This window comes from Nycticebus coucang, chromosome 4, assembly GCF_027406575.1.
Source record: "Nycticebus coucang isolate mNycCou1 chromosome 4, mNycCou1.pri, whole genome shotgun sequence".
NCBI classification, from domain to species: domain Eukaryota; kingdom Metazoa; phylum Chordata; class Mammalia; order Primates; family Lorisidae; genus Nycticebus; species Nycticebus coucang.
Window position 1 is genome coordinate 133,723,034 of NC_069783.1, and position 123,228 is coordinate 133,846,261.

Sequence of the window (123,228 nt, forward strand, 5' to 3'; positions counted from 1 at the left end):
TCTGCACAGCTTGGGGCACGCAGGGACCAGCAAGTGACAGGTCCTCCGGGAAGCCCTTGTTCCTGGAGAAACTGCAGGCCTCCGGGAGAATGTTTGGTGCAACAAAAGCAGGAGCCAGGGACTGTCTGGGTCACTTCTATAGCCAGCATCACAGAGCTGGGGCCCTCAGATGCCCCTGTGTCTTCTCTGAGACAGAGTAATGCATGGCTCGCATAACCCATCAGGCCACCGGTCAAGCCTCTGTTTCCACACAGCCCCCCCACCCAGTAACCCTCTTCCTATTGCCACATCCACAGCCCTAAGGTGGCTGCCCCCTCCTGCTTCTCGTGTGTGGCCGATGTCCACTGAGTGTCCACTGTGCCAGCTGCTGCGCCAGGCACTGGAGCCCGGGCCACCCAGGTGCTCACTAGGATGGGCTGCCCCTGCCCACCTGTGTGAGGAAACGTCAGGGGCTCCTGACCATGGAGACAGCGGAGGAGAAAGGGCCAAATCTCCTCAGTTGCAGGCTGAAGAGGACCCCCTGCCCAGACCCCTGACACTCCTCTCCCAGCCCATCCAGGGAGGAGGATGGGAAGCGGTGGCCAGACCCCGTGCCTGGGCTCCCACAGAGGACAGGAAGGCCACGCAGGCCAGCTGCAGAGAGCGGCTCCCAGAGGGAAGGGGTGCTGGGCCCAGAGGCACTGGCAGAGCAACTGGGGAGGGTAAGACCCAGGGCAGCCAGGTGAGCCCCGTTCTCAGGGCCTGGTCACCTAAGACCTTCACCTCAGTTTCAATGTGGACCACGGTGCAGCGTGGACGGGCCCAGTGTAGACACTGCACAGGGTGAAGTCACACATTTTGGATCTCTTTCCTGAGGACCAGCTACAAGCGGGGTCACAGCATGGGGCAGGCACAGCGGCTCAGAGGGCTCCTGTCTTGGGGAGATGGAAGGGAATCTAACAGACCTGTGGACCAACCATATGGTGGCAAAGACGGTGATTCCTGCTATGAAGAAATGAAGCGTGGGCTGGTGGGAGGGTGGGGAACAGCCAGGAGGGTCTCAGGAGGGGCAATGGTCCAGGGTTGGAGGCAGCTAGGGGCTGAGGGGCCCTAACTCAGGCCAGGCCCCTGCGGCTTGGGCTCAGCCTCGGTTTCCCCTCTGTGCAGCTGGGTTGATGGTAATGAAACATCCCTCCTTGGATGGAAATGGACATTTTGTTTGTCTCCCCAGGGCACCGACACTTGGGACCCACCTTCCAGGTGAGGCCCCCTCCTTACCTGTGAGGCTCATGTGTCTAATCCAGTGGTTCTCACCCGGGCTGTGCACCGGTATCAAGACGCCCTGGCACACTCGAGGCTGCACCTGAAGATTCTTGCTCACTTGGGCTGGGTTGAGGGCGGGGAGGTCTTTCTTTTCCCGGTGGGATTGCTTTACATCTGTGATTCTGAATCCCTGGTGAAGATGCCTGAACGTAGCCCAGAAACCTCCGTGATGCTAGCCCTGGACATAGCCACTCAGAGCAACAGAGCTTTCGGTCAAGGCAGTGCAGTGTCCCAAGGAGGGGCCTGGCCACGAACCCCCATCTGATGCCACCATCTTCTCTCTCCGCTGGAATTACCTTTCCTTTCAGAGAACATCACAATTCTGTCCCAATTTGAAACTTCTCACTTCCAAAAGTTTTGCCTTTCTTGGTGTCACCCCCTCCGTCCACGTGAAGCGCCGGGGGTGTGAGGAGCAGGGAACTGGAGGACTGCCATGGATTTTGGGGAGCGGCCGGTCCCTTCTTGTCCCTTGCTGACCATGAGGACATACATCCTTGGAGGTGAGACATCGATTTCTCGCTTCAATGGAGGACAATCCCAATGTCCACGAGAGGTGGCTGTCCTTCCCTGAGCTCAGGAACTGTGCTTCTGCCATCACTTGTGATACGTCACAGGTAGCCAATGCTGGAAGGCCATGAAGGAATGATCCTTCCTGACCACCATTCTCATTGTAAATAATCTCTTTCTTATACAATAAGAAATGTAGAAATATACGTTCACATTGTATAGAGTAAATGTGCTCTTTTTTTTTTTTTATCGATTCTATTAGTTTAGTGTATATTCTCTAGGGTTTGCCAGACACATAAACATATCATCCTTAAGTCGTGATGGTTTTGTTGCTATCTTCCCAATTCTCACACCTTTCACTTTTCTCCCTTGCCATCCTTCCTGACTCTGAGCCCCAATACCACATACAACAGCACAGCGTGTAATATCCCATCACAGTAATAATAGGATGCTTTTAAACACTTCACAACTAGCCATGATGTCTGCTATGGGTATTGCTAAAGAGACCCTCATCTGGTTGTGAAAGTTTTCTTCCCTGCTTGCTAATTTTTCTTTTAATCACTTCTTGGATTTTGTTCAATGATTTTTCTACACGTTTTGATATGCTTGCATGATTTTTCTCTTTTAGCTGTAATGCTGCCCATAATCCAGAAGTTTCTGATGTTAAGGCCCCAGACGCCTCCTGCGTGTGTTACGGGCAGAACGGCGGGATTTGGTAATGAAATCTAAACGTGACGGTGTCTCGTTTAGAGCATGCACATTCATTTTTCCTGAGTGGGCTTCAGCCGTAATATTCCTCTTTGACTGTTGTCATCGGGTTTTGCAATCAAGGCTACGTTAGATTCGTAAAGTGAGGTCTGGAGGGCTCCGTCTTTCTTCATTCTGTCCTTCATTCTTGAATGTTTAGTCAAACTTTCTCGTGAAACTACATGAGCTGGGAATTATCTTTGTGGGAAGGTTTTTGACTTTAAGGCCTTTGACGGCTTTCAAAATTTGTGATTTATTTTTAATCGAGTGAAATATATGTGCTCATATAGGTTTTTCTAAAATGTGCTCACTTTATCTCAATTCCTAGGATATGGGTGTTTATAACAGCTTCTGCGTTGTAGGGATTCTGCATGTGTCAAAATGTCTCATTTCATTCCCAGTACATGTGATTCGCGCCTGCTTTCTTTTTTCTTGATAATTTAACCAGCTATTTTTCAATTTCATTTAATTGAGACTTTGTTTTGTTTTTTTTTTTTTGTAGACAAAGAGTCTCATTTTATCACCCTCAGTAGTGCCGTGGCATCACAGCTCAGAGCAACCTCCAACTCTTGGGCTTACGTGATTCTCTTGCCTCAGCTTCCCAAGCAGCTGGGACTACAGGTGCCCACCACAACGCCCAGCTATTTTTTTGTTATAGTTTGACCAGGGCTGGGTTTGAACCCAGCACCCTTGGTATATGGGGCCAGCGCCCTACTAACTGAGCCACAGGTGCCGCCCCTCTTTTTCAATTTCAATAGCATTATAAACAACCCTCTGCTTTTCTGTTTATCATCCCATGGAATATTTACGTATTTCATTTGTTTTTTGCTCTGATATTTCTGAAGCCCTTCATTCTATTTTCTTTGCACTTATTTTGCTCTTCTCTTTTGGACTTCTGCCATATATCCTTCACTCACTAATTTCAGCCTTTAAGGTCTAAAGTGACCCGTTTCACTCTATGTAGTGATTTATCTGCGCCCCACAAATGTTTACGTAGTGGTCTCACTATTGTGTAATTCCAAATGGTACCTAGTTTCCATTCTTGAGTTCTTTAACTGTGGGCTTCATTAGCCGTCCTTGTACCTTTTTTTTCTTTTTCTGAGTAATAAGGAGGTCCACTTATACTCTCATGGCAAATGGCAATCTTTATTTCTTCCACCAAAGCTTATATAGGCATATAACTTAATCAATAAACACATGACTTAAACCTTGGCCCCAGGCCTTTTACTGCCTGGTACTTTCGGGCCTACGAACAAATCAGATTAACTGATACCTTTTTACCAACATTATCTAAAGCCATTCTTATACTTTTTAATTTCCAAACATATGAGGATATTCTAGTTATATTTTTATTGTCAATTTCTAGTTTTATTTTATGTGTTTATAGAACATACTTGGAATCATTTCAGTCTTTTAAAGTTCGCTTTAGAGAGACTTGGTTTATAGGCCAATATATGGTTCATTATTGTCAACGTTACCCGTTCATTCTTGTCTCTGGCAAGAAGATACACTCTGAAACTGTTGGATGCAATGTTCTATATACAAATCCATTGGGTCAGCCTGATTATGAAGACCGTATTCCAATCCTGTATTTCCTTTTTTATTTATTTATTTAATTTTTATATTTTTGAGACCAGGTCTCACTCAGCTGCCCAGACTAGAGTATGGTGGCATAATCATAGCTTGCTACAACATCAAACTCCTGGGCTCAAGTAATCCTCCCACCTCTGTCTCCCCAGTAGCTGACTACAGGTATGCACCACAACACTTGACTAATTTTTGTTTTTTAAATTTTTTATAAATAAGAGGTCTCAGTATGTGTCCAGGTTGGTCTTGAACTCCTAGACTCAGGCAATCTTCCTATCTGAGTATCCCAAAGTGCTGGCATTATAGGTGTGAGCCACCACACCTGGCCTTTTAAAAAATTTTTGTCTGCCCAGAAATTTAAGTCTTCCCCAGGGATTGTGAATTTCTCTACATGTCTTTGTAGTTAGAGTTCTTTGCTTTTTGTTTTTTGAGACTATATTATTCAGTGTATAAAATTTAAAACTGTTGGCTCCCTGCTGGAATCAAACTTATTAGCCTGCAATTCCTCTACTAGGTACATATCCAGATGATGAAAAATTATTTTACAACAAAGACATTTGCACCAGAATGTTTATTGCAGCCGAATTCATAATAGCCAAGACATGGAAATAGCCCAAGTGCCCATTGACCCATGAATGGATTAACAAATTGTGGTATATGTACACCATGGAATACTATACAGCCATAAAAAAGATGAAGACTTCACATCTTTTATGTTTACCTGGATGGAGCTGGCACATATTCTTCTCAGTAAAGTATCTCAAGAATAGGGAGAAAAGTATCCAATGTACTCAATACTACTATGAAATCAATATATAATCACCTACACACTCATATGAATGGCAAAACATAACTATAGTCCAGAAAGTAGAAGGGAAGAGGAGAGAGAGGGGAGGGGAGGGGGGATATGGGAGGAGGGAGGGCATTTGGGGGAACCTCACCTAATGTGCATGATGCAATGGTACATTTCAAAACTATTAAGAAATGAGTATAATTGTGATGGATGTGTTACTTAGTTCAATGTAAGCATTTCACACTGTATATCGAACCAGTATCCTGAACCCTATAAATGCATCAATGTACAAAGTTATGATTTAATAAAAAATAATTTTAAAAAATTAAAAAATTAAAAAAACTTTTATTAGCATAAAATAACCTTATTTATTTCACATGATGTCCTTTGCATTAAAGTTCCTCTTGTCTGTGTGTATCAATACAACTACACCCATTTCCTTCTGGGTAGGAATTTCGTGGTATCTTTCCATCTGTTTATTCTCAGCTGTCCTTATCCTAACCCACCATTCCTGGAAATAGGAACTATTCTCCAAATGACTTTTGTAATGCATCATTCATTTGTGAAATGTGCTGGAGTCATGTCTGTGTGCCTCGTACTTCCAACAGTTTTAGTTGCATCTCTAGAATGGAATTTCTCAGCCTTTTCTGTGCCATATTTGGGGCTGGGGCAGGATTGCTGAGTGCCTCCCACGGGGCTTCCAGAGCGTGTGTGCAGATGTCTGTTACAGAACACACCAGTGAGGAGTCCTGCAAGTCACAGAAAACCCAAGGAGGGAATAGCTGACTTGCATAATTGGGAATGCCGATGTGGGGTACCCAGGGCCACCTGTACCCAAGGGCCCCAGCTCCGTTTCTCTAGAATTCTCCCTGCCCTGCCCTCGTTCCCATGTTGCTGGTTTCCCTTAGAGAGGAAAAGGGCTCCAGCATAGCAGGGCCTCACCCCTGCACACAAGACCACACAAAGAAGGAGGAGGGAACGAGACCAGAATCCCAGGTGAGCCAGGTCAGGTCCCACACCCGTCCCTGATGGCAGGGGCCGGATCCTGGGCCTAACTGCCATTCCCTAGGCACAACCAGGGGAGGGTTGGTGGAGGCCTCAGGCCTAGGACAGGCAGCTGGCTATCACCCCCTGCTCTAGGCTAGGGACAGTGGAGATTCTTGAACCAACACAATCTAAGAACTAACTAAAATTCCAGCAAAGGGACAGCACAGTGGTTCATGCCTGTAATCCTAGCACTTTGGGAGGCCAAGGCAGGGGCATCATTTGAAGCCAGGCCTTAGAGACCAACTGGGACAACATAGCAAGATCCTAACTCTACAAAAACATTTTAAAATGAGCTGGGTATCATGGAGCACACCTGTAGGCCAGCTACTCAGGAGGCTGAAGGAGGAGGGTTGCTGAGTTCAGCAGTTTGAAGTTGCAATGAACTGTGATGAGGCCACTGCACTACAGCCCAGACAACAGAGTAAGACCCTATCTTAGAAAAAAAAAATCACAGCAAGTAGTGTTGTGCCCAGGAGCTCCCAAAGACCACACCTCCACGCAAGTCGAATTAGCAGAAGAGTCTTTTATTAAAGAGCCAGCCAGCGACTGCCTCACACCCAACGCAGGGGTTCAGAGAGCAGCCCTGACTGTTTAAGGGGTTGGGTTTTTAAAGCTTGGTTTGCATCCTGGTTGGCACGCAGGCTGCCCAGGGGCACCCAGATTGGTAAGCAAGCAATGTACAGAAGCAGAACTTTGCAAGTAGTTAGCCATACATCTTTGTTTCAGTACTTTCCCCACCTGGTATCAAAGGTCAGTCCAGGGACAGTTGGTACTTCCTGGTCTATTTCCCAGGGAGTGAATTAGTCAAGCAAGAAATCAATTAATACTTTCCCATCTAGCTTGGAAGTGAACCAGACTTACTCCATTTTCCAGAAGTTTGTCAGGGGTTAGCTGGTATTTTTTAGCCTGGGCCAAACACTCCCTCCTGGTGTTTTTATAAGACTGGGTCAAATTATTGACTCAGTGGTGGGTAGAGGATTATATTGGTTTTTAATTATCATATGTTTGACAGCACTTATTTGCTTTCTAACATATGCAGTAATTTGATTCAAGATGCAGGGCCCTACTGCCAGGAGAAGGATAAGGCGGATGAGTGGCCCAGCAGCAGCTGTGAGTAGAGTTGTGAGTCACGGTGACCAGGAGAATAGGGATTGATACCAGTTTTTATTCTCCTCCTGGTGGTAATATTTGTCCTTTAAACTTTTATGAACCAGAGAGAGAGTTTCTCTAATGATTCCAGACTGGTTTGCGTAAAAACAGCAATTTTCTCCCAAGGCTACACATAGTCCCCCCTCTTTCAGGAAGAGAAGGTCTAGCACTCTTCAATTCTGCAGAACCACCTCAGCCAAAGAGTCAACTTGTGTTTCTAGCCGGGAAATGGAGCTTTCCAAGGCTCCTGAGTCTTGGGTGACTTGCTGGCTGACGTATTTAAAGTTGGTGTCCGGTAAAGCTAGTGAACTGGTCTTGAGTGCCGGGAACCCAGCTATACCTTCTGCGATTAGGAGGAGGACAAGAATGGAGGCTCTTTTTATTCTCCTGGGTTTGGGACTGAGGTCCAGGTTTAAGTCTTCTCTTCCACCTTCTCCATCATATATGTACACTTGGAGTATGATGTGAACTTGGGGTATGTGTACATAGGATTGGAGGTCCATCTGAGAATAAGCTAATGGAGGCACAGCGGCTCAAACCATTTGTACAGGCAAACCAGGTTTCAAAAGGGCCTTTGTAATATAAGAGTTCATGAGTTTCTGCCCTGTTTTCTGATACTGCTTGGCTACAGGAGTTCTTATAGGGTGAATCTTGGAGGTTATATCCACGGGAGATTATGCACAGACCCTGCCCCTGTAGGTCTTTCAGGGTGAGTTCTGGCTGATGCCAGTCACACTGGGAAGAGTTTACTATATTGACTTTTTCTGGGTTCCCGGTTGTGACAGATGAGTTGACTCCTACCCCAACATAGTAAGGAGGACCAGGTTTTAATCATAACTAGCAATCTCTAGTCAGATTCCTATAGAAAGTGTTTATAGGAATAGGAATCCATATACAGCATCTAACATTCTGAGGAAGGAGGAGATTCTAGGATCAGAAGTTGCGCTCCCAGGCGGCTCCTGTGGCTCAGTGAGTAGGGCACCGGCCCCATATGCTGAGGGTGGCGGGTTCAAACCCAGCCCCAGCCAAACTGCAACAACAACAAAAAAAAATAGCCGGGCGTTGTGGCGGGCGCCTGTAGTCCCAGCTGCTTGGGAGGCTGAGGCAAGAGAATCGCGGAAGCCCAAGAGTTAGAGGTTGCTGTGAGCCGTGTGACGCCACGGCACTCTACCCGAGGGTGGTACAGTGAGACTCTGTCTCTACAAAAAAAAAAAAAAAGAAGTTGCGCTCCCCTGATTAACAGCTTCTGTAGGAGTTGGGCTCCATCCAGCCTGTAAAAGGTGGGCTTCAGGAGTTGAGGCTGTCTAGGCTGTGGTGGAGGGAGGTTTAATTCCACATTTGGGCCTATGGGTTGAGCTGGGGTGGAAAATCTGTGGCGTTGAATTGTGTAAGTAGTCACAGGGTGTCTGCCCTATACATAGAGTTCCCAAGTCTTTCCTATGTCCCACATGTGATCATAGATATTGGATCAGCCTTTTGGTGTTAGAATGACTGGGTTACAGGTACCAGGGGCCACACAGGTGGAGTTCAGCCAGCCTTTGCCAGTTTCAAGGGTAAATGTCTAGCCAGTCATCCCAGTGGATCCAAGAGGCCTCTGTCTTGCAGCCCCAGTGTTTACAATAATAGTCTTCCTGCCCCCCCGCAATCTGGGTCTCTTCCTGCGCAACAGGCATAGTACTGAATGCCTTGTAAGTTTTTCTCTAAGCGTGTAGTACCACAGCCCCAAGTGTAGATCCCACTTCCTGTATTTGGATTTCCCCAGCCCCAGTGAAAGGTGTGGACACCTCCATTTCTTGACAGGGTATACCAAGGTTACAGAGGTCTAACTTGAAGGTTGGCTGTTAGTTAGTGGCAACATTCTGGATTATCTCATCTGTCTTAGTAAGTCTAACCTCCCAGACCCAAGACTGGGGCTCATGGGGAGTCGACTTCCACCCGTGCCCACCCTGCAGGAGGAGTATCCACGAGAGGGTACCCACGAGAGTCTTTAAGGGGTCTCCTGTTGGACGGGCGGTCCACTTTTGTCCCTTGTTGCTAGGCGGTGCTGGCTTTACTTGGTGAATCCAGGCAGGAATGCCAACCACTTTAACAGCTGTGAGAGTGGACAGGATGATGGGAAGGGGTCCTTTCCACTTGGGTTCGAGTGTCTTGCAACCGAACCGCTTGACCCGTATGAGGTCTCCGGGCTGGTGCAGGTGAGCAAGGGCCGGAGGGTCGACCAGGGCTGTCTGACTGTCCTTGATGAGTTTCTGGATGGCCGCCTGGGTGATCTGGAGGGCCTGTAAGGACTTAAACAAGGCATGGTTAGAGATTTCAGTTATAGGCTCACTCTGCATTTTTGGAAGAAGGGGAGGAGGTCTCCCATACATAATTTCAAAAGGAGTGAAACCAGCATGATGGGGGTACACCGGGCATGTAGTAGAGCAAAAGGCAAGAGGTTCGGCCAGCCTTTGCCAGTTTCAAGGGTAAATTTAGTTAGAGTTTCCTTTAAGGTACAGTTCATCCTTTCTACTTGCCCTGAACTCTGAGGTCGGTAGGCACAGTGGAGTTTCCAACTGATGTTCAGTGCCTTGGCTATTAATTCTGATATTTGTGCTGTGAAGGCTGGACCATTGTTGGACCCCAGTACTTGGGGGAGACCAAATTGGGGGACAAGCTCTTGTAAGAATTTCTTGGTGGTTATCTGAGCGGTTTCATTTTTTGTTGGGAAGGCTTCAGTCCAGCCCGAATATGTGTCAGTAAAAACAAGGAGATACTTATAACTTTGCTGTGCCTTCCCAAATTCAGTAATGTCCAGTTCCCAATGTTCTCCAGGATACTTGCCTTTGAGTCTGATTCCTAGCCACTGTGTGGCTACTGCTGCATTTACCTGGGCACATACTGAACATCAGGAAGTTACATGAGGTAAGAATTCCCTTAGAGGGGGTATGTGGAGTCAGGGTCTCAATAGCTCAGCCATTTTTCACTCCCCTAGACGGGTGGACTGATGTATTTGGTGAACGACAACTCAGCCCAAGGCGGACTACCTGCTGGTCGGGCAGAACCCACCACCCTTTATCATCTGTCGGAGGCGCTCTTCCTTTTCCTTAATGTAGGTGGGGTGATAGGGCAAGAGCGGGGTTGGCGCTGTCACTGGGAGCTCTGAAGATCCCGCTGGTGTTTAGGCTGCCTCTCACGCTGCCTGGTTGGCAGCCCAGTTTCCTTCTGCTTGGAAGGAATTTCCTTTTTGGTGGCCTTTGCAGCATATAATGGGAACCCTTTTTGGCAGCCATATCCAAGAGTGCCAAAATCTCTTCTTTGTTTTTTATTTCTTTGTCCTCCCCGTGCACATGCACAGTAGCAAACACATACCAGCTGTCAGTATAAATGTTTATGGCCTTTCCGCCTCCTAGTCTTAGGGCCTGAGTTAAAGCTATGGGTTTGGCCTGTTGGGGTGAAGTTCTGTGTCCCAAGTGTTGGGCCCACACTACCTGATTTCCAGGCTGAACAGCTGCAGCTCCTGGATATCGGGTTCCACCTTGTACGAAACTGTTGCCGTCTGTGAAAAAGGTGTCATCCAGATCTAGAAGCGGGATGTTTGAAAGATCAGGGCGTGTACCTTGTTGGGCTGAAGTTACTTCCAGGCAATCATGGATAGGCATCTCAGGGTTGCTGTCTAGTAAGAGGGTGGCCGGACTCAGGGCTGTAGTTTTCTAGAACTGGATTTGTGGTTGGTCTAGTAGTAAAGCCTGTTTGGGGTTAGATGAGCATTTGACAGCCATTTGTCTGGGGTTCCCCTCAAGAGAGCTTCGACTGCATGGGGAGCCGCTATTAACAAGTCCTGGCCCAGTGTCAACTTATCTGCCTCCTTTATTAGTGAGGCAGTGGCTGCTATGGCCCTGAGGCATGAGGGCCACCCCCTGCCTACTGAGTCCAACTGTTTTGACGAGTAGGCTACTGGCCTTTTCCAGGGGCCTAGGTTCTGGATCAAAACACCTTTGGCAATCCCTTGTTTCTCTGCTATAAAGAAGTGGGAAGTTTTGGCGATGTCAGGGAGAGTGTGTTTTAAAGTTTCAAATGCTGTTTGCTCCATTTCAGTCCATTTCACCGGGGAGTTTCCCCCAGCGGTGGCTGCATAAAGGGGTTTTACTATCTCGGTAAAACCTAGAATCCACAGCCTGCAGTACCCAATGGCTCCCAAGAATTCACATACCTGCCTTTTTGGTTGTGGGGTGTAGAGGAATGGACACCATGCTTGCAAAGGACAGTTACTAATTCTTATCACATTAAAAAGAAATGCTGAGAACAGCACAGTCTCCCGGCAAGCCTAGAGACGTTTTGTGACTTGGGGGCAATCCCCCAAGTAACTCAGTGTTGCAGAATGAGATAAGATTGGTCACTCACCAGTAAGCATGTGTTAAACACTGATGCTTGGTACTTCTTCATGGGGGTTGTGGGGAAAGAACACGTGAGGAAAGAGCACATGGCCATCCTTAGCACGCAGCCCTCCTCTGTCATTACCTTAACTCTCCACACCTGTTGTGTATGACCGTAATAAACAGCCATTGCACAGGGGGCTCTGGGCTACCCTGCACTTAAGGTTAGCCCGCCTCCCGCAAGCTTGTACTTCTAATCCATGTCACGCCTGCTTCCTTCCTGAGCGTGACCGAGACCAGTGCCATAGGGGCCACGGCAGTGGGGGTCGGGATCTGAAGGACAGCTGTCACTCCCTGGGCTAAGAGGGCTCGACTTCCTTCCTTAAGTACATACCCCAGATATGTGGCTTGGGTGGCATACAACTGAGCCTTCTTGGCTGATACTCGATACCCCAGCTCTTATAAGGTGCCCAAAGATTTTCCATGGCCTCCCTACACTTAGCAGTAGAGAGGGCTGCTATGAAAAGGTCATCTACACACTGTAAAAGGGTTACAGCTGGTGCTGTAGTCTGAACTGTTGAAGGTTCCGGCTTAACGCCTCATCGTAGAGGGTTGGGGAATTCCTAAACCCCTGGGGCAGGCAGGTCCACATCAATTTCTAGAGAATCCATCATCAGGGTCTGTCCATTCAAAGGCAAAAATTTCCTGACTTCCAGGGGCTAAGGGAGTACTGAAGAAAGCATCCTTTAAGTCCAGTACTGTATATAGGCAGCAGTCAGGGGGAATAAGGCTCAGGAGGGCGTATGGATTGGGGACCATGGGGTGAATGGTTTCTACTCCTTTGTTAACCTTCCTCAGGTCTTGAACTGGGCGGTGATCTTGGGTGCCTGGTTTCTGGACGGGTAGGAGGGGTGTATTCCAGGCTGACTGGCAAGGTATTAAGATGCCTGCTTCATTGTTGGTGTTGCAGTTTGTCTGGGGGGCCAGGTTAGAACCTGCTTACCTCGGTATATGGGGCCAGCATGACTGTGAGCCACAGGCGCTGCCCAGGATGACTGCTTCCTTAAGTCGCTGAATGTGTATGGTTATGCCCCTCTTGGCCTCTGGCTTCATGGGGTATTGTTTTACCCTTATGGGTAGGGCATCTGCCCTTAACTGGACCACCACAGGGGGGTGGTGGGAGGCTACTCCAGGTGGGTTGGTCTCAGCCCGTACCCCTACAATCCGGACTTATAAATCCTGCAGATAATCTTGGGGGCCCACCGGAGGGCCTAGAGGACAGTTGTCCATGTATACTCTCAAAAGAGATATGATAGTTCTCAATTTTCTCTAAAGATCATGTCCCAGGAGGGGGTAGGGGCAGTCGGGGATCACCAGGAAGGAGTGGGTGACCACCCCATTTCCCAGGCCTATTGTGCGAGCAGTGGTCCACGGATATGTGTCTGTTTGACCTGTAGCCCCCTGCACTTGAGAGGCTAATGCCTATAGAGACCTGAGCTGTTTAGTCAGAACTGAGTGAGCTGCCCCATATTGACCAGAAGTCCACAGGAGTGCCCCCAATTTTAAAGGGTCCCAGAGGGGGCATGCAGGTGAGGAGCCACTGCCTCCTCAGTCTTCAGGTAGGGACAGGACAGGTTTTGTCCTTTGCCCCTTCTTCTTGGGGCATTTGTTTTTCCAATGCCCTTGTCCCTTCCAGTGGGCACATTGATCTTTTTCTAAAGGTGGTTTTCGGCTGGCCTTTCCCCTGCCCCAGGTCTCCTGGGCCTGGAGATCTGCTCCCAAGGCGGCAACAGTCACTCTTCCTAATTTCCTGGCCACCTTTTCCTCTGGGGTTTCCCGGTTATTGTAAACTCTCTGTGCTATGCTCCTAAGTTCCTCCCTATTCTTTCCCTCAAAACCTTCTAATTTTTGCAGCTTCTTCCTAATATCTGGGGGCCACTGCACGACAAAGGCCAGGTTCATTGCCTGCCTATTTGTGGGCGCAATAGTTGCTGGTAGTCATCTTAAGTGGGCTGATGGGTGAAAAAGACAGATTCTAGAAGGGAAATAAGGGCCTGAGGTTTCTCTGAAAATGGAAGGTTCTGTTGTCACTTGTAGTAAAGGGCACAGAAACAACTCCCCCTCCCCCTGGAGTCTGGCTCATGGGAAGGATTCTGGATGGAGACGTGGAGGAATCGGCAGAGGGCGCCCTCTGACCATAAGAGGAGCCGCTCCAGTGTGCGGGTGACAAGTTGTAGAAGGGACTGGGGGGACTCGGCTGGGAGGCATTTAGAGTGGAGGATCCGGTAAGGCGAGCAGGAAGAACAGGGCGGCTCCTCGGACTTGCCTTTGTTACAGGTGAAGGAAGCAAGTGTGGAGCCAGGCCGAGGGATTATTAACTAGTTCAGTCCAAAGATCAATATAGGGGAACTGATGGGGTGACCCAGTTTTCTTGTCACCACCGGCCAGAACTGATGACAAAGGGAGGGGTCAAAGGACCCTTGGGGGGCCAGCCCACACCGAAGGATGACCATTCAAGTTCACAGAGGGTCCGAGGACGTCCCCTAGAAAACTTGATTCCATATTCATCACTCTTATCTGTAGAGAAAACATATTTAAAATACCTTAATGAACAACCCAATGGGGTATCTGCCTTAGAAGAGGAGGAACCCATTTTAAAACGACAAAAGCGTCTGGGAAGCAAGGAGAGGCACCAACACAACTAAACTGGAAACCAGAGAAATTAACCAGATTCACCAGAGGGACCCAGACAAGAGGGACCCAGTCCAGGGACCCAGACCAGAGGGACACAGACCATAGGGACCCAGTCCAGTGACCCCAACCAGAGAGACCGAGACCAGAGGGACCCAGACCAGAAGGACCCAGACAGGAGGGACCCAGACCAGAGGGACCCAGACCAGAATGACCCATACCTGAGGGACCCAGACCAGACGGACCCAGTCCAGGGACCACGACCAAGGGGACTGAGACCAGAGGGACCCAGTCCAGGGACCCAGACCAGAGGGACTGAAACCAGGGACCCAGACCAGAGGGACCTAGACCAGAAGGACACAGTCCAGAGGGACCCAGTCCAGGGATACAGACCAAAGGGACTGAGACCAGATGGACCCAGTCCAGGGACCCAGACCATAGGGACCCAGACCAGAGACTCAGACCAGAGGGACCAAGACCATAGGGACCTAGACCAGAGGGACCCAGTCCAGAGACCCAGACCAGAGAGACTGCGACCAGAGGGACCCAAACCAGAGGGACCCATTCCAGGGACCCAGACCAGAGGGACTGAGACCAGGGACCCAGACCAGAGGGACACAGACCAGAGACCGAGACCAGATGGACCCAGACCAGAGGGACCCAGTTCAGGGACCCAGACCAAAGGGACTGTGACCAGAGCAACCCAGAGCAGAGAGACTCAAAGAAGAGGGGCCCAGACCAGAGGGACCCAGTCCAGTGACCCAGAGGGATCTCCTGGGGGTCCCAGGCCCAGGGAATTATGTTGTGTCCATCTTCCCCTTAAAGCCACCCCATGCCCACTGACCCTGAACAGAAACAAAAACCATAAAATGGCTTACCTTCGGAGGTGACCAGACAGACTCACATTTCTAATTTAGGGTGGTCGTCAGTTGGTCTTCTGAGGGCTCTGGGTCCTCCAGGGGTCCTGGAACATCTCAGGTGGTGCCTCCCCTCAGTGGAGCCACGGAATTTCCCTCTCTTGGAGGCCTTCCAAAGACCATCGAGGCCGGGTTCTAGAAGATCTCCCTGGGGCCTCCAAAGGTGCCCAGGAGCTCCCAAAGACCACACCTCCACAGCAGCTGAATTAGCAGAAGAGTCATTTATTAAAGAGCCAGCCAGTGACTGTCTCACACCCAACACAGGGGTTCGGAGAGCAGCCCTGACTGCTTAAGAATTTTTTTGTTTGTTTGTTTATTTTTGAGACAGAGCCTCAAGCTGTCACCCTGGGTAAAATGCCATGGCGTCACAGCTCACAGCAACCTCCAACTCCTGGGCTTAAGTGATTCTCTTGCCTCAGCCTCCCAAGTGGCTGGGACTATAGCTTCCCGCCACAACGCCCAGCTATTTTTTGGTTGTAGTTGTCATTGTCGTTTGGTGAGCCTGGACTGGATCCAAACCCACCAGCTCTGGTGTATGTGGCTGGCGCCTTAGCCGCTTGAGCTATAGGCGCCAAGCCAAGGGCTTAGGTTTTTAAAACCTGGTCTGCATACTGGTTGGCATGCACACTGCCCAGAGGCATCCAGGTTGGTAAGCAAGCAATGTACAGAAGCAGAACTTTGTGGTTAGTTAGCCATACATCTTTGTTTCAGTACTTTCCCCACCTGATATTATTCAAAGGTCAGTCCAGGGACAGTTGGTACTTCCTGGTCTATTTCCCAGGGAGTGAGTTAGTCAAGCAAGAAATCAATTAATGCTTTCCCATCTAGCTTGGGAATGAACCAGACTTACTCCATTTTCCTGAGAGTCTGTGGCCCAGAAGTTTGTCAGGAGTTAACTGGTATTTTTCAGCCTGGGTCTAACAGTAGGACACACTGGGCAGAACTCTGGAAAGGCACAGCAGGAGCCAAGTCCAGGACTTCTGATGTCAGGGCTCACAGAGACACAGGGGTCACCCCACCTGTGCATGGGAGTGTGGAAAGACTTCCCCTTCGACTAGACATTAGTCAGGCTTCTCCAGGCCTTCTCAACTGGGCTTCCACCATGGGCTTTGGCGTCCATCCTTGTTGGGCCTGCTTGGCCCAAGAATCCTGCTAAGTTGGTTTAGCAGAGTCCCCCACCCCCAGGATGACCACCTTGGATATCTAGTCAAATTCCCCATCCCGTGTCAACCCCCAGGTGGAGTCTGGTCACTCTGGCCTGACTTCAGCAAGGGTCCTGTTAGGTTGGTTTAACTGGAGTCCCCTCACTCCTGCTGTTTCTTTCTTTCTTTCTTTTTTCTTTCTTTTCTTTTCTTTTCTTTCTTTCTTTCTTTTCTTATTTCCTTCTTTCCTTCCTTCCATCCCTTCCTTCCTTCTTTCTTTCTTTTTTTTTTTTTTTTTGAGACAGAGTCTTACTCTGTTGCCCAGGCTAGAGTGCCATGGCATCACCCTACAGCAACCTCAAGCTCCTGGGCTCAAGTGATCCTCTTGCCTCAGCCTCCCAAGCAGCCTGGAACTACAGGCACCCGCCACCACACCCAGCTATTTTTTCTATTATTAGTAGAGATGGGGTCTTGCTCTTGCTCAGGCTGAATCTACACTAAGGTGTCTCTCTTTTCCTTTACTAAAATAGTTTCTGAATGGAAACTACTGATCCAGCTCTGGTTTTCTGCAGAAAACATGAAGCACAGCAGGGGGGTCCAGCCCACAGCAGGAAAGTCAGTTCAGAAGCTCTTCCTCCTTGCAGGTCACACCTAAGCCTGATCTCCTCCTGAGGACAGGGAGGGCTGCCCAGCCTGGAGCCCTCCTGTGTGTTGAGCAGGCAGCTGGAGCCAGCATTTCAGAAGGTGCTCACCTTGGGGCACCAGCCCTGCACTTGCACCGCCCTGAGACAGCACCTCCCAAACACAGGCCTGGGTGCCTCACCTGCCTCTTGGCCCAGCCCAGCACCTCCCCCTTTAGCTCCCGGCCTCCTGCTCTGAAAGTCAGTAGTAGCTGTCCTGTCCCTCCTGCCACCCAGTATTTCACAATTTTCTCTTATGGCCAATTCTGACCCCAAATGATATAGGGATGGGGATTCTGGGAAACCATGTTCCCACTTTACCAGGTGGACACAGTACAGAACCATGGCAGCCCACCTTTGTCAATTTGGCGTCTCTGCACCCTTCCTGTGACTGCAAAGACAATAACAAAATTATACTGCTACCTAACACGACATGACCACCCTGTATAACCAAAAACATGCTGACCCTCCTCCTCCAAAGGACTCAAGTTCAAGAACAATCTTGAAATCAGAAGGCTGTTGGTTCCCCACCCCTGCCTGCCTCAGTTAGGTGGCTATAGTGTACAGTAACCGTCAACAAAGACATGAAAAGACCTGAGGCTCTCAAAATTCCAGACATGCCCCTCTGGCCCCCTCTACGTGGTCTGCAGCACCCCCATGCCCAGACCCCCCTGTGTCTGCTATTCTCTGGTATGAGGAAATTGGCACGCCAGGGGGTGGCCTCTTGTAGTGCCACCCCCACGAGAATATTCCTATATTTAGGAATAGGTATTTAGGTATTTAGGCTTCTAAGCCAGCAGAGCTCAAAGTTGCACGGATGGGAAGTGGCTTTTGCTGGTGGCAACCCAGGCCCAGGGAAGCGGGGGGTGGTGGCACCACACAGTGGTTTTCCAGTTGTGTTTTTCTGATTGATTTCTGGTGACATTGCATTGCACTCCCAGAACATGATCTGTATTTTGGCCCTTTGATATTTGCTGATACTATCCTACAGCCCAGCATGTGTGCACTTTTATTTCACATGTGCTTGAAAACAATGTGTTCTGCACTGGGATACACGGTGTGTCCTGGGTAGCCCGAGGCTGTTTGTCATCTGTCTTCTTCCAACCTTGGGAAGCTTTCTCAGTCACAGTCCACTTATTCCATGAATTACAGAGATGTGAGATAGTCTGTCATCCCTGGGTGACACCTGTGGCTCAGCGGGTAGGGCGCTGGCCCCATATACCAAAGGTGGAGGGTTTGAACCCAGCCCCAGCCAAACTGCAACAAAAAAATAGCCAGGTGTTGTGGCAGGTGCCTGTGGTCTCAGCTACTCGGGAGGCTGAGGCAAGAGAATCGCCTAAGCCCAGGAGTTGGAGGTTGCTGTGAGCTGTGATGTCACCGCACTCTACCCAGGGCGATAATGTGAGACTCTGTCTCTAAAAAAAAAAAGTCTGTCATCCCCCATGCATGGGTGGGAGACTCTGAGCTTGGCTTCCTGGGACCCCGCAGAAGGAACTGGGCCCCTCGGGCAGATCTGAGCTTCAGGCCTGCACAGGGACTGAGACACAGGGGAGAAGGGGACAGTGAGCCCCAGATAGGAGTGTGGGGGTCCTGCCCTCCTGCCCCACATTGCACACAGGGCACTGTTCCCCTGGCCTTGCTCTCCTTTTCCTGCTACATCACTCACATCCCTGTCTCCCTCCTTTACTCCCCTTCCTCCACCCACTACAAGGGAACGGGCTCCTGCCAGCCCTACACTGAGATCGTGAAATGACATCCTCCCTTGTGATCTCAAAACTCTTCTTGTCACTGTTCACTCTTCTATGAGCCCGGCTTCCCTCAAAATGCCTGCTGACCCAGCACCATGAAACAGGGCAGAAACCAAGAGCAAGGCGAGCCTCGGCCACTGTTACGGGGAGTCTGCCTGAAGCCTGCACCATCCTGCTTGGGAACTGGGCTATGAAGGACAGGGGATCGGGGAAAACATGGCTGGGCTGCTTGTGAAATCACTGATTTTAGGAAATCTTTTAGGTGTTGAGGACATGCACATGTGCACAAGAAGATAGTCACAGTGGCACCCTCTCTATTTTCTCCTCTCCACTGACCAAAGTGCTGGTCCTGGCCCCAGACTTGGCTGTCTTCCCTAGTTCACCCTGGCATCGAGAGTACAGCACTGGGCTGGGGAGGGAGGGATGGGGAGCTGGCCCTCTTGGAGGTGCTAACTGCTCCTGCTGGGCTGGGAGAGGGATGTTTCTCAAGGAGATCCTTCCCACCAGTTGAACACATGTGCAGAGAACACAGGAGCTCGGTGTGCTGGGGCTGGAGCACAGAGGGCAGGGCCTGCAGGCTGGCCTCGACACTTAGATTTAGGAGGAAGGGCGTGACCCTATCGGACTTGCAGGGTAGAAAGATCACTCTGGTTGCTGAGAAAGGATGAAAGGGCAGTCAGATCAGACAAGAAGCCGTGTGATGACAGCGGCCTCAACTAAGGTGGGAGCCATGAGCTGAGAGAAGGAGGTGGTGCCAAGTGGCATGAACAGGACTTGGGGACCCACAAAGGAGAAAGTAAGAGAGGAGGGGGTATCTGGCTGGCTTGTGTGGTCAAACCTGCCGTCAGCCTGTCAGCTCTTGCATCCTGCTTCTAAGTCTTGTTCCTTGATCTATGAACTGCAGCCCAGTTCTTTAGTTTATAAATAACTTAAGGTGGAGTGAAGTAGTTACAGAAGTTAGTTAAGAAGTAGCTTAGCTGAAATTGCTAAGTACCCGAGAATGATGACCATAGTGCTGTTCTTGTGACTATTTCATTTGCTAATTTGGAGGTAATGTATGTAATAAATAGTGAGTTAATCTGGAATACAGGGCCTTTGCTGTTTCTCTCCTTAGGTGGCGATGGCCCCCGGCCCACTTTTTAAAAATCCTATCTAGTCTCTTGTCTTTGTTTCTTTCATTCTCTTGTCACTGCCAAGCTTGGAGGGATACCCACAGGTTGTGTGTGGGGGACTGACAGGGGACAGACAGGTGAGGAATGGGGGGATAAGATCAGGGCCCGACCCTCTTTAAATGATTGTACAAGTTCACTCAGGGAGAATGAAATGGTCCCTAGATGTTTAGTTCTTTGCTATATTTGCTTTCTAAAGAGTAAAGCATAATATAATGTCCTGTTATGTTGAAAGAACTTTAGGAGTAAAAACAGAAAATTAAAGAAATATTTCAAAATTCTAGGAATGTAATGATCAGCTACACTCCAGAGTTTTCTAAACATGTTTCCAACCCTTATACCTCTGAGCCCCACAAGGCTGTGAGCTGGCATCATTTCTCTACCTTGTAGCTGAGGACACAGATGACAGAGGCTATAATTTGAAGAGGGGGTTCAGGCAAAGCTTGGCACTGAACACAGATGTGGTGAGAGGGGAGATGGTAGGAACAGGTGGTCCAATGGCGGATCTCTAGTCTACCCAGAAATGACATTCACAGACATGGGGGGAGGGGATAAACATGGCCTTTGGGGCTAAAGGAGTTAATACACACTAAAATATTAAGATGAAAATATATTATGCCTTGCTCATCAATATGATTAATGATAGGAGCTTCTTACATAATAAGAAAAAGAATTACAGAAAGAAAACAAAATCTAACCATTTACTGTTTATAAGTTACAGACGTATAGCAAAATATACACACAAATTTCAAAAATAATATGCTGAGCTAAACTCTATTGTGCAAATGCAAATTCAAGAACAGTAAGAGACTTCAATTATGATATTTGGAAAAGAGTTTAAGCTAGAAGAATTAGAAGAGGCAATGAGAGTACTAAAAAAAAAGGCACAGTTTTTCAACCTATCATTGTTTAAATATATATGCCCCGAACATCATGATACTTACTGATAATTTATGCCCTGCCTATTTCTCAAAAAGGATTTGAGAAAACTGTATGACTAACATAGCCACAATATATATAAGAGAGAAATAAAAATAAAAAATGAAATAGAAATACTTAAAGAACAAATCCACAACAATCAGACTATGAATAGATCTGGTAAGTGGGTTTTCTTAACTGTTTGGGGATTATCGCCCATTTTGAAGACAAGCCCTTTCAAAACAAAACAAATGCTACAGCCCCTCCCAGGTCAATTCATTCATGCCCTCATCACACAGTTCTGTTCAATCCGTAGGGGGCCACAACCTCTCAAACCTCTGCAGGCTCAGACTCATAGACCATAGACCCTGGGTTACAAACTCTGAAGTAAACCAAAGTTAGAGAAAGTATAGATTTGAGTAATGTAATAAAAAATTGAGTTAAATAGAACTGGTGGAAGAAAAACACAGTTTCTGAGAGTACACAAATGCTTTATAAAAATTGATATTTTCAGGCCCAAAGAAATTCTATGGACACTTAGAAATGTTGACACCACGGTACAATAAGAAATAAGCAGCAATGCCCTAAGCATTCATCACTTAGAAATATTAAAAATACACACACACACACACTTGGACCAAAAGGAAATTCCTAACACTATAACAAAAAACACCACACGTCAAAACCTATGGAGTGCAGACAAAGCTGTAACTCAAAGAAAAAAACACAGACCAAAGTATCTACATTTACTAGAAATAGTACAAATATGATTAACTATATTCAAATAAAAAGCAAAAAAAAAAAAAAAAAAGAGGATACATATACTTTGGCAAAACAATAGATTAGTAAACCAAGAGTTGGAGTTTTATAACATTCATCAACATCTAAGTAAACTATTGCCATCGGAAGGGGGAAATGTAAGACAACAGAAACAAACAACTAAAAGACAATTGATTAAAATATTACCAGATACGATCTCATAACTTTGCACTGCTTGAGAGTCAAAATAGAATGAGGAAATTTTTTAAAATATGTAATTACTTTGGGAGGCTAAAGTGGGTCACTTGAGGTCAGGAGTTTAAGACCAGCCTGGGCAATAAAGTGAGACCTTGTCTCTATTAAAAAATAACTTTTTAAAAATAAAATATATATTTTTTTAATTAGCAAGGCATGGTAGTACACACCTGTAGCCCCAGTTACTTGGGAGGCTGATGCAGGAGGAGCACTTCAGCCCAGGACTTCGTTCAAGGCTGCAGTGAGTTATGGACACGCCACTGCACTCCAGCCTGGGCAACAAAGCAAGTCTCTGTCTCAGAAAAAAAATAAAAGTACCTAATAAAACAGTGAAAGAATTTGAACAGAAAGAACTAGATTCTGTTCATACTTCCCAAAAAGAAAAGTACATGGTCTTATCATGTTTACATGGGAGTCTGCTAACCCTTAGGGGAGGGGGGTGTCTTAATCTTCATGTTACACAAAAGGAAAGCAGGGACAAAGTGCACATTCTACATTCCAAAATGTGAGAACAGCAGAAAGTGAATTCTGAGCCACTGGGAGTGAGTGCAGAGGGCACCCAGGAGGGGCAGCCTGAACCCCACATGGCTTAATCAGAGGGAGTCAACCCGGTTGGCTAAAATGAGGGTTTATGTGCAGAAAATCTCCTGAAGGTTGGTTTTTAAGGAGAGTGGTGACATGTGCAAAGTGATGCTTTAAAAATCAGTTTGGCTGGGGTGTGTAGGAAGGCGGGAGGGAGAGACCAAAGGTGGGTAACAGACATTCGCCTGGTGATAATGGCGGGAGGGGGGAAGAGGTAGATTTTTCCAGGCCCCTGCCTGATGCCACTTGCTGTCCCAGCTTCATCTTGGCGCTCTCATCACTTCTGACAGATGACAGGCCAGCTGCAGACAATGCCCAAGGCGCTGCCAGTCAGTCCAGCTGGTCGTGTGGTGGGTTCCCAGGCAACCTGGACTGCTGGTCAAGTGTTTCACACACTCAATGGCAAAGGCAGGTGCTGGAAGGAGTGGCCAGGACTCCCTCCGTGATCTCTCCAGCCCATCACGTCCATCATTTTGAAATCTCTGGCCTACTAAGCCACGGTTACTGAGTAACAATTATTCATCAAAACTATACATGGCGGCTACGCTGAGCTTCTGATCTGCTGAAATAACTGCACCACACCATGCTGAGTTACTGTGAGTCCAGCTATAAACTTCTGGAAAAATTTGAACTATCTCAGAATGTCTCTTGCTCCACTAGCTCTGAAGAGCCTGGTGGTGATGGGGGGGTGGGGGTGGGGGACAGGCAGAGCTCAAGAGATCCCTGTGACCTGGGACAAACACTTACCCATCAGCCAGGCCAGCTGACCATCACTGCCTTAGCCCATTCCTGAGGCTCCAGGGACAGGGGCACTGAGAAGGCGGAGTGGGGTGGGGTGGGGTAGGGGGTGTCTTCAAGCTCTGCTCAGCCAGAGCCAGCAGCAGGTAGACATTGGAAGCTGTCAGGGGCTTCACAAAAGCCCAGCACAGGGCCCCAGGCCTGGCCACACGCTACAAAGTCATAATCCCTTGGGGAGCTCTAAAGCATTCCACTGTCAGGCCAACTCCGGGGGAGAGGACTGACTTGGTGGGAGGAGAAGGACACAGGAAATGGCACTGCTTAAATAACCACCAGGTGAGCTCCAGCTGGCAGGAGAGGCAGAATGACACTGCCACAGCAGGAGGTGCAGGATGGCATCTGGGAGGAAGCATCCCTGTGTGGGATGCCACATCAGTGGGGCCGGTGCAGCCCAGGTGCAAGCTGGAGGGAAGGAGGGATGGAGGGCGAGCCTTGTCTAAGAAGGGCCTGCTGCAAGCCCTGTTTCAGGACCCAGAGAGAAGACACCCTTCCAGTCTACACCTCTGGGCAGGGTTGGGGTACTTTTAGGTCTCTGTCCTTAGTTGCCAACCAAGACTCTTTCTCACATGGCCTCATTCTAAATGGGCGCCTCATCCCAACCTCAGAGGTAGTGGCCAAGTCTCATTACCTCACCTCACAGGTGGGGAAATGGAGCCTGGGGAGGTTACAGGACCTGCCCAAGGTCACACAGGTAGACAGGGGTGGTACTGGGATTTGAACCCAGACCTCTGATTGGACCATGGCCTTCTCCACCAAACCTCCCTGCTTCCCGAGTCCCCTGACATGGGAGATGAGGCTACCTCACCGCCAGACCAGACGAGAGGTGGGCCTTGCTGATGCCCAAGGCACACTGTGATCTTGGGGGCACCCGGTCTCAGGGAAGGGTTTTCCTGGAAGCAGTCAGCCCAGTGCCTCTACCATCCTGCGAGAGAGCCCTCTGACAGGGCCAGTCCTCACGCTAAGAAGGGGCTAAGAGAACACACCCAGGGGGCTCACCATCTCATCCCCATCCCAAGACACGCTTCCAGATCCCCCTTTGCTCTGTTGACCTATTTGGTGGCTCCACCAAGGCCCAACCCAGGCAGAAAATCCCTCTTTGCTGCTGACATATCTATTTTCGAATTCATTTTTCTTCTGCTGACGCAGACCGTGAACGTGGTTTCTGTCTTCGAAAAGCGCCAGACTGCAGCCTGATACAAGGCGTGAATCTGACATTTTCCTGGGTTTAACTCAGCCTTCTCCCTCTTGACATATATATTCTTCTTCTGGATTCTGGGAAAAGCAAAGAGAGGGCAGAATCAAGTCTCGTCGGCTCAGGAGTCAACCGGGAGAACGAGAAGGCTGAAGGCCAGCTCTGCGCCATGGCCGCCCTGTTGCCCCGCCCTCCACTGCGCGCAGTTCCCTGCGGAGAGCTGGAGCCTGCGCCGGGCGCCAGCTGGGGGCGCTCCCCGTTAGTGGGGACCCTCGGGAGCGCTGGCGCCAAAGGGATTCCACGTGGCGTCGTCATCTTAGCAAAGCAGCTCTGTCCGGCAAAGTCTTTCACGCTTTGGCCCGGGGCCCTCGCTCTACAGTTTGCCCCCGGCGTGGGTCTTCTGGTGCCGAATCAGGTGCGAGCTGCCCCGGAAGGCCTTCCCGCACAGGTTGCACTCGTAGGGCTTCTCCCGGGTGTGAGTCTTGTAGTGCTCGATGAGCGCCGAGCGGTGGCGGAAGGCCTTGCCGCACTCGCAGGCGTAGGGCTTGCGGCCCGTGTGGATGCGCTGGTGCTGGATGAGCGCCGAGCTGTGGCAGAAGGCCTTGCCGCACTGGCAGCACTCGTACGGCTTCTCCCCCGTGTGGATGCGCTGGTGCTCGATGAGCGACGAGCTCTGGCTGAAGGCCTTGCCGCACTTGTGGCACTTGTAGGGCTTCTCGCCCGTGTGGGTCTTCCTGTGCTCGATGAGGTTGGAGCTCTGGCTGAAGGCCTTGCCGCACTCGTCGCACTGGTACGGCTTCTTGCCCGTGTGGATGCGCTGGTGGCGGATGAGGTGTGACCGGTGACAAAAGGCCTTCCCGCAGAGCTCACACTCGTGAGGCTTCTTCAGGGTGTGGATTTTCCGATGCTGGCTCAGGCCTGAACTCTGGTTGAAGGACTTCCCACATTCCTTGCACTGGTAGGGTCTCTCTCCCGTGTGAATGCGCTCGTGTTTGCGGAGACTGGAGCTGCGGCTGAAGTCCTTCCCGCACTCCCGGCACTCGTAGGGCCTTTTCCCGGTGTGGATCTTCTGGTGCTGCGCCAGGGCGGAGCTCTGGCGGAAGGCCTTCCCGCACTCCCGGCACTCGTACGGCTTCTCCCCCGTGTGGATGACCTGATGTCGGAGCAGGTGCGAGCTCTGGCTGAACGCCTTCCCGCACTCGCAGCACTCGTACGGCTTCTCCCCGGTGTGAATTACCAAGTGCCGCAGCAGGTGCGAGCTCTGGCTGAACGCCTTCCCGCACTCCCGACACGCGTACGGCTTGGCCGGCTGCGGCGAGCGGCGAGTGGCGGTCGGTCCCGAGTCCCCCCCGTCTGCTTCCACGCAACTGCGTGGACTGGACTCTCCTCCACGGTGCATTATCTGACACACACCGAGGTCGGATTTCTGGAGGAAGGTTTGGCTAAACAGCTCATCGTCCTGGGACCCGGTTCCTAGGGGGATACTTTGATGCTGAACAGGGCTTGAGCACAGACTGAAATTCCCCTCATAATCGTCACGGTCCTCATCTTGCTCCCCAAGAGGGATCTCTTTGTAGATAACAGCCATTTGCTCCAAACCTCTTTCTGGAAGAAAAGGGTCCCCCAGGTCCACCCCAGGAAAAAGTTCTTGCTGCGTCTCTAACCTGTCCTCAAACACAAAGGTCTCACCAAACTTGGTGGCTGGGGGAACCTCCATTGTGAATCTTATATCACCCCCAATGACTGTATTTCTTCAAAAATGCTCCTCTTTGGACTGTATTTACTGTTCTCAGAATCTGAAAATAAAACAGGGATGTTGTCAAGTCAGCAAACCAAGCAGCTCATGTGCGCCTCCCTCCTGTGCTAGAATCTGTGGTGGAAACAACCAAGTAAGCGTAAGACACAGTCTTACCCTTGAGATGAGCCCAAAAGAGTTAGAGACACGTTTTGTTTACCAGAAATAACTGCAAGGGAAAGAGACAGACAGACACAGTGAAGGGCCACATCATGGTGTCTGGACTCTGAGGGCTGAAGAGGTTCAGAAAAGTGAACTAAAACAGGAAGAGGAAATCCCATCGCTTTGGGAGGCTGAGGCAGGCGGATCACTTGAGGCCAGGAGTTTGAGACTAGACAGGGCAACATAGTGAGTCCCTGTCTCTCCAAAAAATTAAAAACAAAAAATTAGCCATGCTCAGTGCCACACTCCTGTAGTCCCAGCTACTGGGCAGGCTAAGGTGGGAGTTCAAGGCTGCAGTGAGCTATGGTCACACCACTGCACTCCAGCATAGGAAGTGGAGCCCTTGTGGAAAATGGGCAAGGCTTGAGGTACTGGATGATCTGACAGAATTTTTGGAAAAAAGAGAGCACTTTCCTCCCACATTAGGTTAACCACATTCCCTCCAGCTGGGTGTCCAAACCCAAGCCCTCAGAGTCAGCCTAGACCATCTCATTCTTACGCTGTCATCTGCTCCTGTCCACTTCCTGAGGCTTCACGGAAGGAGTCTCTGGCTCTCTGTCCTCATTGCCCATTCTGCAGCTCAGGCCTCAGTGCTCCTCCCCAGGATTTTTTCAATATTCACCTCCTAACTAGCCACCGACCTCCAGCTTCCACCCCTCCCTCTGGTATGCTCTACACAGATACCACAGTCAAATTCCCAAATGATGACAAGCCTGATCATGGCCTTTCCCTCCTTAGGATCTTGAGACAGCCCCAGTCCTTCAAAAGCCCCTTCATAGCCGGCCCTTCCAGCCCTGTCTCCTGCCTCTCTCCCCCATACACTCCTAACCTTCCAGCTTAACAACTCATGGGCACTACTCTTTTCCTTCTTTATAGGTCCTGCCCCCATCCTCAGACTGTTGCTTGTTCAACCTTCTGGACTCATCCAAATGTCCCCCTTCTCTGTACCCTCAGACTGTGACCATCTCAGACACACCTTCAGGATATCCCGAGGTGCACCCAGCACCTCATCACAACACTCCCCTCCCTGCGTGTCTATAAGACTCTCCCTACCACTAGCCTTCAACCCTCCCAGGGCAAGGACTGTGTTCCTTTGTTTTGGAATCTCCAGTCACCAGCACAAATGTTCATGGTCGTTGAATAAATCATCAAGTGGAGCAAAAGCCATTTGTTTGTGTGCCAGAACTGTCACCGTTCTTTATGTTGCCAGAGAACACGTTATTCAAATAAATCAATTGTCCAACTCTAGGAGATATAAATAATAAAACAGATAAAAACAGAGCTGCTTCAGTTGAAGGCGGGGCTTCAGCAGGGACAAAGGAGGAGCCTGGAACACCCCACTCAGCCCACCCCTTACTCTGGTGGCCCCTAAGGAAGCCCCTCAGAAAACCCTTCAGAAACCTCTGTGCTAGACAAAGACAAAGTCTTCAGGGGACATGACAATGATAGGCGCTTATATCTGTGGAGCACCTACATGTGCTAGACACTACCACACACTTCACAGCATCTTATTTAATCCTTACAATCCTATATGAAGTTACATTATCCTTCTGCTAAAGCTCAGAGAGTAACCAGCTCAAAAAAGCCATACTAAATTAATCAAAATAGTCATAGTGGAACTCATTTCTATTTGGAAATGATTGTTTTAAACGATTAGTCAGGCCGGGCACTGTGGCTCATGCCTATGATCCTAGCATTTAGGGAGGCCAAAGTGAGAGGATCACTTGAGCCAAGAGTTTGGGACCAGCCTGGACAACATAGTGAGACCCTATCTCTACAAAAAAATGACTAAATACTACTTGTTCTTTTCCAACCAGTAGAAAGACCAGTATGAAAAAAGCACAGGCCAGGCATGATGGCTTATGCCTGTAATCCTAGCACTTTAGATCACTTGAGGTGGGAGGATCACTTTGAGGCCTGAGCACATGAGCAAGAGCATGACTCCAATCTACAAAAAACAGAAAAGTTAGCTGGGCATGGTGGTGGGGCACCTGTAGTCCTAGCTACTCAGGAGGCTGAAGCAGGAGGATTGCATGAGCCTAGGAGTTCAAGGCTGCAGTGAGCTATGATGAGACCACTGCACACTTGCCAGGGTGACAGTGCAAGACTGTCTCAAAAAAAAAAAAAAAAAAAAGCACAAGACTAAAGTATTGTCAAAAATTTCTTTGATCTCTTCAGTACCTCTTGCCCTCCTCCTCCTCTGCAGCAATCCACCATGTCTAACCTTTCCAGTTCTCTCACTTGGGCTAAGTGATCCCATCTCAAAATCCAGCAACCTCCCACTTTCACTGAGGTTCTCCTCTTCTAGTTCCACCCCTTCCTTGTCTGGCTTTTAGACCCTCTCTATCTGTAGTGAGTCTAACTATGGGTGTCCCTTCAACTCTCCAGACGGCGTCATGCACCCCGCCTCCTTGTCCTGTTGCAACAAACCGCTAACTCCCAACCTATCTGCCAATTCCTTCTAAGATGTTAAATGTTGCCAAGAAAAATCATGCAGCTACGTATGGCAATGCCAGAAACTTCGAGTTTCCGATTTCAGCTGGGACCTCATCTCTGGCATCCAGTGACCTCCTTATTGCCAAATCCCTCTCTTCCCAGTCCTCACCTTCCCACCCCAACTGGCACTGCTCTCCAGTATGTCCTTCTCAAAACCCTTCATTTCAGAGGTTGCAAATTAGCAGCCCAGTCTGGGGATCCTGCCACAGACACATTTTGTTTGGCTATCAAAGAGCTGGGATTTTCCTTCTCATTTTACTTAGTTGGCAGTATTTAACATTCAGTAAGTCTCTAAGCTTTCTCTTGAAAAACTGAAAGATGTGACAATACGGGCCTACCCTTTACTAACCCACATTGCCTACCTGGGTACCTGAAAGCTTTGAGCTAGCCCCACCTCATCTCCACCCCCAACCCCATTCTCATTTTATCCCATCAGTTTTTGAAAGCTTTCTTCCCAATGTTTATGCCCTCTGATTTCTCCCTCCTGCTGTGGAATGCAACTCTTCCTCCACCCACCTGTAAAACCCTGGTGTTTCCAAGTGTCCCTCCTCAGGAATTTTCCATTCGCACTACGTAGCCCCTATATGCTGAAGTCTCCACTCTGGATAAAAAGTTGGCAATCTCTTATCCGTGCCTAACAATGTCTTAAATGTTTTGGGACCGAAAATCCAAAGGTCTGGAACCCCATGCGTCCCCTCTCGGGGCCTCCCCCAGGGCCTCCTGCATCTGTCACCCCTTTCTCCATGGAGCCCCCCGGGCCTGGGCACCGGCAAACTCTCAGGACGGTAGGGTTTCCAGGCTGGAGGCCCAGGAGCGTCCACGGACCCGCACGCGTTGCCTGGGAGGCGACGCGGCGTCTCTAGAGGATTCCCACTGACTGGAGACACCCACACGCGGGGCCACCGTAAAGACAGGCGGTCAGGCGAACTCAGGTCACCTTAGAGGGCCGAGGCCACTCACCTAGGCTGGGGCGGGGCAGCTCACCTGGGGCGGGGCGGGGCCACACCTGAACTGCTCCAACCCGCGGCCGACGCCGCCGACGCCGCCTCGCTCTGCTGCAGCTGCTGACGCGGAGATCGCGGCCGCCGGAGCGCCCCGAGCCCCGCCCCCGGCCCGCGGGCACTTCCGGGACCACTCTAGGCCGCGCGGAGGTCCCGACGTCTCGGTGGTCCCCTGGTGCCAGGTGTTGCCACGGTTAGCAGTGCGGCCTTACGGCGTTAGGACTCAGAGCGGCAGTCTCTTCGGTCGGCAAGAGGGCTCCGGCCATCCCCACAGCGCGTCCTGGCCGTAAGGAATATAGAGTTGGGCAAGCGCTGGCGGGAGTCCAAAGGAGGAAACTGAGGCCGGGAGGGACCGGCTGGCCTTGCGCTGCAGGCGTTCGCTGCACCTGCCCTGGGGTTGGGTGCGAGCCAGTGGCCACCGAGGCTTCTGGGGTCTTCAAGAGAAGGGGAAGGATGTCACCAAGCTGTCGACTTGGCCTTCCCGCACAGGTCCGAGGATCCTGTTAGGATTCACCCGCCCCCTTCTTCAAGGGCAGCCCAGGTCCTGCCTGCCCTCCCTCCCCGCCCCTGCAGAGACGTAGATGAGAGTAGCAGGCCGGCGAAAGCCCAGGATGTGGCTGAGAGTGTCGGCGGACCTTCTCAGGACCTGGGGGCCCCCCAACTCTGTGCAGCCGAGGGCTGACCCGCAGACATTAGGCGCCTCATAGGGGCACCGGGAGGGAAGAGGAATGTTCCCCACTTGCAGTCACTCAGCTCTGCTTCTGATGGCAATCCTTATCCCTGCACCCGGTGCTCTGGCGCTTGGCCCCTGCCGCTCAGATGCAGCTGCCAGCCCATAAGAGAAACTCCCTCAGGAGGCCAATAGAACGCACCTCCCAGTGGAGGGACTCTGCCCCAGCCCTCTGCCCAACTGTCCTCAGCACCCTCAGCCCTGTTCCTTGGGTGCCTCCAAGGACACCCACACACACCCATGCTACCCACAAATGGTGTTCCTCCTTGCCCCAGCAATACTCTGTCCCACCTTGGGCAGAGATGCCAAAAGACAGGTAGGGGCTGCCCCTCCCAACCACTCCAAACCCATGACGGTTGGACCACAACCGGCCATGCAGACCTGTGGGTGGCAAGAGCTGGTTCCTTTTTCTCTCTCTCCAGCTCCCCAGGTCACAAGAAGGCCAGGCCACCAATCTGAGCCCCCTGGGGGCCAGAGGGGAGGCTGGGTCATGCCCCCAAGGATCTCAGGTGCTTCCTCTGGCAATAATCACCAGAACCCCCAAACCCCCACACTCCTAGACCAACCACAGTCACTTTGTTCAACCAGATCTCATGGCCCTCACAATAGCTTATGTTGACATGTTGAATATTATTAACCCATTTTACAGAGGAGAAAGAGCAAGGCTCAGAGAAAGTTAAAGAGGGGCCCATCTCACATCCCACCCCTAGGGACCAGAGCTGAAGCCAACAGCGCAGTAGTAATCAGCATCATCCTCAGGCTGCACAGGGCTGATGGTCAGGATACAGGCATTGTGCACCACATCCTTAGCTGCTGAGAAGCGGTCAGGGATTTCATCAGGCCGGTGGTACTCCTCATCCGAGTGGTAGTAAAGGAGATAGCGGGGGGCACTGCCTGGCCGCTGCTGGTACCAGGAGACACCATAGTCCCTGATGGTGTGCTGGGGGCTGAGCATGCAGGACAGTTGAGCCACTTGGCCTGGGAAGACCAGCAGTGCATCTGACTGCGCCTGGGCTGGCTGGGAAACTAAGAGACACAGACCCAATCAGGCCAGCTTTGGCTTCACCCACCCCACCTATGAAGGCTCAGTCAGACACCAAGAAGACATCCACTACCAAAGGCCAATGTTGTGGGCTTGGCAATGGATAGGGTGCAAGAGGCCTGGCTCTGTGTGACTTTGGGTGCCCTCTCTGGGCTTCTGGTTCCCTCTGAGTGAACATTCTGGAGCTGTCAACTGAAAAGTGTAAATGGTGTTGCTCAGAGACAAGGCCACAGAGATGTTCAGGCCAGATTTAAACCCAATTCCTGCTGTCCCTGAACCCTCTCCCAATATACCCAAGCCCACAGAGCCCTCCAACACCCAACTCATCCCACTGAGGACAACTGCTGCCCTGTCCAGGCAAAAACAGTTTCTGAAAACAGACCATCGTCCCCATCACCCCTTTTAACAAGAGTTGGGAATGTTAGGGGGCCTAACACAGCCACAGACAAACCCTTTTTCCTCCCCCTCCTCTCCTCCTAAGACAAAGACACAAAGGATCTGGCGAGCCCCACCCCCCAGAAGTTCTCCCAAAAGACCCTAACCGGACAGGCAATTTGTAGAATGTGCCCACCCCACACAGCCTCATAAAAAAAGTGGTATCTAACTGTCCCTGGGGGCAGATGTCATCTTTGCACTACCCATGTGGGTCACCCTCCCCTTTCAATAAACCTGGCCTGAACATCTCTGTGGCCTCATCTCTGGGAGCCACTGTTTATACCTTTCAGCAACCGCCAAGTTCCTGTGAGTGCCACATACCCAAGGATCCATGTCAATTGAAGGCCCAGAGCTCAGAAGGTAGGACCAGCGGCCACTGGGTCCTCCTGTTGCGTGCCCAGCTTTCTCTACAGACCCCTCTAACCATCACACCAGCTGCCAGGGACCCTCTCAGGGTTAGCTTGCCTCTGAGGCACACCACCTTCCCCTGTGAAGAACTAAGAAGGAGACTGAAAAATCTGAGTCCAAAGGGGCCCTGGTGGTCTGGTCATTCACAAATAGGGAAACCAAGGTCTACACAGTGAAGTGACTTGCCTCAGGTCAGGAGCAAAACTTTCTGGAGTCCAGCTCCCAGGGCCCTTCCCACCATCTCCACCGATTTGCTCCTTTGCAGGGACATTCTGGGGCCAGTACTGTCCCCTACTCCACACCTTTGTGAGCCCTGCCCAGGGAGAATTCACCTGTCATGAAGGTCCCCATCAGAAGGAGGGCCAAGCACCAGCAGGCCATGGCCAGAGGCAGGGAGGCAGGCAGGGGAGTGGTTCTGCCAGACTGCAGGCTGTGCTCCAGGTGTCTGGGGGCACAGGGCTGGGGAGGCCACTGGACCAAAACAGGGCATGCAAATCAGCCCAGGGACTGCAGAGAGAGGGGCGGTGTCTGGGCCCAACGGCCAGACCCTATCTGCCAAAATGTCAGGTCCTGGCCCCACAAGGCCTATGGAGACTAGAAGCCCAGAAGGCCTCACATGCACTTGCAGCAGGGGGTTGGATCTACTTTTATTGAGGTGCAACTGGATCTACTTTTATTGAAGTGCACACATCTTTAGTATATAGCTTGGTGATTTCACATACACACGTACACACAGCCCACCACAACCTCCACCCAGATGAAGATTTAAAATGTTTTCCATATTCTCAGAACGCTCCCTTGTGTACTTCTCAGTTAGTAATGACCCTCCAGGGAACCATCATTCTGATTTCTGTTGCCTTAGATTACTTTTTACCTTGCTCTAGAACTTCACCTATAAATGTATCCTCTCTTGCGCCTGCTGCTTTTGCTCGGCATTGTAAGAGTCACCAGTGTGTATGCAGCAATAGTTAGTTCATTCCCACAGCTGTGTGTAACCCTCTATATGAACACACCACAATTACTTTATCCATTCTCCTGTTATTAGACATTGGGGTGCTTTCTACTCTTTGGCCACTATGAAACAGTCATGGAGATGTTCTTTGCTCAGAGTCAGCCCTCTGATACCTCCTCACCGGGCCCTCAGACTGCCCCAAGGCCCCCACCACCTCTTCTCGGCCACTGCTATGACAACCGCATTCCCCTCACAGGTGTGCCAGAACTACCACCAGAACTCAGAGGCCACTGTCAACCGCCAGATCAACCTGGAGCTCTGCGCCTCCCACATCTGCCTGTCTGTGTCTTACTTCTTTGACTGTGTGTCTTACTTCTTTGACCGCGTTGATGTGGCTTTGCAGAATTCTGCCAAATACTTTCTTCACCAGTCTCCTGAGGAGAGGGAACATGCCAAGAAACTGACAAAGCTGCAGAATCAAAGAGGTGGCCGAATCTTCCTTCAGGATATCAAGAAACCAGATGGTGATGACCAGGAGAGCAGGCCCAATGCGATGGAGTGTGTGTTACAACTGGGGAAAAGTGTGAAGCAGTCACTACTGGAACTGCACAAACTGGCCTCTGACGAAAATGACTCCACCTGTGTGACTTCATTGAGCCATGTTAACCTGAATGAGCAGGTGAAATCCATCAAAGAACTGGGTGACCACGTAACCAACCTGCGCAAGAGGGGAGCCCCCGAATCTGGAATGGAGAGTATCTCTTTGACAAGCACAGCCTGGGAGACAGTGATAATGAGAGCTGCCTTAGGCTAACTTCCCCCTAGTCACGGGGGACTTCCGTGGTCACCAGGGCAGTGCATGTATGTTGGAGTTTCCTTTACCTTTTCTCTTGTACCAAAACATCCACTTAAGTTCTTTCATTTGTACCATTCCTCCAAATAAAGAAATTTGGTATCTCCCCCACAAAAAACCCCCAAAACAAAAACAAAACTGCTATGAACATTCCTTCCAATGTTTTTTGGTGAACTTGTGCTCCCACTTCTGCTGGACAGATACCTAGGATGGAACTGCTGGGTTGTAGGGAATGTGTGTGTAGATACTGTTAGGGTTCCCAATACGCTTGGACGCACATACGCTCCCACCAACAGGGTAAGAGAGTTCCAAATCCCATCCTCACCAGCACTTGACATCCTCAGTCCCTTTAATTTGCCAGAGGATGGCTGGGTGCAGTGGCTCATGCCTGCAACCCCAGCACTTTGGGAGGCTGAGGCCCAGGAGTTTGGAGGCTGCAGTGAGCTATGATAGTGCCACTACACTCCAGCCTGGGCAATAGAGCAAGACCCTGTCTATAAAAAGAAAACATAATAATTTGCCAGAGGGAGGCGAGCTGAGGTGGTTTTCAACTTGGGTCTGAATCTCAGCTCCTACACTTAACTGCATGACTTCAGCCAAGTTACTCCCCTCCGTGTACCTGAGTTTTCTCATCTGGAAAATGAAGTTCAGCATACTGCCATCCCAAGGGTTGTGAAAATACAAAGATAAGACCTATCTGCTCAGTGTGCAGCACAGAACGTGTCTTTCATTTTCCATAGTCTAATGCTTTGTAATCTGGGGCCTTGATGACCATGCAGAGACCACCCCTGCCAGGGTTAGCCAGTCTCTGGAGATAGCAGACACTTGTTCATCAGGGCTCACACTTCCCCTGCCCTAACCTCCCCAGGGCAAGGCACCCAGTCTGCTAGGGACAGCGACTATGCCCCAAAGCTCAGCTGAAATTATTCGATCCTAAACCTGCTTACCCAGCCTTGCCTGCTCCTTTGGAAACCACAGTAAGTTTGCCCACAGTTCCTTCCTCTCCCTCTGCCTCAGGATCAACCCTCATATTTCCCTGGGTGACCTGCCATGGCATGGTGTATCCCTTTTCTTGAGAACTGTAACAAACTATTCAATGGCAATCTGGTCTGTATTCTGATCTGTTGGCCTTATAATACAACTCACAGCCTCCAGAGCTTGGTTGGGGTAGCCCCTCCAGGGTCCAACTACATTCCTGACATCTCCTTAGGGCACCTCAGAGACAGTCAAGATAAAAGCCTCTTAGATGGCAGAGTGGTGACTATCAGAGCTAAAGCCCCAGGCACTGGAGTCTCCACACTTAAAAGAGTCTCCTGAGCTGTATTCTGCAATATGTGGGTCCCCAGATATGGTGCTGTCCCAGGAAGAAAGTGCTCTGTGTTTAAATAAGTTTGTGAAATGCTGCCTGATTCCACAGTACTGATGGGAGTGCTTGTCCTGCTGAGCCCAAACATAGCTTTTTAAAGTGTTAAGACATTTAATCCTCCACCCCGAGTCACACAGTTCAAGCCCTCTTTGTACAGGTGGAAACACTGAGGCAGCCTGAAGTGCTTATCCAGGGACAGAGCATGATGATGGTAAACTAAGTGGAGGACCCAGACTTCCTCCTCACCATCCAGAACTCTGCCTGCAGAGGGCAGGAGAAATAGGGGAACCTTAGGGACAGGGAGGATTTCTTGGAGAAAAGAGAGCTAGCAGGGCGGCGCCTGTGGCTCAGTGGGTAGGCCGCCGGCCCAATGTACCGAGGGTGGCAGGTTCAAACCTGGCCCCAGCCAAACTGCAACAAAAAATAGCTGGGTGTTGTGGCAGGCGCCTGTAGTCTCAGCTACTCGGGAGCCTGAGGCAAGGGAATTGCCTAAGCCCAGGAGTCGGAGGTTGCTGTGAGCTGTGATGCCACAGCTCTACCTTGGGCAATAAAGTGAAACTCTGTCTCTACAAAAAAAAAGAGCAGCAAAATGATTGGCGGGGAGGCTGTCCCATGTGCCCATGAGGCACCCCGGCTGAGGGGTCAGGTGGGGGCTCAGAGGGAGGCGCAGGAGACAGAAATAGAGTGGAGGCAGCAGACATGAGAAAGGAGGATGAAAAGAGAGATTGAGAAAAACAGTCGAAGGATGACCATGGAAAGGCAGGAAACACAGAGAAGAGGGGAGGGAGGGGACAGTGGGAGAGGCAGACAAATACAAGGCCTGTGAGCTGGACTAGCGAGCAGTGAGAGCTAACAAGGAGGTACTTGGGACCTGCCATGTATCCAGAGGCCCAGGAACAAGGCAAAGGACAGGACACACCCTGAGGACACACTGGAATATGCACTGGCCATTCCCTATAAAGTTGTTAAACAGGCCTACACGGAGGACCCAACAATCCCTTTTAGGTGTGACATTTCCTGTAGGTGTATGTCTATATTGGCTTTTTTATTCATCATCTCTGAAAATCAGAACAACAGCAGGCGAATGATTAACAAACTGTGTACATCCAAGGAGACGTTCCTCAGAGGCAAGGAGTAAACTGTTGATGCCTGGTGCTGAGTGAAAGAAGCCAGCCTCAGAAGGCTCTGCTCTGTCTCATTCCATACACACTGACATTCTGGAAAAGGCAAGGACAGAAAACAGAGCCTGGAGGCTGTGACTAAGGTCGACTACCTAGGGGCACAGCAGAATTTGGGGGTAATAGACATGTTTTATGTATTATCCTGACTATAAGTGGTGGTTATGTAAGATTTGTCAGAACTCCAAAACACCAACAGAAAAAGTAACAAAGACAAAAGAAAAAAGAGAGGAGGCTGGGAGTGGGGAGGCGGAGAGGAGGGAGTACAGGAAAGGGCCTTGAGTCGTAGGGAGCCTGCAGAAGTTGGTGAGGACCCCCACCCCCATTCAGCGAGGAGCCCTGTCTCTCACTGTTGGGGGACACAGTCTCCGGAGGAAGGCATAAGGGCACCCCTGAACCAGGCAGGAGCCCCCAAGATGGGCTGGACCAGAGCCCCGCCTCGAAGAATGCCTGCCCACCCAGGTTCCGTCACCGGGATACTGGGAGGAAGGCGGTTCCCACTGCCATGGAGACCGGCTTGGGAGCCAGTGGGAGCAGCTCTGGCCCAGCCAGCGGCGGGAGGAAGAGGCGGCCCTGTGGTCTTGGACTAACTGCAGGACCTGGTCTATGCTGGGGGCCAACCCACGCTCACAGACACATCTCTCCACAGGGCCCCCGCTGTCAGCTCCCCTTGTGGCTAAGCTGGAACATACAGGTGGACACAGCCTTGCCTTAGTTGGGGAATCAGGGGTTTGGGGGATCAAAGCCACCCCACCTGTCTCCTCCCCCTGCGGCCATGTTTATCACGGTGATGTTTGGAGGTGAGACGTTCCTGGGTCCCCAGTCTCGGCAGCAGGTGGGGGGATGGACCCTGAGAGGCGCTTCCCTTTCGCTAGGGGAAGTTGGGGAGATGATGGCGGAAAGAAGGGCTGCAGCTGCTGGCGGGGACGGGACGAAGGGTTGGGGAATAGGCAAAGCCTGGAGCGAGTCCCTTGAAGGGAAAACCTGGGCTGACCCCGCCCCGGTAACTCTTGCAGACTCCTCTGGGCCAGTGTCCGCCACGCCACTTGTGGAGCACTTTTTTTTTTGCAGTTTTTGGCCGGGGCTAGGTTTGAACCTGCCACCTCCGGTATATGGGGCGGGTGCCCTACTCCTTTGAGCCACAGGCGCCGCCGTGAAGCACGTTTTTAAACCGCAGAACCCCCGCCCCATTCAACAGTGGCCCTCAAGCTTCGGCGTGAACAGACCCCAGAAGCTGCAGCCGCCGTTGGTCACCTGCGGGGGCGGAGCCAGCGTGGGAGGCGGGGCTCATACCGGAGTCTTTGGCTGGTCCTGCCAAAGGATAAGGGGGTCTCTCCGGCAGTTTAAGAAGAAGTTGCCAGAGCTGTTTCGCCTGGGACACGGTCCTCGCCTAGCCCCTACCCCTAGTCGCAGCTCTAGAAAGAGGAGAGATCGGAGGGTGAAGCAAAGGATCCCAGATTGAGGGGGAAGAAATTCCACAGGCTCGCCTCTGCCCCACCCCCTACAGCTGGCTGCTGGGAGTTGGTGAATCCCTGGTGTAACCTGGTGACCCTCACCGCCCACCTGAAGCAGAGGGGAAAGGTCCCCCCAGATGGTGAGGAGACTGGGGAGGGGGCTAAGAAGGAGGGGCTAAGGGCCCCAGGCGGATGTGCCAGCCCTGCCCCGCCTCTCTCCATACCTTCCCAGCATCTATAGCTCTCCTGGGTGAGGATGGGCATCTGGTGAGCCTGGAGGAGGACCTCGAAGAGGGGGCTTCCGCAGCCCAGTGCATGGCCAATGCCATACTGCAGGAGCGGGGGACCTATGTTCTCGTGCAGATCATCAGTAAGTGAAGCCCAAGACTCTCCTTTTGGCTAAGCTGGAACATACAGGGGACACAGCAGGCTACAGACTACCCAGCCGTCCATCTTAGCTGGGACTTATCCCCAACCAGTGCCACACAGTGCCCTGTCCTTGACCCCAGCCTGCTCTGGGAGGCAGGTCCAGAGTGAGAGGCAGACAGTCAGGGGTCCATCACCCTCTCTCCACACTCCACAGAGGGAGAGGATGGGGCTCCAACCCGCTACGAGTCCCTCCTGGAGAACCTAGATGACCAGTGTCCAGAGCTGGCAGGTAAATGTTGGGGTAGATCTGGGGGAAGGGCTCATCTCCTCAGGCCCAACCATCAGGGCTTCTTGGGCCTTCCAGATGAGCTGCGCTGGCTGTCAGGCCTCCCTCCCATGAGCCAGGACCGGAGGCGGCGCACGGGCACACGGCGTGGCCGGGAGCAAGGTCCCCCTTCAAGGTCTGGAAGGGCAGGCTCTCTGCCATCCAGGACTCGCTAGCTGAGGCCAGCAGCCAGGTATGGAGATACAGACACCCAGGGAGAAACACCCCAGTAGGACCCTTCCGTGTGGATAGACACACTCAATGACAACTCTGCAGGGATATACCCCCATGACAGAACACATTGTACCTAGAGACAAGTCCCTATCACCCCATGCAGTGTAAGTGCCCTAAGGGCAAGAATGTCCTCATTGCTCCCAAAGAGGTGTACGTGCACCCAGTGCACAATGTGGCAGCTCAGTGTGTGGTGGGGCAGCCTGCTCTGGGGGCTGCTCCTCTGTTCAGGCAGACCCTGGAACCTGTCACACCACAGACAAGTGGCAAAGCTGGACTGGGACCCAAGGGGTTGACCATGACCTCTGCTTTGTGTGGTCAGATGCAACAGACAGCAGCCCAGCAGGATTCCTCTTGCAGAATCTGGAATTACATTGCATCAGCAAGAAGGGCAAGGTCACAGACAGGATGTGAGGCCTCTGGGGGCCCCTAAGATGTGGGTGTAGAGAAAGAAAGGGATCCAGAGACAAGGACAAGAAGGATGGAGGAGGCAAAGCACCCCTGAAAAGGGAAGATAACAGGTTCCTCCCAGGATTCCAGCCCCCAGACTCAGATGTTCTTGGGGTCACGGGTTAAGGCCTCACCACCCCACTTTGGACTGTCTGAGGCCTCCGTGCGGATTACAACAGGGCTCCTTCCATCCCACCTAGGACACGACCAACAGTGAAGCAATCCGCACATGGGAATTAAATAACCATCCATCTCCCCTGACCCCACTTCCTCAGCCAGGGAACTCCTGGCAGAAGGGACCAGCAACATGGCATGAAACAAACTGTGGTCTAAAATAAATTCTTTTAATTGCACATTTGTATCTCGGGCTGTCTGTGGGATGAGAAACCCCCTCCTCACTCCCAATCCCAGCTACACGGGTACAATCTGGCGTTGTGGTCCGGTTGTTGGTGAGGGGGTGGGGGATGAGTCTGCACAGCCTTCTTCAGGGCAGGGAGCTCAAACCTGTGACGGGAGGGGGTAGCACAGGCTGGTGGTCAGCTTGCAGTGCAAGAAGGCCTGCCCCCCACCTCCCCTCAGAATCCACTCACTCACCATGGTTGTACTTGCACTGCTTCAGGGCCTCACTGAAGCCCTCACACAGGGACAGGTCACTCTGAGTGGTTGAGCAGTCCAGGAACTGCCTGATCTCATAGGCACAAGGCCCCATCTGCAGGGGCTGGGGCGCAGAGTGGGCAGGGGCCTGGGGCACAGAGTGGGCAGGGGCCTGGGGGTACAGTACAAGAGGCCACAGGATCAACTCAGGGTAGGGGGGTTTGAGGTGGATCCCTAAGCTGGGGGGCACCTGCCCCCCTACACTCCCAGTTTGGGTGTCCCATGGGTCCTAGGAAGTATCAGTGACCCAGGCCTAGCCTGCCTGCTTGGGCTGCTCCATAGGTGAAAAGGTGAACCAGCAGCAGCTGACACAGACCATTTCTCTGCTGCCCCATAATGGACACACTGGGCAGGTTGCAGGAGAGGGAAGAGAAGGCTCTAGAAAAGTCCAGCACTGAAGAGTACGAGCCCCACCCCCACAAGTTCTGGACCTTCCTGGCTCAGCCACACTGATCCTCATGACCCCTAACCCAGCTTCTAAGCAGAATTTGGCTTAGGGATGGTGGGAGCCTGGGGGTGGTGGAGAGGTCATCAGGGAAGTGGCTGCCCTTTGCCCTTGGGCCCAGGGGCCACTGTGCTGGATCTAGGTATGGCTAATTAAATTTAACATCCTTCTCTTCTCTAGGGTTGGGTGACCTTAGGCAGCTCTCTGGGGACGTCAGGGGGCCTGGTTTCCCCACCTTTAAATGATTGGTTGGTGTCTCCCTGGAAGCCTAGAGACCTTTTGTCTCAAGGGAAGGGCTGGGAAGCCTGCTTTATGTGACAGCTCAACAGCATAGTGAGTAATAGGACCCTCCTTGTGCAAAGTCCTGGGCTTGTAGCAACTGTGAATACACCCAGACACTTCTCACTCGGATACTTGAGCAGCTCCCTGTGTGGCCTTGAGAAAATCCTGCCTTACTTTTCCAGGACCTGCTGCTCACCTGCTGGACAGCAGCGGGGGCGGGCTCCGAGCTTCCTCCGCTGAAGGCTCCAGTCAGGGCGCTGCCCACCACGTGTCCCACAGCCGAGCCTACGGCTACCCCTGCGGCCGTGGACGCCATCTGAGCCATGAGGCCCGGCTGGCCCGAAGTGGCGGGGGCTGGGGCGGCCGCAGAGGGCGGTGGGTGCGCAGGTGGGTGGGCAGAGTGCGCAGGGGGGCGGCTGCGGGGGCACAAAGAAGCACAGTTAATCCTCGCGGGACCTCCGACCAGGGGCCCAAAGGGCCCAAAGGGCCTAGAGGCAAGCCTCCTCCGTTCCCGGGGAGGTGGGCGACCTGAGTCTTAAACACGTGATAATTGCACCCTCACCCCTCCCCCCGCCAAGATGGCGCAGTAGCAGCCAAGGTCACTGCGGACGCCGTTGCGGGGGGTGCCCACTCTTTCCAAGCCCCCTCCCCACAGTGCCCTTATCTCCCTCACACCTGGCTGGCCGGACGGCCGCGCTGCGGCTCCCCCGAGGCATGGTGGTGGCGGTAGGACGCGACTGAGTGTAGTCAGAGACGCTCGGGTCGCGAGGACAAATTCAGCGCTTGTCACGGCGGGCTCAAAAACGCTGAGACCTGGGGGCGGGGCCTCGGAGACACGCCCCCAGAGGGAGGCGGCACTTTCCTCAAGCCGGTGCCTCCGGAGTTCCCTCCCAAAAGCTCCTAGTCTCTGCGCTGTCTCAGCCGGCAATACGACCTTGATCCCTGCGGGCGCCCGACCCTGGTTGTGCAGGGCCTGGGGACACAGGCCAATGCTGCAAAGCGCTGGGGATTAAGGAAGGGGCGACAGGACCAGGTTCTTCCACCGCCGGAGTGCAGAGAGTGGAGTTGAGGATTGTCACAGCCTTGGAGGGGAGAGGAGACAGGGAGGTGACAGGCTGAGGCTTGCCTGGGAGCGGGTGGGGTGCGCGGCGCCAGGCCGGGTCCGCTCCCTGCTGGCTCCCACCAGACAGGGTTTGCTGACTACCTGGTGGACTAGAGCGGGGACAAGCGGCCTGGAGCGACTCGTCCCCACATCCCCGCTAGGGGGCGTCCCGAACCCTCCTTGACTCGCCCAAAATGCGCTGCCGGCCCGGGCAACCTAGGGCAGCCCCGCTGGGGTGCAATGAAGTCACCCGCGATATCGTTAACCACACCGGACACAGTCGCCCAACCCGCCTGGCTCCCAGGGTGCAGAGCCAGACACCCGCAGCGTTTACGTGACTTTCAAGCCCGAGCGCCTTAGAAGCGTTGGTGCGTCACAGGTCAAACCAAGCACAGGTTTGAATCCTGTGGCCTCAGGATTTTAGCACCTTGGTCCCTGGCCAACGGGAGGCTGGGGCGAGAATTAAGAACACTTCCCTGCCCTTCTGGAGGTTTTTATGGTCTTTTCTGGGTGACTGTGCAGCGGTCATACTATTACCCCTAGGCGGGGGCAGGAAAGGGGTTCTGTCCCATCACTGTCCGGTGTGTCACCAAGGCCGCCTGGGACTGCAATTGCGGGGAGGGTAAAATCACCAAGAGCAAAAGCGTCCGAGGAGGAGCGGGGACGTTTGTCACTATGCGGAGAGAGAAAGTCCTTCTGTGAGGAGGAGGGCAAATGGGCAAGGAGAGAGACCTCTGGGTTATGGGAGCGGGGGCTGTTCCGGGTCGTTCATACTGTACATGAAAGTCATGTGAACAACCCTGTTCTCACCACACTTCAATCCTTTCAGCCAGCCTGTGAAGCAGGGCCATCCCTGACCCACCTTCAGTGTCCCTTTCACTGATGTTGACCACCCACCTCCAGAATAGGCCTCCGATGTTGACCACCCACCTCCAGAATAGGCCTCCCAGTGAGGCCTGCACATGAAGGATGGGCCATTCTCTCCTCCCCACAGGCCTGGTCCAGCAGCTACTCCTTGGCTTATGCAGTCCCTTGCCACCTGTTTCCATATGCTAAACTGAACCACTCTTATAGCTCATCAGGGTCCTCTTCCTTTTTTTTTTTTTTGTAGAGACAGAGTCTCACTTTATGGCCCTCAGTAGAGTGCCGTGGCATCACAGGGCTCACAGCAACCTCCAACTCCTGGGCTTAAGCGATTCTCTTGCCTCAGCCTCCCAAGTAGCTGGGACTACAAGCACCCGCCACAACGCCCGGCTATTTTTTTTTTTTTTTTTTTTTTTGGTTGCAGTTTGGCCGGGGCTGGGTTTGAACCCATCACCCTCGGTATATGGGGCCGGCGCCTTACCAACTGAGCCACAGGTGCCGCCCAGGGTCCTCTTCCTGCAGGAAGCCCTCTGTGACCAGCACCCCTTGCTGGGCACACTGTTGGCTTGGCGATGCCCCAGCCCTTTCTGGGGGTGACTGTTACTTCAGCTCCCATGGCTGGTAGCCTGCAGATTCCACAAGGCATGGAGGTACACCCCTAGAGGCACTCAAGACCATTTAAGATGTTAGACAAAGGAATAGTTTTCTTTAGCTACGCATTTTCATGGATGCACATTTTCAGAAAAGTATACGAACAGCGCATCAAATCCATGATTTCTTGGCCACTATTGGTAAGATGAGTCATCCAAGTGCCTACTTTTTAAAAGTAAGTCACTTTAAAGAAAAGTTTGCAAACAGTCTGTCATGCCTGTCTTTGACCTCTAGGAGTCTCTGTGGAGCCTTCCTGAAACAGCCATGAAAAGCCCCCTTCCCTTTCTTGTTCCAGGCTGCCTGCCCACAACCTTACCTTATAGCAGCTCCCTGCCTGCCAGGATGGGAGCCATTGCCCAGATGTTGGCTCTCCATGATTGGAGCAGATTGCCATGAAGATGATGCGGCCCTTCATCGTGGGGGGATGCGGAATGTACAGCATGATTCGCTACCCCCTTCAATCAGGGATGAGGCTGGAAGATCCCTTCTGGAATGTGTAGGGATCCCTAACTCTCCCATCCTCACTCCCTCTCTCTCGACCAGAGGACACCTTGGGCTTTCAGTGCCCCACTCAGACACCCTCTCTCCCCCCTGCAGCTGACCAGATAGAGGGCCTTCTGACCCCTCCACTTGCCTTCTGACATGGAAAGCTCTGGCCCCTTCCCCTTGAGGCTACGTTTCCCCATCCATAAATTGTCTATGATTCTGTTCCAAACCGAGCAGCTGACCAGCCCCTGCCATGTGTCTCAATTTCCCCCAGGGGACACATTTTAATATCCCTTTCTTTACAGGAGCTATTTTGCCATCTTCCAGATGAATCAGTTGCGGCTCTGAGGAGTGGGAGAACTTGCCCCGGGTAGGACCACCTGTCACAGGCTAGCAGAAGGTCGGAGGTCAGGCCACCGAGGAGACCCAGCGGAATGCACCTTCCAAAGGAGAGGGTAGAGTTCAGGAGGTATGAACTCCTCTCAGAGTTGCCAGGTTTAGAGCTGTCCTCCACACAGCGGGGAAACTGAGGCACGCTGCAGCCCTCGCTGTCCAGTCACGCAGCACCAGGCCTACGAGGACCGGAGGCGGGCCCATTCCAGGGACGGGTCCCCTGGGGGGCCGGCCCCTCCCCGTCCACCTCCCCCACCCTGGCCTGGGTGGCTGGGAGAGTTTAGAACAAAAGGCGACGGGGGGCGGGGCCGGGGCGGGCCGGGGGCGGGGCGGAGGGTATAAGCCGCGGCCGCCCGGCGCGGGGCCCAGCAGGCCCAGCAGCCTCGGGGCGGATGGCTCCGGCCGCCGGGCTCCTCGGCGCGGCCCCGCGCGCCCTCTTGCTCCCGCTGCAGCTGCTGCTGTTGCTGCTGCTGCTCCCGCCGCCGCCGCTGCTGGCCCGGGCCCGGCCCCTGGTGAGTGTCCGCCGCCCGCCGGCCGGCGGGCCGCTTCTCGCCGAGGGGGCGCCAGGCACGCGGGCTGGGCCCACCGGCCAGTCTGGACCCACGGGAGAGCCCCGGGTGGCCTGACGTGGCCGGTCCCCGAAACGCTTGTTGGTTCCTCATGGGCGTGATAGATAGTGAGCTTCCCATCCGTGGGAGTGTGCAAGGCGAGCGTGCGCTTGGCTGGTGAGCGGGACTCCACGCTGGGTTCACGCCCCCTCCCAGCGCTGAGACCTGCTTCTCGCCCGCCAGTAGCAAATGCTGGAATGTGTGTTGGGAGAGGAAGCAGGAGGAGTGGTTACAGGGCCCCTATTCATCTCAGGGACAAAGCCGAGCAGGTCCCAGGCGGTGCAGCCTGCAGGTGGATGGCGGCGGTGAGCGCACCTGCAGGTGTGCGGTGCCAGCGGGGCAGTGCTGTGCTGGGGGGAGTAGGGTCCGAGCCTGAGGGGGATACTGCCCCCGCGCACTTCCTCGCAGCAAGTTTGGAAGGCTGGGAGCCAAGACAGCATGAGACCTAGGAGTGTGGGTGGGACAGAAAGGTGGGCCTCAGAAAGAAGTGGGTGCTGAGAGTAGGGAGCTGAGACCCTCAGAGAGCAGAAGGGTGGAGAGATAATGTGGGCTCTGGGGGAGAGAAAGAAAGTGCGGAGGCTGTCACTGAATATGTGTGCCGACTTGTGTTTGTCCCAAAGCCTTCCACTGAGCTGGGGTTCAAGGCACCAGTCACAGGAGTGGCCAGTCTGCTCTGCAGCAGTGCCCAGCAAGCTCAGCAGGGATGGGACCATTGGAGGGTGACAGGCTGGAGTTCTGGGACTGGTCCCAGGAAGAGGGAGGAATGGGACCTCTGTCCAACCTCACTGGCTTTGCCCTGGCCAACCTGTGCCAGCTACGAGAGCAGGAGGGGACAGGATGAGTAGGATAGAGCAGGTGGAGGGGTCACCTCAGTCTGGAGGCCCTGCCTCTTCCCAGCCCCTCTTGGTCCCCCAGGACCTGAACAGAGTAAAGAATCACCCTGGGTAGCTGTTGAATGCATGGGTGTGGGACTTGGAGAGCTGTGTTTGGACCACATGACCTGGTTTTTATGCCTTCTTATGTCTCAGAACCTCACCTACTTCAACTGCAATGGAGAAGGGGGGAGAGGTAACAGTGCCTGCTGCTGGGCATTGAAGATCAAAGGAGGTGATGCCTGGCACTGCAGACACTGTCACCTGTAGCTGCCACTCTGATGCTTGTAACTGGAGGCCAGCCTGGGGTGGGGTCTGAGTTGGGCTGTTGCCTGTCACTCTGCAGACACACAGGGAGCATTTGGGGTCACCTCCTCCAATGTGTTTATCCCTAGGTCAGCAGGGCCAGCACAGCTCTGTAAATTTTTTTTTTTTTTTTTTTTTTTGCAGTTTTTGGCCAGGGTTGGGCTTGAACCTGCCACCTCTGGCATATGGGGCCGATGCCTACTCCTTTGAGCCACAGTTCTGTAAATATTTATCCACCCCAGTTCCTACCTTCCAAAGTTGCCTTCCCTTGTGAAGGCATCAGGGGAGAAAGAGGGGAGGTTCAGTGGGAAGAGGTAACCCTGCTTGCTAACTGGCTGTGTGACTTGGGCAGGTTGCTTGATGTCTCTGGGCCTCAGAGGGGCAGGATACTGCATAGAATGGTGTGGTGATGCTCGCATCTTCCTCACAGCCTACCAAGTGTCCTCTCTTTCAGGCTTACCTCCGAACAGCAGACAGCAAAGCTCTGATTAATTATCCCGTTGAACAGATAGAAACAGACCTGGAGAAAGGCAAAGCTAGTCTGGTCTTACCTAGCGGTTTCCTAACCTGGGGCCCTCCCTATCTACCCTCTGTCTGGTGCTGCCCAGGGGCTGACCCTGAGGCTCTGAGCTCCTCTGCCAGAACGCTGGGTCAGTGGAGAAATTCCTTGAGTGTGTCTGAGGCTATGGTCTGGTGCCTGCCAGAGGAGGGCAGGGCTGGGCCAGCCAGGCACCACCACAGGCCAGGCCAAGGGAGGCTACTGGCTGGGTGAAGAGGGAATGCTCTGGGAGCAGAAACACTTCTCAGGAATGTGGGATTTGGAGGTAAGCCAATGTGCAGGGTGGGGGAGCTCCAGAGTAGGAGGCATGAGCCCCAGGACTAGGCCTTGCTCTTTCCTGACCTGCTGTGTGACCCTGAGCAATGTCCTTGGCCTCTCTGGGCTCTGTTTCATCCTCTGCCAAGTAGGGGGACGCTTGTTCCCCAAACTCCCTAGGGCTATAGATGAGCCCAGAGGTGGTCTATGCCCCCTACTTCGCCTCATGGAATCCCAGTTTTCCTGGGAAGACTGAGTACACCCACCTTAGGAATCAGCAGGCTGTGCTATGCCAGCCTCATGGCTAGGGCACCTGGCCCCAGGCCAGAAGGAACTCCAAAAGATGAAGTGTGGGAGATCAGTAAGGCAGGGAGTGTGTGTTCTATGCCAGTGATGGGGAACCTGAGGTTAAGAGCTATTAAATGATGTGCTCTAAGAAAAAAAACGATGTGCACCTGCTGGAGGCCTAAATGCTGGCATCTCCTGATTCACTCCCTCTCTTAAGATCGATGAACAGCTGTGGAGAGGGAGCAAGGGGCCTCTGACTTGCAGGGAGACCCTGCATGAGGAGCTTTTCTTCTCTGGGCCTGGAAACTCTTCTAACTGCAACTTCTGTTTTGCCATTGTAGTCTGGAGATTTGGTGGGGGGGGGGGGCTGGAAGTGAGGTGGGTGGTAGATCGCTGACTGGGAGGGCAAAGAGCAGGGTAGGTGAAGGCACTTCTCTGCCTTTGTGCAGCAGAGCGCAGGCCTGGCACCCAAGACCTGGTTTCCAGCAGAGGCAGTTTTGCTCACACCCCGCCAGGGCTGGGTGCACAGCAGGCGCTAGCTCTGTGATCTGCTTGTCCCCTTCATGCAGGGAGGATGGGGGCAGCCAGTTACCAGGCACCCAGGCTCACCTGTGGAAGCCCCAGCAGCACAGATGGCAATTCATGACATGCTGCCTCAGAAGCATGTCATGCAGCCCTGTGCTGGGGCACCACCCCCATTTGACAGATGGGGAAGTTGAGGCTAAGAGAGGGCAGTGACTTGTGCAGAGTCACCGTGGCATAGAGTGGGTGGGCTGTGAGTGCAGTGCTTTCCACCAGCTGTTACCAGGGCAAGTTGCTTGGCCTCTCTGGGATCTATTTCCTCAACTGAGAGGTAAGGGCCCTGGTCTGCAGCAGTAATAAATAATAACAATAAGCCCAGATTCGGCTGGAACCCACATGCTGTGGGGCTTGCTCCACCAGATCACCACGCAACAAGCAAGCTTGGGAAGCAGGGGGGAAACTGTTCCAGGGTCTCACCCTCTTGACAGTTCCATAGCCCCCACCATCAGAAGAGCCCATCATCAGAAGGTCCCGAGGGTTGACTCTTCAGTTCAGGATCTAGAGTTTGGAGACCTGGGATGCTGACCAGAGCCCTGGGGCATCTGGGGCCTGGGACAGCTGCCAGAGGCTGAGAGTGAGGCAGGGCCTGAGTGGCCTGTCTCCTGCCCCAAATATGGCTGTGGGGAGGCTGCAGTTGAACAGACCAGAAAGGTGCCGAGTCTCCCAGCAGACAGCACAGGCCTCAGCTTTAGGTCTGGAATGCCAGGGTCTTTGCATGGTCCTGCCACAGCCTTGCTGGATGAGCTCACAGGGTCTCCCACCCTCCTTGTACCAAGAAACTCTGACTTCTGCCCTGGGGACTTGCAAAGGGTAGGAGGAAGCAGCTTAGGTCAGAATTGCCATCTGTGCTGCTAGGGCTTCAGCAGGTGAGCCTGGGTGCCTGATAACTGGCTGTCCCCATCCTCCCTGCATGAAGGGGACAAGCAGATCACAGACGTAGTTCCTGCTGTGCACCCAGCCCTGGCAGGGTGTGAGCAAAACTGCCTCTGCTGGAAGCCAGGTCTCGGTTACCCGGTGCCCTTCCTGGGTGCCGGGCCTGCGCTCAGTGCTCCATGCGTATCACCTTGTCTAGTCCTCGGGGGGACACTCGCCACTGGTCAGGTGAGCAAACCAAGGCATACTGCAGGGCAGCAACCCCTCCACGCTGGGGGAGAAAGGGGACGTCCTGGACAGAAGAGATGGCCGAAGCTGCTCACATGACCAAGGAGGCAGAACAGGGGTGATGCAGATGTGCTTCAGCTTAGCAGACACAGGAAGAAAAGGAAATGACTTTCCAGGGGGGCAGGCAAGGCTGGGGCAGCTAGTTGCCTGGCACCCAGGCTCCTGCTAAAGCCCCAGGAGCACAGATGGCTCCTGTGAGGAGAAGCAGGAAGATCTTGCCTGGTGTCTCCTTGGGAGCTTCATTGGGTCTATTCCTGGTTGTGTGTGAAAAATACAGTCAGCAGTTCATAGCCAGTGCACCCCTACCCAGACCTCACTGGCCTGCGCAGCCGGAATAGGTGACAGGCAGCCCAGGGCCCCCTGGGATGGGGCAGGGAGGCAGCTTGGTGCCTTGGAATAAAGTATCGAGAAACCAGAGTTAGCTCAATGCCAGAGTCCTGCTGGGTGCTGGTGCCCTCCCCCCAACCCTGTGTGCCCAGCCACCCAGTGGGCTGGGGCTATGCCTGGTGTGCTGATGGGGCACACCTCTAACCACAGGTCCCGAGACCCCGAGGCCTGACCGGGTGCTCTCTCTCCTGCCCAGGATGCCCACCATCACCCCACTGTGAGGAGGGGGCCGCAGCCTTGGCATGCAGCTTTGTCCGGTGGCCTGGCGCCTGCCTCTGCCACCCAGGAGGTCCCCCACCACGCCAGCGGCCCTAGGCCTCCCCGCTGCGGTGTGCCTGACCCCCCTGATGGGCTGAGTGCCCGAAACCGGCAGAAGCGGTATGTGCTGTCCGGTGGGCGCTGGGAGAAGACGGACCTCACCTACAGGTAGGGGCTACCTGCGTGTGGTGTGTGAGCCTGCCACTGTCACAGCTGCTTCTTGAGACACACCAGGGCCAGATCTGTGTGGCTAATGGACCTATGTGACTGTTGAGCCCCCCAGCCATCCATGAAGCAGCACCCTGAAGCCCCAACTCAGATACATAGGCAGACAAAAACCCCCACAGCCCTCAGCAGAGGGGACTGTTTTATGTCATCACCTAAAGAGTCTCAGCTCGTGCTCAGAGACGGGCATTCAGTCACTCAGGTAGCCTTTCCTGAGTCCAGCACAGACTCCACAGAGGAGGCAGACAACAGCCCCATCTTCTTGGGGAGGCAGGCACATCACTGTCCCACTTGGGCTTGGTGCAGGTGGAGATGGCGGGGAGCAGGGGTAGGGAGGAGCAGACTCCTCACTGGGTCACCAGGGAAGGCCCAGGGCAGGTGACAGGGAAGCTGAGGCTCACATGTCCTGTAGATGGCCACTTAACTTGGGAGGGAAGAATGGTCTGGTGTCACACTGCATTGGAACTGAGACTGCAGGGTCCTCAGGAATTTCCTGGGTGGGGACCTGGGAACCAAGAGGGGGCTCAAGGGGTCGAGGTCTCCCTATGTGAGCAGCACTATCAGGTCTAGAATGCAGGTCTTGGGTCTCCCGGTCCTGTTTTCATTCCACCAAATGCAGACACATGTACGTGCCAAGTATACGCAAACCCACACACAGATGTGCCTGCATGGCCGGGAGAATGATGTGCTGCGCCCAAGGCCCAGAGTGCACCTGACCCGTGACCCAAGTGTACATGCAGCCACCGAGCATTTAGGGGCGGGCAGCTCCTGACCCCTCAGCCATCAGAGGCTGTCCCTGCCCCAACGCCCAGGCCCCTCCAACTCCCCCCAGGATCCTCCGGTTCCCATGGCAGCTGGTGCGGGAGCAGGTGCAGCAGACAGTGGCAGAAGCCCTGCAGGTATGGAGCGAGGTGACACCACTCACCTTCACTGAGGTGCAGGAGGGCCGTGCCGACATCATGATAGACTTCACCAGGTGATGTGGCGGCGTGGGACCCCTCCAGAAACAGCCCCGCCAGCCAACAGCCACTGACTCTGCCCCTGCCCACCCATAGGTACTGGCATGGGGACAACCTGCCATTTGATGGGCCTGGGGGCATCCTGGCCCACGCCTTCTTCCCCAAGACCCACCGAGAAGGGGACGTCCACTTCGACTATGATGAGACCTGGACTATTGGGGACAACCAGGGTATGGGCTGGGAACCTATTTTCCAGATGGGGCAACTGGAGATCATAGAGAATGGGCATTTGCCAAGGCCCTGAGCTGGGGTCTGGAACATGGCAGGAAGCCTAGGGGTTGCTGACCCAGCTCCCTTCTCTAGGCACAGACCTGCTGCAGGTGGCAGCCCACGAATTTGGCCATGTGCTGGGGCTGCAGCACACAACAGCAGCCAAGGCCCTGATGTCCCCTTTCTACACCTTCCGCTACCCACTGAGCCTCAGCCCAGATGACCGCAGAGGCATCCAATATCTATATGGCCAACCAAGGCCTATCCCCACCTCCAGGGCCCCAGCACTGGCCCCCCGGGTTGGGGTGGAGGACACCAACGAGATTGCACCACTGGAGGTGAGGCTTGGGAGGGTGGGAAGTCAGGAGGTGGGGACCTGCCCCCAGCTTCTACCCCCTTCCCTTGCTGGCTTCTGAGGCTGTAGCATGTGCCCTCAGCACGGGCCCCTCTCCCCTCAAGCCGGGAGCCCAGCCAGATGCCTGTGAGGCCTCCTTTGATGCAGTCGCTACCATCCGAGGCGAGCTCTTCTTTTTCAAGGCAGGCTTCGTGTGGCGGTTGCGTGGGGGCCGGCTGCAGCCCGGCTACCCTGCGCTGGCCTCTCGTCACTGGCAGGGACTGCCTGGCCCTGTGGACGCTGCCTTTGAGGACGCCCAGGGGCACATTTGGTTCTTCCAAGGTGAGTGGAGGTTAAGAGTCTGCTCAAGGGCCTTCCAGAAATGTCATGCCAAAGGAAGGGACAGACAGATGGATCCCCAGGGACACAGCGGGCAGGGAGGTGGTGCCCCAAAGGCTAGGACAACTGAGGGGGGCTCCAGAGGAAGCAGCTCTTGAGATAGACGCAGCACAGATGGTTCTTTATATCGGGCTATGCATTGGCAAGTCCAACCCACAAAGCCACCTCACGGGCCAGGTGCTAGAGATGAGGCCTCCGGGGCTCACAGGCAGTGAAGTGACTCACCAAGGCCGCAGCTTGGAAAGGTAGAGCAGAGATTTTATCCAGGTCTGTGCCCCTGGAGCCGGCAGAGACAAGCACCTGGAGGCTTCCAGGTGTCAGAGGCTTAATAAACAGAGGTGTGGCATGGGAAACCTGATTGTGGGCCCTGGGCAGCAGGGAATGGCCAGTGGACATCTGTCACAGACAGATAGATGCCAGAGGAAGGGAAAGGGCCCAGGCAGTTCTCTGCTGGTTAGGGTACCCCACCCACACAGTGCTTTACAGAGCCTGCACCCCGGCCCATCCTAGGGGATGGTCTCCACTTCCTCTAAGGGGAGGATGCTGAGCACACATTATTGCCCCTTTGTTTTATGGACAAGGAGAGTCAGGCTCAGAGCCCATGGCGGTGGCTGAGCAGGTCCATGGTGGCTGGGACCTGGCTGGGCGTGGCAATTAGTGGCTTGGCAGCTCCTTGCAGCCTCCCTTCTCCGGCAGGTGCTCAGTACTGGGTATACGACGGCGAGAAGCCCGTCCTGGGCCCTGCGCCCCTCTCTGAGCTGGGTCTCGTGGGATCCCCAGTCCATGCCGCCTTGGTCTGGGGTTCTGAGAAGAACAAGATCTACTTCTTCCGAGGCGGGGACTACTGGCGTTTCCATCCCAGTACCCGGCGTGTGGACAGTCCAGTGCCCCGCCGGGCCACTGACTGGCGAGGGGTGCCCTCTGAGATCGACGCTGCTTTCCAGGATGCTGACGGTGTGTTGAGGGTGGGGCGGGAGGTGGGTGCAGCAGCCGCATGTCCTGCCCAGTGGTGGCTGGGCACACCCACAACGGGAGGCCCCGCTCTTCTTACAGGTTCTTGGCCTAGTGCCATCTTCCCTCCTCCTGGTGGCCAGGCAGTACTACCCCTTGTGTTGCCAATGAGGAGACTGAGGGCCAGAGAAGTGCAGAGTGTTGCCGCAGTCCATTGGTTACAGCCAGGAAAATAATAACGGCTGTGCTCTGAGGGCTGATGATGTTCTAGGCATGGCTGTAAGCTCCTTACAACTCCTGTGTACTTCTCAGGACGGCCTCTGACCTGTTAGGAACCCAGTTTCTGGAGGAGCACACAGAGGATCAGGCAAGGAAGCCCCTAACCGGGGCCAGCCAGGTGGACGGTGGCAGAGCCAGGACTCTCACCCAGGTCCTTGCTCATAACCACTAAACCATCCAGCCTCCCACAACTACAAAGGATCAGAGCCATTTGAGGACTCACAGTCCAGTGCTTTTGCCCCTGCCAGCTCCCCCTTTGCTTCTCCCTCCATTAGGACCTGCTGGGAAAGCTGTCCTGGGGTGGCCTCAGGCTCCAGGACTCCAGGATGCCCATCTGTAATTGGGTTGGTGGGTGTAGGAGAGAATGACATGGAGGGCGGTGAAGGCTGTGGTACTTGCTTTCTTAAGCAGAGGACTTGGGCCACTGAAGTTCCAGAAACTGTAAGGTAGAGTGTTAGCACAGACCAGACCCTGGGGCAGGCAGAAGGACTCCATGGAAAGAAGAGAGGTTCTGGAAGGCCCAGCAGTAGCTAAAGACTGCCCACCCAGCTGCCCCCCATGCCCATCCCTGGGCACAGCTGGCAGGCAGGCATGGGGCCTACTGTCTGCTCACTCAGACCTGACCTTCTCCTCTCAGGATATGCCTACTTCCTACGCGGCCGCCTTTACTGGAAGTTTGACCCTGTGAAGGTGAAAGCTCTGGAAGGCTTCCCCCGTCTCGTGGGCCCCGACTTTTTCGGCTGTGCCGAGCCTGCCAACACTTTCCTCTGACCACAGCTTGGATGTCCTCGGGGGTGCTGACTCGTGCCAGGCCACAGGTTTCAGGCTATAGAGATCCACAGCCAGCTTTATAGCTATGGGCACCAAGCACGGGACCAAGCCCGTGTCTCCTCAGCAGGGGTGGGATGGGGTTGCAAACACCATGACAACTGCAGGGAGGGCCATGCGGGTCATGGTCACCTGCCAGCAACTGTCTCAGACTGGGCAGGGAGCCTTTGACATTACTTAAGAGTGAAGGCAGTCTGGAGCTGGCTCTGCACCACCTGTGCAGGCCCCATTCAAAACTGACTGCTCTCCGTCTCTGTCCCTCTCAGGGTAGGACTTTGACAGGCCTGGGGGAACCAAAGTGTCTTCACTCACCTCCTGCTGTGAGGTTCCTGCCAGGAGTTGGTGCTGAGGCAGCGGTGCCAAGCTCCCAAGGCCCTCCACCCTGGTTGAGCAACTGGGCCATGGGGCAGAGCCCTCTCCTGAGACATCAGCTCTGGGTAGATGCATGCATCTGGCTGTCTTCCAGCTCCTGATGCTGGAGCTCTGTTCCCTAGGATGCAGGCCAAAAGGTCCACAGGCAGCTGGGGAGGGGTATTCCTGCAGGAGACCCCAGGCCCTGGAGGCCACAACATACCTCAATCCTGTCCTGGATCCTCCTGAAACCCTCATCCCAGCACTGCTGTCTTCCAAAGCCATGTAAATGTGTGTACAGTATACAAAGCAATTTTTTTTTAAACTGAGGCTGTCATTAAACACAGTTGTTTTCTACCTGCCTGTCTGGTCTCTCTTTATGACTATGCAAACAAGATGGGTAGGCCTGGCTTGGGTACAACCCTACCCTGGGAACCATGGTTGAACCCCCCAACCCAAGCCCCTGGCCTTTGGGGCTGGACACAATGCTTGGAGCTCCTCCTGCCCCATCCCCCCAATCACATCTCGCAGACATCTGTAGCAGTTTCTTTCTTTTTCTTTTTTTTTTTGAGACAGGAGTCTTACTCTGTTGGCCCAGACTAGAGTGCCATGGAGTCATCCCAACAACCTTACACTCTTGGACTCAAGCGATCCTCTCGCCTCAGCCTCCCTGAGTAGCTGGCACTACAGGCATGCACCACCATGCCTGGCCAGTTTTTCTATTTTTTTTCTTGTTTTTTTTAGTAGAGACAGGGTCTTACTCTTGCTCAGGCTGGTCTTGAACTCAAGTGATCTACCTGCGTTGGCTTCCCAGGGTGTTAGGATTACAAGAATGAGCCACTGCACACTGCAGCGACCTCTTACTGGCTCCCTGCTTCCCTCAGTTAATCTTTAAGTGGAGGTCATTTTATCTGATCATGTCACACATCAGCCCCATTGTAAAGTATAGTCAGCCTTCCACATCTGTGGGTTCCACATCTGTGGATTCATCTAACTGTAGAAAGTATTGGAGGAAAAAAAAGAAGTTGTGTCTATACTGAACATACTTTTAAAAATTTTTCAACAATGCAGTTTAACCACTTACACGGCATTGACACTTTATTAAGTATCATAACTAGAGATGACTTAAGGTATTATATACAAGAGCATATGTGTAGGTTATATGCAGATTATTACACCGCTTTATATTAGGGAGTCCTGGAATCAATCTCCCTGGACACCAAGGGAGGACCATACTTTGATTTGCCACTGCTGTAGGAACCATAGAACAAAACTCATGGCTATGACAGCGCTTCCTAACTCCCAAGTGTCTTCACAGTAGCACCTATCACTGTGGCAGTTCCATCAGACTGTACCCATACCAAATTGTTAGTAATGGGCTTTGTTTCACTGCATGGTTAAATTTGGTGCCTGGATTGCTTTGATCTTTTCAGTAGCTGTGGTCTCCACTCCCAGCTGTAAGTGACAAGGGACAGAGCCTCAGGGCAGGGCTGTGCTTATAGAGAATGAAGGTGTCCCTCCAACACTCATGTGATGCACCTGAGGGAGTCCAAATATGGGTACCACCTGGGCCTTTGAATACTGCCAGTCCCCGCTCAATGTTGTCATTCAGCCCATCTCCACTGCTTTAGGAACAGCTGTAGACTGGAGCTGGGATCTCTGTTCTTAGGAGTCCTCTTATCTGCTGAGCTTCCCTGTGTTTTCGAGGGGGGAAACTGAGGCACTGACAGGGGGGGTCATAAGGTTGGTCCAGACCATTCAAGTTTCCACATGTGGCTCTGTCCTCTCGGCCTTCCGGCCTCACTTTGTTCCCTGGGCTGGGTTCTAGTTCTGACTGTAAGACTGAGAGAGCCACCGCCTGAGTCAGGGCCTCAGTGGCTATTTTTGTCTGTGAGAAGGTTTCACCCGTTCGGCGACTTGGGAGGTAGGCTGGGACGACGAGAAACTAATCGTGGCTCCTTTAAGGGATCCGCGGGGACGCGACGGGCCTTTTGTTTAGGCGGCGGCGCGCGCGTTGGCGTCAACGCCCGCGCCTGCGCACTCAGGGCGGCCTGGTCGTCGTCTGCGGCGGCGGCTGAAGAACCCGGCGCACACGCAAGCCCTTGGCCCGGCCTGCACTTCGCCTCCCGGCCTAGGTTCCCCTTGGCCCGGCGCGCCCCGGCTCCGCCCCAGCCCTCCCAATCCCTCGCAGCCCGGACCCGGCCACCCGCCTCCACCGCCGTAATGATGATGATGGCGCTGAGCAAGACCTTCGGGCAAAAGCCCGTCAAGTTCCAGCTGGAGGACGACGGCGAGTTCTACATGATCGGCTCCGAGGTAGCCCGCGGAACCTCCTGGTCCTCTCTGGGCCCAGCCCCGTGGGAGGCCCGGGGCGGGTCTGTCCGCCGGGAGCGCGCGTCTCCATTCATCTCGGCGGGCGGGGGCGTGCGCGTGATGGGGGCGTGGCCTAGGGCCGGCCTGTGGCCCCGCCCCCGCTTGGGAGATTTGGCTTTGCTCACCCTGCTGCCTCCCGCGCAGAGAGAGACCTCTGGTTCCGTGCTGAGTTGGTATTGCGCCAGCCGGACGCAAAGACGAGCGGGTTCGGTTAGCCCTTGCGACGCTTCGGGGCTGCACTATTGTCCCTGACCCTTCCGAGATGTTGCGCATCTCACGTGCACCCCACTCCCGGTGACTACTTGTAGGACTGTGAAATCGCAGATTGGAAACCGGGGCTTAATGAAGGCTCAGCCCCATTGGATTTGTTGCGGCCTCTGAGGTTGGCAGTGGAGGTGTTTTGACCTTTGTTTACCAGTGAAGGTAAACAGACTAGGAGAAGAAGTTTGCTTTTGGGTGTGTAAGGCCCCTAGTGACTGAGCTAGCTCTTTCAGCAGTTCTGAAGCAATTGACATTTCGGATATCTGTAAACTGATGGTGAATTATTACAGGGGAACAATCCTAAAGATCTTTAATCCTTAGCTAGAGTGGCAGCACTTTGTTGAATCAGGTAGACCACTGACTGTAGGAAAACCCTAACTTGGCTCTTCAGTGGATGTTTGTTCTAAGTGTATTAAGTTCTAAGTGTACTGATTTTTTACCCTTTCAAAGGGTCCCCAGCTAGTGTATGTTCCTTTTAAAAAAAAAAAAAAAAATTATGGTTATACAATTCAGATGTGCAAATGGCAAGCACTAGAGTTTCTCATGTGAGGCGGTAAGTACCAACCGTGGTAATTTAAAGCTGTTACAGAATGCCAAGAATTCCTTCTCCTTGTAGCAGTTTTTAGTATTATACTCCAACACTTCATTTTTTTAAATTTTTGGGGTTTTTCTTGACAGTTGAGCATAGTGTGAATGAATGAAGCCTCAGGATGTTCATGCGGAGGCTTTCAAGGCACCCCATAATTCCTGTCTTGTGTTAGTTGTGTCAAACTATGACACTAGTGCACCAGTGTTGTCAGTAGCATCAGAACTTCAATGTTTGCATTGCATTTTCCCTGTTTGTTTGTTTTCTTTGTAGAGATAGAGTCTTGCTTTGTTGCCCAGGCTGGTCTCAAACTCCTGGCCTCAAGCGAGGTCCCTCCGTCCCCACCCCCCCGTGCCCCAGCCTCCCAAAGTGCTGAGATAACAGGCGTGAGCCACCATGCCTGGCCATGTATCCACTAAGTTTAATTTTTATTTTATTTATTTATTTTTTTTTTTTTGAGGTAGAGTCTTGCTCTGTTGCATCCTCTGGGTCCTCTCTGGGCCCAGCCCCGTGGGAGGCCCAGGGCGGGTCTGTCTACTGGGAGAACAGTCTCCATTCATCACGGTGAATGGGGGCATGCGTAGGGCCTGGGCGTGATGGGGGCCTGGTCTAGGGCCAGCTAGGGTGCTGTGGTGTCAGCCTAGCTCAACAGCAATCTCAAACTCCTAGGCTCAAGTGATTCTCCTGCCTCAGCCTTCCAAGTAACTGGGTCTACAGGCATGTGCCATAATGTCTGGCTAGTTTTTTCTATTTTTAGTAGAGATGGAGTCTCACTCTTGCTCAGTCTGGTCTTGAACTCTTGAGCTCAAGTGATCCTTCTGCCTCAGCCTCCCAGAATGCTAGGAGTATCCACCAATTTTTATAAAACAAAAGGGGCACAATATTTACATGAATTGCTTAAGTATTGCTGTTCAAAGGTGGCTGTGCCTGGGAAATGGAGCCAGTGCCTGTCCATCTGCCCCAGCTCAGAGTGGTCCTCATCAGCTGGTAGGTACCTACCTAGTGGGATGCAAAAGGCACTTGAGCATGTAACTGGGGGGTTGTTCAAAGAAACCTTTACCTGATTTAATGGGTAGAAAAGTAATCAGATTGGGTTTGTTTCTGAGTGGATGATATTTTTGAAAAGAAAGCTTTCATTTATTGGGGGGGCAAATTGAGAAGCAACACTTGGTCAGGTGGGAAGAACTTCAGGAGGCCTGGTTCCACCTCCACTTTTCACATGTGTATAGGGGGATGCTTAGACTAGATGGCCTCTAAGATCTCCCCCCTGAACACATTTTAGGTTCTGGAAAGCTAACTACTGTCTTCTCTTTCAGCCCTTTACCCCTAGACATGCACTGCATAATCCTGAGACCCAGACAGAGGCAGTTTGCGCTCTGGGGCCTGGCTTAACAGTCATCAGACCTTTGGAGTTTAGAAGGATTCAAGATCAGAGAACCTTCTGTTGATATCTGGTAGCTCCAGTGACGCTGTTGGATGGATGGTCCCTGGCCCCCTTCCCCGGGGAAATAATCTCTCTATTCAGAGCTGGGCCAGCTACAGCAACACACCCAGTGCCTCCGTGAAGTATCAGTGGCGCTGCCTGGGAGGGCTTTTGCAGTTGCTGCGTGTGTGTCACTGTTCTCCTGCTGTATGTAGTTTTATTCACTAAACCAGAGTCGTGGAGCTCAGAGAACCCTAACAGATCACCAAGTCCAGCATCTTCATTTTATATTCAGGAAACCTCGGTCCAGAAGGGGCAAAGGGTGGTTTGGAAAAAGCTATGAAGACAAGACTAGTCTCATAAGTTCTGAAGGGACCTTGGAAGAGTACTGGGCCTGCAAGGTCGTCATAGGGGCAGTGTTGTCAATTCCTTTTTTTCCCTTGGTTTATATATTTTTAAGATTTTTTAAAATTTCATATTAATATGAGGGTACAGACAATTAGGTTACAATGTTTGCATTTGTTAGTTAAGGTTCCTGTTGTAGTAGTGCCCCTTACCCAGGAGGTGTGGTGTATACCCTAACATTGTGCCAGTTAGGTGAGAGCACACCAATTCCCCTTTCTCCTCCCCTCTCCCCAACTTGAATTAAATTGAGTTTTTCTCTTGTGTGGGCATGTGTTCATCTACTGGCTTCATATTAGTATTGAGTACATTGGATACTTGATTGATTTTCTAACTCTGTCCAAGTTAATGCAAAAGATGAAGTCTCCATCTTTTTATAGGTGGATAGTATTCCATGGGATACATATGCCACAGTTTATTAATCCATTCATGAGTTGATGGGCATTTGGGATGTTTCCGCATCTTGGTAATTGTGAATTAAGCTGTAATAAATAATCTAGTTCATGTCAGTTTCTTTTTTTTTGGCCGGGCCAGGTTTGAACCTGCCACCTCTGGTATATGGAGCCGGTGCCCTACTCCTTTGAGCCACAAGCGCCGTCCCACATCTGTTTCTTTCAAGAACCCAATCGAGGCTGAACATGGTGGCTCATGCCTGTAATCCCAGCACTCTGGGAGGCTGAGGTGGAAGGAGCACTTGAAAGCAACACAGCGAGACCCCCTTGTCTACCAAAAAAAAAATTAGACAAACGTAGGTGTGGGCACTTATAATCCCAGCTACTTGGGAGGCCAAGGCAGGAGGATCACTTAAGCCCAGGAGTTCAAGGCTGCAGTGAGCTATGATCATGCCATTGTACTCCAGCCTGGGTGACAGAGCGACCCTTGGATGGTAGTGACAGACAAGAATTGCTGAGCATTTGATAGATGAGAGAGACACAGAAAAAAGAGAAGTGATTCCAGGACACAGATGGAGCTAGTACCTGGCACCCTGTGCACTGGCCATTGCCTGCAGGTTGACTCTGAAGTGATCATTTTTAATTTTTAGAAAGTCAGTGAGAAAATGAGGTGTCTTTATACAAAATTTTAGGACTGGATTTCTTTTCCTTAAAGTCACACTTTAAAGATTTGATACAAGCTAACTAAAGCTATTGTTTGGGGCAAATAATGATTTATATAGAAGTCTGATGATTTCCAATAAGTGCTTTTTAAACTTTTTGGAAAATTCCTCTGGTATCCCTGGTTTGAGTTTTGTTACTAAAGAAAGCCACACAAGCCATGTAAGAAATTTTCCTGTGTCTGTCTAAAATTAAAAGACCTTTTTGGCATTTATTACATCATAAAAATATCAAAGTCTTGTTCTTAAGATAAAAGAAGGTCAGGGAGGACTTACATTTCTGAAAAGTGCCAGAGATCATTAGTCTAAAATCAAAATAACTGAGAGCTTCTTGCTGCGCTCAGGGCCTCCTCCCTCCTGGCATCTGGCCAGGCCTGGCTCTGCTGTCCAGATGCACATGTGCAGGCCAGATGTGCCTTGCTGCTGAGCCTCGATGCTGCTGAGTGCTGGGTGCCTACGGGCTGTCTTACGGCCACTTGATCCCAAAGAGCCTCTGTGCCAGGACCCTCCCCGTCCTCATCTCCTGCGACCCTTATAATGAGCCTTCTTGCTTTACTCATAGGTGGGAAACTACCTCCGTATGTTCCGAGGTTCTCTGTACAAGAGATACCCCTCACTCTGGAGGCGACTAGCCACTGTGGAAGAGAGGAAGAAAATAGTTGCATCGTCACATGGTAAAAAAACAAAACCTAACACTAAGGGTGCGTCTTCACGAGGGTTTGTAAACCTGTTTCAAAACCACTCGCTTATGTCATGAAGATAAAACGTTTTCACTCCAGAGTGTCTTCACTGCAGCCCTGGCCCTTAGGTAGGCAGGGAGCATCCCAGGGGCAGAGCTGTCCCATGAGCACACCAGGCAAGAAAGCGGCTCCTGGGAGCTACTGGTGGTCCACTGGCAGGTATTTCCTGCAGGCTGGAGGGTGCGTGATGGGCTGGGGCTGGGATAGGAGCGGGTGCGGTGAAGACATGTTGGTCTCAAAACGTTTTAGGAATGCTGTGATGCTCTGCCATCTGCCGTGGGTGTGTCGCCATAGTCATCCTCCATATAGCTCAAGTGGCGGGTGGTGGCCCCAGCTCCCACTCCCCTCTGGGGCTTTCACCGCTTGCTTCCCAGAGCATGTCCATCCCGTAGCACTTCATCCTGGCCACCACTGTGCTAGAGTCATGTGCATGTCCTGCTCCTGTGCCTGTGGTGTGCCTGGGGCTTGCTAGGTGAGCTGCCTGACAGTAGAAACTAGTGTGCTTTGGGACGTGGCAGCTTTGTGCAGGGCAAAAGGATGCTCTATAGATAATCTGGGGGCTCTATCTGGAGACACTGCCAAGGGGACATTGGGTATGGACACAGAGTGCCCTTTGGCAGGTGCTGAAACTACTTCCCACTTGGCAATGGTGCCTTGTAGAGAGCTGCCCTGGGCTGTCCTATTTGGTTATGTAGATGCTGATGTGGTTTTGTCCTCTGCGGGAAAGTAGTGGTTCTTTTAATGCAGGAGCCGGAGCTTCTTTTTTATTCGCTGCTATAACATTTCCACTTCTTGCTTAAAACAATAAACAATTTCATTTTTGTTCCCACTCCTCCCCGGTGGAGCACCAGTCACTAACGCAGTGAGTCCCCAGCTTTGCTCCCTGCCCCCCGCAATTCCTGGGTGAAGTCTTGGTGACTCTTGCACGTTGTGCTTTGGAGGTACCTTTTCCGTAAGCAACTGATTTCTCCAGTAGCCAAGCTGGGCCTGCAGACAGGTAGCAGCCCTTGACCGAGCTTCCCTGGAAGAGCTAGGGGTCAAGTTGCCTAGAATCTGTCCTGCTTTCCAGGCAGTACGTCTGGACTGTCTCGGGGACGGGAATTTGTGTTGTGTGTGAAGCAGCTATTTCCACCTCTCTGAGCTCTTGTTTTAAAAGAAAAGCATCCTTCATCTTCCATTCCATCTCCCCACCTTGCATCGTGTTGTGGACTGCAGTGGTGGCAGACCTCTTCCCATTGGGGTGTTCCTCTGGAGCCTTCCCTTGCCCCTGACTGAGGACCAAGAATCTAAGTCCTGGAGTTGAGAGTTCTTGTTGGCTGTGCTGTGCTGTAGCTGCTGCTGCCCGGAGCACTCCCTCTGCCCCTGAGCTGGTGCTCCTGGGCGCCTGAGTCCACATCAGCCCTTGAAGCTTTACTCAGTAGGGCTTCTGTGTAAAGTGCTCGGTCCAGATTGCCCTTTTGGAAGAGGCCAGCATTTGGCAGTAGTGAGTTGACACTTTGCTTTTCCCACCTCCTGCATGTGAGGACCTTGATATGCTGTATCTACTTGGCTGGCTACTTCGTGCTACCACTGCCAACAGACTGACCCAGTGGTGTTTCTCCACTTACAGATCATGGATATACAACTCTAGCTACCAGTGTGACTCTGCTAAAAGCTTCAGAGGTGGAGGAGATTCTGGATGGCAATGATGAGAAGTACAAGGCTGTGTCCATCAGCACAGAGCCCCCCACCTACCTCAGGTAACTTGTTCCTGGCCAGGGCATGGTCCTGGAACACTGGAGAGGACTTTACTCATAGTCAGGAGTTGTTGGGCTGAAGTTGAACGGAAATGCTTTTTAACTCTGTACCCACCACTATGCTTACAAATTTGCTCGGCCAGGAGTGTTGTGGAATTTCTAAGAAACATGAGCCAAGTCCTGGATTCTGGAGAGCAGTTAGGAAGGCTTTGAGAATAGGACTAATTTGTCAGAAAAATTAATGGCTCAGACAAACTCATGAAAGAAACAGACAGTAGAGTTGAATACATAAAAGCTTAGAACTGGTCAGGTGCAGGTAGCTCATGCCTGTAATCCTAGTACTCTGAGAGACCAAGGCGGGAGGATCACTTAAGGTCAGGAGTTCAATACCAGCCTTCTCAAGAGGGAGACCTATCTCTAAAAATAGCCAGGCATTGTGTCCCAGCTACTAGGAAGGCTGAGGCAGGGGGATTGCTTAAGCCCAGGAGTTTGAGGTTGCAGTGAGGTATAATTATGCCACGGTCCCCTGGCCTGGGTGAGAGAGAGAGACCCTGTCTCAAAAAAATGAAAAAAATCTTAGAACTTTTTTTTTTCTTTTTTTGAGACACAGTCTCACTATGTCACCCTCAGCAGAGTGCCGTGGTGTCTTGGCTCACAGCAACCTCCAACTCCTGGGCTTAAGCGATTCTTTTGCCTCGGCCTCCCAAGTAGCTGGGACTACAGGCGCCTGCCATAACACCTGGCTATTTTGTTGTTGTTGTTGTCATTGCTGTATAGTAGGCCCAGGCTGGGTTTGAACCCGCCAGCCCTAGTGTATGTGGCCAGCAACATAACTGAGCTACAGGCACCGAGCCAAATCTTAGAACTTTTGCAAGAGTATTTACAGTACCAGTTTATAAGGCAAGTAATTGGAAAGGTATTGTGGTGCATGTAGAGTTTTATGTCCAGATGTATAAGATACACCTTGATATGCAGTAGGCAGATAGGTAAAGAATAGTCCACACCTGGAAGTACAAGGGGTGAACAGATGTGGGAAGAATGTTTACTCCTTATGATGTGTAATTACATGTGTAAGTTTAAAAATTTAAAATAGTAAGATGAAACTAGCAAAAATAAAGAATTGGGGAAGGTGTGACAGAGCTGCCTGTTCACACATGCTGGGCCAGCTCTGTACACAGGTGTGCTCTTTCTGTGAAGCATTATGACATCAAACATCTTTTTTTACTCTGGTGTGTTAATTTCATCCTTGGGAATTTGTTCCAAAGAAATATCTTAAAAGCCCAAAATAAATCAGTGAAGTCCCTGTATGTACTGAGATTCCTTGTGGTATGGTGAGTATCACTGGAGAACACGGAGCTGCTTGGGTATCTAGCCTTGGGGAGGGGCCAGGTGAGTGGCAGTGCAGCCAGTTGGGTGGGCTAGAATGTAATGCTCATGTATATATAATTTTATTATTATTATTTTGAGACAGAGTCTCACTTTGTTGTCCTCAGTAGAGTGCTGTGGCATCACAGCTACAGCATCCTCAAACTCCTGGGCTGAAGCGATTCTCTTGCCTCAGCCTCCCAAGTAGCTGGGACTATAAGCGCCCACCACATCGCCTGGCTATTTTTAGAGACTGGATCTCACTCTGGCTCAGCCTGGTCTTGAACCTGTGAGCTCAGGCAATTCACTCACTTGTCCTCCCAGTGTGCTAGGATTACAGGCATGAATCACCGCACCTGGCCCCTTTATAATTTTTTTTTTTGAGTCAAGAATCTCTCACTCTGTTACCCAGGCTTGAGAGTTATGTCATCATAGCTCACAGCAACCTCAAACTCTTAGGCTGAAGCAATCCTCTTGCCTCAGTCTCCCTAGTAGCTGGGATTACAGGCCCCTGTCACCACACCCAGCTAGTTTTTCTATATTTAGTAGAGGCAGCATTCCACTCTTTTTTTTTTAATTATAGCTGTGTACACTAATGCAATCATGGGGTACAATGTGCTGGTTTTATATACAATTTGAAATATTTTCATCAAACTGGTTAACGTAGCCTTCACAGCATTTTCTGAGTTATTGTGTTAAGACATTTGGCATCTTACTCTTGCTCAGGCTGGTCTCGAACTCCTGAGCTCATGCCACCCTCTTGCCTTGGCCTGCCAGAGTGCTAGGATCACAGGCGTGAGCCGGCGCACCTGGCCGCTCATGTGTTATAATGAAGTAGGTCCTGCAGCAGCCTGGGCAGGGGTCTCTTTAGAGAGACACGAGTAGAGTCTGCAGCAGCCTGGACAGGGGTCTCTTGAGGGAGACATGAGTAGAGTCTGCAGCAGTCTGGGCAGGGGCTCTCTTGAGAGAGACATGAGTAGAGTCTGTGGCAGCCTGGGCAGGGGCTCTCTTGAGAGAGACATGAGTAGAGTCTGCGGCAGCCTGGGCAGGGGTCTCTTGAGAGAGACATGAGTAGAGTCTGCGGCAGCCTGGGCAGGGGCTCTCTTGAGGGAGACATGAGTAGAGTCTGCAGCAGCCTGGGACAGGGCTCTCGAGAGAGACATGAGTAGAGTCTGTGGCAGCCTGGGCAGGGGTCTCTTGAGAGAGACATGAGTAGAGTCTGCAGCAGCCTGGGACAGGGCTCTCTTGAGGGAGACATGAGTAGAGTCTGCGGCAGCCTGGGCAGGGCTCTCTTGAGGGAGACATGCAGAGTACAAGGTTGCACCTGTCCACCTTGAACTTCCAGCTGTGGAGAGGTGTGTGCTTCTCTGCATGAAACCCAGGGAGGACAAAGTCAGGAGGAAGGATTGTGGTTCAGAGTGATGTGGCTGTGGAAAATCACTTCTTTCCAGATTTTCTCTGGACTTTGCGGTTGGATTGTTTTTATGATTCCCCCTAAGCCCGGCAGTGTCAGACTGTGCTTTGCAGATTCTTTTTCCCCTGAGGGATCTGAGGGATGTGGTAAGAACATAAGGATGGCTAGATCTTCCCAGGGAAGTCTCTGTGGGAAATTATGTACACATGGATGATACTTTTAAGTCTCCACACGTCAGCTGGGAATCTTTTATGGGGCAGTAAACAGTTTCTTGATGATCATGTCATATGAGGAACAGCTGAGAGCATCGACTCCCATTACCCTAGAGGTTGGGTCCACATGGGAAGGTGGGTGGCAGGGGTGTGAGGGGCACGTTGGCTGCCTCCACACTGCTTAGTCAGCCTGACAAGGGGATGACTGGCATCCTCCCCTTCTGTTGCTGGACAGTTTGGGCAGAGGCTGGGTGTCCTGTGTCAGGGTTTTGTAGAAGAAAGGTGGAATTTTGTAACTCGGATTCTGTGTATGGCTGTGTGTTACTCACCTTCACTGTGTCTGTGGTGGCATACTTGAGTTATCCACTTGAGGTGGCTACCAGACTTGGAAACGAGAGAGAGGTTGCTGCTGAGTTCGGCCAGGATTTGGGGCGGGGCAAGGGTGAGGGCAGGGCTCAGCTCAGGCTCTGGAGCCTGTCCAGTCAGAAAGGAGGAGGTGGGTGGGATCTGTGGTTTCTAAATACAGGCCCAGCTGCATGGGAGACAGCCACAGAAGTTGCAGAGAATCCTTATTCCTGGGCCCTAACCGAGAGATGAGTGTCCCTTGATTTGGGTGAGACTCAGGAGTTTGCTACTTAAAATTTTACCCTCAGTGAGTCTGTGTGATCAGGTTTAAGAACCACAAGCCAAATGGACTATAATGGGGACCATGGTCTGGGGTCCGAACTCTAAGTCTCTGCCCAAATTGGTTCCATCATCCTTCCCCGTTTTCCCGGGTCTCCAGTGTGAGGTGAAGGCCAACCATAAGGTCCCAGCCAGGCCTGCAGTCCAGGAGATTGGCTCTAGTGCTGGCCACGTTGGTCATCGGAAACTCCTCCTTGCCCCTACCCTCAACCAAGAGGTGGTCCCAGGCCTCAGCATCAGAGGTGTAAGTGGCCCCTGCTTTAGAAGAGAAAAGAGTTAAAGGCTCAGGGTCCACGCAGGTCTTGTCCCCCCCCTGACCCCCATGGAAAGGAGAAGGGCCCACATGGTGGCTCCCCAGGTTCCTTCGAGGGTGCTGCCAAGCCTTCGTCACCACCTGTCTTCAGTGTATAGCGGGAGCCATCGTGCAGGGGAGTGACAGCACTGCAGGGGAGTTGGAACATGCAGAGCACAGCAGATACCTGAGGGCTTGGTCGGGCTAACCCAGCCTGGGAGCCTCAGTTGACAATGGCTTTTAGTATTTTCCTAGTAGTAAAAGCAACATGGAATTTGGAGAAAAGAGCGAGCCCTTTATAGAACATGGGCTATTTATTTAAATCACTTAGAGTATCACCTTCTGGAAGGTGTTTACCAACCCACTTCCTCATCTCTACTGCTTTGGAAGCTTGGAGGACAAGCCTTGCCTCGCCCATCTCAGGATGGTCCACACATCTAAAGTCACAGTCTGATTACTTCTTTCTCTCCAGATCCCCTGAGGACTCCCACACACCTGCCAAAGTCACTGTGTTGTGGAGCATGTGAGACCCTGTCACCAGCCTCAGCCCCCTCCGCAGGGCCTCCTTCCTGCTGCTGCCAGAGTCTGCCCCCTAGTGAATCCCAGCTTGGTATTCAAGGCTCTGCTCTGAGTCTGTTCTTCTGGGAAGTCTCCTTTGGTTCCCCTCCCCTGCTTCAGGGATGTACTTGCTGGGGAGCCGTGCTGGGTGTGCAGGGTAGCACACCATGGCGGTGGGCGAGCGCCCATTCACGTTCTGGGTTGTGTCTGGCATCCCCTTTGCACCTTTGCCCTCACCTGAGAGCTCTGCAGCTCAGGGCTGCATAGACTCCTGCAGGGGCCTGGAGCCCAGCAGTGGGCGTCCTCCAAGCGTGAACCAATGCCTGGTAGGCAGGATTGGACTCCTACGATGACGAGGGGGGCTTTTCCTCTGTCTCTCCAGAGAACAGAAGGCCAAGAGGAATAGCCAGTGGGTGCCCACCCTGCCCAACAGCTCCCACCACCTGGACGCTGTGCCATGTTCCACGACCATCAACAGGAACCGCATGGGCCGGGACAAGAAGAGGACCTTCCCCCTGTGGTGAGGCCATGCTGTTGCACTCGCCCTCTGCGGGTTTCCACTGTGGCCAGCCAACACACCTTAGTCTTCTCTTCTCCAGAAAAACACTCTGCTGGGACCTTGTGCTGCCTCAAAGTTCTGTGCTGCCTCTTCCTCTTCCTGGAACCGTCTTTCCCCTGACTCCCGGCTGTCATCTCTGGCTCTGTACAGCCTCCCTGACACTGCCTGCTGTCATCTTGTGGTGTCCCCCTCACTTCTCCAGCACCCCAAGCTGTGTCCTTGTGGGTGCAGACCTTGGTCCCTTCTTGCCCTCGTTTTCTCAGAGCAAGCCCAGCCAGTCTGGTGGCTCCCGTGCCATGCATGTGCCCCCCACTGCACCTGCTCCTGTTGACTGCTGGAGAAACCCTCCACCCCGAGTGGTATGAGGCAGCACAGATTTCTTCTTTCCATTCTGGAGGCCAGGAGTACAGAATCAGTTTGACTGGGCCGAAGTCAGGTGTGGGCTGGGCTGTGCTCCCTTCCGGGGCTCCAGGGGCCATCTGGTCCTTGCCTCTTCCAGCTCTGGGGGCGGCCATGTTCCTTGGCATGTGTCTGCGTCACTCCAGTCTCTGCTTCCATGGTCATGGGGTCTCTGTGTGTGAAATCTCTCCCTCTGTCTCTCTCTTAGAAGGACACTTGTGATGCAATTTAGGGATCACCCAGATAATTGCTTGGGATCCTTCACTTGATCTCATTTGCAGAGTCCTTTCCTTTGGCCATCTGAGGTGACAGTCATGAGTTTCAGGGATTAGGACATAGTTGTCCTTGGGGGCTGTTTTCCAGCTCCCACCCTGTGTTTACCTCTGGTGCAGACTCCCTGACCACCCTCACATCCTCAGCTGCATGCTGCCTGCAGACTGCTCCATCTCGGCCTGGTGATCCGGCCCTCCGCTTGCTCAGGCTGCTTGCTGAGCTCCTTCCTCCTTCTCTTACCACAAGTCCAGTCTCAGCGCATTCCTACAGAGGTGGCCGCAGCCAGCTCCCTGCAGCCCTCACTGAGTATTTGCCGCAGCCCCTGCCTCGCCTCCCCACCGCATCCTCAGCTTTGCAACTGGCACAGGCCTCTTTGCTCCAGGCAGATCAAGTCACTCCTCCTCACAAGAGTCCTCTAGACTCCCCATCACACTCAGAGTGGAAGCTGGTGCCACCACCACTGCCATCTTGGCCCCACTGCCTCTGCCGCAGCCATATGAGCCTCCTTGGTACTCTGGGCCACCCAGAGCCCTGCCTTGTAGGCCCCGCTGAGGCTTGCTTCCCGCCAGTGTCTCTGAGGCTCACCCCGTCCTTCCTGCTTGCCTCTTTTTCTCCTTCCCTGCTTTGCCTCCCTCCTCTTTTCCTTCTCTTTTTCTTCCCTCCTTTCTACCCTCTTCCCATCCCTATTTGAGTGTCACTTCCCTGTTTAAAATGGCTACGCCTGCCCCGTCCCTGCCCACACTCCTAGGCATACCCGCCCAGCACCTGGCGTGTCTCCCTCCTTGTCAGTCGTCTGCCTCCCAAGCTCGCTGAGGGCTGTCCTTTGCCATTTCCATGTTCCCAGGCTCCCCTGCCCTTCTGCCTCTCTCCCTGACCTGCTTGCCCATCTCTTCCCTCTTTGTCTTCTCCAAATACTCAATTCTCTTGCTTGGGATCCTTGTGGAGCTCCCTCAGGGCCAAGGCCAGGTTCCATGGCCTGAGGAGAGCAGTGTCCCCTGAGACTGCACCCGGTGGACGCTGCATCCCACCCCCAGCGGTCTGTTGCTGCTCCTTCAGTTGGTCACTTATTCTCCTGCCTCCGGGCCTTTGCTGGAATGTTTCCTCTTCTGGAAATGCCTTTTTCCTTTTCCAGGGCTTTCTCTGAAAGTCCTTCTACTCTCAGGCGTGACCCTCCTTTTGCAGTATGTCTAGGTCTTGTCCCAGCACTGTCAGCAGCGTCCTGTCCACTCCCCATGTGTCTGGGAGGCTTACCATTCTGCCCATTTGCCGCACACGGCCTGGTGCTTGTCATTTATAGCCTCTCCTATCCCCATTAAACTGTGGTTCTGCTGGCTTGGTCTTTGCTGCCTCAGATGTTGGCTGACAAGTGGCCTTTCCCCCTAGCCAGGTTGACAGTGACTCATGGTGCAGAGAGGGAGGCTGAAAACCTTGATCCCTGGGTGCTGGTGCCCTTGCTGACTATCGTTGCCCTTTTACTTTTAGCTTTGATGACCATGACCCAGCTGTGATCCATGAGAATGCGTCCCAGCCTGAGGTGCTAGTCCCTATCCGGCTGGACATGGAAATTGATGGGCAGAAGCTGCGTGACGCCTTCACCTGGAACATGAATGGTACAAGGCTCTGTTGGGCCCCACTGTCCTCTCCCTCAAGGCATTATGTGTTTGTTTGTGTGTTTGTTTTTGAGACAGAGTCTCACTTTGTTGCCCTTGGTAGAGTGCTGCAGTGCCATCGCTCACAGCAACCTCAGACTCTTGGGCTAAAACGATTCTCTTGCTTCAGCCTCCCGAGTAAGCTGGGACTACAGGTACCTAGCACAACACCCAGCTATTTTTAGAGACGGAGTCTCGCTCTGGTTCAAGCTGGTCTTGAATCTGTGAGTTCAGGCATCCACCTGCCTCGGCCTCCCGAGTGCTAGGATTACAGGTGTGAGCCCCCACGCCCAGCAAGGCATTATGTGTTAATGGTCCCCTTCCCTGCCAGCTGACATTCAGGGCACTGAGTCATGGTTTTGGAAGTGCAGACACTCCTGCTGCTGTTCCCTGTGGGCTGCATGTATGAGCTTCAGGCTCCTTCCTTCTCTGTGAGGTTGAGGGGCCCACGGGGCCTGGCATGGCAGGACACCAGTCCACGTAGCTCAGGTGAAGATGACAAAGCTGCTCAGACTTGGTTCAGCCGCCCAGCCCAGCCCACACCCCATCCGCCACCCTGCTTCTGATTTGTGACAGTGCAAGTGGGCACTCATGCTCTGCCCTCGCCCTCACGGGCTTTGCCTTGGGATGTCCTCAGTCTGTAAGTCTCGAGTTAGGTACAGTGTTGTCAGGTGCTCTCTGGGCCTAGTGCAGCTCTCTCTGTGCTGGGGCACGTGGCCTGGGGGTTCTATGTGCTATCCCCTCTGGAGGGGGGGTTATGCCTGTGTGTGTTGTGCGTGTATTTGTTTTCTTCTTTATTTTTTCCTTCAGTATGACTGAATTTTTATAATGAACGTATTATTTATATTCAGATAAAAAGCAGTGAATATCATTTTTATTTTATTTTTATTTATTTATTTATTTTTTTGAGACAGAGCCTCAAGCTGTCACCCTGAGTAGAGTGCTATGGCATCACAGCTCACAGTAACCTCCAGCTCCTGGGCTTGAACATTTCTCTTGCCTCAGCCTCTCAAGTAGCTGGGACTACAGGTGCCTGTCACAATGCCCGGCTATTTTTTGGTTGTAGTTATTGTTGTTTGGCAGGCCTGGGCTGGATTCGAACCCACCAGCTCTGGTATATGTGGCTGGCGCCTTAGCTGCTTAAGCTACAGGCACCAAGCCTATTTTGTCTTATTTTAGAGATGAGATCTTGCTGTGTTGCTTAGGCTGGTCTCAAACTGCTGGCCTCAAGCAACCTCCTATCTCCGTCTGAGTAGCTGGGACAACAGGTGCCTGTCCCTATACCCATGTTATCATTTGTAAATACACAAAACTTTGCAATCACCAGAGTCTCTCCACCCTAATAATAATTTCAAATTCTACCTTTTTCCTCATAGTTATTTCCACATGGAAACATTTTTAACATAGTTGTCATTATAGTGCAAGTATCCTTTTACTTTATTTTTCTTCACTTATAAGTATCTTCGTGGTTTCTTTAACATAAGTTTCTTCATGGTGCAAGTTATCTATTGGGTTGCTAAAATTCTCCATGCTGTGGATGTCTCGTCTCCACGGCTAATAACATACTTGCTTGTCGCATTTTCTCTCAGAGATTTCTTGAGGGAGAGTGTGAGTGGTCGTGGATATTAGGTTGCCTTGAGTTTTCTGGAAGGATTAGATGGCTTCCTCTGGTCATCCCCAGGCACTTGGCGTGTCAGGCCTGAGTCCAGGGGCCTCTGTCCATCCCTGGGAATGAGGTCTGAGAGCCAGGTGCCTGCCCTCCAGGGCAAACAGGTTAGCCTGTGAGAGGGGACATCGGTTGAGGGGAGGATGCTGTTGAGAAACTACAGGAGGTTGTATTGAGTAAAGACGGGGCAGGTACAGATTGCTGGTGATGCCCCAGCAGGAGGACAGGATACCCACAGGTATCAGACCACAGCAGTGGACGGGGTATAGCCACAGGTATCAGATCACAGCAGTGGACGGGGGATAGCCACAGGTGTCAGATCACAACAGTGGACGGGGGATACCCACAGGTGTCAGACCACAGCAGTGGACGGGGGATAGCCACAGGTATCAGACCACAACAGTGGACGGGGGATAGCTACAGGTGTCAGAACACAGCAGTGGACGGGGGATAGCCACAGGTGTCAGACCACACCAGTGGACGGGGAATATCAACAGGTGTCAGAACACAGCAGTGGACGGGGGATAGCCACAGGTGTCAGACCACACCAGTGGATGGAGGATAGCCACAGGTGTCAGAACACAGCAGTGGACGGGGGATAGCCACAGGTGTCAGACCACAGCGGTGGACGGGGATAGCCACAGGTGTCAGACCACACCAGTGAATGGGGGATAGCCACAGGTGTCAGACCACACCAGTGAATGGGGGATAGCCACAGGTGTCAGACCACACCAGTGGACGGGGGGAGGGGGGGGATAGCCACAGGTGTCAGACCACAGCAGTGGACGGGGATAGACACAGGTGTCAGAACACAGCAGTGGATGGGGGATAGCCACAGGTGTCAGACCACAGCAGTGGACGGGGGATAGTCACAGGTGTCAGACCACAGCAGTGGACGGGGGATAGCCACAGGTGTCAGACCACAGCAGTGGACGGGGGATAGCCACAGGTGTCAGACCACAGCAGTGGACGGGGGATAGCCACAAGTGTCAGACCACAGCAGTGGACGGGGGATAGCCACAGGTGTCAGACCACAGCAGTGGACGGGGGATAGTCACAGGTGTCAGAACACAACAGTGGTGCATATTGCCTATAGTCTGTGCTCACTTCCATACTTAGCTGGCTCACGTCATGGTTTTATAGTTACTTGTTAATTCCTCTCTCTCCCTCTCCATTGCACCCTTTGAACTCAAGGAGCTTATTTTATTATTATTATTATTTTATTATTATTTCTTTTTTTTAGAGATTTTGTCACCATCAGTAGAGTGCTGTGGCATCACAGCTCACAGCAACCCTCCAACTCCTGAGCTTAAGTGATTCTCTTGCCTCAGCCTCCTGAGTAACTGGGACTACAGGGGCCTGCCACAACGCCTGGCTATTTTTTTGTTGCAGTTTGGCCAGTGCCGGGTATGGGGCCAGCACCCTACTCACTGAGCCACAGGCATTGCCCAGGGAGTTTATTTTTTATTGCTGCTTTTCTTTAAGAACTTAGCTTAGAACCTGGCCAGTTGTTCAAATGGAATCAGTACAGGAATACATGTTACTTTTCTTTCAGTGGCACATGGAAATTGTCTCCTATTTGTTTATACTCCCACCTGTTCCAGAAGAGATGTAAGACAGCTTATATAAGGACACTGAATATAAAAGACTAAAGCAAATGAAAAAGAAGTAGTTAGGGCGGCGCCTGTGGCTCAAAGGAGTAGGGCGCTGGCTCCATATGCCGGAGGTGGTGGGTTCAAACCTAACCCCAGCCAGAAACTGCAAAAAAATAGAAAAAAAAAAATGAAAATAAAATAAAGAAAAAAGAAGTAGTTAGGAAAAACCCGATAAAGGGGAAAACGAACCTAATTGGCTTTAAGAGGAAGTTTTCAGTGTCCTGCCTGGTTCATACTCAGATTTCATCAAGTATCATTGCTGGGAGGTGGGCACGGGTCTCAAAGCAGAGTGAGACGTGAAGATTGGTCAACATTAGCAGCAGCCTAGGCAGGGCTTGGTGGCTCACACCTCTAATCCTAGCACTCTAGGAGGCTGAGACAGGAGGATCACTTGAGGTCAGGAGTTTGAGACCAGCCTGAGCAAAGCAAGACCCTACCTCTACCAACAATAGAAAAATCACCCAGGTGTGATAGTAGTGCCTGCAGTCCCAGCTACTTGGGAGGCTGAGGCAGAAGGATCACTTGAGCACAGGATTGTGAGGTTACTGTGAGTTAGGCTAAGGCCATGGCACCCTCACCTGGGCTACAGAGTGAGACTATATCAGGAAAAAAAATTAGCAGCAGGCTGTGGCTCCGAATAAGCACAATCGCTATAGTCCTTAAAGCAGAGAGAACCTTTCTCCACAGCCTTCATAAAGAGGCCACAGTGTGATGTGCTGAGATCAGTGTGGTCCATGAACTCTCCTGTGAGTTTCTCATTCCTCATGAGAGTCCTCATGTAAAATACAATTACCACTGAATATTATTTAGTGGAAACATGTAGAGAACCAAAATAGTGGTGTTGTGCAGACTCTTCCTCAGTCCTGGGTGGTATTTAGCATGTATAAGAGCCATGATTTGTAAGTGGTGGTTAGGAGGCCATGCCAAAATTGCTTCTGATTTCCTGTGTTTAGGCATATCTAATTTACTTTGAAATTTTATTTTATTTATTTATTTTATATATATATATTTTTTGAGACAGAGTCTCACTTTGTCGCCCTTGGTAGATTGCCATGGCGTCATAGCTCACAGCAACCTGCAACTCTTAGGCTTAAGCGATTCTCTTGCCTCAGCCTCCCAGGTAGCTAGGACTACAGGTGCCCGCCACAACACCTGGCTAGTTTTAGAGACGAGGTCTCGCTGTGGCTGAGGCTGGAGGCGTGATCCTTTTCAGGTACTGAAAGTGAAGAACTATTAGCCTAGACTCCTATACCCAGTGAAAAGAGAGAGGGAATCATGATATTCTTAGGTGAAAGAAAACTGTTACCTGCAGACTTACCCTAAAAGATGACTGAAAGAAGGGAAATGGTAAGAGAAGGAGCTTTGGAACATCAGGAAGGAGGGAAACATGATAAGCTAAACTGTGGGTCCAGACAATAGGCTTTTCTTCTCTTCTGGGGTTTTCCAAATTATGTCTGACAGTTGAGACAAAAGTTATAACACTGTCTGATGTGGTTCTAAATGTATGTAGGGGAAAGATTTAAGCCAATTATATAATACAAGGTGAGGGTAAAGGGCTATTAAAATGTGATAAGGTTTCTTCCGTTCGTTTGAATTGGTAGAATAAACCAGTAGACTAGTAAATTATTATTATATATATGTGTGGGTATATATATAGTAACATGTAGAGAACCACTAAAAACTGCTGTACAAAGAGATACCCTCAAAAATAAAAAAAGAAAAATTAAAATGGAATTTAAAAAAAATGTTCAATTAACCCAAAGGAAGACAGGATAAAGAAAACAGAAAAAGGGTGGCACCTGTAGCTCAAAGGAGTAGGGCACCAGCCCATATACCAGAGGTGGCGGTTCAAACCCGGTCCTGGCCAAAAACTGCAAAAAAATAAGAATAATAATAAAAATAAGATGGGAGACTTAAGCCCTAATGTGCCTAACAACTACTAATTAAAAGACAGATACTGGCAGAATGGATTTTTTAAAAATGACTGAACTATATGTTAATCAATAAGACAGTCATTTAAAGTATGATGAAATGAGCAGACTGAAAGTAAGAAGATGGGAAAAGATAGAAAAGAAAGCAAAAGTGACAATGGTAATATCAGATAAAGCAGACTTCAAAGCAAAGATTACGAGAGATGGAGAGGGATGTTCAATAATGATAAAAATGTAAGTCCTCCAGGAAGCAATCCTAAAAATGTGTGCAGTGGACAGCAAACAGCAGAGCTGGCAGACAAGTGAGACAAAGCAGACTACAAAGAGAACAGGTAAATCCACAATCGGATCAGAGACTTCAACATGCCTTTCTCAAAAATTGGGCAAAAAATCAGCACAATAGAAGAACAAAAAAACACAGTCAACCAAAAGAATCTGACTAACATAGAAAACTCCAACACAGTCAAATACGCATCTTTTCAAGTGCTTGTAAGACGTATACCATATAAACCATACCATGGTCATAAAACAAGCCTAAACAAATTTAAAAGAATTTAAACCATACAAAGTATGCTCACCAGCGTAATGGACTCAATACTTTTAAACTGAACAGCACACTTCTAAGTAATTCATGGTTCAAAGGGGAAAATCTACAGGGAAATTGAAAAATATACATGAATCTGAATGAAAATGTAGCATATCAAAATTTGTGGGATACAGATAAAATAGTGCTGTGAGGACCATCTGTAACCCCAGGCACATATTAGAAAATAGGAAAAGCTTCAAATCAGTCATCTAAACTCCCATCTCAAGGACCAAAAAAAAAAAAGAAAAAACATTGACCAAAGCAAGCAGAAGGAAGGACATGAGTAGAAATCAGTGAAACCGAAAATAAATACAGTGGAGAAAAGAAAATTAATGAGGCATAGCTGCTACTTTGAAAGAGCAGTAAAATTGACAGCCTCTATCAAGACTGACAAAGGAGAGAGACATAAGTTACTATTATGGAGAATAAAATGGGATATCATTACAGACCCTCGTGTACGAACTGATTCCACATGCACACGTCTGACTGCTTAGATGAGAGGGAGAGAATGCACAGGCCGGGGCAGCTCGCCCAGCATCAAATAGAGGATTTGAATTGTAACTTAAAACTCCCGAGAAAGAAATCTCCAGGCCCGTATGATTTCACTGCAGCGTTCTACTGAACATTTAAATGCATTAACAGCAGTCCTATGTAATCTCTTCCAGAAAATAGAAGAGGAGAGAGCACTTTCCAAACCATTTCACAAAGCTGGTATCACTTTGACACCAAACCTAAAGACCAAGTACCAAAAAAAAAAAAAAAAAGATACAGACCAATATCCCTTATGAATGTCGATGCAAAATCCTTAGCAAAATACTAGCAAATAGAGTTCGATATTAATATAAAGAGAATTATACTCCATGGCCAAATGGAGTTTATTGTAGGGATGCAAGACTGGTTCAATGTTGGAAGCTCAATGGATAACAATCTACCATATTAATAGACTAAAGAAGAACTATAACTTAATCATCAAAACCTGATGGTAAAAACTCTCATAAAAATAGAAATACTGGGAAATAGCCTCCATGTAGTAAAGAGCATCTATTTAAAAAAAAAAATGCATTAACAGCAGTCCTATGTAATCTCTTCCAGAAAATAGAAGAGAAAAAACACCCTGTAGCTAACATGTTTTATTTAATAGTGAAAAGCAGAGTGCTTTCTCCCAAAGATAGGAAACAAGGCAAAATGTTTGCGGCCACCATTCTTAATTCAACATAATATTGGAAGTTCTAGCTAGTGCAGTAAAACAAAAGGAAGCAAAAGGCCGGGCTTGGTGGCTCAGGCCGGTAATCCCAGCACTCAGGGAGGCTGAGGCAGGTGGATTGCTTGAGGTCAGGATTCAAGACCAGCCTGAGGAAAAGCAAGACCTCATCTCTAAAACTAGCCAGGCGTTGTGGCAGGTACCTGTAGTCCCAGCTGCTCGTGAGGCTGAGGAAGAGAATCACTTGAACCCAAGAGTCTGAGATTGCTGAAGAGTCACGACAATACCAAAAGTATACCAAAAGTGACAAAGTGAAACTCTCAAAAAAAGAAAAAGGAAAGGAAACAAAAGACCATATAGACTGAAAAGGAAGAAATAAAATCCTATTTGCAAATGATATGGTTGTCTATGTAGAAAATCCCAAGGGGGCTCAGCACCTATAGAGCAGTGGTTACGATGCAAGCCACATACACTGAGGGTAGGGAGTTCAAACCTGGCCCAGGCCGGCTAATCAACTGCAATAAAAAAATAGGCAGGTGTTGTGGCAGGCACCTGTAGTCCCAGCTACTTGGGAGGCTGAGGCAAGAGAATCGCTTAAGCCCGAGAATTGGAGGTTGCTGTGAGCTGCGATGCCACGGCATTCTACTGAGGGCAACATAGTGAGACTCCATCTCAAAAAAAAAAAAAAAAAACAAGGGATCTGTAGAAAACTACAACTAGTAAAACAGTTCAACAAGGTCATAGGTTACAAGATAAACGTCCAAAAATTAATTGTATTTCTATATCCTATTAGTGAACTCAAATGCAGAAATTAAAAACACATTACTATTTACAGTCACTCGAAAGGAGCATTTAAGGTGTAAATCCAACACAACATGTAAAAGACTCACACACCCAGACCTGCAAAGCTTGATGGAAGTTACTAAAGAAGATCTAAATAAAGCCAAGTTCACACCTGTGATCCCAGCACCCTTGGAGGCCAAGAGTTCCAGACTGGGCTGAGTGACATAGTGAGACCTTCTCTCTACAAAAAATGCAGAAAGATTAGCTGAATGTGGTGACACGTACCTGTAGTCCTAGCTTCTTTGGGGGCTGAGTCAAGGGGATTGCTTGAGGCTAGGGGTTCAAGACTGCACTGAGCCCATATTTCATTGGAACACAATTGAAAATCAAGAAACAAACTCACACAGATATGACTTGATTTTTTTTTTACAAAGGCACAAACTCAATTCGGTGGAGGAAATAGAGCCCTTTGAACAAAATAGTGCTAAGCAATTGGACATCCATAGGCAAATAAGTGAACGTTGACCTAAAAATTTACTCAAAATACATCACAAACTTAAATATGAAACATAGAACTAGAGGTTGGGCACAAGGGCTCATGCCTGTCATCCTATCACTTTCTAGCACTGGGAGGCTGAGGCAGGAGGATTGCTGAGGCCAGGAGGAATTCAAGACCAGCCTGAGTAAGAGCAAGATCCCATCTCCATAAAAAACAGAAAATGTATCCAGGCATGGTGGTGCACACCTGTAGTTGAGAGGCTAAGACTGGAGACTAACTTGAGCCAGGGAGTATGAGGCTGCAGTGAGCTATGGTGACGCCACTGCACTCTATGCAAGGGTGACAGAACAAGACCTGTCTCAAAAAAAAAAAAAGAAGAAGAAGAAGAAACATAAAGCTATAAAAACTTTAGAGGGAAAGGAGAAAATTTGGGGGAGTTAGGTCTAGACGAAGAAGAGTTCTTAGACATCAAAAGCAGAATCCACAGTAGAAAATAGTAAAATATTGAAGTTCATCAATATTAAAATCTGCTCATTAACAGACACTGTTAAAAGGGTGAAAAGACAAGCTGCAGAGTGAGAGGAAAATATTTGGAAACCACATACCCAATAAAAGGTTAGGATCTAGACTATATAAAAACTTTAAAAACCCAGTAGTAAAAAAGCAGACAATCCAAATAAAATGTGGGTAAAAGGCATGAAGTGACATTTCACATTTCACTGAAGAAGATAAGCAGATGGCGAATAAACATTGAAAAGATGTTCCTCATTATTAGCTAATTGGAAACTCAAATTAAAACTACATTGTATTGGCCGGGCGCAGTGGTTCACACTTACAACCCTAGCACTCTGGGAGGCCGAGGTGGGTGGATTGCTTGAGCTCAGGAGTTCAAGACCAGCCTGAGCAAAAGTGAGACCCCATCTCTACTAAAAATAAAAAAATTAGGCATTGTGGTAGGCATCTGTAGTCCCAGCTACCGGAGAGGCTAAGGCAGGAGGATCACTTGAGCGCAAGAGTTTGAGGTTGCTGTGAGCTAGACTGCTTTTGGAAACTCTGTCTCCAAATAAATAAGTGAGTAAAAACCTGCAGCTGCACTCCTGGGCATTTATTCCTGAGAAATGAAGACATATTTCTACAGAAGCCTACACATGGGTGTTCCTAGCAGCATTAGCCAGAAACTGGAAATGAACTTGGCATCCTTTGGTGGTGAATAGTTGAACCATGCATGCTATACCATGGAATCATGGAATGCCACTTGGCAATAAAAAGAAAGTAACGACCGGAATGAATCTCTGGAAGATTTTGCTGAGTGAAGAAGGCTAACCTCAAACAGTGGTTAAACTGGGGGAAACTGGGCACAGTGTGCATGGAATCTCTCTTGTTTCTTACAACTGGATATGAATCTACAATTCCTCAAAGGAAAAAGCTGAATACAAAAAGTAATCTAGGCCTGTGGTCCACAACCTTCAGGCCACAGCAGTGGGTGAGCAAGTGAAGCTCTATCTGTATTTGCAGCCCTTTCCTATTGCTCATATCACTGCCTGAGCTCCACCTCCTGTCAGATCCCCCCAGTCGGTGGAAAAATTGTCCCTGCTGCCAAAAAGATTGAGACTACTGCTCTAGGCAGTGTACTCACAGGGTGCTTAGCCTGAGAACTTGAAGTTTTTGCTGAAGTCTCCAAAATAAAGCCCTGGCCTTGCTGAATGAGCTGTGGCTTGGAGGCTGGGCTACCCCGTGTGCTGTAAAGTGGCTGCCAGGGAGGAAATAGCAGGGCTTGTCTGTTAAGAGACCTGGATCTCTGGTGGAGTCACGCTGTCTGCTCTAGGAATTCTGTCCTGGCTTTGTCTGTGGCTTGTCATCGAGGTATCTTGGCAGTGGGATTTGGGTTAGGAGAGTTGCGCAGAGCAGGGAGAAAACATCTGACTGAGCGGGACCTGGCTGGTTGCAGAGGGTCCCTGGAGCTTATGTCTGGTGTGGTTACATTTCCAGGATCTGGGATCTGTAGGAACCATCACTCTTGTCACCTTGTTGAGGTGCTGCTGCTGCAGTCACAGGCTCAGAAATCTCTATCCAGTGTATCTCACTCACAGCCTAGCATAGGGCTAATCTCTGTGCCATCACGGGTGCCACCAGCCCAGCATGGAGGGTGGAGCTGACACACGAACTCCAATTGTCTTTGTGTTCTTTGCCCCAACACTTCATTGCTTAGGCTTAGGGTGATCAGTTCTCCAGCCCAGCTGGAGTGGGGGAGCACCTGGGGCCTTGACCACACCAGGGGCACAGTGGAGGTGTTGTAGTGAGGGCTGAGGGGCACTTACCTTGTGTTTCCTCCTCCCCCTTCTAGTGTCGAGAAAGGCCGCCCTCAACCCCAGTCACCTACATCCAGGGAGGGTTAGCAGAGAAGGAAGAGGTGGGGGTGGCCAGACCTGAGCACTTGAGATGAGGCCCTGTGGTCCATCGGCCATCCCCTCCCTGTGCTGATTTCAGAGAAGTTGATGACCCCTGAGATGTTTTCGGAAATCCTCTGTGACGACCTGGATTTGAACCCACTGACATTTGTGCCAGCCATCGCCTCAGCCATCAGACAGCAGATCGAGTCCTACCCCACAGACAGCATCCTGGAGGACCAGTCAGACCAGCGTGTCATTATCAAGGTGGGAGCTGCTTGTCCTGCACTGGGCCTTGCTGGTGGGGTGGGAGGTGTCAGGGGCCATCAGGATATCCCCAGGCCTCAGCACAAGTGTGTCTCTGGGTTTCATGCCATCTGAAAAGCAGGCAGCACCTGGCTCTTCCCCCTCACCCCTCCCAGGAAGGGTGTGGGCCGAGTTCTCAGAATAAGATGTGTTCAGGGGATGCCGCTGTGGCACTGCAGGATGCTAAGCAGAGCCCAGAATCCCGCAGCAGGTGAAGGCAGAGATGGGCAGAGCAGAGAGCCCACAGCAAGGTGGATGGCACCGCTGTGCTTGTCCTGTGAGCCAGGCCAGGCCGGGCTGAGTGCCCTGAGCTGGCATAACTGCCCAATAATGTGCTGCCTTAGCCACTGTGGTACAGATGGAGGGGTGGGCATGGGGAGAACTGAGGTTTCATGCCTGCAACTGGCCACCAGAGAAGTAGTGGAGCTGGGGCCTTGGGGCCCAGTCCTGACCACTGCAGAGCCTGCTGGCATAATCCTCACTGCATGTGGTATGGGCCACGGAAGGTTGGAAAACAGGACCATAGGAGGGAAAGTAGGTGGAATTGGCACATGTGATGATTTTAAATGTCAGTGATTTTGTTTGATCTGATTCTGGACATTTGGCTTCAATTTTAGAAAAACATTTATGTATAAGAGCAAGAGCCGTATTACAAAGGGTTCCTAAAAGTAGTGTTAGGGTGGAGGAACCTCAGGAGGGACCCAAGGCTGGACCTAGAAGTCCCTGCTCTTGCACCAGATGTGGCCTTGGTCCCTTTCATCCTACACGTTTCCCCTTAGTTCTCTCTGGCACTAGAAAGATTCTGGAACATAAAGGTAAGGAATCTCCTGCCACCTGCTCTGTAGTTCCCCAAGTAGAAAATAACCAAATAATGATACTTTCTTTTTTCTTAATTTTTTTTAAACTGTGGTAAAATATTCATAACCTAAAATTTACCTTTTTAACAACCATTTTCAATCATGCAGTCCAGTGGCATTAAGTATGTTCACATTACTGGGCAGAAAGTTCACATAACTGTCACCAGAAAGTTTATGATAATGTGAACCCGAAACTCTGGACCCACTGAACGCTAATCCCTCCCCCAGCCCCTGTCAGCCACCTGCATCCTGTCTCTAAATTTGACGACTCTCGGTACTTCACATAAAAGAACCACGCAGCACTCATCTTTTTGTGACTGGCTTATTTCACTTAGTGTAATGTCTTGAAGGTTCGTTCATCCATGTTGTAACGTGTGGTGGAATTTGCTTGCTTTTTAAGTTTGAATAACATTGTATGGTTAATTTCCACTTTATTTATTCATCCATCAGTGGACATTGGGGTGTGCTTTCACATTTCGGCCATTGTGAATGGTGTTTCTGTGACAGTGGGTATGCAAATACCTGTGGATGTCGCTGCTTTCAGTCATTTCTGGAAGTGGAGTTGCTGGATCCAGTAATTCCATTTTTACTGTTGTCAAGAACTGCCACACCGTTTTTCTCAGCAGCCGCACCATTTCTAATTCCCATCAGCAATGCCTGTGGGTTCCACTGTTTCCAGTCCTTGCCAGCACTTGTTATTTCCTGTTTTTTGATAATAACTATCCTGTTGGGTGTGAAAGAGTATCTCATTGTGACTTTGATTTGCATTTCCCTAACTTAGTGGTGTTGAGTATCTTTCCATATGCTTATTGGCCATTTGAATACTTTCTTTGGAGAAGTGCCTGTTCAAATCCTTAGCTATTTTTGAATTAGTTTTTTTGTGTGTATTTTGTTGTCAAGTTTTACCAGCCCTCTATTCTGGATTTATTCTCTTATCGGACATGTGATTTGCAGATGTTTTTTACCATTTTGTGGGTTGCCTTTTTACTTTATTTCTATTATCCTTTGATGTACAAAAGGATAATAGATTTGTCGATTTTGATGATGTCCAATGTCTGTTTTTTCTTTTGTTGCCTGTGCTTTTGGTGTCATAGCCAAGAATCATTGCCAAATCCAACATCATGAAGCTCTTCTCTGTGTTTTCTTCTAAGAGTTTTATGGTTGTGTCCTTTGTCCATTTTCAAGTTAATTTTTGCATATGGTGTTAGGGAAGTGTCTGACATGATGCTTCAGCATGTAGATATCCACTTTTTCCAACACTAGTTGTTGAGGAGACTGTCCTTTCCTCCAGTAAATGATTCAACCGTGGCTGCAAGGGTTTGTCCCTGGGCTCTCTGCCCCACTGCTCTGTGCCCCTATCTTTAGGCCAGCACCATACTGTCACGCTTACTGTAGGTCTGAGGCAAGTCTTGAAATCAGGAAGGTGACTCAACTTTATTCTTTGTTTGTTTTTTCAAGATTGTTTTGGCTATTTGGGTTTCCTTGAAATTTCATATGGATTTTAAGATGGATTTTTTTATGTCTGCAAAATAACAGTATTAAGAGTTTTTGGTAGTGACTGCATTGCATCTGTTAAGTGTTGATATCTTAACAATATTGTCTTCTTACCCATGAACATTTTATTCATGTCTTTAATTTCTTTCAGCTCTGTTTTGTAGCTTTCATTGTGTAAGTCTTTTCTCTCCTTTTTAAGTTAATCTGATGTACCTTCTTCTTTTCAATGCTATTTTAAATGGAATTGTTTTATTATTTAATTTTCAGTTTTTCATTGTGATTGTATAGCATTGCAACCAATTTTTGTGGGTTGACTTTGTATTCTGCTATTTTGTTCAGTTTGTTAGTTCTAACAGGTTTGTTTTTGTTTTGCAATTTTGGCTGGGACTGGGCTTGAACCTACCACACCCTGTAAATGGGGCCAGTGCCCTACTCCTTGAGCCACAGGTGCCACCCTGTTTTTTAAGGATTCTAACATATAAGGTCTATGGTTTCTACACAGAGATAACTTTACTTTTTCATTTCCAATTTGGATGCCTTGTTTCTTACCTAATTTTTTTTACTTCACTTCCAATACTGCGTTGGGTAGAAGTGACTGAGAGAGAGCATCTTTTGTCTAGTTCCTATCTCAGGAAAAAACTTTTCAGTCTTTTCACCACTAAGAATGATGTTAGCTTTGGGTTTTTTTATTTATGGCTTTTATTATATTGAGGTAGTTTTCATCTGTTCCTGGTTTGTCAAGTGTTTTTATCTTGAAAGTGTATTGAATTTTGTTTTTTTTTTTTTTTTGGTAGAGACAGAGTCTCACTTTACCGCTCTCGGTAGAGTGCCATGAGGTCACAGGACTCACAGCAACCTCCAGCTCTTGAGCTTCATGTATTGAATTTTGTCTAATGCTTTTTCTGTATCAACTGACATGATCATAATAGTTTTTCCCCTTCATTTTGTAAATGTATTATGTTGATGGATTTTTATATGTTGAACCATCCTTGCAGTGCTAGAATAAATCTCATTTGGTTGTGGTATACAGTCCTTTTCATATGCTGCTGAATTCAGTTTGCTTGTATTTATGTGAAGATTTTCTATCAACATTCATAACACACATTGGCCTCTAGTTCTCCTTTCTTGTATCTTTGTCTTACTTTTATTTCAGAGTAATGAGTAAGAATATTTCCTTCCTCTTTACTTTTTTTGGAAGAGTTTGAGAAAGACTGATGTTAGATCTTATTTAAAATGTTTGGTAGAATTCACCATTGACACTGTCAGGTCCTGGGCTTTTCTTTGTCAGGAGGTTTTGATTACTCAATTCAGTCTCCTTACTTGTTAATATCTTTATTTTGAGAAAAATATAAATTTGTTTCCCTTAACCTGTTTCAATTTCACATTATGACCAGTTATCAGAAAAAAGGCACAAGTGAGAAACGGGGGTAGGGATATTTGTTTTTGTTTTTGTTTTGTTTTGCAATTTTGAAAAAGGTATGGGTGGTGTGTGGTAAGTGGGTGCTGGGGTGTGGTAAGTGGGTGCTGGGGTGCATCCCTGGCTTAGCCTGCTGGTTCTGGAGGGCAGCCCTGAGGGCTCTGCTCTATATCCAACTTAGTCCTGTAACTAGGTTAGAATGAGGCCATGTGGCTAGGGTTGGCCACACACAGTGTCCTGAGCAGACCAGCTGGCTCCCTTGACGTTTTCTGAGAGTTGAGCAGCAGTTTTTGTTGTTGCTGCCTTGGCAGGGCAGCCATATAGAAAGTGTCTGGCAACTGTGAATCCTCCTGGGGCACAGGCTTGCCCAGTGACCCTCCAGTGTGTCTGTAATCCCCGTCTGTGGGATGGTGTCAGCTGGGAAGCCATCCCCTAGGTGGGTTTCCTGCCCTGCCGTGTTGGAGGTCAGATCAGTGCCCTGGGGCAGAACAGCTGGTCCCAGGAAACCTGTGCTGTGAGGGACAGTGCTATACTGATCACTGCTGTGTCTTCATGGGCACCAGACCTCAGGGACAGCACCCTGTCTTGCAGGTTAGGAATTGAAGGTCACACCCAAGGTTTCCCATTTATATTAAAACTGGGACTCAGAAGAAGAGCTGGGTGTTTCCGTGAGAATGTCCTTTGTCTTGATCCTGGGACACAGTAGAGAAAAGACAGGAATCTTTAGCAGCAGGTTCTCACCCTGTGGGTCGCGACCCCTTTGGGAGTTGAACGACCTTTTCACAGGGGTCACCTAAAACCATCGGAAAACACATATTTCAGTTATGAAGTAGCAAAGAAAATAATAATAATTTTACGGTTGGGGGTCACCACAACATGAGGAACTGAATTAAAGGTTCGCGGCACTAGGAAGGGTGAGAACCACTGCTTTAGAGCAATGGCATCTGAGGGGTGCCTCCTCAGAACACAGAGCCCTTAGGTTGGGGAAGCCTCTTACAGGAGTTCTCGGCAATGCTGGACCAAAGTCCAGGCCTGGCTGCCTTTACCAGGGCCCCAGCCCAGGCTGGTCCACTCAGTTCCAGGGACTCGGGGATGTGGTGCTGGCCAGGCCTCTATGGGGAGTGCACAGGGCTGTGGACCCATGTGAGTTGAGGTTGGAAGAACAGGCAGACTCCTCCCCCCTTCCCCACCCTATGTGCCTGCCTAGGAGTCCTGGCCCTGCCTCGCCTCTGAGTCCACCTGAGCCCAGCCACTCATCACCCTACCACCGAAGCCACCCAGCAGACAGTTCCCTCCCTCAGAAGTTTCAGCTGGCGGCCAGAGTGCCTTTCCTCTGCACGCAGTGTGCCAGAAGCTTCCCAGATCTCTGTGGAAGTCAGGCCTCTCTCACATCCTCAGCACCCTGCCTGGCCTGTGCTCTGTCCCCTGGCTACCCTCATCTCTTCACTTGTCCCCTCACTGGGCAGACCCTGGCCAGGCCTTACCTGCTCAGTGCTGTGCACAGCTGTATCCCCTGCCAGGACCCTTCCCTGGGAGGCCTTCCTAGCCTTCTGCCTGCAGAGGCCAACCCCAGCTTGCTGCCCTCGCTCAGTCCCCCCGCCCCCCACTTAGTGACATCCACACACTGTGCGCTCGCTCACTCACCCCCCAGCATGGCTGTCCTGCACGCTGTGCTCTTCTTTTTTTTTTTTTTGTAGAGACAGAGTCTCACTTTATCGCCCTGGGTAGAGTGCTGTGGCGTCACACAGCTCACAGCAACCTCCAACTCCTGGGCGTAGGTGATTCTCTTGCCTCAGCCTCCAGAGTAGCTGGGACCACAGGCGCCCGCCACAACGCCTGGCTATTTTTTGGTTGCAGTTCAGCCGGGGCCGGGTTTGAACCCGCCACCCTCGGTATATGGGGCCAGCGCGCCCCCCCCCCCCCCCCCCACTGAGCACAGGCGCCGCCCAATGCCCTGCTCTTCTCACTCACTCCACTCAGGTCTCTCCCTCACCCCCCAGCATGGCCGTCCCGCACACCGTGCTCTTCTCACTCACCCCACTCAGTGTCTCTACCTCACCCCCACCTGCATGGCTTGACTTCTTTTTCCTCTAGAGAAAAGGGTCTCACTGTGTTGCCAAGGCAGGTCTGGACTGGAGCCGTCCTCCCACCTCGGCCTCCCAGATAGCTGTGTCTACAAGGCGCAATACCACACCAGCAGGGCAACCCTTGAACTGTTTATCTCCCTGGTGCCTCTCCTTGCTAGGCAAGCGGTCTGTGCTTTTGAATAAACGAATGCACTAATGACTAAGTGGCAAGAGACAGGAGCCACTGTCCACAGACCCAGGGCAGGGAGGGCTTGGCGGGGTTGAGTGCACGGCCGTGGTCCTGTGGGGTTTGGGGTTCCTGTGCTACTGCACCTTCCTTCTGGGCCCAGTGCCAGTGTGGTTTGCTCAGTGTTTGATTCCAGTTGGGAAGATCCAGCTCTTCGGGTGTGGGTGCACATGGAGACGGAAAAGAACATGGGGCTCGGCCACTGCCCTGACCATGCACCCTGCGCTGTTGTAAGGATCCCTTGAATCCTAAAACAAATGCTGTCAAGCTCATGCTGGGGATTCCTGGTGCTCAGGAATAACAGAAAGAAAACAAGTGGACGGCCGAGACCATCTCAAACAGTCCTGTATGCAGTGAAGAAAGTAGGAGGGGAGGGTGTGGAAATGGGCTGGGGAGGAGGGAGGTCTCAGGAGCTGGCGAGAAGAGCACTCCAGTGAGCAGGAGGCAGTGCGCAGGGCTGCAGGCTTCAGGGACACGGTCAGGGAGGCAGAAGTCCCAGTTCACCAGGCATCCTTGTCTGAAGAGCTGAGGGACAGAATTGTAAATGGGTGGTGCACTGTGGCCTGCTGGCCCTGAGCACCATGCATAGTGAGGGACAGTCCCAGCTCCACACCACAGCCAGAGGGGTCTGACAGCCCATCCTGTGTGATTCAGTGATGTCCAGTCTCAGAAAAGCCACAGCTAATCTAGAGGCGAGAAGCCAGGATGGTGGCTGGGGTAGGGGCTTGGGTGGATGGGAGCTCCCGGGATGCAGGTTGTGTTCTGTCTGGGTCTGGGCACTAGTTTCCCCGGTGTCCACTTGGGAGAACTTCCTGACTGTGCACCAGGGTCTGAACCCTGTGGCCACCAGGCACAGCCAGCAGGGTGCCCGCTGGGGATTATGGGAGGAGCCAGCCCAGAACTCTGCCCCTCCCAGGCTCGCCTGCCCCCGGTTGTTGGCCCAGGGTACGGGATGCATCTGTAGACACACTTGGCTAGTTGATCTCCGAGAGCGACAGGCTCTGTGTAGAAACAGAACAAGGGTACAGTTGTTGGTCTAGGACGTAGCTCAGGGACAGACTCTGATGAGTGCCAGTTGAGCTGAGGCCTGGCTGGTAGGTAAAGATGGACAGGTAAAGATGCAGTCAGGTAAAGATGGACAGCCCCCAGGGTGAAGGGCAGAAGGAACGGCCTAGATGCATGGGGAGCTAGGGGGATGGCATGAAGGTGGGGGCTGCCCAGGGCTACACTGGGGCCTCCTGAGGGAGACGGTGCCGGCACTGAGCCAGAGCTCCTCGTGGCAGCCAGGAGGGTTGTAGGGGCAGTCTGCCATGTGGATGGGGAACTGGAAGAATAAAGGCCAGCCTTGGTTCTCAGCTGGCAGGGCGGGCAGGGTCCACTCCAGGCCTGGTTGTCCAGCAGCTCTAACTTGTGTCCTTTGGCTTTTGCTGCAGCTAAACATCCATGTAGGAAACATTTCCCTGGTGGACCAGTTTGAGTGGGATATGTCAGAGAAGGAGAACTCACCGGAAAAGTTTGCCCTGAAGCTGTGCTCAGAGCTGGGGCTGGGCGGGGAGTTTGTTACCACCATCGCATACAGCATCCGGGGACAGCTGAGCTGGCATCAGAAGACCTATGCCTTCAGGTAGGATTGTGCACCCATTTCTCCCTCATTCCTCTGCAGAAAAGACTTCTCTGCGTGCTGAGGCCTTTGGCTTTCTTGTGCTTCCCAGAGTCCCCTGTCCATTCTGCCTCCTCCCACCCATGCGTCTCAGTAGGGCTCTTCTGGCACAGCAGAGACTTGGAACTTAGTGTGAGCCTGAGGTCCTTAGCTCCTCAGAGTCCCAGATCCCAGGCTCTCCCCAGGTGCAGCTCTGGGTCCCTTCTCCTCCATGCAGCCATCCCCCTCTCTCTCTGCTTTTGCTTAGACTATTCCTTCTGACATGGCTGCCCCTTGCCTCAGATTTGTCATCTGTTGGACTTGAATTCTGTCTTAAACAAGGACCCTCCCCAGCTCCCAAGACTCGGGGCGTCCCTGCCAGCCCCTTCTCACTATAGCATCTCTGCCTTCAGTCAGAGAGCATTTGGTGGGTACCACACTGGGCTGGACCACATCCTGGGGGCCATGGAAGGTAGAGACAGGTCACAGCATTCAGGCTGGCCAAGGTGAGATGTGAACCGAACATTCCAGTCCAGTGTCTTCTATCCTGGTGCTGGGAATGGCCTGGGAGCGGACTTCCTGTTCCTAGCAGGTGGTAGGGGCTTAGTGAGAGTTCAGTGCGAGGGGGACTGCAGGAGCAACCATCCCGCAGTTTCAGGGCCTGTCCTGTGCTGGGATCTGTGTGGGGCGGGGGTGTGGCCGAGTGGCCCTGCATCAGAGCAGGCCGTTAGGGCTTATTCTGCTCCGCAAACTCTTCTCATCTACACTCACACTAATCACTCAGGGATGACGGCTTCGAATGCCCCATGAGGAATAAATACAAAGGTCTTTCGGCAAAGACATGACGATTAATGGAGCTTGTTATAGATTTGTATCTTAGCTTGTTTTCCCAGACATTCTAAGAGATGGCTTTCTACAGCTTCCCGTAAATCTGAGGCGGGGAGGAGGAATGAGGGCACATTCCCAGGGTGGGTGGCCTTAGGCATGGGAAGCAGCTGAGTCCCTTCACCCGAGTGCCTGACCCCCCCCCCCAGCCACCCTGCCGGCTGGTTGTTCTGCTCCACAGATGGGGATGGCCCAGACTGGGTTCAAGGGGAACAGGGAGTGGGCGTGTGGCCGATGCCTCCCTGTTCCTGGGAGCTTGCGTGTGAGTGTAGCCCTGGTGTCCATTCACCCTGCACGGAGCCAAGGGCAACAAGCCTGTCTAGGAAGTCACAAGTCCTCATAGTGACACTGACCCCGAGCACCTTCTCACCAGACACCAGTGGAACCCGAATCCTCACTCTGGACTTGCAGGTGCAGGTGCCAGGTTTGCTGCTCCGGGCAGCTGAATATGGAGGCTGCTGACCTTCACCCAGCCTTGGGGCGGCCTCCAGTGCCACAGTCGAGGCTCAGGAACTGAAGCCTCTAGGGCCTCTTGATGGGCCTCAGCAACAGGCTGAAGGACTGAAGCCTCCAGGGCCTCTTGATGGGCCTCGGCATCAGGCTCAGGGATGGAAGCCTCCAAGGCCTCTTGATGGGCCTCTGCATCCTTTCTCTCTGCCACCAGCGTGTGGCAGCAGCATCCCTCTTACTCTGACCCCTAGGTGACCTGAGCCCTCAGCACGAGTTCCTTGCCAAGCTCCGGCTGTCTGCAGTTCATGGTGTGGCTCCAGAGCAGGCCCCCTGGGAGACTCTGGTGGTGGCAGGCCAGGACTTCCAGGCAGCGCCTCCTGACGTCAGCGACCACTTAATGAATTCCACTTGTATGGGTTGGGGCAGTCACAGACTCTCACCCTGCCACTGTCTCTAGTGCTGAGTGTGCAGGGCTCAAATCCTTGGGATTAAAGGCTAGGCCACTGGCTGGGGGCCAGGGCCAGTACACATCCCGGCTATAGCATCCAGGGCCAGCTGGGCGGGGAGGGGGGCGGCCTGCAGGAGGTCCTGGGAAGTGTCCCAGACCCCTCCTGACATCGGGAGGGCTGCCGTGTTTTCACACCAACCAGTCCACGTGTGCTTTCACACAGGGCCTGGCCCGTCCTGTGTGCCACGCGCTGTGTCTGGTTTGGGTGACCAGGGTTCTGCCCACACTGGAAGAGCTGGCATGGCAAGAACAGGATGAGAACCTAGGGTCAGGGTCTGGCTTGTCCCAGACTTTGCTGTGAGGGGACAGAGCTGCGGCAGCACAAAGTGCTAGGACTTGTGTCTCCAGTTCTGACCTGCGTTTCCCCACTGTGCCATCCCACTCCATGGGAGCTTAGGAAGTGGGACCTCTTCCTCTAGGGAGATGGAGTCAGCCATCCCTGCGCTGCAGGCCCTGCCTGGGAGAGGAGTTGGGCTGTGGAGTCCGCAGGGCTGCTGAGTCATGACAGCTTAAAAAGGGTTTTAAGCTCTGGGCCTCCTTCAGCCCAAGTTAGAAGTGCTCTGAATTCCTAAGAGGCAGTCCAGTCCATCCCCCCAGCTAACTCAGCCCAGCACATGTACCCTTCTTGGGGATGGGGCATTGTATTGAGTCCACACTACAGCTTGTCACAGGACATGCATGAGTGAGGCCATACTGCCTACAAGTCAGGGGAACCAGGGCAGAGATTGGGCCACTCCCTGTGGCAGAGGGGTGGGTGGGAGGCTGGAAGCATGAGGGGGAAACAGTGTGAGACAGACTGGTCAGGGGCCTCAGGCTCCTGCAAGACAGAGCTGGATAGAGCAACACAGATATCCTGGAGCCAGTGGAATGGGGACAGAGGGGCAGGGACAGGGCTTGGCTGGGGGAGGAGACTGGGCAGAGTCTCTGGGGAGAGTATATTCTGCAGAGGTACTGACACCTCCTCCAGGCCAGCACTGTGTCCCAGGCTGGGGACCAGTGGGGATAGTGACTGTCTGGCAGTGAAGACGGACACATGTGAGTGGCCACTGATGTGATGTGACCACAGAAAGCACCAGAGACTGCAGTCATGAAGAGGGCAGCAGGGGCAGAGACCTGGGGCAAGGATGGCCAGAGTGCTGGCCAGGGGGCAGCGTAGGAAAGACAGTGAGGGAGCCAGGCACAGGGGCAGGCGCTCAGAGGAGGATGGGGGCCCTGCCCACTCCGACATGGCCTGTGGCCTGGGCAGGACGGCTGCCCCCAGGGCTGTGCACACAGGCAGTCCTGCATGTGCCGCGTGTGGCTGAAAGTAAAAAAAGGTCAGGGCACTCGGTGGCTGGGGCCAAGTGAGGGGCAGAGAATCATCTGATGGACTGGCATCAGGAATAGGCTGGAGGACACCAGGGACACTCTGGACTGGCTGAATGTGAGTCTCTACCCACCCGCGCTGGCCTGATGTCAAGTTTTATCTCAACAGCTTTGTTGAGATCTAATTGCCTATATCATACAATTCAGCATTTTAAGTGTACAGTGCAGGGGTTTTAATATACTCACAGAGCTGTGCAACCATCACCACCATTGATTTTAGTAAGTTTTTTTCACCCTAAAAGGAAGCTCCTTAGCAGTCACTTCATTCCCCCAAGTCTCCCAGCCCTGGGCGGTCACTGATCCTCTTGCTGTCTATAGATTTGCCTGTTCTGTATACTTAATAGAAAGGGAACCATCTAATGATATGTGGTCTTTTATGACTGGCTTCTTAGCATAATGTTTTCAAGGGTCATCCATGTTGTAACTTAATACCAGAACTTCATCCCTTTCGTGGCTGGTTAACACTGCATTGTATGAGTAGGCTGTATTTTATTTGCCTATGCAGCTGTTGTTGCTGCTTTTCAGCTGTTGAGTGACGCTGCTGAGAACATCCATATACAGAGTTTGATCTGAGCGCCGTTTTCAAGTCTCTTGGGTGTGTACCTGGCGGTGGAATTGCTGGGTCCTAGGATGACCCTGTATTTAGCATCCTGAACAACTGCTAGACAGTTTTCCAAAGTAGCTACACCGTTTTATGTTGTTTCTAGTTGGTTTCCAGTTTCTCTAAATCTTGACAGCATTTGCTATTTCCTTTTTGATCATAGCCACACTAGCAGGTGTGTAGTATCAGAACTGTGGGTTTGATTTGGATTTCCCTAATGACTAATAATGCTGACTGTCTTTTCTTGCAGTTTTTTGGCTGGGGCCAGGTTTGAACCCGCCACCTCCGGTGTATGGGGCTGGTGCCTACTCCTTGAGCCACAGGTGCTGCCCTGTCTTTTCATTTCTTTTTGGCCATCTGTATATTTTCTTTGCACAAATGGCTATTCAAATGTTTTGCCTGTTTCTTAATTGGATTGTCTTTTTTTTTTTTTTTTTTTTTGAGATGGAGCCTCAAGCTATCACCCTGGGTAGAGTGCTATGGCATCACAGCTCACAGCAACCTCTAACTTTTGGGCTTAAGCAATTCTCTTGCCTCAGCCTCCTGAGTAGCTGGGACTACAGGTGCCCGCCACAACACCTGGCTATTTTTTGGTTGTAGTTGTTAATTGTTTGGCATGTCCAGGCCAGGTTCGAACCCACCAGCTCTGATGTATGTGGCTGGCGCCTAAGCCACTTGAGCCACAGGTGCCGAGCCAGATTGTCTTTTTATTATTGAGTTGTGAGAATACTTTATATATTCTGCATACAAGTCTCTGATCAAATATGTGATTTGCGGATATTTTTTCCCGTCTTTGGGTTGCCTTTTCACTTTCTCGATCATGTCCTTTGAAGCACAAAAGATTTTTTCTTTTTTTTTATGTAGTCCAATTTATACTTTAGTTTGTGCTGGTGTTTTGGGTGTCATAGCTAAGAAACTGTTGCCTAACCCCAAGTCACGTCCCAGCACCTGGCTATGAAAAGCCTTTTTCCAAATTGCGTAGACTTGGCACTATTATCCAAAATTAACTGATCCCAGGGGCCTGGGTGGCCTTGATTGCAAACACAGGATGATGTCATGTTTTGTCATCTCTTCCTCCTCCAGGTCAGGTGGCCGTGGGCAGGTCATTTTCCCTCCAAGTCTGTGTTCTCTTAAATGAAGTAGGGATGATGATACTGCTCAGCTTGCCTGTTGTATCACATGGGGTCACAAGAGTGAGATCACACTGAAAATAAGCCTGCAGTTGCCCCACAAGTGTCAGTTCCAGCTGCCTCTGTCACCCGATACTGTTCTCCCTCGACTGGGGTCTTTGTCCCCACCTGGACAATTGGGGTGGTGGGAACGTTTAGGGTCTTTGGTGGCCTGGCAGCCCATGGATCAGAGTTCCCCAGAGGAGAAGGGAGCAGAGCGGTTTCCAGATATCCCTTGGGACTCGAGGCAACATTTCTGCCTGGGTGTCTCCCAAACCTGAGGCGGGCTAGTGCTGGCTCCGGACCCATTCTAACACGGTTGGCTCCAGGACTTCTTATTTTAGAACAAACTCCATTGGAGTAGAATCTTCCCAGAGTCCAGGGGAGATAAACAAAGGGGCCTGTGGGACCCACTCTCCAGCTCTTGTTTAAATCAAGAGGAAAACATGTTTTGTTCCCCTCAGTGTGAGCTTGGCGCCTTTCATGTCTCTCCCCCAAGGAAGGCGGCTGGGTCCCTCGCGGTGAGGAATGATGTTTGGGGTTTGAGGCTGGGTGGTTCCCAGATTGCCAAACCGCCTGGTCCTGGTTGGGGAACAGCTGTCAGGAGCTCCTGAGGAGGGGTCAGCCCCTGGCTCTGAGTCACCAGAACAAGCTCAGGATTTCAGGCCTTGAAGGCATAGACGCAGCATGCTGAGCTGCAGCAGGGGACAGCTCTGCTCTGCGGTGCCACCTTCGGCGGGCAGCTGGAGCCATGCCCTGTGCACTCGCAGTCTCTGAGACCCCCAACTTTCCCCTGGCCAGAAAGGCCCTGTAGTTGCCAATACAGTGAGCTGGCTGGGATCCTTGTGAGGAACCAGGGCTCTGCAGGCGGGTCTGTGTGGACACTTCTCTGTAACCAACCAGTCACATGCTGGGCATAAGGCTACAGGAAGGCTGCTATGTAAGATCTCCGGCCTCTAGGAAGCTCCCTCAATGGATGTGTGTTGGCTGCTTTAATAATCATAGCCCTCGGCTCGGTGCCTATAGCTTAAGCAGCTAGGGTGCCAGCCACATACACCAGAGCTGACGGGTTCAAATCCAGCCCGGGCCTGCCAAACAGCAATGACAACTACAACCAAAAAATAGCCGGGCGTTGTGGCAGGCGCCTGTAGTCCCAGCTACTTGGGAGGCTGAGGCAAGAGAATTGCTTGGGCCCAGGAGTTTGAGGTTGCTGTGAGCTGTGACGCTACGGCACTCTATCCAGGGCGCCAGCTTGAGACTCTGTCTCTAGGACGGGTGGGGGAAATCACAGTCTTCCAACAACCCTTCTCAGCAGTAAATACTGTTCCCAGTGAGGTGTCAGATCCAAGGCAGCCACCAGGGGCGCCCCCAGGCCCACCCCAGCATGAGTTAGGGGTACTTTGCAGGGCTGCAGGCTGTGGATTAGAATAGAGCCGTCTTCCCTGTGTGACTGATCTTCAGGAGATAAGCAAAGGCCAGAGTGGCTGCAGCTAGAAGGGAAAGGGAGAGTCATGTTAGGGCCTTGTTGAGGCTTTCTGGCAGGACGTGCTGTTGGCACCTGCAGCTGCTTTGCTGCCCCCCCAGATGTAGTGTGAAAGGAGCCACTGAACGCAGAAGGCACGTGGGCCCTGTGGCACCCATAGCTGTTGCACAGACTTGGAAACCAAGGCCCAGAGAGGGGGCTGCCCAGCCACCCCTCCCTCCCAGCACTGCTGGACCCAGCCTCTGCCTGTGCTTACCCACTCTGCTGAGTCTACCTGGCAAGAGGAGGGCACCTTGTGACAGTCTCTGCAAGAGCAAAGGGCTGAGTGCGGTCTGGGGATAAGGCTTCTGGGTCCAGCTCTCTGCCAACCAGCTGTCTGGCCATCTGGGGTTTTGTGTGGCCCTCAGGAGGTGGGCTGAGGGACCGGTGTGTGGAACATGCCAGAGCAGGCCACCCAGTGCCCTCAGTGAGGTCAAGGGCTCCCAGGGATGACTCCTTCTACTGTCTCCCATCCATCCCTCTTCTCTGACACTGGGTGGGACAGACACCTTGCACCCCTATGGGTTTTGCCTCCTGTCTGCAGCTGTGGTGCAGTGGTAACAGCCTGACCTCACCCATGCTGTCCTGTCCTGTCCTGTCACAGGGAACCACCTCCACAGACAAAGGCCTCCTCCCCGTCTGGGTCTGGCAGACAGAGAGACGCTAGGCAGCAGACAATAGGCTTGTCAAGAGTTCCCTTTGAAGGGAATCCTGCAGGGTCACTGGGGCAGTGCTGTTGTTGGGGAGGGCCTGGTGCCTCCAGCAGCTCCCTGGAGGTTCAGGTGACAGGCAGGAGTCCCCAAGGAGCTGGGGCACAGGAGTGTGCGAGTCCCCTTGCCAGGGCCTGTGCCTTCCTGCTGTGCCCTGGCTCCAGCATACCATCTGCAGGGGGATGGGATGGACAATGCTCTCTGGGGACTTTATAGCTGCTTCCTTATGAGTGACAGTTGTTCTTCTCACTGCCACTCCCTACCCAGTGAGAACCCCCTGCCCACAGTGGAGATCGCCATCCGGAACACAGGTGATGCAGACCAGTGGTGCCCACTGCTGGAGACCCTGACAGATGCTGAGATGGAGAAGAAGATCCGTGACCAGGACAGGAACACAAGGTACACCTGTCCCTGTAACCCTGGCTCTGCCCATAGGCACCCGTCTTCCCTGGCAGGGGCAGGGCTATCACCTTTCCCTAGTGACCTTTGGTCTCTAGGAGGGGACCTGTGTTGGCAGAAGCAGGGTCCTGGGTGAGGAACCCCCTGGATGTGGTTCCCTGCATGGAGCAAAAGGAAGACCCCAGGTCAGGGCTGACCGCAGCCTAGACCAGGTTTCTGGTCCCTGGAGAGGTGGGCAGGTCTTGAGCAGTGCACAGCAAGGCTGAAAGAAGGCTGGGGTCCCACCCTGCTGGCAGCCTGTGTCCTGTCTCTGTTCCCACTCCCACACCTGTCTGCCCCGGAGAGCCCTGGGAAGGGCAGCTCCCAGTGGGAGCCAGACCCCCCCTCACCACCCTCTCCTCCTCCAGGCGCATGAGGCGTCTTGCCAACACTGCCCCGGCCTGGTAACCAGCCCACCAGCGCTCAGCTCCCATGGAGCATGTCGGAAGATCGGAGTCTCTCCTCATCTCTGGCAAGGAAAGAGGCAGGGGGATAGCCCAGTGCCATCCTGAGGATCCAGGGGTGGGGGCTTCTAGGTCCCCCCACCTCTGGCACACATTCCATTTGCTAAGCCCCAGTCCTATTCCCCCCTGCCCCTAGCACCCTTCCCCAGTCTCTGGGGTCAGGAATAAGCCTCATTTTGGGTTGTGTTTTGTTTTTGTATAGGAGCCCCAGGGAGGGCTAGCAATACTTTTTAAATAAAAGGCTCTAGGTCATGTTCAGTTTCTTCAAAGTGGTAGCTTTGGAACTATGGGGGCCAGGAGCAGGGCCTGATGGGGGTTGATGGGGTGGTGTGTGGCCAAGGCCTCACCCCTCTCTGCCTCAGGTTCCTGGGGAGGGTTTGACAGGGTTCCACTATCAGCACCCCACAAGGCCTGAGTCAAAGCCTAGCCCTCACTTTTCCTGAGGCCTTGACTTTCAGCAACAGCCCGACCCTGGTCCCATTGTCTGGCTTAGAAAGGAGCTATGGGCTCACCCTCTGTCCCTGGACCACCCTGGCTCTGCTGGATCAGATAGCCAGGCTGCTGACAGCCAGGGCCTTGCTGTTCCAGGATCCCCTCTCAGAGGGCCTGGTCTATGTGGGCACTGCCAGGCCACAGACAGCCTGGTATGGGAAGGAGTCTGTCCCAGCTTTAGCAGTGCCCATGACAGGTCAGCGGGGCCTCCCTCCCTTTAGCTGGTGCAGTGGCACTGTGGCGTGGGCCAGCTGCTGCCTATCAAGCCTGCTGTGAGGAATGCAGGAGTGAGAGACCCAGCCTGGGGTTGATGTGATTCGTAGGGAGGAGGCACAGTCCTTAGGCCCTCTCAGCTCTATCTCCAAGGAGTGCGTGTGCCCTCTGTTGTCCTCGTCTGTAATGCAGAAGTGTCCCACTCTGAAGAATGGTTGTAGGATCCAGGAGGGCTGCAGACGGGGCACGCAGCTCCAGACTCACTCAAGATAATGGCCCAGAACCCTAGCACAGGGCTGGTGCCACCTCTGCTGCTGACAGGTCCTTCCCCGCCAGACTTGAGGCCAGAGGCTCCTCTGATGCCTGGGAACGTGGCAGGGGCCCCAAAGGACCTGGCTTCCAAACTGAGCCACATGTGGACAAGGGCAGAGCTCTGAGCAGGTGTTAGGGTTCTCAGTTGTTGGGAGATGAGCCTGGCCCTTCATGAGGCCTCAGGGCTCCTATGAAAATGCCCTACCACGTGACCATCCTGAGTTTGTACTCAGGCCTTCTGCCTTCCATCAAAGAGTGGAACTCACCAGAGCCCCCGAACAAGGGAATAGCTGGGTCTTCCTGGAAGGCCCTAAACAAAGGAAAATTCCAGGTCCAGTTGGCCTTGGAAATGAATACGCTTCATTGCTTAAGTGCTTGCTCAATCCATATCATTGTTGGGATGGAAGAAACCCTGCCCTTCTCACCCCACCTGCCGGGAGGGGCCTGGGGGAAAGCCCTCACCTTTTTGCACCACCCGAGCTAGCAGCTGCTCAACAGACTTTGCTCTGCAGTTAGGGCAGGCTCAAATGGAGACTGTTTATGTTTCTGTGAAAATGACAGCTGGTGGCTACAGGAGCCACAACACAGGCCTAGAGCAGCAGGAGAGCTGTCAGGCCATCTGATGCCCACAGTGCAGGACACAAAAGTGAGCTGCTGGTTCATGTAAGGTTCACACAGGTCCTCAGCTGAAAAGGACAGGGACAGAACTTCCCTAAAGTCTCTGCCTCCACCTAGTCGCAGGATTCTGCTAAGATGAAAACTTGTCGGGGCTCTGGAGTCATAAGAAGAGCTGATGACCTAATCCTGGTCCTCTGCACCTGACCTATCAGTGTCATCCTATGGAAAATCAGACAAAGGTGCACTTGTCAGGGTTGCTGAAGAGGGACAGGAGAGGCTGGGTCAGTATCAGCCCAAAGGCTCCCCAGGCAGCTCAAAGCTCTGCTGGGCAATGTGGGCAGGTTCTTTGCCTTCAGTGTGCCCCATCCTACCACCTACACTTGGGCTGAGAGGACAGAGGGCAGCATGAAGGGCCCGGGAGGGTGTAACCCCTGAGGCAGGGGGAGCTGGTGCCTCGGGCTAAAAGGCTACAGGTCTTTGTGTTTATTCGGGTGGGCCCTTGGTGGGCCCTTGCATGGACCCAGCCTCCAGGAGGGCGGTGCTTCTGCTGCAAGCTGGAGTCAGGGGAGGATGCAGGCCTTCCAGGAGCCTCTCAGGCTGGCCCTGGGTGGGGTCAGTGCTGAGGGGGTGGCTGATGCGGTCCTAGCTGCTCCTCAGGAAGAGGCAGGTAATTGGGATCTTCCTCAGGGGCATCCAGTAGCAGCTTCCTGTGGAGAGGGGTCCATGCTGAACTGAGGCCAGCGCAAGTCCCCCCAGGGTGGGAGCCACCTGAGGGAGGAGATGGAAGGGGTGCCATCTCCAGCACTCACAGGAAGCCTGGGGTCAGCAGCACCCTCTTGCCTCCAGGCTGGTTGGGGAAGACATCCTCCAGGAAGTAGTAGATGTGGCCCACAGCAATCCCTGAGAGAGAGTCACAGACTGCCTGAGGCCACCCTTCACAGCCTGGCAGTCACAGGCCAGCAGCACCTACTCCAGGCACGAAGGCCCCAAAGTCCTGCACAGGCTATCAGCCGAGAGGGGAGCCAGGGTTGTCTGGCCCTGAAGGACAGGCTTAAAGGGCCAGAAGTGGGCAGGACTTGAGAAAGGAAGGCTGAGAACGTCAGAGCAGGAATCCTAAACCAGCCAGCCCCACCCTGTCAGGGCCCACGAAAGCACCCGCAGGTCAGCCCTGAAGATGCAAATCGTGTGGGCTGACTGGTAGGTTTGAGCTAGCAAGGTGGGGTGGGGGTGGGGAGGGAGAGGAGCGGTCCAGCATGGGTGGGAGAGGGGAGCAGCCAGCCTGGAGTGGGCAGGGTGGACAGGCAGGCTCACCCAGCAGGTCCACAAGAATCGAGTTGCCCAGCAACAGTGAGAAGCCCATAAGTGCCCAGGGCAGGAATGGCGCCTTGAAGGTGAGGAGGCCGAAGAAGTTGACCCTCACCAGAGGGCTGCGGCGGCTCCACACGTACACCAACATAGCCATAAGGGCCTGTCCCAGGAAGAACAGGCCGCCCAGGAGTCCCAGCAGCTGCGCAGAGTTAAGGTGTCCTGGTGCAGGCTTCAGCGGTGCCCAGGGCCCCTGTGCCTTGCATTGTCCCTATACGCCATTCCATTAAGATTAGCCCTGTGGTCTTCGGGTCCCTGGAGATCTGCCCTGCACACCTGCCACCTCATCCCAGGCCCCAACCTGGCCCTACCCCAGTTTCTCCAGGCTACTGGTCGGCCATCCCCCATCTCCACCTCTCCAGCGCGTCACCCTGTTGCACACTGCATGCAGCAGAAGATGTAGCCCTGGCTCCTGCAGCTCAGCACGTGACGGGCGCTCAGTACATCCTAAGCTGGAGTGAACGACTCTCTGCCCGTGGACGCTGATGTGGGGCCACAAGCCGGACCGCAAGGGGCTGTGTAATACCAGAGCCCCTGGCAAGGATACAGTCATAAGAACGCCTCCGAAAAGAAACATGAAGACGAAGTCCGCCGTGCGGCCGCGGAAGGAGCCCTCCTCCAGCATACGGCAGTAGCGGAACCTACGACGTTGGTATAGGAAGTGCCACCAGGGGCAGCCTCAGTTTCCCCACTCCCGGCCTCCTTCAGCCGGCTGGCCTGCCTGGCCTCCCCCGCCCGGCCCGGGTCTGTGCAGCGCAGGATACACGAAGAGCATGTTGAAGAAGAAGGTGAATCCCAAGGGCCCGAAGAAGAGGAAGTTGGTGACGAGTCTCCAGACCTACGGGGGGCGGGCGGTCAGGCACCGAACGGGCGGACCGGCCTGCAGGTGCACGGGGCAGGGTGGCCTCACCTGGAACTTCCGGAACACGAGGTGCGGGTTGAAGTAAAGCTGGAAGGGGCTGAGGAGCTCCAGCTGCTGTGGAACCAGGGGCGCATCAGAGGCTGTCCCAGGACCTAGGGTGTAGCCATGGCGACCCTTCCCCCTCGTTCCCTGCAGGGGCTGCAACCACAGCGAAACCCCGTCCGCCCAGGCAGCTCACCACGGCGGCGGTGGTGAGGATACAGGCCGCAGTATATGCCCGCGTCACCGCCGGCACCTGCAGGAACTCTGCGGCCAGCCCCTGCCAGGCCATTGCACCTTCTCTGGCATGCGTGGCCTAACAGGCAGCGCGCCCTTTAACCCGCCTCTCAGCCCCGCCTCTCTCTCTCCTTTGGCCAATCTGAGTCCGCGCCGCGGCGCGCGCCAGGGTAGAGGGAGGTACCTTTGGCTCAGTAGCCAACGGAAGGTAGAAGGAAAAGCTCCGGAGCGGGAAGAGAGTGGGCGGGTCGAGACTGGTAGCCAATGAATAGGCTGCACGGTTGAGCACGTGGCGGTTGTTGTGGCTGCGGTGGCGGCGCGGGAGTAAATATGGCCAATGAGGAACGGGTCGCTTCGCGGCATTATAGGGAAAGACCAATAGCGAAGATCCACGGCACCGCGGCATAGGGGCCGAGAATATAACATTTGTGGGGAAGACTGAAGCTAGACAGGCTAGTCTGTACCCGGACAGGGCCACAGGGACGTGGGCGGGCGGGATTCCGAGTCTGGTGGCCACACATGATGCGCTTCTCGAGCTTGCTGGCCACTCGGGCACAATCTCCTCCCCTCCCGGGGCAGCCCCGACCCCAGCCCGCAGCATTCATTTATTCATCCGTTTAGTGAGCACCTACCATATACTGGTTGCTGTTCTGGATTTGGGGGATACAGCAGCCAACAAAAGATGCTGTCTTTTCCGGTCCAGTTGAGGAGTATAGTGAACTAGTGCACTGGCAGAAAATAACACCAAATTGGGATGGGGGGCGCTGTGCTAGAGGGGTCTCTGTGTGTGGGGGGGGTGTATTTGATTATCACTTTTAAAAGATCCACCCTCGGTAGAGTCCATTAAGATGCTTACTATAAAAAGCAAAGCTAACCAAGAGACAGAAAATAAAAATATGTGGAGATATGGGAAACATCGTGCACTACAGGTGGGAATATAAAATTGTGCAGCTGCTGTGGAAAACAGTATAGCTCTTACTTGAAAAATTAAAATGTAGAATTATCACATGATCCAGCAATGCCACTTATGGGTATAAACCCAAAAGAATTGAAAGCAAGGACTTGAACAGATACTTGTACACCCATGTTCATAGCAGCATTATTCAGAATAGCAAAGGGTGGAAGCAAAGCAAGTATCCATTGACAGATGAACGGACAAACTGAGTGTAGTGTACACATCAATGGAATATTATGCAGCCCTAGAGGAATGAAATTTTTTTTTTTTTTTTTTTGTAGAGACAGAGTCTCACTTTATTGCCCTCGGTAGAGTGCCATGGCGTCACACAGCTCACAGCAACCTCCAACTCCTGGGCTTAGGTGATTCTCCTGCCTCAGCCTCCCGAGTAGCTGGGACTACAGGCGCCCGCCACAATGCCCAGCTATTTTTTGGTTGCAGTTTGGCCGGGGCTGGGTTTGAACCCGCCACCCTCGGTATATGGGGCCAGCGCCCTACTCACTGAGCCACAGGCGCCGCCAGGAATGAAATTCTGATACTTTCTACAACATGAAGACATTAAGCTAAAACACACACACACACACACACACACACACAAAAACAAATACTGTATGATTTTACCTACAGGAGCTGGACATGTAGAGTTATTGTTTAATGGGTACAGAATTTCAGTTTGGGAAAAAGTTCTGAAGGTAGACAGTGGGGACAGTTGCACAAGAATATGAATATACTTAATACCACTGAGCTGTATGCCTAAACATGGTTAAGACAAAGTGCATGTGGTGTGTATGTTTAAGAGAAATTTCCAGGGCGGCGCCTGTGGCTCAGTGAGCAGGGCGTCGGCCCCATATACCGAGGGTGGCAGGTTCAAACCCAGCCCCGGCCAAACTGCAACCAAAAAATAGCTGGGCATTGTGGCAGACGCCTGTAGTCCCAGCTGCTGGGGAGGCTGAGGCAAGAGAATCGCGTAAGCCCAAAAGTTAGAGGTTGCTGTGAGCCGTGTGATGCCATGGCACTCTACCCGAGGGTGGTACAGTGAGACTCTGTCTCTACAAAAAAAAAAAAAGAGAAATTTCCTTTTTTTTTTTGAGACAGAGTCTCACTGTGTCACCCTCGGTAGAGTGCTGTGGCATTGCAGCTCACAGCAGCCTCCAACTCCCGAGCTTAAGTGATTCTCTTGCCTCAGCCTCCCAAGTAGCTGGGACTACAGGCGCCCGCCACAATGCCCGGCTATTTGGGGGTTGTAGTTGTCATTGTTGTTTGGCAGGTCCGGGGCCAGGTTTGAACACGCCAGCCCCGGTGTATGTGGCTGGCGCCCTCACTGCTGAGCTATGGACACTGAGCCTGTTTAAGAGAAATTTTTAAAGAGATTTCTGTGTTCACTGTGAGTGCAGTAGGTTGCCAGAGAAAACAGTGAGCTGTGGGAGACTGAAAGCATAGTGGTGACTTGGGCAGTGGTGGAGTGTAGGTTTGCCCACAGGTGGGACCAGTCTGTGACAGGAATCCAGGGTAAGTTCAAGGCCTGATCAGCAAAGCAGAGGGATGGTGGTGGGGAATTGTAGAGAGAAAATGGGTGGGATGGAGACTCCTGTTCTGGCCTCACTGAGTTTGAGGCATCCTTGTGACAGCACTTGGAAAACTCTGAGAGTGGTGCTGGGGTAGAGGTTGGGGCAGGAAGTCCAGATGTGCCTGCCAGTTAGCACTAGAGCAATAGGCTTGTAGCCTTGGGCCTGTGTGAGATGCCCAAGGGGTAGATTGAGAGGCTGAGAGGCTGGGCCTGGGCATCCCATCCTGCAGGAACCACAGAGAGAAGGAAAACCCAGTGAGGAATGGTGAGGGAAGCTCAGCAGGAGCAAGGCAGCAAGAAGTCGCAGGAGACGTGGCCTCAGGAGCCACCGTGGGTTGCAGCCATGCTGAGGTCGCTGGTGTCCAGGAGGGTGGTGGGCAGGAGGGAGAGGCAGGCACTCAGATGGATGTGCCTTTCCTAACATGAAGAGTTCTGCCTTGGACGCAGTGTGGAAGATACTGGGTGCTCTGGACAGGGCCCTGAGATATCCCAAGAAGACTGGAACTGGCCAAGAGGGAGAACTGGCTGAGGGGGTGGTCTCAGCTGGATGCCAAGAACATGAAGATCTCCACAGGGTGCTGAAAGGGACCCCTAGGGAGTGGAGCAGGGCCAGGGCCTGGTGACAGTGGGCCCAAGAGCCCTCTGTGGGGGGCAGGGCAAACTGGGAGCCACTGGGGGGATGTGCATTTGGTTTAGGACAGAGCTTTTCAACCTGTGTGCCACAGCACACTAGTGTGCTGTGGGAAGATCTTAGGTGTGCCGTGAAAATTTTTTTTTCTTTTTTTGTCTTTTTTTTAGAGACAGAGTCTCACTCTGTCACCCTCAGTAGAGTGCCGTAGCATCACAGCTCATAGCAACCTCCAGCTCTTGGGCGTAGGTGATTCTCTTGCCTCAGCCTCCTGAGTAGCTGGGACTACGGGCGCCCACCACAACGCCTGGCTATTTTTTTGTTGCCATTTGGCTGGGGCTGGGTTTGAACCTGCCACCCTTGGTATATGAGGCTGGCACCCTACTCACTGAGCCACAGGTGCCACCCCAAAATTTTTAAGTATACTCATTTTTCACTTTTTTTTTTTTCTGAGACAGAGTCTCACTCCGTTGCTCTGGGTAGAGTGCTGTGGCAGCCTAGCTCACCACCACCACAAACTCCTGGGCTCAAGCGATCCTTCTGCCTCAGCCTCCCCAGTAGTTGAGACTATACTAGCCGCCACAATGCCCAGCTAGTTCTTTTCTTTTTTTTTTTTTTTTTTTTTTAGAGACAGAGTCTTAGTCTGTCACCCTCAGTAGAGTGCTGTGATATCACAGCTCACAGCAACCTCCAGCTCTTGGGCTTGGGTGATTCTCTTACCTCAGCCTCACGAGTAGCTGGGACTATAGGCCCAGCTAGTTCTTCTATTTTGAGTAGAGACAGGGTCTGACTCTAACTCCTGAGCTCAGGTGATTCCCCACCTCAGGCTCTCAGAGTGCTGGGATTACGGGCCTGAGCCACCTTCTGTCTTTACTCTTTTTTTGATCAACATAATTTAAGTGTGCCATGGAAGTTTAACTATAGGTTCAAGTGTGCTGTGAGATTACTGGTTTAGGATGAAGAGATCTGGCTTACATAGCAGGGGTTGAACCAAGGTGCTGAGAGGAGTTGGGGGGCAGGTTGAGGGGGCCATCCTTGTTTTTCCAGAAAAGCAGGCGAAGGTTATACTAGAGGCAGTCCATGCTGAGCAGATCCCACCCCATGTGTGGCAGGGCTGGGATCTTGGGCCTCTGATGCCAGGGCAGGCGCCCACCAGCCGTGAGGGAGCCAGCCAGGAGGGAGGTCGGGTTTCATGTCAGCGTGGGGAAGGGGAGGTGTTCCTCTTCCTGGCACTCAGCAGACGCTTGCCGGCCCTCCACTCAGGGTCAGCCTGCGGCAAACAGGAGGGGCCATCATTGTCTGCAGGAGTGTCTGTCTCCTCTTTGACTGGGGGCTGATAAAGTAGGCGCCCCCAGCTTGGGGGCTGAGAAGCACATTTCTGGCCATTCCTGGGAGCCTGGGAGTGCAGGGTGGGCTGGGAGGCCAGCAGTGGCCTAGAGGGAGCCGGCAGGACATCCAGGGAGTGGCATTTGGGTTCCCCACAGATGCTCCCTCAGCTCCCGATATCCTTAGATGGGGAAACTGAGGCAGAGTGTGAGGCAGAGCAGGCTAGGCTTAGGCTAGGCTTCTGTCACTAGTCCTGGCCTTTCCTGTCTAGTATGAGGCCCAGAGCAGGCCACTCTGGAGATACCAGGACCATTTCTTGAATCCTTGGACCTCTCCAGAGAGTTCTTTATGGAGAGAAGCCCTGGGCATCCAGGTTCCCAGGGACCTAGAGACAGGTGGAGAGCCACATTTGGACATCTGGGGACTGATCTGCCAGTGGCCAGCCTTCTCCCTCCTGTGCTGTGGACTATGGATGGGAGGGATCCGCTTGCACAGTAACAGGCTCTGTTCCTCTGAGCTACCACTCAGGCCTTGCAACCCTCTCTGCTGACCCCCAACAGACCCCTAAATCTGCTGCCACTGAGCTGCTGTCCCCCTCACAGATCTCACACTAGGAGGGAGCCTCATCAGCTCCTGGTGACAGTCCAGAAACCTGGGATCATCTCTGCACCCCCCAGTCCTGTGTCCTGTGTCGCACTTGATGCTCCCACGAAACCCCCACCCCAGTCCTTTCCTTCCTCCCCACCACCTCTTATTCAGGCCTCAGTTTCTCTCCTCTGGAACTGCCCCACTTTCTGGACCATTCATTGATTCATTTTCTTCCCTAACAGCCTAGATGTTGTGTTAAAAAAGAGAGAAAGAGTAAGCTACAAGTCGGTTAAAGGTAATGGAAGGAGATAGAGATCAGCTCTAAATAAACCATATGCTGAGGAATTTGTCTTTTAAGTATTTGCCTCTTCTGGAAGATAAGAAAGGTTTTCTTAACCAATTAATCGAGACTGTTGAAATAAATGTCATGGCAAACAAATTCAAATTATTACATCACAAAGCCATGTTTCGGGGTGGTGCCTGTGGCTCAGCAAGTAGGGCACCGGCCCCATATAATGAGGATGGTGGGTTCGAACCCAGCCCTGGCCAAACTCCAAGCAACAACAACAACGCCATTTTTCATTATAGACTTGGCAAGCACCATAAACTTGTGTAAAGCGATGACACGGCGCTCCCAGAATCCCAACCCTTTATGATCAAAAGATTTAAATACTTAGCTTATTGGGAAAATATGGTCACTGAGAGTCACTGACAAAATAGATACTGACTTAAATTCTAAACAGCTTTTTTCATTTCATAATGAAGGAAAAGATGGTATTTGACTCTGTGACGTCATTAACACTTAGGGGGTTAGTAGAGTTGACAATAGGGGGCCAAAAATTTGTCAGGTTTTCCTGGAAACTACAGAGCCAATCCGAGGTGGGAATAGCAATGTCCTGAAAGGACCCTTGAGTTTGCCTAGTTTTTTACTCAACCTGTGCTCAGCCATTAACTGATTTCACTGTAGTTATCTGTATACATGTCTACTTGGATTTCTGGATATTAAGCTCCTATAAAGATGGGGTAATTTCTTATTTATTTTTGTTTCCATACTGGAAATTATAAGATGCTTCGCAATATAGCCAGTATTCTTTTTTTTTTTTTTTTGTAGAGACAGAGTTTCACTTTATGGCCCTCGGTAAAGTGCCATGGCCTCACACAGCTCACAGCAACCTCCAACTCCTGGGCTTAAGCGATTCTCTTGCCTCAGCCTCCCAAGTAGCTGGAACTACAGGCGCCCACCACAACGCCCGGCTATTTTTTGGTTGCAGTTTGGCCGGGGCCGGGTTTGAACCCGCCACCTTTGGTATATGGGGCCGGCGCCGGCGCTTACCAACTGAGCCACAGGCACCGCCCTATAGCCAGTATTCTATGATCTGATAAAAACGGCATTATAGGGCTGCGCCTGTGGCTCAGTGAGTAGGGCACTGGCCCCATATGCCGAGGGTGGCGGGTTCAAACCCAGCCCTGGCCAAACTGCAACCAAAAAATAGCCGGGCGTTGTGGCGGGCGCCTGTAGTCCCAGCTGCTCGAGAGGCTGAGGCAAGAGAATCGCTTAAGCCCAGGAGTTGGAGGTTGCTGTGAGCTGTGTGACGCCACAGCACTCTACCGAGGGCAATAAAGTGAAATTCTGTCTCTACAAAAAAAAACAGCATTATAATTTTATATGGTAAATTTTGTTCAAAACATTAAAAAAGAACTCACTGAGCTATCTTTTTTTTTTTTTTTTTTGCTGGGGCCAGGTTTGAACCTGCCACCTCTGGTATATGGGGCCGGCACCCTAGTCCTTTGAGACACAGGCGCCACCTCACTGAGCTATCTAAAAAAAGAGAGAGGGCGGTGTCTGTGGCTCAGTGAGTAGGGCACTGGCCCCATATGCCAAACTGCATATGGGGGCAGTTTTGCCTGGCCAAACTGCAATAAAAAAATAGCCAGGCGTTGTGGCGGGCGCCTGTAGTCCCAGCTGCTTAGGAGGCTGAGGCAAGAGAATCATCTAAGCCTAGGAGTTGGTGGTTGTTGTGAGCTGTGTGACGTCATGGCACTCTACCCGAGGGCGGTACAGTGAGACTCTGTCTCTACAAAAAATAAAAAATAAAAAAAAGAGAGAGAGAGCAGGTGGTGGAAGTGTCCCTATTCCAGGAAGCCCTCCCTGATCACTCCTGAAGGAACCAGAGCTCACTCACCTTCTGTTAGGTCCCTGAGCACTTAATTTTTGAATATGTTTTATTCCTAAGTCAGTCCTTGCCTGTGGTAACAAAGCAGAACAATCAGAAACAAAGGCAATGTTTGTGTACATGTTGGAGCAGCTGCATTTTCCTCTTAATGACACATCACGCCCCTTGCCAGGGGCTGTGAGCACAGGGCGCACCCACTTCCAGCACGTGGACCCCAGCCGTGGTAAGCCTCCACTGAAGCTCCAGCCAACCACTCCCAGGAGCAGCTGTGTCTCCATTGGCCCTTCCTGTCTGGGCCACTGGGTATTTTTAGCCCTGAATCCGGAAGCCACATAGCAGCAGCTGCTTGTGGGCAGGGTACAAGAACAACAAACAGTCCAGGTGGGCTGCATCAGGCCTACGCCAGAGAGGGAGTGACCTGGGCCTGGCCCTCTGGACCTGGTAGCAGAATCCTGTCTCTCCAAGAATAAGCTGGTCTCTGGGTGGGACAAAGAGGCAGAGTAGGGCTGGGATGAGTTTGAGTAGCCAGGCCAGGATACCAGAAGAGCCTACGCAAAGGCCCTGAGGTAGCTTGCAGGAAGGAGCCCTTCCCTGGGCAGACTTGGATGAAGGCCCAGTTTGGGGGAGAGGCCACCTGTTGGGTTGGACAGGAGAATTTGGAGTACTAAGGGGGTATGACTACCTTGGGGAAGCTCTCCCTGGAGACCTCAGCCCAGCCCTCCCAGCTTGTCACCCTGGAGTTGTCCAGAGGATGGCTCCTCTGCCTGGTGTCTGCTGCAGCACTGGGGCACAGGCAGAGGGCCGGTGAGCATGAAGCCTCGGGGCGGGCAGCGAAACCTGGCCACTCCCTGCCCTCTCAGGTCTTCCGTGTCACTGTCTATAAAATGGACAGCATCTCCTTCAGCTCAGAGGTTGTACTGTGCTCTGTGGTGGCAGTCGGAGGTTTCCAGGTGGGAGCCCCTTCCCATAACAGGCATATCTGGCCTCCCTCCAAGGCGCACCCTTGCCATGAATGGGCGGTGGACCCTGGTGAAGAGCACACCAAGGACGGATTCTGTGCATCCTCTCTGCCGGGCCTGTTCCCCACAGTCTCCTCTGGGAGACCCATGTGCCTTAGCTCCCATGTGCCTGTGGTCGAGGAACATCCATTAAGGCCTGCGGTGTGGTGGAGGGAGGTGCTGTGGCCACCTCTGTCCCACAGAAGCTCTTTCTCCCACCTGTGGCCACCTCTGTCCCACAGAAGCTCTTTCTTCCACCTGGTAGGGGGGACACTGAATCCCACATCAAGCAAGGAGGGGAACTAACTGGTGGGTGCTCCATGGGGACCACCAGGCGGAGGGATCCTGATGAGGAGAGGGGTGCTAGGCAGGGACAATGGCTTAAGCAATGGTGGGAGGTGGGAACAGACCCATGTGCTACTCATAGGCAAGGCAGGGACACTATGCCGGGCAGGAGATAACAGCTGCTCAGGGGTCCTTGGTAGACACCACACATGGGCTTTGCTAACTCACTGAAGCCTCGCTACCACCTGATGCAGTAGGTTACTGTTACAGATGAGGAAACAGGCTTAGAGAGGTTAAGTAACCTGCCTGAGGACACATAGCTAAAGAGGTAGCAAAACAGCAGGGTGCCAGTCCTGGCTTTGTCACCATGAGGTGTAATCTAAGGGACCTGTGAGGAAGAAGCAAGCTACCCCACCCCATTTCTGGGGCACAAAGGAGGGGGCATCACCAACCAGCCAGCCCCGTGTGGCCTCAGGTTCTTTTCCAGTCTTAGTTTGGAGGTGAAACCTCTTTGCAACAACTGGGCTCCTGGGGAGGGTCTCTGACATGAGCCTCTGATCCCCCCACTTCTCTGCTGCCGGGGCCTCAATTTCACTGTCCCTGACTCTGCGTGGTGGAGATGGTCCCCGCTAGTCTCCAGCCACTGGGCCTACTACAGCCTGTGCCCTGGCTTTCATGACCCTTAGCATTTACCAGTAATTCCCACTTCCTGCTGTGGCCACTGCAGAAATGTCAAAGCCACCTTTAGCCTAGGCTGACAGAGCCCCAGAGCATCTGGCAGGGACCTTCCCCTCCCCGGTCTCAGCTATTTTTGGTCTCAGCGCTGTGGGCTGTGTTTGGGGAGAAGCAGATTATCTGCTTGGCAGAGTCAGCCAAATGGCAGGGCTGGGGATGACTTCATGGAGACAGAACCTTGACATACAGTGGAAAGACTTCAAAAAAACCAGGCTGGGTGGTATATGCCTGTCGTCCCAGCTGTTCAAGAGGGTGAGGTGGAAGAATCGATTGAGCCGAGGAGTTCAAGGCCAGCCTGGGCAACCGCAAGACCCCTCTATCTCTGAAAAACAAAAAACAAAAAATCTTTTTTAAAAAGACAAGATTTGGGGGCTCATTGTGAATCTGTGTCGTCTGACTGCAACTTGAGGTCTCTACAGCGAGGGGTCTAGCCACGCGGTCCGGGGTGTGTGTACGTGGAGCCTGTGGCTGCACTATGTTGCTCAACCCCAGACCACCACGCAGGGCTGGTCTGTGGCCTGGCAGGACCTGGAGGAAGAGGAGCCACCACCCTAGTAGCCCCAACTCAGGACCAGGGACTCAGAGCCAGGGTCAGGTAGAAAGAGAGGCTCAGAACAGCTTGGGGTACACCCCACCTCCCACCCGGCTTGCACCCACTGACCCCTCACCAAGCACCCGGGCCCTGCTCCTGCTCTAGAAGGGCTAGTGCTCCCACACCAGGTGGTGACCCAGCTGTGGGGATGGAAGGCTCCCCAGGTGTCCCCTCCTCCCACAGTGATGCACCAGAATCCCTGCCTCTAGACTTTTCTGCAGACATCCTCCCAGGCCTGCAATGCCCTTCACCACCCCCGTGAGACTGTCAGAAATGCTATTTAAGAAAACAAAGGCAAAATTATAAATGCAAGATTAGGTCCCAAAGTGAATATGTATTTAGGGTGTGGATGCCAACAAAAAAAAAATGACAAATTTATAAAAGCTGACAAATGCACCCCAAATCAGAAAATCCAGAAGAAAATGTTTGGTCCTTGGTCAGAAGCCTGTGGCTAAATGCCTGCCCTGCCCGGCTCAGGTGGGGGTTGTTGATGAAAGAAGCAGCACTCAGAGTCAGACTCCTGACCTGTGTCCTTTGTGCTCAGAGGAGAAAACTAAGGTTGAGGTATATGTGTGGAAGACCCAGGGAGGGACCCACGTTCTGCTGCTTGCACTTCCTAAAACTGCAGCAGGTAGCCCACAGGGGCACTGGCTGCCTTGGGGTCCTCCTCCCCCTAGCATGAGGCCTCGCTGAGAGGCAGGACCTCCCCAAAGAATGCAGGCGTCAGTGCTTTAGACTCTGGCCTAACTACCACCCTCACCCCAGGTCCCCAGCCTTCCCCTCCAGATGTGAGTGCAGCTGTATTTTTAGAACAGCCGACCACAAGGACATTCTTTCCTTCTAATTATGATGGCTTCAAATCTCTGATCTGCAATCAGCCCCATTGTTCAGTCCTCAAATATCAAAGGGGCCAGGAGCTGCTGCCTCAGCTAGTTGTGGGGTTGGGTTTTCTCTTTTTCCTTCTTTCTCTCTCTCTTTTTTTTTAACCATTAAGTTGGACACGAGACCCTGACCTGAGTGAGGGTTCTAAGGAGGGCCCACCAGGATTCCGGGCAAAGTTTGCAGGAGCTGCCCCAGGACCTTGCTCTGTGCACCCCTATCCCTCACCTTGGCCAAGATTGTCCAGCAAGGCTTCAGCCGTGGTCTGTCTGGTTCAAGTGTGGGGATCAGAAAGGGTCCGTGTCTGCCCTCAGGGTGCTTGGACCAGGGAGGGTCAACAGACAAGACACACTTGGTGGTCCTGAGACTCAGCACCATGTTGAGAGAGGGGACATCAGCTGTTATGCTGTGCCCCACTCCCCAGGGGAGCAAACTGGGTCTTAGAAAAAGGAAGCACATGTTAGATCCGCAGGAGCCCCCTTGGTGCGGCCCCAGCAGGCCTGTGGCTACCTAAACACCGCACACCCTGGTAACCTGACGCCCAAGGTCAGCGGGCTCCTGACCTCTGCCCTGCCGCGCCCTCAGCAGGCTCCAGGCGGAGCAGATGCCAGCTCCTGCGTGAGACCAGGAGGGGCCTTCCAGCGCCCTGGAACCGTCTGCTGCTGGTCTGCCCCGGGGGAGCGGCCAGGTGTCTTCTTCAGGTCCAGCCCGAGCCCCGCCTCCAGGTGCCAGGCACCGTCCGCAGTGGGGCGCGACGCCGGGCCTCTCAGGTCCCCGGGGCTCCTGGGGCCCAGCTCCACACCTGGGCTGCGCCGGGGGTGAGGATAGAGGAAGCGAAATCGCTCCGGGGCTGCAGCCTGAGCCCGCGCACGACGACCCGGCCTCGCGCGCCGAGGGGCCGAGCGACAGAGCGGCCGGGGAAGAAAGGGGGCGGCGGCCGCCAAGAAGCGCCCAGCCAGCCAGCGCCACCCCGAGCGCTCGGCAGCACCGACTCCTCAGAGCCTGGGTTCTGTCGCCCCCTCGCGGCCCGAGCCGGTCGCTGCGGCGCCAGGGAAATCTCCAGGCCGGAGGGGGCGGGGCGGAATGGGGCGCGGGTAGGCTGAGCCCATTACTTCCCTAAGGGCCGAGCCCCTGGGATGCCCCTCGCTCCCTAAAGAGCTGGGGGATTCCGGGGTAGGAGTCAAGGTCACCAGCTGGCTTCAGTGGAGTGATTGCTTTTAGTTTGAGCTGTTCCCCTCCCCGCAGGGCTGATCTCTGCCTGCTGTCTGCCTCAGTTTCCCCAGGTGCGGAGAAAGTGGCCCAAGCACGTGGGAGGAAGCGTGAGTAGCTGGGGGCTGTGAGCAGCTCCTCTCCTCACCCCACCCCACTTTGGAAATTGACTAGCTGAGAATCAAATGAGCTGAGAGGTGGAAAAGTCAGGCGGGGTTCTCGCGACATCTCCCCTCTCCTCCCGGGGAGGCCATCAGGGGCCGCTAGCCCGAGGGTCAGCCGGGCGGGACTAGGTAACTTGAAGAAGACCAGCCAGGTTGTAGATTGGTGCCTACTGGGGCTTGGCCTTCGCTCTGTAAAAGAGGCAGGGGCGGCGCCTGTGGCTCAAAGGAGTAGGGCTCCGGCCCCATATGTCGGAGGTAGTGGGTTCAAACCCAGCCCCAGTCAAAAACTGCAAAAAAAAAAAAGAGGCTGAACGGAAATCTGCACCTGGCACACACGGGTCAGTGAGCGCAGGGCTGCCACAAATACACCTGTGGCTTTAAGGGGGCGGGGCGGAATGGGGCGCGGTAGGCTGAGCCCATTACTTCCCTACGCCCCCTTTCCGTTCCCACACTTAAACTCCCAGTCAGTGTTTGCGGAGGAGACACCTCGAACTTCCCGGCCAAAGGATGATAGTTAATGGCAGAGGAAACGGCACACCAAGGGCTGACCAGGTATCATAAAAGTAGTTGGAGCCTTGCAGGTGGCTCGCGCCAGTCATCCTAGCACTCAGGGAGGCTGCGGTGGGAGGATTGCTTGGGCTCAGAATTTCGAGAACAGCCTGAAAGAGAGTGAGACTCTGTCTCCATTAAACATAGAAAAATTAGCAGGCATTCTGGCGGGGCCCCTGTAGTACCAACCACAGGAAGCTGAAGCAAGAGGATCACTTAAGCCTAAGACTTTGAGCTCCCTGTGAGCTATGAGGACTTCATGGCACTCAACCCCAGGGTGACAGGTGAGACTCTATCTCGAAAAAGAAAAAGAGTTTTTTTCCAGGCCAGTCAAAGTGGCTCTGAGGTTGAGCCCAGGAGTTTGAGGTTGCAGTGAGCTATGATGATGTCACTCTAGCCAGGGTGACAAAGTCAGGCTGTCTAAAAAAAGAAGAAGAAAAAGCCCTTGGAGAGGCAATAAAAGGAATAATTTATTCAGTAATCGATTGTTAAAATTGGATATTTTTTGGCTGGAGGTGGTGCCTTATGCCTGTAATCCTAGCACTCTGGGAGGCCAGGAGGAGGAGGGCTTGAGCTCAAGAGTTCAAGACAGGCCTGAGCAAGAGCAAGACCCTGTCTCTACAAAAAGAAGAAAAATTAGCTGTATGTGTCTGTAGTCCCACCTGGTATGGGACTGGGAGGCTGAGGCCACAGGATCACTTGAGCCCAGGAGTTTGAGGTTGTAGTGAGCTATGATGATGCTACTGAACTCTAGCCAGGCAACAGAGCAAGACTATGTCCCCCACCCCACCCCCAAAACAGTTTTTCCAAGACAAACCCCGGAATGGAACTGCTGGAATTGCTGTGTGGAGAGGTATGTGCAACTCCAACTTACTAGATGCTCCCAAATTGTTCTCCATAGTCATGGCACCAATTTACATTTTAATTAACAGAACATAAGCATTCCAACTGACCTTCACCAACACTTGGCATTGCCAGAATTAAACTTCTAGTCTGTTGTGTGTGAACCAATATGCTGTTGGGTTTTGTTTTTTGTTTTTTGGAGACAGAGTCTCACTATGTTGCCTTCGGCCGAGTGCTGTGACAATCACAGCTCACAGCAACCTCAAACTCTTGGGTTTAAGCAATTCTCTTGCCTCAGCCTCCCAAGTAGCTGGGACTACAGACACCTGACATAATGCCCTGGTATTTTTTGTTGTTGTAGTTGTCATTGTCGTTTGGCAGGACCTGGGCTGGGTTTGAACCCGCCAGCTCTGGTGTATGTGGCCGGTGCCCTAGCCACTGAGCTACAGGTGCTAAGCCTGCTGTTGTGGATTTAATTTGCATTGCTGGGAGAATGGGAACTGAAGACCCCATTCTTGGCAAAGGAAAGCACCCCCAGTAAAAGAGGAAAACTAAAAAGTAAGCTGAGTAAGCCGGAACAAAGAAAAGTCAGCTAGTTTACATTTAAGCTGGCCATTGCTAGCAAGCTTCCTGCCTTTTCTGAAATTCTAGCCTGTTGGGGATACAGCTTACAAACACTCTGCTGGGTCTGTGAGCACTCAAAGTAATGGTCATAGAAGAGGCTATGACAACGTTCTAGAAAAGATACATCTTTGAGGGCATTTCCTGCCCATTAAACAGGCAAAGCAGATACCCATTGTGGAGAGTTGCATTTGGCTGGGGCAGAGATCAAGGGAGTAGCTGGAGTCCTGAGATACGGGCAGAAGAGCTTATATCCCTTATTGCAGAGGAAGATCCTCTGTGGTGGTGATGGGAGGAAAATGCCTCCCTCCCACTGATCCCTCAAAGGAGATTAACACAGGTGGTGTTTTACTCCACAGAGAACTAGCAGAGTTTAACACCTCACTAGAAATCAGTGTGTGTGTGACCTCAAGCAGGAGGATCTCCCAATACAAGGCTGAGATTTCAGATTACTGAAGGCCACCCTTAAGGTTAATAATAATAACAATAAGAGCTGATGTGATCAATCTGAGAAACTGCTGGCATCTTTGTTCCCTCCCTCATCTTACCCTCTGGGCAAATAGACTTTAATAAAATCAGAGTGGAGCAAACACTCTGGGCCACTGCTGGAATCCCACGATAGGCAATGGACCCCTGAGCTCCCACTTGGAATTCTACTCTATGTCTCTTGTCTTTTTTTACCTTTGCTTCTAACTCCGTATTTCTTCAGTTGATCACCGCCAGTTTCCACAGGTCTCAGTGGACCCTGCTCTCCGGGCAGGACCTGGACATGCATTTCCTGATTACAAATGTGGGTGTTCATTTTTTCATTAGTTTTTTGGCCCAGGCGTTCTGGGGGGAGGGGGACCTATAGTCCCAGCTACTCGGGAAGTTTCTTCATCTGTTAATTCCCCCGTTCATAACCTTTGTCCATTTTCGTTTTCTTACTTTGCATAGGAATTCTTTACATATTTTGAATACTAATACTTATTGGTCATGTGCTTGGAGATATACCTTCTTGTCCTATCAGTAACTTTAGGTTTCACTTTCACATGGTGTCTTTTGATGCAAATTTTTAGTTTTAGTGAGGTTAAATCCTCATAAGACATTGGTATGTTTGCATGCATGTTTTTTGTGTATGGCAGTGATTTTCAACTGATGTGCCATGAGAGGATCTTTGGTGTGCCATGAAAATGTTTAAAGACCATTATTAAATTATTCTTGAAAGAAGTTCAAAGCACAGGAAATGTTGCCAGATGAGGAGAGTCTGGCTGCCTGTCACTGTCAGCCAGTATGTAGGGTCAGGATAGGTTCACCAAACTCTATTTGTCAGAAGGCAGGTGATTCTGGAGAACAATGAGAGTAGCCTCTTGAGACTGTTCTGCCATTTCCAAAATTGCAGTTTTATACATAATGGTTCACAGTAAAGACTATGTTAATTAACTCTTACTTTAAATAATAAACAGCACAACTCAGTGACATCTATGACAACATTTCTAATTTAAAAGCTAATTCTCTGAACTATTCAAGATGTGACTCAGCACCTGTAGCTCAGCTGGCTAGGTCAATGGCCACATACCCTGAGGCTGGCGGGTTCAAGCCCAGCCTGGGCCTGCCAGACAACAATGACAACTGCAGCCAAAAAATAGCTGGGTATTGTGGCGGTGGGCACCTATAGTCTCAGCTACTTGGGAGGCTGAGGCAAGAGAATCACTTAAGCCCAAGAGTTTGAGGTTGTTGTGACCTGTGACGCCACGGCATTCTGCCGAGGGTGGCATAGTGAGACTCTGCCTCAAAAAAAAAAAAAAAAAATAATAATAATAATAAAGTATTCAAGATGGACATATTTAGGGTGGAAGCTAAATTTACAAAACAATAAGAACGGGAGGCAGGGAGTGAAGGTCACTTAGGACCTACACTGATTAGGCCAGCTATGTCATGTAGGCCCCTAGCCTGATAGACTCCATTTTATTCTCACTACATGTGCTTTCATAAATATATTCTCTCTCTTTTTTTTGATCAACATAATTTAAGTGTGCTGCAGAAGTTTAAGTCTAAGTTCAAGTGTGCTGGGAGATAAAAGCGGTTGAAAAACACTGGTGATTGGGGTGAGATAATGATCCAGTTTCATTCTTCCCAAAAATCAATCATCCTAGCCACTATTTATTAGACTTCATTTTCCACTGGTTTCCTTCCCTTCCTTTCCCTTCCCTTCCCTTCCCTTCCCTTCCCTTCCCTTCCCTTCCCTTCCCTTCCTTTCCTCTTTCTTGTAGAGACAGGGTCTCACTTTATTGCCCTTGGTAGAGTGCCATGGTGTCACACAGCTCACAGCAACCTCCAGCTCTTTGGCTTAGGTGATTCTCTTGCCTCACCCTCCTGAGTAGCTGGGACTATAGGTGCCCACCACAATGACCAGCTATTTTTTTGTTGCAGTTTGGCTGTGGTTGGGTTTGAACCCACCACCCTTGGTACATTGGGCCGGTACCCTACCCACTGAGCCAAAGGTGCCACCCTCCACTGGTTTCTTGAGGAAAAAGCAATGGGTGTGAAAATAAAATCTATCGAAATTAAAATCTATGAGTAGTTGAAACCAATATGCCTTAATAGCAACAATATTATGACTCAGTTGTATTTACTCCAAGAATTCAAGGATGGTGTACAATTAGAAACTCCACTGATGTAATTGAGCTCATGAACAGATTAAAGGAGAATACCCACATATGTTCATCTTCATAGATGTAGGAAAACCATGAAATAAAATATCCATTTGTGATAAATGTTAATTGAAAGGTGTAAATGGTGGCATCCAGAGATGAGGCCACAGAGATGTTCAGGAAGGTTTATTGAAAGGGAAGGCTGACCTGCTTGGGCAGTCCAAAGACAGCATCTGCTCCCAGGGGCAGTCAGAGACCACTTTTTTTTTTTTTTTTTGAGACAGAGCCTCAAGCCGGCACCCTGGGTAGAGCGCTGTGATATCACAGCTCACAGCAACCTCAAACTCCTGGGCTTAAGCAATTCTCTTGCCTCAGCCTCCCAAGCAGCTGGGACTACAGGCGCCTGCCAGATGCCTGGCAATTTTTTGGTTGTAGTTGTCATCGTTGTTTGGTGGGCCCAGGCTGGATTCAAACCCACCAGCTTCGTGTATGTCACTGGCACCCTAGTTGATTGAGCTATAGGCACCGAGCCCAGAGACCAGTTTTATATGGGGCCGTGTGAGGTGGGCACATTCCACAGGTTGCCTGTTAGTTAGGGTCTTTTGGCGTGAACTTCTTGGGGCTGGGGCTAGCCAGATCCTTTATGTCTTTGTCTTAGAAGGTGAAGGAGCTAAAGAAACTTCATCCCAAAAAATGATTCCTGGATTTAAAGAATATTTTGAATTAAAGACCATTCACAATCAGACAGCATTGGAAGAGGACTCTCCTCTATCTACATAAAACCTGAGTAACCTGACTGGGAATTAAAAGGGGCTGCTGACTTCCTTATTAAATGCGAATAGGCCTGGCCCCAAGGTCATGTGAAGCACAATACCTGTCTCTCAGGCTAATCTGCAAATCAATCTGTTTTCACCCATCTACACATCCCACCTAGCAATCACTTACTGCACTTACACTTTCCACATTCTCCCCCCTCCCTTCCAAAAGGCATCTATAAAGGTCTCTGACCATCATGAAGACTTTGGGTCATCATTCTTGTGGTTCCCCCCGGGTGTGTGGCATTTGGAAATAAACCTTTCTCTTATTAATCTACTGCAGTTGTGAGTTGATCTTTCAGTGAAACAGAACAAGGGAAAAGGGCAGGTTTCGCCGTGACCCCTACAGTTTAAGTAGTAGTAGGGGTCCCAAAGCCACTCTGCTCTCCCAGAAAAACTGTAGCAGGAGGATGGGAACCCCAACACCAGCCGGCACATGGTAAGATATTTTACTTATCAGTCGGGCTCCCAGTCTTCCTCTCTGTGGGCTCTGGTTGAGCAGATGGTAAAAGATCTTTGTCCTTTCCATATTTAAGATTAATAAGAGAGGCTCGGCACCTATAGCTCAAGTGGCTAAGGCACCAGCCACATACACCAGAGCTGGTGGGTTTGAATCCAGCCTGGGTCTGCCAGACAACAATGACAACTACAACCAAAAATTAGCCGGGAGTTGAGGTGGGCGCCTGTAGTCCCAGCCACTTGGGAGGCTGAATCAAGAGAATCACATAAGCCCAAGAGTTTGAGGTTGCTGTGAGCTGTGATGGTACAGCACTCTACTGTGGGTGACTTAGTGAGACTCTGTCTCAAAAAAAAAAGATTAATAAGAGAAATGTTTTTGTTGGAGACTAGTCTTGTAAGCGACTCTAGTGTTGGTATAGTTTTTGGTACTTTGAGGTGTATGAACATTCACAGTGTTTGATTCCAGCTCTCAGAAATAGATTTTAATTGCTGTCTTTTGTTATTGCTTGTTTTTGTTTTTTTGCTTGTCTTTCTGTGTCATTTTGTCTAAAGAGGATTACCATAGGGTAGAACTCAGGCCTAGCCCCCCACCAGCTAGTCCTTCAAACCGTACCTGCCAGTTACATGGTTCTGGCTAGTCCAGTGTCTTATTTATTTATTTATTTGAGACAGAGTCTCATTGTGTCGCCCTGGATAGAGTGCTGTGGCGTCACAGCTCACAGCAACCTCCATCTCTTGGGCTTAAGGCAATTCCCTTGCCTCAGCCTCCCAAGTAGCTGGGATTACAGGCGCCTACCACAACACCCAGCTATTTGTTGGTTGCAGTTGTCATTGTTGTTTAGCGGATCTGGGCTGGATTCAAACCCACCAGTTCTGGTGTATGTGGCTGGCGCCTTAGCTGCTTGAGCTGCAGGTACCAAGCCGAGTCTAGTGTCTTTTAAGACTTTGTTGCAGGGCCCTGAAACAAAAACCATATGAGATTTCACTCTTGTCCTGTTTTATATCTCTGAGCTTAACTTTGAAACTGAGTGGGAATTCTCTCCTCAGAGAGAATTCTGGGAGTCCAGGACATGTGAGATTCTAAGCAAGGCACCGTGTGTACCAAACATGTCAAGCTCTGAGGAATGAGTTTTTGTCATTGCCTGTTCTGTCACAGGTCTATTTCTTAAAGTGAATTTTCAGGAATCTTGAAAATGGTCTTTTTTTCTTTTCTGAGACAACAGTCTCACTATGTCACCCTCGGTAGAGTGGTGTGTGTCACAGCTCACAGTAACCTCAAACTCTTAGGCTTAAGCGATTCTCTTACCTCAGCCTCCCAAGTAGCTGGGACTACAGGCGCCCACCACAACGCCCAGCTATTTTTTGGTTGTGGTTGTCACTGTTGTTTGGCAGGCCTGGGCTGGGTTCAAACCCGCCAGCTCTGGTGTATGTGACTAGCACCCTAGCCGCTGAGCTACAGGCTGGGAGGTGGAAATGGCCTTTTCTATGAAAAGGCATTAGGCCTTATAAAGAGCATTGGATTGAGTTGCTTTCGGAACAAATATACCATTGTGATTAATGGCCAAAGATGTGTCCTTTCAATTGAAAGACTTCTAAATTTTCTTAAAACTTTCAGAGATATCTCATTTGAAATAATTACGTTATATTAATACAGAAATTAGATTAAAAGAAAAACACATAATGTTATGGCTAGCCTTAAATATTCTCCTGACAAACTTAAAGAGCAGAAAAAACCTTTTATTATAAAGACACTTGTACTAGACTGTTTATCACAGCTCAATTTACCATCACCAAAATGTGGAAACAGCCTAAATGCCCCTCAACCCAGGAATGGATTGGCAAGCTGTGGTATATGTATACCATGGAATACTATTCAGCCATTTTAAAAAATGGAGATTTTGCAGCATTTGTATTAACCTGGATGGAGGTGGAACACATTATTCTTAGTGAAGCATCACAGGAATGGAGAAGCATGCATCCTATGTATTCAACTTTGATATGAGGACAATTAATGACAATTAATGACACAGTGGGGGTGGGGGAAGGGGAGAGCAGACAGAGAAGGAGGGAAGGGGTGGGGGAAAGGAAAAGAAAATAGTGACTAATTCTCACATAAGTTGGATTCACTTTTGACCAAAGTACATTATTTGAACAATAATTTTTTTTTTTTTTGTAGAGACAGAGTGTCACTTTATGGCCCTCGGTAGAGTGCCGTGGCCTCACACAGCTCACAGCAACCTCCAACTCCTGGGCTTAAGCGATTCTCTTGCCTCAGCCTCCCGAGTAGCTGGGACTACAGGCGCCCGCCACAACACCCAGCTATTTTTTGGTTGCAGTTCAGCCAGGGCTGGGTTTGAACCCGCCACCCTCTGTATATGGGGCTGGCGCCTTACCGACTGAGCCACAGGAGCCGCCTTTTTTTTTTTTTTTTTTGTAGAGACAGAGTCTCACTTTATGACCCTCGGTAGAGTGCGGTGGCCTCACACAGCTCACAGCAACCTCCAACTCCTGGGCTTAAGTGATTCTCTTGCCTCAGCCTCCCGAGTAGCTGGGACTACAGGCGCCCGCCACAACGCCCAGCTATTTTTTTTTTTTCGGTTGCAGTTCAGCCGGGGCTGGGTTTGAACCCGCCACCCTCGGTATATGGGGCTGGCGCCTTACTGCTTACACGATTCTCTTGCCTCAGCCTCCCGAGTAGCTGGGACCACAGGCACCCGGCACAACGCCCGGCTATTTTTTTGTTGCAGTTTGGCCAGGGCTGGGCTTGAACTGGCCACCCTCGGTATATGGGGCCGGCGCCTTACCAACTGAGCCACAGGCGCTGCCCTGAACAATAATTTTTAATTCAACTAGTTAATATGTTGTTTAGGATATTGCATCCTCATTTATAAGTGAAATATGTTTGTAATTTCCCTTTATAATACTATATTTTTTCCAATTTTCATATCAGGTATATCCAGATGAAATAGAATGAATTTCAAGTATTTCTTCATATTCTGTTGTCTATAAGATTTGGCAGGATGGTTTTTTTTTTTAATTATCTTCTATTTTTTTTTTTTTTTTTTTTGTAGAGACAGAGTCTCACTGTACCGCCCTCGGGTAGAGTGCCGTGGCGTCACACGGCTCACAGCAACCTCTAACTCTTGGGCTTACGCGATTCTCTTGCCTCAGCCTCCTGAGCAGCTGAGACTACAGGCGCCCGCCACAACGCCCGGCTATTTTTGTTGTTGTTGTTGCAGTTTGGCCGGGGCTGGGTTTGAACCCGCCACCCTCGGCATATGGGGCCGGCGCCCTACTCACTGAGCCACAGGTGCCGCCCATAATTATCTTCTATTTTTATTTATAAATATTAGTTGTCTATTTTTTGAGACTTTGGGGAAAAAAATGAGTATTCCTGGAAATAATTCTTCTCACTGTTTAGAGGCGTTTTGGGGGCGGGGGTTTGTTTCTTCTCTCTTACTATCAAAGTTTCTATAATTCCAGTAGCTGGTATGTCAGGTGGTTTCTTTGTTTTCTTGCTAGAATTTTACCTTCTCATCATTTTAAATTCAATTGTGTCTGGGATTGAGGCAGAATTTTGCTGTAAATTTTGAAATACGTATTGTAGTGGATGCTATGATGTGCTTCCCAGATTCTCACAGATCCCCAGTCCTTTTGAGACTGAAGCTCCCCCTTCCCTCAGCTACTGGGACTGTTGGCAGCTGGCTGCTCTTTGCTGAGTTCTTCTCTGGGAATTGCCCCTGGCTAAAGAAAGTCATCTCATTCAAGGTTCATGTTTGTGGGGCCGCAGATATCCAAAGACTGGCCATTGCCTCAAGTCAGACATCTTTGAGGGGCTTTCCCAACTGGAGAG

General features: G+C 51.6%; 7 protein-coding genes, 1 long non-coding RNA gene and 1 pseudogene across 15 annotated transcripts; 4 read left to right on the forward strand and 5 right to left on the reverse strand.

Moving 5' to 3' along the window:
- Nucleotides 1-6,510: 6,510 nt before the first annotated feature.
- On the reverse strand, nt 6,511-16,449 carry LOC128584063 (uncharacterized). Its single transcript, XR_008379625.1, has 3 exons — nt 15,057-16,449; nt 8,374-9,420; nt 6,511-8,091 (listed from the first exon to the last, which is right to left on the reverse strand). It is a non-coding gene; the product is annotated as an uncharacterized LOC128584063 (long non-coding RNA).
- Nucleotides 16,450-23,390: 6,941 nt separating this feature from the next.
- On the reverse strand, nt 23,391-30,242 carry ZNF70 (zinc finger protein 70). 2 transcript variants are annotated; one of them, XM_053588910.1, is made up of 2 exons: nt 29,776-30,242; nt 23,391-26,134 (listed from the first exon to the last, which is right to left on the reverse strand). In XM_053588910.1, exon 2 carries the CDS (start codon nt 26,053-26,055, stop codon nt 24,712-24,714), a length of 1,344 nt encoding a protein of 447 aa, XP_053444885.1. In that variant the 5' UTR covers nt 26,056-26,134; nt 29,776-30,242; the 3' UTR covers nt 23,391-24,711. The 2 variants fall into 2 exon arrangements, with proteins under 2 accessions (XP_053444885.1, XP_053444884.1); XM_053588909.1 differs by having other exon boundaries at nt 29,752-29,780.
- An 893-nt stretch (nt 30,243-31,135) lies between these two features.
- On the reverse strand, nt 31,136-33,503 carry VPREB3 (V-set pre-B cell surrogate light chain 3). 2 transcript variants are annotated; one of them, XM_053588911.1, is made up of 2 exons: nt 32,740-33,503; nt 31,136-31,469 (listed from the first exon to the last, which is right to left on the reverse strand). In XM_053588911.1, the coding sequence occupies exons 1-2, from the start codon at nt 32,895-32,897 to the stop codon at nt 31,229-31,231; spliced, it is 399 nt and encodes a 132-aa protein (XP_053444886.1). In that variant the 5' UTR covers nt 32,898-33,503; the 3' UTR covers nt 31,136-31,228. The 2 variants fall into 2 exon arrangements, with proteins under 2 accessions (XP_053444886.1, XP_053444887.1); XM_053588912.1 differs by having other exon boundaries at nt 31,136-31,548; nt 32,740-33,498.
- An 88-nt stretch (nt 33,504-33,591) lies between these two features.
- LOC128584061 (ferritin heavy chain-like) lies at nt 33,592-34,344 on the forward strand (annotated as a pseudogene).
- A 2,987-nt stretch (nt 34,345-37,331) lies between these two features.
- On the forward strand, nt 37,332-39,921 carry C4H22orf15 (chromosome 4 C22orf15 homolog). 2 transcript variants are annotated; one of them, XM_053588684.1, is made up of 6 exons: nt 37,332-37,556; nt 38,264-38,350; nt 38,443-38,580; nt 38,794-38,868; nt 38,944-39,097; nt 39,786-39,921. In XM_053588684.1, the coding sequence occupies exons 1-5, from the start codon at nt 37,532-37,534 to the stop codon at nt 39,078-39,080; spliced, it is 462 nt and encodes a 153-aa protein (XP_053444659.1). In that variant the 5' UTR covers nt 37,332-37,531; the 3' UTR covers nt 39,081-39,097; nt 39,786-39,921. The 2 variants fall into 2 exon arrangements, with proteins under 2 accessions (XP_053444659.1, XP_053444658.1); XM_053588683.1 differs by having other exon boundaries at nt 38,794-39,097.
- Nucleotides 39,909-41,800, reverse strand: CHCHD10 (coiled-coil-helix-coiled-coil-helix domain containing 10). Its single transcript, XM_053588685.1, has 4 exons — nt 41,642-41,800; nt 41,163-41,382; nt 40,180-40,351; nt 39,909-40,089 (listed from the first exon to the last, which is right to left on the reverse strand). The coding sequence occupies exons 1-4, from the start codon at nt 41,680-41,682 to the stop codon at nt 40,070-40,072; spliced, it is 453 nt and encodes a 150-aa protein (XP_053444660.1). The 5' UTR covers nt 41,683-41,800; the 3' UTR covers nt 39,909-40,069.
- A 1,663-nt stretch (nt 41,801-43,463) lies between these two features.
- On the forward strand, nt 43,464-54,671 carry MMP11 (matrix metallopeptidase 11). Of its 3 annotated transcripts, none has more exons than XM_053588687.1 (9): nt 43,464-44,079; nt 44,375-44,974; nt 49,677-49,906; nt 50,796-50,939; nt 51,019-51,152; nt 51,286-51,530; nt 51,652-51,868; nt 52,622-52,879; nt 53,793-54,671. In XM_053588687.1, the coding sequence occupies exons 2-9, from the start codon at nt 44,855-44,857 to the stop codon at nt 53,924-53,926; spliced, it is 1,482 nt and encodes a 493-aa protein (XP_053444662.1). In that variant the 5' UTR covers nt 43,464-44,079; nt 44,375-44,854; the 3' UTR covers nt 53,927-54,671. The 3 variants fall into 3 exon arrangements, with proteins under 3 accessions (XP_053444662.1, XP_053444664.1, XP_053444663.1); XM_053588689.1 differs by having other exon boundaries at nt 44,397-44,974; XM_053588688.1 differs by having other exon boundaries at nt 43,464-43,758; nt 43,879-44,974.
- Nucleotides 54,672-56,329: 1,658 nt separating this feature from the next.
- SMARCB1 (SWI/SNF related, matrix associated, actin dependent regulator of chromatin, subfamily b, member 1) lies at nt 56,330-97,486 on the forward strand. 2 transcript variants are annotated; one of them, XM_053587050.1, is made up of 9 exons: nt 56,330-56,650; nt 61,053-61,164; nt 62,840-62,969; nt 67,874-68,011; nt 70,205-70,332; nt 81,180-81,346; nt 88,900-89,090; nt 96,583-96,714; nt 97,122-97,486. In XM_053587050.1, the coding sequence occupies exons 1-9, from the start codon at nt 56,558-56,560 to the stop codon at nt 97,159-97,161; spliced, it is 1,131 nt and encodes a 376-aa protein (XP_053443025.1). In that variant the 5' UTR covers nt 56,330-56,557; the 3' UTR covers nt 97,162-97,486. The 2 variants fall into 2 exon arrangements, with proteins under 2 accessions (XP_053443025.1, XP_053443024.1); XM_053587049.1 differs by having other exon boundaries at nt 56,354-56,650; nt 61,053-61,191.
- A 1,836-nt stretch (nt 97,487-99,322) lies between these two features.
- DERL3 (derlin 3) lies at nt 99,323-101,481 on the reverse strand. 2 transcript variants are annotated; one of them, XM_053587051.1, is made up of 7 exons: nt 101,318-101,481; nt 101,128-101,193; nt 100,982-101,055; nt 100,765-100,858; nt 100,164-100,359; nt 99,662-99,752; nt 99,323-99,559 (listed from the first exon to the last, which is right to left on the reverse strand). In XM_053587051.1, exons 1-7 carry the CDS (start codon nt 101,408-101,410, stop codon nt 99,466-99,468), a joined length of 708 nt encoding a protein of 235 aa, XP_053443026.1. In that variant the 5' UTR covers nt 101,411-101,481; the 3' UTR covers nt 99,323-99,465. The 2 variants fall into 2 exon arrangements, with proteins under 2 accessions (XP_053443026.1, XP_053443027.1); XM_053587052.1 differs by having other exon boundaries at nt 101,128-101,190; nt 101,318-101,480.
- Between the last annotated feature and the right edge of the window lie 21,747 nt (nt 101,482-123,228).

What these genes read in the sequence shown, in the direction of transcription:
- ZNF70 (XM_053588910.1), bottom strand. Translation starts at nt 26,055, where the DNA reads ATGGAGGTTCCCCCAGCCACCAAGTTTGGTGAGACCTTTGTGTTTGAG.
- VPREB3 (XM_053588911.1), bottom strand. Translation starts at nt 32,897, where the DNA reads ATGCCCTGTTTTGGTCCAGTGGCCTCCCCAGCCCTGTGCCCCCAGACA. An exon ending in GATGGGGACCTTCATGACAG is followed by an intron (nt 31,470 to 32,739) that starts GTGAATTCTCCC and finishes CTGCATGCTCAG; the next exon opens with CCCCCAGCACACCATCAGGG.
- C4H22orf15 (XM_053588683.1), top strand. Translation starts at nt 37,532, where the DNA reads ATGTTTATCACGGTGATGTTTGGAG. An exon ending in TATCACGGTGATGTTTGGAG is followed by an intron (nt 37,557 to 38,263) that starts GTGAGACGTTCC and finishes CACCCCCTACAG; the next exon opens with CTGGCTGCTGGGAGTTGGTG. An exon ending in TGTTCTCGTGCAGATCATCA is followed by an intron (nt 38,581 to 38,793) that starts GTAAGTGAAGCC and finishes CACACTCCACAG; the next exon opens with AGGGAGAGGATGGGGCTCCA.
- CHCHD10 (XM_053588685.1), bottom strand. Translation starts at nt 41,682, where the DNA reads ATGCCTCGGGGGAGCCGCAGCGCGGCCGTCCGGCCAGCCAG. An exon ending in CCCCCGCTGCTGTCCAGCAG is followed by an intron (nt 40,352 to 41,162) that starts GTGAGCAGCAGG and finishes CTGTACCCCCAG; the next exon opens with GCCCCTGCCCACTCTGTGCC. An exon ending in GCAGTGCAAGTACAACCATG is followed by an intron (nt 40,090 to 40,179) that starts GTGAGTGAGTGG and finishes CTCCCGTCACAG; the next exon opens with GTTTGAGCTCCCTGCCCTGA.
- MMP11 (XM_053588687.1), top strand. Translation starts at nt 44,855, where the DNA reads ATGGCTCCGGCCGCCGGGCTCCTCGGCGCGGCCCCGCGCGCCCTCTTG. An exon ending in ATCATGATAGACTTCACCAG is followed by an intron (nt 50,940 to 51,018) that starts GTGATGTGGCGG and finishes GCCCACCCATAG; the next exon opens with GTACTGGCATGGGGACAACC. An exon ending in GCACATTTGGTTCTTCCAAG is followed by an intron (nt 51,869 to 52,621) that starts GTGAGTGGAGGT and finishes CTTCTCCGGCAG; the next exon opens with GTGCTCAGTACTGGGTATAC.
- SMARCB1 (XM_053587049.1), top strand. Translation starts at nt 56,558, where the DNA reads ATGATGATGATGGCGCTGAGCAAGACCTTCGGGCAAAAGCCCGTCAAG. An exon ending in ACCAGCGTGTCATTATCAAG is followed by an intron (nt 81,347 to 88,899) that starts GTGGGAGCTGCT and finishes CTTTTGCTGCAG; the next exon opens with CTAAACATCCATGTAGGAAA. An exon ending in GACCAGGACAGGAACACAAG is followed by an intron (nt 96,715 to 97,121) that starts GTACACCTGTCC and finishes CTCCTCCTCCAG; the next exon opens with GCGCATGAGGCGTCTTGCCA.
- DERL3 (XM_053587051.1), bottom strand. Translation starts at nt 101,410, where the DNA reads ATGGCCTGGCAGGGGCTGGCCGCAGAGTTCCTGCAGGTGCCGGCGGTG. An exon ending in TCGTGTTCCGGAAGTTCCAG is followed by an intron (nt 101,056 to 101,127) that starts GTGAGGCCACCC and finishes CGCCCCCCGTAG; the next exon opens with GTCTGGAGACTCGTCACCAA. An exon ending in TCGGAGGCGTTCTTATGACT is followed by an intron (nt 100,360 to 100,764) that starts GTATCCTTGCCA and finishes AACTCTGCGCAG; the next exon opens with CTGCTGGGACTCCTGGGCGG.